General features: G+C 44.1%; 6 protein-coding genes across 17 annotated transcripts; 1 reads left to right on the top strand and 5 right to left on the bottom strand.

The window, feature by feature from the left end:
- Positions 1-426: 426 nt before the first annotated feature.
- Positions 427-17,057, top strand: LOC106575377 (otoancorin). 3 transcript variants are annotated; one of them, XM_045718959.1, is made up of 29 exons: positions 427-526; positions 1,739-1,813; positions 1,996-2,108; positions 3,559-3,580; positions 3,783-3,825; positions 4,004-4,178; positions 4,439-4,507; positions 4,976-5,169; positions 5,335-5,645; positions 6,837-6,955; positions 7,088-7,230; positions 7,742-7,850; positions 8,041-8,265; positions 8,637-8,798; positions 9,314-9,454; positions 9,534-9,589; positions 9,732-9,852; positions 11,492-11,610; positions 12,008-12,143; positions 12,642-12,835; positions 12,936-13,026; positions 13,218-13,389; positions 13,520-13,710; positions 13,920-14,072; positions 14,197-14,339; positions 14,407-14,543; positions 14,692-14,789; positions 15,748-15,940; positions 16,520-17,057. In XM_045718959.1, exons 2-29 carry the CDS (start codon positions 1,756-1,758, stop codon positions 16,600-16,602), a joined length of 3,771 nt encoding a protein of 1,256 aa, XP_045574915.1. In that variant the 5' UTR covers positions 427-526; positions 1,739-1,755; the 3' UTR covers positions 16,603-17,057. The 3 variants fall into 3 exon arrangements, with proteins under 3 accessions (XP_045574915.1, XP_045574916.1, XP_045574914.1); XM_045718960.1 differs by having other exon boundaries at positions 437-526; positions 16,523-17,057; XM_045718958.1 differs by having other exon boundaries at positions 438-526; positions 1,736-1,813.
- Positions 17,058-17,121: 64 nt separating this feature from the next.
- Positions 17,122-33,944, bottom strand: LOC106575274 (zinc finger protein 687a). 2 transcript variants are annotated; one of them, XM_045718956.1, is made up of 11 exons: positions 33,713-33,944; positions 30,765-32,901; positions 29,956-30,211; positions 27,906-28,147; positions 27,576-27,760; positions 23,732-23,908; positions 20,858-21,020; positions 20,465-20,707; positions 19,756-19,868; positions 19,488-19,581; positions 17,122-19,384 (listed from the first exon to the last, which is right to left on the bottom strand). In XM_045718956.1, exons 2-11 carry the CDS (start codon positions 32,883-32,885, stop codon positions 18,716-18,718), a joined length of 4,263 nt encoding a protein of 1,420 aa, XP_045574912.1. In that variant the 5' UTR covers positions 32,886-32,901; positions 33,713-33,944; the 3' UTR covers positions 17,122-18,715. The 2 variants fall into 2 exon arrangements, with proteins under 2 accessions (XP_045574912.1, XP_045574913.1); XM_045718957.1 differs by lacking the exons at positions 17,122-19,384; positions 19,488-19,581; positions 19,756-19,868; positions 33,713-33,944 and adding an exon at positions 19,958-20,315.
- A 301-nt stretch (positions 33,945-34,245) lies between these two features.
- Positions 34,246-38,278, bottom strand: LOC106605937 (26S proteasome non-ATPase regulatory subunit 4). 2 transcript variants are annotated; one of them, XM_045718969.1, is made up of 10 exons: positions 37,994-38,278; positions 36,484-36,624; positions 36,207-36,321; positions 36,038-36,124; positions 35,880-35,948; positions 35,573-35,788; positions 35,310-35,418; positions 34,989-35,120; positions 34,838-34,899; positions 34,246-34,720 (listed from the first exon to the last, which is right to left on the bottom strand). In XM_045718969.1, exons 1-10 carry the CDS (start codon positions 38,017-38,019, stop codon positions 34,544-34,546), a joined length of 1,134 nt encoding a protein of 377 aa, XP_045574925.1. In that variant the 5' UTR covers positions 38,020-38,278; the 3' UTR covers positions 34,246-34,543. The 2 variants fall into 2 exon arrangements, with proteins under 2 accessions (XP_045574925.1, XP_045574924.1); XM_045718968.1 differs by having other exon boundaries at positions 34,838-34,902.
- A 479-nt stretch (positions 38,279-38,757) lies between these two features.
- LOC106605934 (phosphatidylinositol 4-phosphate 5-kinase type-1 alpha) lies at positions 38,758-58,671 on the bottom strand. Of its 5 annotated transcripts, none has more exons than XM_045718961.1 (17): positions 58,329-58,671; positions 54,502-54,606; positions 50,546-50,580; positions 49,978-50,061; positions 49,605-49,735; positions 48,877-48,994; positions 48,625-48,777; positions 45,096-45,395; positions 44,754-44,989; positions 44,559-44,642; positions 44,061-44,109; positions 43,847-43,931; positions 43,583-43,753; positions 43,300-43,432; positions 43,136-43,201; positions 42,948-43,062; positions 38,758-42,848 (listed from the first exon to the last, which is right to left on the bottom strand). In XM_045718961.1, the coding sequence occupies exons 1-17, from the start codon at positions 58,372-58,374 to the stop codon at positions 42,846-42,848; spliced, it is 1,914 nt and encodes a 637-aa protein (XP_045574917.1). In that variant the 5' UTR covers positions 58,375-58,671; the 3' UTR covers positions 38,758-42,845. The 5 variants fall into 5 exon arrangements, with proteins under 5 accessions (XP_045574917.1, XP_045574919.1, XP_045574918.1 ...); XM_045718963.1 differs by having other exon boundaries at positions 54,568-54,606; positions 58,329-58,666; XM_045718962.1 differs by having other exon boundaries at positions 42,948-43,041; positions 58,329-58,661.
- A 2,382-nt stretch (positions 58,672-61,053) lies between these two features.
- LOC106593883 (extracellular matrix protein 1) lies at positions 61,054-74,371 on the bottom strand. Of its 2 annotated transcripts, XM_045718966.1 has the most exons (10): positions 74,035-74,370; positions 73,287-73,343; positions 73,085-73,153; positions 72,672-72,755; positions 72,204-72,556; positions 71,490-71,695; positions 63,515-63,800; positions 63,110-63,321; positions 61,952-62,039; positions 61,054-61,735 (listed from the first exon to the last, which is right to left on the bottom strand). In XM_045718966.1, exons 1-10 carry the CDS (start codon positions 74,102-74,104, stop codon positions 61,553-61,555), a joined length of 1,608 nt encoding a protein of 535 aa, XP_045574922.1. In that variant the 5' UTR covers positions 74,105-74,370; the 3' UTR covers positions 61,054-61,552. The 2 variants fall into 2 exon arrangements, with proteins under 2 accessions (XP_045574922.1, XP_045574923.1); XM_045718967.1 differs by lacking the exon at positions 73,287-73,343 and having other exon boundaries at positions 74,035-74,371.
- A 21,274-nt stretch (positions 74,372-95,645) lies between these two features.
- On the bottom strand, positions 95,646-121,058 carry LOC106605936 (nuclear receptor ROR-gamma). 3 transcript variants are annotated; one of them, XM_045718970.1, is made up of 11 exons: positions 120,511-121,058; positions 116,481-116,510; positions 105,000-105,085; positions 104,747-104,888; positions 104,249-104,569; positions 103,920-104,149; positions 101,841-101,973; positions 101,599-101,706; positions 100,835-100,945; positions 100,296-100,405; positions 95,646-96,835 (listed from the first exon to the last, which is right to left on the bottom strand). In XM_045718970.1, the coding sequence occupies exons 1-11, from the start codon at positions 120,569-120,571 to the stop codon at positions 96,677-96,679; spliced, it is 1,491 nt and encodes a 496-aa protein (XP_045574926.1). In that variant the 5' UTR covers positions 120,572-121,058; the 3' UTR covers positions 95,646-96,676. The 3 variants fall into 3 exon arrangements, with proteins under 3 accessions (XP_045574926.1, XP_045574927.1, XP_045574928.1); XM_045718971.1 differs by lacking the exon at positions 116,481-116,510; XM_045718972.1 differs by lacking the exons at positions 116,481-116,510; positions 120,511-121,058 and adding an exon at positions 115,274-116,129.
- Between the last annotated feature and the right edge of the window lie 838 nt (positions 121,059-121,896).

The following is a 121,896-nucleotide window of genomic DNA, read 5'->3' on the forward strand; positions in this document are numbered from 1 at the left end:
TTGTAAATAAGAATGTGTTCTTAACTGACATGCCTAGTTAAATAAAGGTTACATTAAAAAAATATGTACACAAAGATCATGTCTCTCATGTTTGAGTAGGTACAAGTTGCAACTAATTACTGGTTTGATGTTTTCATGTTAACGTGTATTTGAAAGTTCACCTGTGTTTGAGTCATTTGAAAAGATTACGTAAAAGAGATTTTAAGCCTTTTTCCAAGACACAAAACATTTATTCTCTGAGAATGTATTTCTCTCTGATATAGTATGATAATGATGATCTTTGACATAAAATGACTGTGAACTAAGGCCTGATTACTGTAACATGGCCAACATAGCATTCCCACACACAATACTGTGGGCTTGTATGAGACACACACACACAGAGCGTATGCACCTGGTCTGACACCTTTACAGGTAACCTCCCAGGAGGGAGGGAGGGAGGGAGAGAGGACACATACACTCTTCTCCTGCTGAACATACTGCTGTTACATACTCTACTCTACATCCAACAAGAAAACACCATTCAGTAAGTACATTTATATTTGGTTTGGTTGTGGACTCCATTATGGTTAGAACTGTGTTGGTTGTGGACTCCATTATGGTTAGAACTGTGTTGGTTGTGGACTCCATTATGGTTAGAACTGTGTTGGTTGTGGCCTCCATTATGGTTAGAACTGTGTTGGTTGTGGACTCCATTATGGGTAGAACTGTGTTGGTTGTGTGTTGTTGCTCTGTCAATTGCATCATTATCTAATAAGGATTTGACAGTGTGTTGCTTTTTATATTTTGAAGTAAACAATTATCTGTCTCACAGAAGAAGGATATTTATAATACTTTAAAAAAGCCACCATTTTCAATCAATGAATAGTTAATCTATGAAAAATGCATCACTAATGTTCAAGGACAGAGTATTAAAAATGGACTAATGAACTAATTCAAATGAATAAGATATTCAGAATAGACTGGAGTGTATTTAGAGGAGACAGTCCCAGGAATTTGTAACCAATGTATATTCATATAGTGAAATAATTGTGTGATTGGTGATTATGACCATAAACCCCAGAATCCCCACGCTCAGACAGGCAGATTGCATGACACACCTCAAGGCCAAACCCAAATGAGAAGTCAAATCTTCGGAAGCCATGCCAATGACTTAGAGAGGAAAGTCTTTTACAGAAGTGATGATAGGAAAGCAGTGGTTTTGAAAGAGAGACATGGAAAGAGAGGAGGAGAGAGAGAGAGAGAGAGAGAGAGAGAGAGAGAGAGAGGGAGTGGAGGGAAGAGGGAGAGAGAGGAGGAAAAGAGTACGGTAGAAAGGCAAATATAACCGAGAGAAAGATAGAGAGATGGAGAAAGAGCGTGACATAACACATCAATTAAAGTGCATGTTTTTCTCAGCATGTTTTCCTTTACCCCCAGTGGGCTATATCCATGGGGCAGGTAACTAGGTGGGTAACTAGGGCGGTAGCTAGGCAGCTGTGAGCTCACAGCCTCAGAGGAGGAAGCCTTAAAGAATATACCCTAGTATCCCTGAGACCTGGCTCACATGGAGACACGTTGTCCAGCTGACATTTTTCCGACAATAAAAGTTGTCTTTTACTGAGAACGAAGGGATGCACAATAGATAGAAACAATATTAGAATTACGTTTAGTGAAAGGTGGGAAATTAAAATGATTCCACGTTTAGAATTGATGTTTACAATGGCTGACATCACCTCTCTCCTCCTCTTTAAAGCAGAGGTGGACTGTTCCACCATGGCTTCACCAGGGGAGAAGGCTCTCCTCCTCCTCTTCCTAGTCCATGCAGTCTCAGGTAAGCAGCAAACGCACCAGGCCTAATCCTCTTCCATTTTGCAACAGTGGATCATTCCTAAATTACATTTAGATCCAAACAGGAAACAAGTGTAGCATACACACATAACATGTTGACAGTTTGTGGACGTGTGCGTGTCCGTGCTCATGCGTGTGTCTGTGTATGCGATATTCCCCTCTCAGCCCTCTACCCAGATACAATGCCACCGATGTCTCCCATGATGCTTAACCCTGACCCCGCGACCCCAGGCTTCCCATCTCCACCCGCTCGCTTCCAAGACATGGCCAAGAAACTGGTAATCAATCAAACAATCAGTCAATCAATCAACCAATCAATCAATAGTCTATGGCCTGCCTTACCTGACCAGGTGACCTCCCTCACCAGAGGTGTCTGTAAACTGTGACCACAATACACAGAACCATGTGACTGGATGATCTATTTTCCTGCTTTCCCCTGAAGGACACATACTACTCCCTCCACCTGGATCAAACACACACCTCTGGGTGATATTACTGCAGTACTGATCAAACACACACCTCTGGGTGATGTTACTGCAGTACTGATCAAACACACACCTCTGGGTGATGTTACTACAGTACTGATCAAACACACACCTCTGGGTGATGTTACTACAGTACTGATCAAACACACACCTCTGGGTGATGTTACTACAGTACTGATCAAACACACACCTCTGGGTGATGTTACTGCAGTACTGATCAAACACACACCTCTGGGTGATGTTACTGCAGTACTGATCAGTACACACACCTCTGGGTGATGTTACTGCAGTACTGATCAGTACACACACCTCTGGGTGATGTTACTGCAGTACTGATCAGTACACACACCTCTGGGTGATGTTACTGCAGTACTGATCAGTACACACACCTCTGGGTGATGTTACTACAGTACTGATCAGTACACACACCTCTGGGTGATGTTACTGCAGTACTGATCAGTACACACACCTCTGGGTGATGTTACTGCAGTACTGATCAGTACACACACCTCTGGGTGATGTTACTGCAGTACTGATCAGTATACACACCTCTGGGTGATGTTACTGCAGTACTGATCAAACACACACCTCTGGGTGATGTTACTGCAGTACTGATCAAACACACACCTCTGGGTGATGTTACTACAGTACTGATCAAACACACACCTCTGGGTGATGTTACTGCAGTACTGATCAAACACACACCTCTGGGTGATGTTACTGCAGTACTGATCAAACACACACCTCTGGGTGATGTTACTACAGTACTGATCAGTACACACACCTCTGGGTGATGTTACTACAGTACTGATCAGTACACACACCTCTGGGTGATGTTACTGCAGTACTGATCAAACACACACCTCTGGGTGATGTTACTACAGTACTGATCAGTACACACACCTCTGGGTGATGTTACTGCAGTACTGATCAGTACACACACCTCTGGGTGATGTTACTGCAGTACTGATCAGTACACACACAGTTGGCCTATGTTGATGTTACAGTTACACCCTTCCCAGCTGTAGTTTAAGCCCTACACAAACTCCTTCACCTGCTATGTGTATTGTTACACCCTAGACTGGCAAGGCTGTCTCACACCTCACTGTAAAGTGGTATGACATTATACCTCAGTTTGTACTGTAGGTTACATGTAGATAGTCAATGAAGATACAACAGGTAGAAAGACATCAGTAAAAGTAACAGTTCCGTAGTTCATTCTGGTGTCCCTCTGTCCCCACAGATGATGAGATGCCTGCAAATGGGTGAGGACACAGCACATACCTCCTCTAACCTAGTAAACACAGAGGGTATCACTAATGTATCGTTGTAATAATATTGCTCATGAACAACATGCTGGAAACAGCACTACATTATTGTTGCATACATTAACACAGTTTGATAATGCTTATTACATCATCTTGTTTTTTCCTGTGTGTTTCTTAATGCATGGTTGCTATGCTACAGGACACCTGGTACCCATGACGATGGACAACCCCTTTAATAACAGGTAAGGTGACCCATGTGTGTGTGTGTGTGTGTGTGTGTGTGTGTGTGTGTGTGTGTGTGTGTGTGTGTGTGTGTGTGTGTGTGTGTGTGTGTGTGTGTGTGTGTGCAAATTAATGGATCTACAAGTTAGCCCCCCCTCTCGCTCTCTCTCACGCTCTTTCTCTTTCTCTCTCTATCAGTGGGGTGCAAATGGAAGACAGCATGTCTAGTCCCAACCCTCTCTCCCACTTCCACTCTCTCCTCACCTCCCTCTCTGCTGAGGAAACAGATACCTACTCAGACATGGACTCTGCTTCCCACTTCTATTTCCAGCCCAATGGCACCATGAAATACCCTGACTCTGATCGTGAATGGGTACCTCAACATTCATCTTCATTTACATAGCTAGATATATTCAAAATATGCAAATACACTGACAGTACTCTAGTCATACACCAGGAGTGTTGCAAACAATTATTTACATAATGAGGATTGTATCCATTTTAGACACAAAGGCCATATTTGGTCTTGTTTTATGTAAAGTTTTACAGTGGTTTTTATAACCTGTTTATTAAACTAAAAGGCATAAGATAATGACATATTTAATAAATGTTCCTCTATCTCTCTCTTTCTAGAACGTGACAGAGAGGATGTGGAACTGTTCCAGTCTACCAAGCTTCATTGAGCACATGAGGAACTCTTCGGTCAGTGTCACTCAAGCCCTCTCAGCCAATTACCAGCTGTTTTCAACAATACTGCATCTTCAGTCCTCCCACTAGTCGTGGTTTTGTCACGCCTGCTTCCGCTCCCCCTCCCTGGTGCTCGAGGGCGCCAGGCTACCTGTCCTTATACGCAACTGTTACCATCATTACATGCAGCTGCGCTCATTGGACTCACCTGGACTCCCTCACTTTGTTGATTGTCCCTGCATATATGTCTGCTCCTCTGTGTTGTTCCCTGTAGTAGCACTGTTTGTCGTGTCATATCTATGTCCAGACGCTGTTCTTGTTCCGCTGTGTGTCCGTCTATATTAAATGGTTCACTTCCTGTACCTGCTTCTCATCTCCTGCGTTGGGCGTGACAGGTTTAGCCCTAGCATGAGATTATAACCTGGCTTCAACAATGCTCCTGTTTTACTTCCCAAATGCAACATCTTTCTTTCTCTCTCTCAGGCTGGTCCCCAGTGCTTCCTGAGAGCGTTCATCGCCCCCCTCTCTTGGGTTGCCCTGATGATGAAGGGTGGGGACGACATGGAACCAGAGGATTATGGGAGGCTGGTGTGGGCTGCTAAGCCCCTCCTACAGAACATGCCCCCGCCTCAGATGACCCTGCCTCCCTGGATACAGAACCCCCACCTGGAAGAGATGTGAGTGGATGTGGGGCTGGTGTGTGTGTGTGTGTGTGTGTGTGTGTGTGTGTGTGTGTGTGTGTGTGTGTGTGTGTGTGTGTGTGTGTGTGTGTGTGTGTGTGTGTGTGTGTGTGTGTGTGTGTGTGTGTGTGTGTGTGTGGTAACAGTATGGTCTGGTTCCAGGATGAAGATGTTGGGAGAGGTGTTTGGGTCTCTCTCTGAGGAGCAGCGTGTTCAGATCAGAGAGTGGGCCAAGGAGCGGGTGGCCCAGAACAACTACAACTGCAGCCACACTGCTGCAGCCTGGCGCCCCAGACCTATACCAGAACAGAAACCAGCACCGACACACAGACCAGCACAGGAACCAGGACAGACACACAGACCAGCACAGGAACCAGGACAGACACCTAAACCAAAACAGGAGCCAGGACAGACACTCAGACCAGAAGTAGGACAGAACTGGCCTGCTAGACCACCACAGCCTGATATGACAGGTGAGAACCACCTCAGCACAGATAGAATATGTTACATTATTCATTATTATAATTAAACTAAATACTGATACAAATATGTTTAGTTGAGATTTTAGATGTTACAACAATCTTTGATTTATCAAGCTCTTAGAAACAGTCTTGTTATATACCTTATGACCCAAATACTAATGATTAATCTCTTCAAGTCAAACCGGGGAAAGAAAATGATAGATAGGATGAGAGGGACCCAAATCAAGAGGGGGAGAGAGGAAAGGAAAGAGGAGTAGAATGAGAACGAGAAGAAACCATTGAAAGGTGGGAAACCTCCTAAAGGAAAACCAAATGGAAAGAAATTATGAGAAAATACAGGAAACAAGCTTGGAAGAAGAGGAGAAGAGCAGGGAGGAAGGAGAGAAAGATACAAGCTAGAAAGGAGAGGAGAAGAGCAGGGAGGAAGGAGAGAAAGATACAAGCTGGAAAGGAGAGGAGAAGAGCATGGAGGAAGGAGAGAAAGATACAAGCTGGAAAGGAGAGGAGAAGAGCATGGAGGAAGGAGAGAAAGATACAAGCTGGAAAGGAGAAGACCGAAGCAGAGTGGAGGGAGGAAGAGGAGGAAGAGGAGGAGGCATGAAAAGGGACATAGATGCGGGAAGTAGGGATGCTGAGGGTGTTGCAGCACCTCCTGAAAAATCACCCCAAAACTAATTCCCGCGGCTATGAAAAGGGAGAGAGTGAGTTGTGTCCAAAGGACAGCGGAGAGGTGTGTGTTAATTCGAGACACAACACCTGATTTGCGTGTGTGTCACACAGATCTTCACTCTGCAGTGTGTTTATGTGTTTATTACATCTGCATGTGTGTGTTCAAGTAATACTGGGCCCTGCCTGTGTGTGTGTGTGTGTGTGTGTGTGTGTGTGTGTGTGTGTGTGTGTGTGTGTGTGTGTGTGTGTGTGTGTGTGTGTGTGTGTGTGTGTGTGTGTGTGTGTGTGTGTGTGTGTGTGTGTGTGTGTGTGTGTGTGTGTGTGTGTGTGTGTGTGTGTGTGTGTGTGTGTGTGCATGTGCATGTGTCTACTGAACACAACTCTGGTGACTACAACCACTGTTGTGACATCATGTGTGTGTTCAAGTACTACTCTGCCCTGTGTGTGTATGTGTGTGTGCCAACTGTGTGTGCCAACTGTGTGTGTGTGTTTGCCACCCTCCTCTCTCTCCAGTGATGCCCAGCCCCTGTCCTCCCAGGCTGGTGTGGCTGAAGATGGATGTGATGAAGATGATGGGGCCCTTCCTTTCCGGGCTGCCCATGGACGACATCCAAACCATCCCCAACGACCAGGTCTTTGTTTGTTGTTGTTCTCCCCACTCTGCTTTTTAATGGATCACATCAAACCTCACTGAGGCCCTCAAACAGATCACAGTCCCCTATTTTAATCTATCTGTTTTCCACACTATCTCTCTCTTTCCCTAGTTGTGTCAATTCTTCCATTTGCCCCAGTTCCCTTCCTCCTTCAGAGGGGTGGGGGGGCTCCCTCCTCTTCAGGGCAGAAAGATACTCCAGAAGATCCGAGAGTGTTCCCAGAAGAGAGATGACTTGGTGCAGAACCTGGACAGGTCTGTACGTGCCTGAGAGAAGGACTGGAGCAGTATCACCTGGACATCACAGGAGGCTGCTGAGGGGAGGACGGCTGATAATAATAGCTAGAATGGAGTGAATGGAAAGGTATCAAACACATAGAAACCATGTGTTTGAGTTCAATTCCATTCCATTCATTCCATTCCAGCCATTACTATGAGCCCATCCTCCCCAATTAAGATGCCACCAACCTCCTGTGCTGGACATGCAAATTACCATTCATTTTGCTAATTGTTCAGACCATCCTGTAGTTACATAATTACTTTACTAAACAAAATATGTATTGACGGTTAGATTAGCATTTTTCCTGAATTAGCCAGATCTACAGTACATTTACCTTGACCATGAGCGAGTGCTTAGTCACAGAAATGTGACAAATAAACAAGAAAGGAGAGTTCAGAACAGATGTTGGATGACTTACCAAACACAGTACTGAATAGCCAGTAGGGTATTTTACTTAACTCTGACCTCTGACCCTTTCCTATCCAGACTAGGCTCGCTGGCATGTTTCTATGACGACGCCCCAACCCTAAACTCCTCCATGAGCCGGCTCCTCCTCTCTCAACTCGACGACTGTAGCAACTCTGGAGTCAACAAGGTATCCCCCCAATCTCTCTCTCTCACTCTTTCCAAAGTTGTTGTAGTTTATAGTTTATAACTCAGGAATCACTAAAGTAGGGGTTTTACAGAGAACAATTATGGGAATAATCTGTGGTGTTTATTTTTAACCCTCCTCTTCCTCCCACATCTCCCCTCCACTTCCTCTCCCCTCCTCCTCCGGCTTCCAGCTGAAGAAGAAGCTCGTCAACACTGTGATGTCATCATCTGTGGATGATTCCAGTCCTGAGCTGCTGCGTGCGCTGGGTCCCGGTGTTACACTGCTTTCCCCTTTCCATCTCTCCCAGTTCTCCCCCGACGCCCTCAAGGACACCCTGATGTCACTGGGGTCAGAGGTGAAGTGGGGTCTGACCCAGGCCAAAACACTGGCCAATAAACTACTGCAGGGGAAGCAGGTGAGAGAGGTGTTACTCTTATCAATATGTCTTTGTCTCAGTCAGTACTATTAACAGGCTTCTTAACTGGAATGTTTAGGTGATCCTCTTCTATTGCATGAGGGGCCGAGTTAGGAACTAATGGTCAAATAGAGAGCAGCTCTAAAAACTCTCATTTCTGTATCTGTACTCTTCCTTCTTCCCTTCCTCCCTCTTTCTTTCTCTCTCTCTCTCTCTCTCTCTCTCTCTCTCTCTCTCTCTTCCTCTCTCTATCCCTCCCTCCCCCCCTCTCTCTCTCCCTCCCCCTCTCTCTCTCTCTCTTTCTCTCTCTCTCTCTCTCTCTCTCTCTCTCTCTCTCTCTCTCTCTCTCTCTCTCTCTCTCTCTCTCTCAGGAGGTGTCTGGTAAAGAGTTAATGTCTCTGGGTTCAGCTGTGACGGGCGTGGCCTCCTCTGTCCTCAGGAAGGTCAAATCCCAGGGGCTTCTGGGTAATGAGGGTCTGGACATGATGAGTCAAAAGATGACCAGTCTACAGAGAAAAGCATTGTTGGAGGGGGTGAGAGGGGAAGGGAGGGGTGAGAGGGGAAGGGAGGGTGAGAGGGGAAGGAGGGGTGAGAGGGGAAGGGAGGGGTGAGAGGGGAAGGGAGGGGTGAGAGGGGAAGGGAGGGGTGAGAGGGGAAGGGAGGGGGAGGGGTGAGAGGGGAAGGGAGGGGTGAGAGGGGAAGGGAGGGGTGAGAGGGGAAGGGAGGGGTGAGAGGGGAAGGGAGGGGTGAGAGGGGAAGGGAGGGGTGAGAGGGGAAGGGAGGGGTGAGAGGGGAAGGGAGGGGTGAGAGGGGAAGGGAGGGGTGAGAGGGGAAGGGAGGGGTGAGAGGGGAAGGGAGGGGTGAGAGGGGAAGGGAGGGAGAAGTCATAGAAGAAAAGTAGATGTGCAGCAAAGATGGTTCAGGTTGATCCTAAAGTTGTGTGTGTGTGTGTGTGTGTGTGTGTGTGTGTGTGTGTGTGTGTGTGTGTGTGTGTGTGTGTGTGTGTGTGTGTGTGTGTGTGTGTGTGTGTGTGTGTGTGTGTGTTTAGCTGCTTGGGGATGTGAATGCCTCAGAGCTGATCCAGAAAGTCCCTGCCTCTCTGCTGTCCAGCCTATCCCTGACCACCCTGGACAAGGCTAACCTGACCTCCCTCGACCAACTGGAGGGCAAGCAATGGACACGTGCACAGGTGTGTGTGTCTCTTCTGAACGCAACTCTGGGGACTACGGCCACTGGTGTGACATTACACACTGTTCTCTGTCTTGCAGTCGGCCTTTCTGGTCAGAAATATCCTAGGCAAGAAGATGACACTTACAGACATGCGGTGAGAACACACACATCCAGTTTTTAATGGTACTGATGATGAGGATGATGATGATAAGCAAGGTAGTTGCTCCTGTAAGTCGCTCTGGATAAGAGCGTCTGCCTAATGACTACAATGTAAATGATGATGATGATGATGACAGGAAGCTGGGCTCGGCGATGCAGGGCGTGGCCTGTGAGATGATTGAAAAGGTGGCTGAAAGTGGCGTCATGGAGATGGCCCAAGCTGTGACAGAGACTCCACGCTGGCTCTCTAAGACACAGGTACACACACGCACACATATACACACATACACACATACACACACACACACACAAGTCATGACTGCAACTCCTACTATTCTGTATGTAAATCTGTGACAACTGATAGGTTACATTAGGTTACATTATGAATGGAGTAGCGCTCATTAAATATCATATGAATTAGAGGACGTATAGTATCATACATCTCATACAATAGCATACGAATTGGATGATGTAAGTTATTATACATCTTGGAGGACTGATATGTATTTCTCTGAGACCAGGGTGCTTGTTGCATCATAACAGCGAAGGAGAATTACGTTCGTGGTTAGGTGAACTAACAACAAAGGTTAGGATAATTTGCATAGCCTGTTAGGTGAATTGGGTCAAGTTTAGAATAAGGGTTAGGGGAAGGGTTAGCTAATTAAGTGATAATGCCTGATAAAACAGTGTTTGGAGGATATATTGGCACGGGTGTTGTTAGGCCCGTGACAAAGTCGAGGGCCGGCAAACTGTGCCAATATATCCTCCAAACACCGGCTTCTCTGGCATTATCACTTTTATACACCGGGTTACAAACATATTCAAACAATGATTGACATATTTTCATTAAAAAACGTTATTTTGATTCATTTATTTATACTATTTCATGCTTCCACAAGATATAGTCCGGACACAAATCTAGGGTTGCAAACAGAATAATAGCAAAGTAGCTTCATTTGCATTTGTTTAAGCTGTTTTCTAGTGACATTTATTTGGATACATCCATAACAATGAGCTAATGATGCGTGATTTTGCATGGCATAGAAAATGTGCTCACTCCTCAGGACACTGTTGTTCAGAGGAGCTAGCTAACACAATCACTTCAAACGGAAGCTGGAAAGACTGCAAACTAGCTGCTCTTCGTTTCGTTTGACCGTTTTGCAATTTACATTTCTTTGTATATATCCATGAAAATGATGCCAGCTGATTCATGATTTCGACTGGCTGAGAAACACTGCTTGTCTGTCTCGTCCCGACACGTTCATTACTATGGGACAGCTGGAGATCCAATTTGAATATTGAAACAATGTTGCAAATGTCGGAGAGACCGATAGCAAGGTTTATACAAATCTCCACTGTTGAAAACTAAACACTGTCTAAAAGAAATGTCTAGATGTCTAGAGATAATGTCTAGATGCACTTTATAGTGGAGATCAAGTTTATAAATTGCTTGGCTGGGCTGATGAGACAGTGGATTGCACAGTCAGATGAAACGGAGTAAATAGGCATTTTAATGTCATAGATTTAGCCGGTGGTAATTTATGGAATAGACACCGGCTGGAATGCGATTTTAACCAATCAGCATTCAGGATTAGACCCACCCGTTGTATAAAAAGCTACAATTGCCCCCAACACGACTCAAACACGCAACCTTTGGATTGTTAGATGGTCGCGGATTACACCCACTCATCCTCTCCGACCAACCTCCCTAAATTATCTTCTGTCTAAAGTAACTAGGCCATTAGTAGATATCATACGTCTTGGAGATGCTCAGAAATACATACAAGTTTGTTTCATATAGCTCTGAGGTCAGGCTGGTTATTACATGCTTAGGGGCTATTTTTACATTGATTTTGAGACACTCTTTTATCTCCCGCCCTCTCACTTTGTCTGTCAGGTGTGCTGTACTGCACAGAGTCTGTTTGCAGGTTTGGAGAAAAAGAGAGCAGGCTACTTCAACAACATCACAGACACAGAGCTGGAGGAGATCCCCACCCTGCTGCTGCTTCACCTGCCGTGATTACACACACACACACTGGCAGATTTTGCTGTGTTTCAGGGGTTTCAATTGAAATCGTCACCAGCTGTCCAGGGGGCCACACTGACCCATTGTTTTTATGCAAATGATTTTTTTGTTAAAGTGTATACCCTATATATTTCAGAATTTCCTGAAATTAAAAACATACATGAAATAAATATTTTTAATTGTGGGATAATAAATTAAGAATAAATCAGCAGGTAATGTCTGTGGAAAAATTGCTCTTTTGGGGGTGACGCACACTTACACACACATATTCACTCTCTCTCTCTCTCTCTGTCTCTCTCTCTCTCTCTCTCTCTCTGTCTCTCTCTCTCTCTCTGTCTCTCTCTCTCTCTCTCTCTCTCTCTCTCTCTCTCTCTCTCTCTCTCTCAGGGCTGAGAAGATAGCCAGTCTACCTGCCTCTGTATGTGCTGTGTTCATGAAGAAGATGAAAGAGGCCAACCTGAGTTCTTTGCCTCTCACCTCTCGCTCTCGCCCCACACTGACCAACAGAGCCCTGAACTGCCTGGTAAACACACAACCCTAACCATAACCCTACAGATGTAGGGTCTTCATTTGGTCACTCTATTGTTGCTGAGACCGTAGGAATGCAAACTTGTAGTGTATTCAAGGTTTAAAAGGGCTTCTAAGTTTATCATTTCTACTTTAAAATGTCAGACTTGATTTGCCATAACAATATTTTTTATCAATCCCAGCAACAAAAAATGATATTGATTATAATCCACATAATAATTCATATTTCCTGTTGCTGCAGGATTATTTTCCTACTGTAGCAGACGGGCTCAAATTAAGATCGTACATGTGTAGCTTCATGTCCACATCCTAGTTCAACCTTAACCCTAAACTTAGTGTAAATCACACACACACACACACACACACACACACACACACACACACACACACACACACACACACACACACACACACACACACACACACACACACACACACACACACACATATACTGCAATGAGTGATAGAGAACGGTGCACCCCTGTGTCCCCAGGGGAGGAACATGTCAAAGTTGTCCAGTGAGGAGGTGTTGAGTCTGGGGTCGCTGCTGTGTGAGTTGGCCCCCTCTCAGATGTCCCTCCTGGCCCCTGAGATCCTCAACTCCACCTTGCAGGCCCTGGCCTCCTGCAAACAGATTCCTCCACGCCACTGGAGGGCGCTCTTCCAGCTGCTCAATGATACATACGGGTACGAACAAGCACATCCTCTCACCTTTCTAGATAGAACTGCTACTGCCAAAATAACATTTGACAAATATACAATTATTATTGTTTCTCTCCTCTGAAAGTGACCCGTCTGATTGGACGGCTGACACCATCAAATCCCTGGGTCCTCTCCTCCTGTGGGATGATTCTGCTGTCCGCTCACTGCGCTTTAAGGTCAGTGACTCTCTATCACCATCATCTCCTTGACAACCACATATGAAAGGCCCTTGAATAGTCTCTCCCTGATGTTGTCTACGCTTGTGAAAAAAAGAAAGCTTTCATAATCCAAAATGTTTCTGTGAATTTCAAAAAATTAAGATAACCTCTGCACTTTTACTTTCTACCCTGGCTTCTCCCCCCTCTAGTCGTGGCTGAAAGAGACTCTGTCTGACCTGATGGACAGCCTACCCAGCCCTCCGGTCCCTACCCCTCCTCAGGAGTTTAGTAGGGGTCCGGACCTCTCAGCCCTGCGATGGAAACTCTTCTCTCTCTCCACCTCCACATCTGAAGTAATGCCCATGCGCAGGAGGAGAGAAGGTGAGAGAGGAGAAACACACTGCACTAAGGTGCAGATAAGAATGTGTGTGGGATTATTTTGAATATGAACATGTTAAAGAGGTACATTACAATACATTTACCACAACCTCCCTGGACCCTCTCTCTCTAGTTCTCCCTCAGGGGGAGGCGGGCCTTACTGTGTCTCTGTTGGAGGAACTGAGCGGAGCCAATGTCTACTGGAGCCCAGCCCAGCTCTCCAAGATGGACGCCGCCACAATCACCGCTGCCGTGGAAACGCTGGGGGAGGTCCTTGATTACAGCGCCGAGCAACTAGTGGTGCTCAGAGAGAAGGCCATCCAGGTAGTTGGCCAGGCTCAGGCACAGATCAGTTTACCCTCTTCAAGTCTACAGGGGATTCCGAAACGTACCTTAGATCAGTGTCTTAATCTTGGGGCCATTTCATCCAACTCCACAGAAGTTAGAAGAATCTCGAGTGCAGGGGTGAGCATCTTCTTTTGTTCTGATGTTGAGTGTCTTTCTGAGCTGTGCTGTACTATATTGTACTACAGGCCTGGGGTCCAGTGTCAGGTTTGAATGAGAGCCAGGTGCTCCGGCTGGGCTGTGTCTCTCAGGGGTTCAACCTCACTGAGCTGCCCAGCCTCCCCTTCTCCTCCCTGGACACTCTGGAGACACTTTCCCGCTGCTCCTGGACACAACCACAGGTACTGTATATATGAATTTACACACACACACACACACACACACACACACACACACACACACACACACACACACACACAAACTAACTACTAGACTCTAATGATGGTCATGTCTGGTCCCTGGCAGAGGGAGGCTGTGTGGAGGGGTTTTGTGGAGCGTATTAATAAGACAGTGGGAGAACTGGGAGCTGTGGAGTTGGTGGGACTGGGCCAGTTCATCTGTGGTCTGAACACTGAGGAGACTGGTCAACTCAACACTGATGCCTTCAGGTCAGACATGGACAGTGTGTGTGTGTTTGCGTGAGCTTGTTTTATAATGTGTTATGTATCTCTATAGGGAGGCAGTACAGTCGGTGGGCGAGGTGCAGTGCCCCCTGGCAGTAACAGAGCTTCTGAAGCAGCGCGCCGTGGCTGTGTTTGGAGAACCACAGGGATGGACCGAGGCTCGGGTCAACTCTCTGGGCAACATCATGGGTCAGATACACTCCTCTGTTCCCCTCTTTCTCTCTCTCATGCTCTATGACGCTCTCTTATTTTGTGAAATACATTTTAAAATGTAAGCCATTTCTCATCCCTCCTCCCCCCTCTCTCTTTCTCTCTGCTTTATCTCACTTTTCTCCAGCTGGTTTGAGTTTGTCAGAGTTTCCTTCTCTCAGTCCCTCTGCCTTCTCATTCCTCAGTCCGACCAGCGTTCCCCTCATCCCCCCAGACCGCCTCGCTGTGAGTACACTCTCTCGCTGCCTGCCTCCCTCTATCAATTCAATTTCAATTTCAAATTAAGGGCTTTATTGGCATGGGTAACATGTTTACATTGCCAAAGCAAGTGAAATAGATAAACAATAGTGAAATAAACAATAAAAAATGAACAGTAAACATTTCACTTACAAAAATTCCAAAAGAATAAAGACATTTCAAATGTCATTATGTCTATATACAGTGTTGTAATGATATGCAAATAGTTAAAGTACAAAAGGGAAAATAAATCAACATATATGGGTTGTATTTACAATGGTGTTTGTTCTTCACTGGTTGACCTTTGCTTGTGGCAACAGGTCACAAATCTTGCTGCTGTGATGGCACACTATGGTATTTCACCCAGTAGATATGGGAGTTTATCAAAATTGGGTTTGTTTTCAAATTCTTCATGGATCTGTGTAATCTGAGGGAAATATGTCTCTAATGTGGTCATACATTTGGCAGGAGGTTAGGAAGTGCAGCTCAGTTTCCACCTCATTTTGTGGGCAGTGTGCACATAGCCTGTCTCCACTTGAGAGCCAGGTCTGCCTACGGTGGCCTTTCTCATTAGCAAGGCTATGCTCACTGAGTCTGTACCTGTACATAGTCAAAGATTTCCTTAATTTTGGGTAAGTCACGGTGGTCAGGTATTCTGCCACTGTGTCCTCTCTGTTTAGGGCCAAATAGCATTCTAGTTTGCCCTGTTTTTTTGTAAATTCTTTCCAATGTGATTATCTTTTTGTTTTCTCATGATTTGGTTGGGTCTAATTGTGTTGCTATCCTGGGGCTCTGCTTGTGAACAGAGCCCCAGAACCAGTTTGCTTAGGGGGCTCTTCTCTATCTCTGCTGTGTTCCACTGAGGTTTTGTAATGATTAGGTTTACGGGAAAAAAAATAGGTGACTTTGGAACCCAGCACTCCATACTCTTCTGATTTCTGATCAGGCACTTTCAACCAGCCAGTTGAAGGCCCTGGGTCCTGACAATGCTGCCATGGTAACCAAAGCACAGTGGGCGGTGCTGGGGGAGGTGCAACGGGCCGCTCTTGGCAATGCTCTGGGTGTGGCCTACGACCGTGTGGCCTATGACCGAGCAGAACCGACTACAAACCCACCCAGCAACCTGCCCCAACTCTCAGGTGAGTAGGAGAGAGGGGACTGGGAGGGGAAGAGATGAATGCTGTGTTCATAGCAAGTGGGAAACTCAGAAAATACTACTTGTAAAGTGTTCTAGTGATTTGAACTAGTTGAGAATGCCAATTGGCTAATGGCAAACAAGCTGAGCTCAGAGATTTCTTTTACTTTTTTTATTTAACTAGGTAAGTCAGTTAAGAACAAATTCTTATTTACAATGACTGCCTACCGGAAAATAGTGGTTTACCTGCCTTGTTCAGGGGCAGAACGACCTTGTCAGCTCGGGGATTCAATCCAGCAACCTTTCGGTAACTGGCCCAACGCTCTAACCAATAGGCTACCTGCCGCCCCATTATTGACAAGTGGATATATCCCAGTCATATGCTGGTAATTACAAATTTACGAGATGTTATGAACACAACAGGAGTGAGAGACGGAGATAGGTAGAGATAAAGGAATGCTCCTGTGGTCAGGTAAGAGAAAGATAAAGAGTTTATTAGACTATGAGGAAGAAACTGAAATGAAGATGGATAGGCCGGAGAGAGAGAGAGAGGTCAAGTGGCGTAATGCCTTTTTTTCTCCAGCAGGAGCATCTATGCTGGGAACTCTGGGAGTTGGAGTCTTTATGCAGCCCTTCTTGTTCCTACTGCTGGGGTTTGTCCTGTAGTGAGAAACTACACCTCCAATAGACACGCATGACATATGGAACTACTCATGCATGTGTTGAACAAGAATAGAGATTGTTAATATATATGGCATATTTTAACACATGTAACAGTAACAAATATAACTTGTATATCCTGCTTCTTATTTTACCTATTCTAGATTAAGCCAGAGCAGGTCTTGAGCACATCAAAGCAGATACAGATACCTGTGACAATGTAAAAGCACTTAAGATATTTTTATTCTATTTGTTAAAGAAATATGTATATCTTTCTATATCTTTGTTGCAATGGTGGGTCTCTTCTAGTAGGACAATGCTGGAACATGTAATGTGTGAGTCGGTGATCTGCATTGGTTATTTTCTGAGAGTTGGGATCATAAGACGAGGATTATGGGTGCTAACCCAGTGCTGACAGGATTGGAAGTGAAAGATGAACTTAATAAAAGATTATGAACCTACTATCACTTACTCTATGGATTGTTACGACTGACAGAAGCTCAAATGAGACTCAGAATATAATAATCACTTTATCTCTGGGTATTTTATTAGAAATGCTCTACACAAGAAAGAAAACATAGAATTGGGTTACAGGGAGAAAGAGGGCTGTGTGTTAACATTGTAATCTCTGAAGACTGAAGAAACTCTAGCTGGAGACACGCACACAATACCTTTATCAAAAGAGTAGAAGAGATAACAGTTAACACGGCTGATTGGGTGACTAATCTTTAAGTTAAAAAAAGTATCTTTTTTTTTTTTACTGTAGTTCAACACGCCTTACATGCTTTTCTTTAACATACAATCACTGTCCTCAACCCCTCACACCTCTCCTCCTACACCAGGAGTTTCACTATCACTCCATCCATATCTCCCTCCCTCGCTCCCGTCCTCTCAGAGAAAGAGAGGATAGCTGTCTAGTACTCATATTTACATGGTTATGGTTCAGTTGTGGTCAAGTACAACCACTTTAGTAATGGAAGGTTCCAACCCCTCCAGGTTATAGAGGGTCATCTTGAGATGGGATGTTTCCTGATTCATCTGGAATTCCTGATGTTACAAGGATCAACAGGAATACTCTGCCGGACATCTCTGTGGAGCCAATCTCATCCCTGATCATAATATATGGTTAGACGGACCGGGATGAGAATGGAGAACATTCAAGAGACCAAGCCAATCCAGAGCTTACAATGAAAAACAAATACCCACACATACACAAACCCTTAAATCAAAGCCTATGAACAAAACTATAAGAAAATCAATGCAATAGTGAGAATGAGAACAGACTGGCTCTATACAGAGAAAGGCCAGTTGTGGCTGTCACCAATCCACTGTGAGATTCTGTGCTTGGATGAACCATAGGAAACTGAAACATTCAAATCAATAAGCAAATCACACCCCCATGTTGACTAGTCTCTTCCAACACCAGTCACATTGCCTGTTGACGGACAACAGAACCCTAATAGAACTCAGCTGTAGACTGACTGGTGGTTAACTGTCTCCATTTTAAAAAGTACACTTCTGAATGGAAATGTTATTTGGTAATATAACCTGTAATAATGCGTTTCATAACTCATTTACAACCAAAGGAGGTTGGTGGCACCTTAATTGGGGAGGATGGGCTCGTGGTAATGGCTGGAGTGGAATCAGTGGAATGGTATCAACTACAAACACATGGAAACCATGTGTTTGATGCCTTTCCATTGGCTCCGTTCCAGCCATTATTATGAGCCGTCCTCCCCTCAGCAGCCTCCACTGTTTACAACTCAGTGAGAAGATGTTAATACTACCTCAGCTTAGACAGGTACAGCACCTGAGGTACTGCGTTCAGAATCAGTCAGACAAACACACACAGGTTATGGCTGCCATATGACAAATGTGCCAGAAAATTAAATAAGAAAAAAATTGAATGAAAACAACTTATCACAACGTGCTTGTGTGTCGGATAAGTGATGACAGGAACACACTGCTGAAGAACAGTTTACAGTGAAGAGCTTTCCTTCCCATACCTCCTCTCTCTTACTAAAATATCTGCAGTTTATAGTACTCTATCACCCTCCTTCCCTCCAAAATATGATCTCCTCCTCCTTCTCTACCTTCCCCTCCCTCTCTCTTTTTTCTCTCAGACAGGTTTGTCTGTCTTGCGTGCGGTGATGAAGGCCATGCCGTGAGTCCTGAAGTGTGTGTTCAGATCCGAAACCTTCTCAAAGCGTTTCCCACACACCTTACACCCCACCCTGCCCTCCCCGTCCTCCCCCAGCGGTGTGGGGGGGTGAGACGAGGAAGAGGGAGACCCTGGCAGGGAACCCCCTCTGGGACTCCCGTCACCATGGTTACCGCCGTTGCCGGGCGATGATGTCAGGGAGCGGTCGTTATGGCCATGACGGCTGTGGTTGTCAGGGGGCGTGTCTCGAACCCTGTGGCTGATGAAGCGGTGGCGGGAGAGGGAGGGGGCGGAGGCAAAGCAGGCTCCACACTGTAGACACTGCAGGCTGACTCCTCCCCCCAGGGCCTCGGAGCGGTGCTGGGGGATGTGGTCCAGGAAGACGGCGCGGTCCTCGGTGGTGAAGCCACACGGAGCACAGTGGAACCCAGACTCTGGCTGAGGAGGGGGGGCCGAGGAGGTGACGCGAGGTCTCTTAGCAGGGACGATGCCCTCGGACACATCGTCCTCTTCCTCCTCAGTCTTCGAACCTCCTCCTCCGTCTTCCTCAGCTGAAACAGTGAACGGAGGGTTGGAGCCTCCGTCCTGCTCCGAGGAACTGTCGGCCCCCTCTGCACCCCTCCCTCGCTGACAGACAGAGAAAATTAGAGTTAATGACATTTAGCATTAATAACCGGTCTTCCTATATTAAGGCTGCAGTCGGTAGTTGTGAGAGAAAGTGGAACTCTACCTTTGTGTCCACAGCTGACATGCCGTGTCTCAGCTGGACATGTCTCTCCAACACCAGTCTACTGCTGAACGTCCTCTTACCCTCACTACACAACCTACACACACACACAAGTTAGGGTTTAGTGTAGGGGTTAAGGTGAGATACAGCTGTTGTAGGGTAGTATAGGGGTTAGCGTGTAGTGTGCATACTTAGTAGCAGTAGATGACTCATTTAGACTCTGACGTGGGGGTAGGGTATGTAGGGGTTAGGGTGTAGTGTGCATACTCACCGGCAGTGGAAGGCTCGTTTGATGCCCTTGTGTTTGACTCTGATGTGGCGTCTGAGGCTGGACGTGGAGGAGAAGGAGTTCTCACACAGACTACACGGGAACTTCTTCAGGATCTACACAAAACACAGGCACCTTACAGTGAACAGTCCCCTCAGCTCCCCTAGTTTAAAAACAGAAAGGCTACTAAAGACAATGATGCTTACTGAGAAAAAACGGCTGAAAATCTGTTCTTCAAAGAAAAAAAAGAGGGCAAACTTTCCTGGATCCCTCCACTTCATGTGAGAGGTGACTGTGCTCCAGAACTTTAGATATACATGATATGACTTTATAACCTATATGATCGGGCCCAATCCCAACTTGAGAAACACCTGGGGAGCTCAAAGGTGAGCATAAATAAACTCTGATCGTATTTTGATGGAAGAACGTAAGTGACGTATTAAGCATAACTTTTCTCAAGTGAGGATTGGGCCTGTGGTGATTAGGTGATTCGTTTAAGGGCCAGATAGGGGTTAATTTTGGGCGGGACTGGGCCCGTGGGCTGGCAGTAGAGTAGGCCTGACCTAGAGGGTCAGAAGATACAATGGATCACTGATCAGTTAGAACCGATTCAGAATCAATCTACTGTACTGCACATCAAACAGTATATCACTACTGCATGAAACATTTAACTGTCTTTATGTGTAGTCTATGTGCAGTCTGTGTTCCTGACCTTGCCATGCTGCTCGGCCATATGGGTAATGTAGTCCTCTCTGTCAGCGTAGCGGGCGTGGCAGGGAGAACAGCTCCACCCTGGGCTTGTCTTACTGCTCTCTTCCTCCTCTTCCTCCCTTCCCCACTCCTCTCCGTCAGAGCTCTCCGTCTTCACCGAGCTCCGCACCCGAGGGGGAGGGGCAGGGGAGGGCGCCATGGCAACGGGAACTTCCTGTTTGACTGCGGGGCCTCTGTGAGTAGTCTGAGCGAGGGAAGGGGGAGGAGAATAGAGAAAGGAACACAGCAGATAGGGAGATGGAGGAAAGTTAAGCTACATATCATATCAACAGAACTGACTGACCCAAACCCAGTCTGGAGAAGGACTGTGTGAGAGGAGAACCCATAGATGTACCTTGATGTGCTCCAGCATGGAACTTCTCTGCGCATAGAGTTTGGGGCATTCAGGACACTTGAACACGTGCACCTTCTGCTTGACTAGGTGGGTGTCAAAGTGGACGTACAGCAGTGGCTTCTGGGTAAATACCGTGTCACACATCACACACTTGTAGATCATCCTGTAAGGAAGGAGTGAAGGGTATAAGCTTCAATGCCATACAACACTCCTTCTGTGGCCTCCAACTGCTCTTAAACGCTAGTAAAACTAAATGCATGCTCTTCAACCGATCGCTGCCCGCACCCGTCCGCCCGACTAGCATCACTACTCTGGACGGTTCCGACTTAGAATATGTGGACAACTACAAATACCTAGGTGTCTGGCTAGACTGTCAACTCTCCTTCCAGACTCATACTAAACATCTCCAATCCAAAATTAAATCTAGAATCGGCATCCTATTTTGCAACAAAGCCTCCTTCACTCACTCTGCCAAACATACTCTCGTAAAACTGACTATCCTACCGATCCTCGACTTCAGCGATGTCATTTACAAAATAGCCTCCAACACTCTACTCAGCAAACTGGATGCAGTCTATCACAGTGCCATCCGTTTTGTCACCAAAGCCCCATATACCACCCACCACTGCAACCTGTATGCTCTCGTCGGTTGGCTCTCGCTACATATTAGTCGCCAGACCCACTGGCTCCAGGTCATCTATAAGTCTTTGCTAGGTAAAGCTCCGCCTTATCTCAGCTCACTGGTCACCATAACACCACCCACCCGCAGCACGCGCTCCAGCAGGTATATCTCACTGGTCACCATAACACCACCCACCCGTAGCACGCGCTCCAGCAGGTATATCTCACTGGTCACCATAACAACACCCACCCGCAGCACGCGCTCCAGCAGGTATATCTCACTGGTCACCATAACACCACCCACCCGCAGCACGCGCTCCAGCAGGTATATCTCACTGGTCACCATAACACCACCCACCCGCAGCACGCGCTCCAGCAGGTATATCTCACTGGTCACCATAACAACACCCACCCGCAGCACGCGCTCCAGCAGGTATATATCACTGGTCACCATAGCAACACCCACCCGCAGCACGCGCTCCAGCAGGTATATCTCACTGGTCACCATAACAACACCCACCCGCAGCACGCGCTCCAGCAGGTATATCTCACTGGTCACCATAACAACACCCACCCGCAGCACGCGCTCCAGCAGGTATATCTCACTGGTCACCATAACACCACCCACCCGTAGCACGCGCTCCAGCAGGTATATCTCACTGGTCACCATAACAACACCCACCCGCAGCACGCGCTCCAGCAGGTATATCTCACTGGTCACCATAACAACACCCACCCGTATCGCGTGCTCCAGCAGGTATATCTCACTGGTCACCATAACAACACCCACCCGTATCACGCGCTCCAGCAGGTATATCTCACTGGTCACCATAACACCACCCACCCGCAGCACGCGCTCCAGCAGGTATATCTCACTGGTCACCATAACAACACCCACCCGTATCACGCGCTCCAGCAGGTATATCTCACTGGTCACCATAACACCACCCACCCGTATCACGCGCTCCAGCAGGTATATCTCACTGGTCACCATAACACCACCCACCCGTATCACGCGCTCCAGCAGGTATATCTCACTGGTCACCATAACACCACCCACCCGCAGCACGCGCTCCAGCAGGTATATCTCACTGGTCACCATAACAACACCCACCCGCAGCACGCGCTCCAGCAGGTATATCTCACTGGTCACCATAACACCACCCACCCGCAGCACGCGCTCCAGCAGGTATATCTCACTGGTCACCATAACAACACCCACCCGCAGCACGCGCTCCAGCAGGTATATCTCACTGGTCACCATAACAACACCCACCAGCAGCACGCGCTCCAGCAGGTATATCTCACTGGTCACCATAACAACACCCACCCACAGCATGCGCTCCAGCAGGTATATCTCACTGGTCACCATAACAACACCCACCCACAGCACGCGCTCCAGCAGGTATATCTCACTGGTCACCATAACAACACCCACCCGCAGCACGCGCTCCAGCAGGTATATCTCACTGGTCACCATAACAACACCCACCCACAGCACGTGCTCCAGCAGGTATATCTCACTGGTCACCATAACACCACCCACCCGCAGCACGCGCTCCAGCAGGTATATCTCACTGGTCACCATAACAACACCCACCCACAGCACGTGCTCCAGCAGGTATATCTCACTGGTCACCATAACAACACCCACCCGTAGCACGCGCTCCAGCAGGTATATCTCACTGGTCGTCCCCAAAGCCAACACCTCCGTTTGCCGCCTTTTCTTCCAGTTCTCTGCTGCCAATGACTGGAACGAATTGCAAAAATTGCTGAAGTTGGAGACTTATATCTCCCTCACTAACTTTAAGCATCAGTTATCTGAGCAGCATACCGATCGCTGCAGCTGTACACAGCCCATCTGTAAATAGTCCATCCAACAACCTACCTCATCCCCATATTCTTTTTTTTTTGCACACCAGTATTTCTAGTTCCACATCATCTGCACATCTATCACTCCAGTGTTAATTTGCTAAATTGTAATTACTTCGCTACTATGGCCTATTTATTGCCTTACCTCCTCACGCCATTTGCACACACTGTATATAGACTTTTTCTATTGTGTTATTGACTGTATGTTTGTTCATTCCATGTGTAACTCTGTGTTGTTGTTTGTGTCGCACTGCTTTGCTTTATCTTGGCCAGGTCACAGTTGTAAATGAGAACCTACCTGGTTAAATAAAAGGTGAAGAAAAAAAAAATATATATATATAAAAAAATATCTGAGAACACAACCAGTGTGTGTGTACATACTTGGCCTGTCCTCCAGTGAGTGTGGGGTGCTGGGTGTTGATGTGGCTCTGGGCGCTGGGGGAGGACTTGAAGGCCATCGGGCAGCTGGGACACTTATGGAACACCTCACAGTGGGCCGTCTGGATATGGGACTTGACCGAGTTTAACCCTCCAAACACCACCTGACAACTAGAACACCTGCAGACAGAGAGAAATATCATTGTAGATGTTGTCCCTAAACACTGATTCAGGGTCAGATATTTCTTCATCCTCCTAATGGTTAAAGCATGGGTTGGAGGTATGGCTGTTGCGGTGACCATACTACTGACACACTGGCAGTCACGAGTCATGACCAGAGTAAAATTCCACGTAATTGTTGAGTCATGGTAATCTCTTATGCACTCTGGACATGTGTTAGTAGTACTCAAGTTGCTAACTACCACCAGGTCCTAATGGCCTGGTACTCAGGGCTCTACTGTCCCTCCATCGGGTCCTAATGGCCTGGTACTCAGGGCTCTACTGTCCCTCCATCAGGTCCTAATGGCCTGGTACTCCGGGCTCTACTGTCCCTCCATCAGGTCCTAATGGCCTGGTACTCAGGGCTCTACTGTCCCGCCATCGGGTCCTAATGGCCTGGTACTCCGGGCTCTACTGTCCCGCCATCGGGTCCTAATGGCTTGGTACCGAGGGCTTGATTGTCCCTCCACCGGGTCCTAATAGCCTGGTACCCAGGGCTCTATTCTCCCTCCATCGGGTCCTAATGGCTTGGTACCGAGGGCTTGATTGTCCCTCCACCGGGTCCTAATAGCCTGGTACCCAGGGCTCTACTGTCCCTCCATCAGGTCCTAATGGCCTGGTACTCAGGGCTCTACTGTCCCTCCATCAGGTCCTAATGGCCTGGTACTCAGGGCTCTACTGTCCCTCCATCAGGTCCTAATGGCCTGGTACTCAGGGCTCTACTGTCCCTCCATCAGGTCCTAATGGCCTGGTACTCAGGGCTCTACTGTCCCTCCATCAGGTCCTAATGGCCTGGTACTCAGGGCTCTACTGTCCCTCCATCAGGTCCTAATGGCCTGGTACCCCGGGCTCTACTGTCCCTCCATCAGGTCCTAATGGCCTGGTACCCCGGGCTCTACTGTCCCTCCATCAGGTCCTAATGGCCTGGTACCCCGGGCTCTACTGTCCCTCCATCAGGTCCTAATGGCCTGGTACCCCGGGCTCTACTGTCCCTCCATCGGGTCCTAATGGCCTGGTACTCCGGGCTCTATTCTCCCTCCATCGGGTCCTAATGGCTTGGTACCGAGGGCTTGATTGTCCCTCCACCGGGTCCTAATAGCCTGGTACCCAGGGCTCTATTGTCCCTCCATCAGGCCCTAATGGCCTAGTACTCAGGGCTCTATTGTCCCTCCATCAGGTCCTAATAGCCTGGTACTCAGGGCTCTACTGTCCCTCCATCAGGTCCTAATGGCCTGGTACTCAGGGCTCTACTGTCCCTTCATCAGGTCCTAATGGCCTGGTACTCAGGGTTCTATTGTCCCTCTAACCACTCTGACATCAATGGAAAATATAATCAAACACTAATCATCAAAACAGTAGGACTATTGTACTTTTAAAACTCACTGTGATAATCAATTTGAAGAAAGACGTTCAACAGCAGTTCAACTTGGACCAGTGCAAAATATGGTCATTGTGGATGTTGTTTCAAAGCCTAACACAACGAAATGGACGCTTTCTAAGGTGATGATTCATTCAAAACACCTATTAGAGCTTATTCATAGGCTTCTATTATATGACCCCAAGCCTGTTATACAATACATAGCATAAAGCATATTATGCACGGTAGAAAAACATAAAACAAAACTGATTTAAGATTTCTTTGGTACATAATTGATCTAGCCTATACTCCAAAATTAAACCAATTCTAGTAATGGCCTTTGAGTGTGGGCTGTATTATTATGCATACTGGATGGACTGGTTACCTTATGCTACGCTCCAACATTTCTATCCATGAGTCTGGAAGAGAACGTATAGGCCTAGGCCATGCTGTTGCTTCATTTATCATGCAGGGCAGCTTATAGTTAGCCTACAATGATGGTGAATTTGATTTTGAATAGCCTAGTAATAGGGCATTTTTTACATTTTCAGAATTAATTGGGTGACACATTACCTTTAACTATACAGAATATCTCACCACCATGCGTTTCCATCGCCTCCCCTCTCTCCAGCGCGCAGACGGGCTGTCAACAGTTTAGTGAAATATGTTTCATTGCGAAAACATGTCACTATCGATGTTCTCAAACAGATTTCACTTGGTTTCTCAAATGGAGCACTGGGTAGCTACAGGAACGGGGTTGGAGAACCCATGGCATACAGAGTTTGGACGGAATAGCACCTGTAGGGCCGCCAGAGCACGGCCTGTAGGGCCGCCAGAGCACGGCCTGTAGGGCCGCCAGAGCACGGCCTGTAGGGCCGCCAGAGCACGGCCTGTAGGGCCGCCAGAGCACGGCCTGTAGGGCCGCCAGAGCACGGCCTGTAGGGCAGCCAGAGCACGGCCTGTAGGGCAGCCTGAGCACGGCCTGTAGGGCAGCCAGAGCACGGCCTGTAGGGCAGCCAGAGCACGGGCTGTAGGGCAGCCAGAGCACGGGCTGTAGGGCAGCCAGAGCATGCTCCTCAAACAATGGTTGGTGTGTGGAGTGAAATAATTGTTGTTATATTTATTTCTCAGCTGCTCATTTTAAGCACATGCTCCGCTAACCCAAGTAGCCTACAAAACGGACCATTTACATTTATTTTTTTATTTATTTTTTTTGTCACTTTAGCAGACGCTCTTATCCAGAGCGACTTACAGTAGTGAATGCATACATTTCATTTCATGCATTTTTTTGTTGTTGGACTGGCCCCCCGTGGGAATCGAACCCACAACCCTGGCGTTGCACACACCATGCTGGCGTTGCAAACACCATGCTCTACCAACTGAGCCACAGGGAAGACCAGCGGGGAAGCGCACGGCCTCCATTCACTATTGGAGTGCATACAGATGACATGTCTTTTTCCCCTGCCCCAGTGATAATGAGCCATTCTAAATCGAAATACATTTTACACATTAGTAAAGAAAATATTAAATTAAGAGTAGTCTGATGGGTGAAAATATGATGACTTGATGAGAGCACAGCTGTGCAGCCTGAGGCAAGGAACAGAGCGCAAGCTTTTTCTGCTACTTTTCTCAAATCATCAATAGCCTGTAGTCGCACCATGCAGCCCATATGTTTTGATTTCTAAGACATTTCTGTATCATTCACAACTAAAGTTCTTAAATAACTCAAAATCTAGAATATAGGACCTGTTTCAAATGATCACTTTTATGCTCAACATAGCTACTTCATATGCGAACACACTCTGTAATGGGATTGTTTTCCCCCAGCTAAGTTCAATTATACTGTTCTTACTATAAAATCATATAAAATAAAAAGCATATATTGTCAGCTAAATGAACAAGCCTACAGCCTATGGCATGGAGCATAGCCAGATAACATAGGCATACAGTAGCCCAACTCAAATGTTAATCTTCTGAAATACATTTTCTTCATATCAAAATGTTTCTTTAGACCTGAATAAAATAAATAATCAATTTATTGTGATGGTGTACATTACATAGATTTATTATACTTTTTTATATGTTGACGTTCCAAAGGTGCACACGTTTACGTTAATTAACGGTCAATTTCCTTGAGACCGGCAGACTTTAGCAAAATTTCATGACCGCTACAGCCCTATTTGGTGGTAAGGCAATCTGATCCTAGATCAGTGTCTACGGGAGTAACTAGGTTTGTTTCAACTACAGAGGGAGTGAGGGGTGAAAGGTCACCTGTATCCGATGCGTCGTGTGAAATGGAGACAGGCCTCCTCCAAATGGGATTTGAAGGCTGGCTGCTTGGCCACACCCCCACACTCTGGGCAGACGTAGGGGGGGCGGGGGTTGTGGATGCGAGCGTGAGCAGAGGCACTGCAGCCGTTAGGAAGGAGCATGGGAGGAGAACACTCCGTACAGGACTGGAGAGAGAGAGACAAATGGGGAAAGGAGGGTGCACAGGTCAGTAAGGCAGGTACTCCTAAAGCCATAAAACAAGCTATTACATACAGTGTCTAGACTGAAAAAGTTCTGTGGATTTTTGAACACACACACTGCTCTACTCACAGTGTTAAGGGCTGGTTTGACCTCTTGGAAGTGGGCAGCCACCTCAGCCTTGCTGCAGAACTGCACCTTACACTCAGGACACTTGTTATTGGTGTACAGCACCGGCTCTGTCGCCTTCTTACAGATGATTGGCTGCTGCAGCTGGGGTGCGGGGCTCAGGGTTGCCGGGGTCACTGCTGAAGTCACAGCCGGAGCAGAGGACGCTGGGACAGAGGAGGTGGAGAGGGAGGGAGAGAGCATGCCTGAAGGAGGCATAGAGAGAGACAGGGAGATAGATAGGGGAAGGGGAGTGAAAGGTAAAGAGGAAAAAAGAGTGAGAGGTAAAGAGAAAGGTGGGGTAGATAGGTACTGATAAACAGCGCTGCACTAGTATTCATAAAGCGTCTCAGAGTAGGAGTGCTGATCTACGATCAGGTCCCCCCGTTTATATAATATTCATTATGATCTCAAAGTCAAATCTGATCCTAGATCAGCACTGCTACTCTGAGATGCTTTACAGTGCATTCGGAAAGTATTCAGATCCCTTGACCTTTTTCACATTTTGTTATGTTACAGCCTTATTCTAAAATTGATTACATAATTTTTCCCCCTCATCAATCTACACACAATATCCCATAATGACGAGGTGAAAAAAGGTTTATAGAAATAATTGCAAATGTATAAAAAAACAAAAACACCTTATTTACTTAAGTATTCAGACCCTTTGCTATGAGACTCCAAATTGAGCTCAGGTGCATCCTGTTTCCACTGATCATTCTTGAGATGTTTCTACAACTTGATTGGAGTACACCTGTGGTAAATTCAATTGATTGGACATGATTTGGAAAGGCACACACCTGTCTATATAAGGTCCCACAGTTGACAGTGCATGTCAGAGCAAAAACCAAGCCATGAGATCGAAGGAATTGTCCATAAAGCTCAGATAGAGGATTGTGTCGAGGCACAGATCTGGGGAAGGGTACCAAAAAATGAACAGTGGCCTCCATCATTCTTAAATGGAAGACGTTTGGAACCACCAAGACTCTTCCTAGAGCTGGCCGCCCAGCCAAACTGAGCAATCGGGGGAGAAGGGTCTTGGTTAGGGAAGTGACGGAGAACCAGATGGTCACTCTGACAGAGCTCCAGAGTTCCTCTGTGGAGATGGAAGAACCTGCCAGAAGGACAACCATCTCTGCAGCAATCCACCAATCAGGCCTTTATTGTAGAGTGGCCAGACGGAAGCCTCTCCTCAGTAAAAGGCACATGACAGCCACTTGGAGTTTGCCAAAAGGCACCTAAAGGACTTTCAGACCATGAATGCCAAGTGTCACGTCTGACGGAAACCTGGCACCATCCCTATGGTGAAGCACGGTGGTGGCAGCCTCATGCTGTGGGGATGTTTTCCAGCGGAAAGGACTGGGAGCTTAGTCAGGATCGAGGGAAAGATGAACAGAGAAAAGTACATTGATCTCCTTGATGAAAACCTGCGCCAGAGCGCTCAGGACCTCAGACTGGGGCGAAGGTTCACCTTCCAACAGGAAAACAACCCTAAGCACACAGCCAACGCAGGAGTGGCTTCGGGACAAGTCTCTGAATGTCCTTGAGTGGCCCAGCCAGAACCCGGACTTGAAGCCGATTGAACAGCTCTGGAGCGACCTGAAAATAGCTGTGCAGCGACACTCCCCATCCAACCTGACAGAGCTTGAGAGGATCTGCAGAAAAGAATGGAAGAAACTCCCCAAATACAGGTGTGCCAAGCTTGTAGCGTCATACCCAAGACTCGAGGCTGTAATCGCTGCCAAAGGTGCTTCGGCAAAGTAAAGGTTCTTAAGTAAATTATTTTATTTTTTATACATTTGCAAACATTTCTAAAAACCTGTTTTTACTTTGTCATTATGGGGTATTGTGTGTAGATTGAGGGAAAAAAAACTATTTTATCAATTTTAGAATAAGGCTGTAAACTAAAAAAAAAAATGTGGAAAAAGTCAAGGGGTCTGAATACTTTCCGAATGCAGTGTATGTATACAGTCCTAGGTGAGATATGAAGGTAATAGCACACAGTCTCTCTTACCGATGGGAGTGGTGTCCTGTTGGCCTATCATCTGCTCTACACTGACAGGTCTCATGACCAGGTGGGAACACTGCATGACCAGTCCCCTCTCCTTGTGTTCCCTGGCGTGGAGCAGCAGGCTGCACTTGTTGAAGAATGCCAGCCGCTTGGCACAGTGGTTACAGGTCACCTCGATCCTCAGGGACCGCCGGTCGTAGTGGCGGGCCAGGCTGCGCTCCAGGGCAAACGCATCGCCACACTCCAGACAGCGGTAGCCCTGCGATGCAAAGGAAGAACAACATGAATACAATACCTATGTCGATGACATGTCTCTAGATACAATGCATACTCATTGGTGTTGTATGTATTGGCTGGCGCAATCAAATTTCCCCTTTGGGGATTAATATGTGCCCTTGAGCGAGGCACTTAACCCTAATTTGCTCCAGGGGTGCCGTAGTACTATGGCTGACCCTGTAAAACAACACATTTCACTGCACCCATCTGGTGTGTGATCATAAAAAACAACATAAACAAGAGCGATTTATTGGTCTACTGAACACAAGGTCTAACAGAAATTGGACGTCCGCTTTTACTCCAACCACTACTAGTGCAATATTGAATCCATGCTGATATAGATCCATCAAACTCAACTCTGGACCTCAAAGCCAGTTCCACTGTGTTTTTTCATTGTTCCCATCTAATCTGGGACCGATTTAGACCTGGGACACCAGGTGGGTGCAATTCATTACCATGTAGAACAGAAAAGCAGCAGGCTCTGGACCTCACGGGGTAAGAGTTGAATACCCCTGATATAGACCTAGGTCTGTTACCTGTGCAGGCAGAGGCAGGTCCCACTCCGGTGGTAGTGGTGTACAGAGGTCTGGTCTGTAGCTGGGCAGCAGGTTCTTGCTGTTGAGGATCTTGTTGAAGGCCTCCACCAGACTGGACTGGCTCCTGGAGATAATGGCTCCTGTACTGTTCACTATAGAGGCTGGTCTACTGCCCCCCTGAGGGGTTAGGAGGGGGGAGGGGGACACAGACACACCCCCATTCAGGGTCTTCTGGCCCAGGCTGCGCACGCCGGCCCCCCCTGGACTGAATCTGGGGGAGGAGGAAGAAGCGGAAGAGACAGAGGGGAGGGCTGCTGACTTGGTGATGCTGACAGCCGTAGCCGACACTTTGGGCTTGTTGCTGTCGGCGGCCATCTTGTTTTGGGCCTTGCTGGCAGCCATCAACATGGCGGTACTTGCATCCTGGAGTGTAGACACAGGCAGGAGGCTGCCACCCTTTGACTTCTGCTGCGGAGGCAGCTGAGATGCCACCCTCTTGGGCCGGTTGAGGACCTTACGACTCCCCGGGGAGGGTTTGGAGCCATCTGCGCCTTTTGAGGGGGTCCCCCCTGCTCCTTTGGATGCTACTCGCGTCACTGTCCTGGTGATGCTGCCTGTAGGGGTCTTGACCGTTTTGATTCGGACTTTCAGCGGGCGAACGGGGGCTGTTGGTGTTGTCGTAGCGTTGGCCGGAGCCGTCTCGGTGTCTCCTGTTTGTCTTCCATCCACAACCTCCATCTTCTCGCTGTTCTCTGACCTGCTCCCCAGGCTAGGCTCACTCTCCATGGGCTCCTCTCCCTCTCTAGCCCCCTGTGGAGTTGATGCTGAGGTTGGTACAGGGCTGGAGCTCCTCTTGGGCACAGTGGACATAGCAGAACCTGTCTGGTCAGGCGGGGGGCTCTCTGGTGAGTCCCTCTCCTCGATCACATGTTCCGGGTTTCTTTCCTCCATCACAGGGCTAGAGATGGGTCTGGGGTTACTGAGGGCGGCAGCCAGCCAGGACTGACGGGCCAGGGGCTGGGCAGGAGGAGGGGAGGGAGACCTGGGGGTGGAGGGTACTTCATCTGGAGGGGGGGGTTTAGAGCTGGAGGATGTCTGAGAGATGGAGGGAGGGGGTTTGGAGGAGAGAGGAGGAGGGCAAGAGAGGAGAGGAGGGGAGGAGGGAGTTGGGGAGCTGAACAGCTCTGAAGAGGACACTTGGCGGTGTCTGCGTGGAAATTTGGGAGGGGAGCACATGGGAGAATCTGGGCTCTCTTGGATCACTAGCGGGCTTCCTAAATCCGGTTCAGAGTCATCCTCATCCGAGTCCATGATGCGCCTCACCCCCACTCTCAGGCTTCCGTTGGAGGGAAGGGGGGAGGAAAGAGGCCCGGGAGGGCACGGAGTGTCCTCACTCAGGATGGAGGGAGGAGAGAGGTGTGGGTTGACAGAGAGTGAGGAAGAGGATGATGATGATGAGGAGGATGTGGAGGTTATAGGACCAGCAGAAGTATGAGAGGAGAGAGGTTTCCGTCTGTTGAGAATATTCACTGTATGTTTGGTTGTGCAGGCCGACCCCCCTGCGCCTCCAATGCTGCCCCCTCCTTCACTCGCAGTGGGAGGGGAGCAGGTTGACCAGAGATCCCCGTTGGCCTGGCCCAACGCCTGGCCCAGCCCCTGGCCTCTCACACTGGGCTCCAGCATGACTGTTGACCCCTCAAACCCATTCTGGAGGAGAGGTTCTGAGGAGACCAGACCAGGCATCCTAGGAGCCAGTTGTGAATTCAGCAGGCCCCCCTTGACTCCCATCCCAGTCTCCACCTCAGGGTCTGTCCCACTGCCCCCAGGGCTGTCCCCATCCTCTTCATCTGACCCCTCAGTCTCTTCATAGGAGTCAGGCCTCACCCTGTTCTTAACAATCACACTGACCACTGGAGGCTCACTTTGGGAGTTGGGAGGGGAGTCAGTGGGGCTGGAAGGTCTTGGCGAGGGACCCCCGGCCCCCGACACGCTGCCCCCAACCTTCCCTGACCCCTCCCCACCCTCTTCCGGCGCAGACTGGATGGCCTCTTTGGCATCTATGTCTGGAATGTCGAAGGCTGCCAACAAGTCGTCGAAATCTGGGGTTTTCATGTCCCCCATTCCTGGATTACAAAACCTGCAGAACGGACACACAGGGGTGAGAAATAAACACTGTTGTCTCCAACCCAACCGAAGCCTGAGGCAGGACCGAATACTATGAATCTTGATAATACATGACAAACCTAGATGTGACTTCCTGTTTTGAACGTGCATCATCATAATGTTGAATAGCAATGTTGAATAGCCTATATTTCAGGTAGCTATGTAAGTAAATTACTAGAACCCAATAAACCTCAAACCTGGCAAACTTGTTGAATGAGTTAGCAGTTAGAAGCAACCACTTTATTTGGAAGTTAGAAACTTATTTGAAAGTTCAAGTTCCCCAACAGCCCTCGTGTGAACTGGCTACTGAGCTAATGTTAGCAAGTTAGTACAGCAAAGACAGCTAGCAAGACCGATAGCTAGGCCTAGTTTTCAGACATGTTGCACATGCTTCATGCAGTGCAGCTGTACTAGCTATTCTCGCTGAGTTTGCGAGAACACAAAATGTGGATATTTTATCGTTATCAGACAGAATGTGTATTTAGCTATGTAGCTACCTACCACACTGAACTGTCAACCACCTCCGCACACATACACTAACTAGTTACGTTCCCTTCTAGCATTGCTCCGACAAGCTAGCGTAGCTAACATTACTTAGCTAGCTTGAATTTTCTACGTCGTCGTCAACGCAAGGAAGCCTTTTAACGCCTGCTTTTCAGGTATTTAAACCTTACAAGTGGAAATTATTTAAGGACATTCCTTTAAATAAGTGGTTTATACGGGTATATGTGACAAGCAGAAATGTATATCTAGTTTTAAATGCGAAGGAGATGTGGTTTGTTTACCTGGCTCTTCGGTTCCCGACTTTCCTTTTTGACGCATGAGTTGTTCGTCACCAGAAACGACAGGGGAGATAGGTCCTGCCAGGTTCATAACGTGTCAACGTTGGAAGCTGATGTGTATGCAATTTGCCAGCTGTTTTCCACACTCCTGACGTACATACGTGTTATATTGTAATGCCTTGTTCTTGCTCGTGTTGGCTATCATTTCCTGAAAATGGCAGTGGTACAATCAAATAACCTTTCTGGCACAATGTCCTCCAAAGCCAAGGGCATGCTTTTGTTGCATTTGTGGTGTTGCAGGGACAACATTTAGACAATGTATCTTATGTGTTTCACAAAGCATGGCTTTTCAGAAAGACCTACAGTTACACAGGGATAGTTTGCAATAAAATCAATGTTTAGCTGACATTTTTATACTAAAAGTCAAGTCCATATTCCACCACATCTGTTGTGTAGTCATCAATCCCCTTTTTGGAAGGAGTATGTGTACAGCATGTCAACATTGGCACAAAATTCCACAACATCCAGCCGAGGTGTTCTCTTGAATTATGTAAATGTATTTATTATTATCAGCACACAAATGTACACTTACTGAATGTGCTTGGGTTGATAAGGTCCCACTTTAGTACAAACTTTTTATTTTTTTTAAAGGCAACATGCATCATTAACCTTGACACAACAAAGATAAAGAAAGCCCTGTTGAACTGTTTGAGTATGGCGATACAAAAAAACCTAGAGGTCATTTGAGGTTACAGTTTGCACAACTATTATATTAAAGGAGCCATTGTCAACAGGTCAACGCCAGGGTATCTATTATGTTTACTGTGTAAATGTTCATTTCTTCTTCTCATCGTTTTTATCTTTCTTGCTGTCAGGTTTGGATCCTGTCTGTGAGGCCAGCGAGCCCATGGCATTCCGGATGGCCTCGTTGTTGGGGTCGACACCCGGTAGGTTCTCCAGGACGCTCTGGAGGAACTCTGGGTCCTGCATCACATCATAGTCCTCCTCATCCTGCAGAGAGAGATCAACATACGCTAGAAAAACAAGAGCCTTTGAGCATGTGTAATGTGCATATGTCCGCCACACATGTATACTTTCATCTCAGTGGTGTGTGAGAGTTGGCCGTACCTTAGCACCCTCTGAGTCTACGGGGGCTCCTGTGTCCATGTCCATTGACTCTGCACCAAACTCTGCTGGGTAGGATAGGACAGATGTTACAGACTGACTGTGCCATGTTATAACTGGCTATGGCTGGTTATAACAGGTGTATGTCACTGACCTCCACCCTGCATGGACATCTGTAGGGCGTAGGCAATCTGCTCGTCCTCCGTCATGCGGCTGAAGTCGGGCATAGCGGGCGTGGCCGTGTCAGCCTGGGGGACTGACATCTTCAGCAGAGCTTCGTCTGACTCTGGAACAGGGGGAGGTTAACAGTTTAGTCCCCCATATGCAGCGTCTCCCTCCAGGGAAGATCCAAGTACAGAGAGATAATGGTGTATGGGCATTGGTTGGTTGCCAGTTATAGATGAGTGATTAGTTTGTAGGTGGAGGGTTATAGTTGTGTACAGGGTGTAGATGGAGTGTTGTGTATTTGTCTCACCGTCAGCAGTAGGCGAGGGAACCCCGGCCTCAGCAGCAGACACCACTGCTGCCCTGCGAGTCTCATCCTCCTGCCTCTGTCTCTGCTCCTCCATAGACACCCTCAAAGCCTGGAGAAGGCACGGAGTGCAGAAAAAGTTCAAAGGAGGAAGATTGTAGCATACGATAATAATCATCCAAAAGAGGCAATGAGAGAGAGAACTAGAAAGCATAAAAACAAGAGTGAGAGAAGATGATCAATCCATCTAGTCCTCCCCCTCTCACCAGTGCCAGCTCTGGGTCTGCACTGGGGTCCACTCCAAACTCAAAGTCACTGGACCCCAGGCCCAGCATGGCTCCTCCCTCTCCAGCAAGGATAGGAGAGGACAGCAGGGCATCAGCCAGACTGGGACCTGGAGGCACTGTCACAAGGTGGGACCCTGCTCCTTCCTTCCCATTCAGAGTGTTGATGAAGGCCGTCAGCTTTTCTGTGTTCACCTCCTGGAGACCAAAAGGAGTTTATGTAAGGGAGACAGTGATGGCTATAAAGAAATAATGAGACCAGATAAATATTAGGTAAGATATTTGGTACCTCTTCGCCAAAGTTAATGATGTCCACACTGACTTTCTCTTTCTTTAGACGCTTTGCCATTTTCACCAGCTAGAGAGAATGTGACAGGAAATTATGTCAGAGCGGACATGCATGCAGTTAACAACACACGCCACACACTGCATTGATTGAACACTCACATCCTTCTCGTTGTCCTCCACTGGGCTGCCCACAAAGGCAATTATACGCATCTTGTGGTTCTTCCCCTGTCTGTGCTTCAGAGCCAACTGGGAGAGGAGAGGACACAGGGTTCAGTGTCGTGACATACAATAAGATGAAGGGTATTGTATTATTGTGTAGTATACATACATGTGCCACTCTGATGCCGGTGCAGAAGCTGATGTTTCCACGGGGCTGGACAGCGTGCAGTTTAGACAGTATCCTCCCCGCGTCTGCAGTCAACGTGGTCAACACCTCACAGTTACTGCGCAGAGAACAATAGTTACTACACATTTCTTACACGCAATCACTAAAAACAATCACAAGTATCCTGGCATCCTGTAATATCTAAATGATGAATGTTTAAAAATGTTGTTGCGACCATAGGACAAACACAAAGACACATCTCACACACACAGCTCCTTACTTGGCCATGGTGATGAGGCCCACATTGTTCTCGGGGTTGCTGCGCGTCTTGGAGTGACACACAATGTTGACAGCATCTTGCTGGGCCTGAAGTCTGGTGGGGAGGAAGTCTCCATTCCTCATATACTCACTGTTGTCCACACTGAGGCACACGGACAACACAGTACATACATACATACGTACGTTACACAGTGTAGCATGTAGGCCAGGGAGGGGCAACTCCAGTCCTCAGGAGCCAGAGTCGTGTCACACTTTTCCCCCCATCCCTAGCAAACACAGCTGATTTAAACGAATTGCATTCTAAACTGACGATCATGATTAGTTGATTATTGGAGTCAGGTGTGTTAGCTGGAGGAAAACGGTGACACCAACTAGGCTCCCGAGGACTGGAGTTGCCCATCCCTGATGTAGGCCCACTAGAGCAGGGTTTCCCAAACTCGGTCCTGGGGCCCCTCCTTGGGTGCACATTTCATTTTTTGCCCTAACACTACACAGTTGATTCAAACCACCAAAGCTTGATGAGTTCATCATTTGAATCAGCTGTGTAGTGCTAGGGCAAAAAACAAAACGTGCACCAGGCCTGAGTTTGGGAAACCCTGTATTAGAGCACAGTGACAAGGTGGCTGGTATATCTATATTTAGAACAGTGTTGCATAAATTAGTTAATGCTGCCATTTGTACATTTTTGGGCGCACCGACCAAATTCACATAGAAATGCGAGTTATATGTAATTCTCATTGAAAGCAAGTATTTTACGTTTGGTTTTGTACACCAGCTTCAAAACAACTGAAAATACAATATTTGTGGTTATGGAAAAGATATTTCGCAGTGGTTTAGATGGTGCAATGATGCTCTACACTATACTTGCTTTTTTTGTCACAAATTACAACTATTAGAATTTTAGCAACCATTTCTGCAACGTGCATCTTAGTGTGCCCTTTAACTGGCAACAGTTTAACATTCTGCCAACCGTTTTCCCCAACCAGGACTCTCCATTTTACCCCCTTCTCCCATACTACTGCTAATCCCTAGACAGATTGATGGTAGGGGACATATTGAGGTGCCTAGTTAGCGAATGTTGTCGATGTTGACATAGGAAGCTTTTATCCAGAGCAGCTGAGGTAATCGTTTACCGAACCTTATGTTTAAACCACTGCCTTGTTCACCAAATAACGAATACTAGCAAGCTAACGATAACATTAGCAAAATCCATCACGACCTTACTTGAAACTTCTCGGAGAACATCTTGCTAGGTAACTAAGCTGCTCTAAATTCTCTGTGTTTTATTGCAATCATAACCGTTGCATGTCATAGCGAAGCTAGCATTAGCAAGCCAAAAATGACTCAGGAAAATGGCTAGGATTGCTGGCCGGATGTGTTTACATAACTCATGTTAGCGGTAATTTCATGATTTAAAAAAAAGACGCACGTTCACATTAAACTAAACAAACTCTTCCTCTTACTTAGTTAGATAATAATACATATGACAATTTATTTTTCCTTTCCCTTACCAGACCATAGTACTTTCAAGCCCCATCTTGGAATCTTTTTGTTGCCGGCTACGTCACCAGAACTGATGGTCGATGGGAAATGCACTTCGGCCCAAAAATACCTGCGCATATATTTGTTGACAATAACTTACACGTACACCACAGGAGGTTGGTAGCGCCTTAATTGGGGAGGACGGGCTGATGGTAATGGCTGGAGCAGAATTAGTGGAATGGTATCAAATACATCAAACCATGTAGTAATTCAGTAATTACTGTAAATAACTCATTGTGGAACCAATACCCCCCTCTCCTGTGCCCTTCCTTCCTTTCCAGCCATTGTGAGCAGCCTCCACTGACATACGTTATGGACCAAGAGAGACTGCAATCCACATTTTGGTTTGGTTTACTGAGCAGGGAAGCTGAGCAGGGTTATCAGGGTCAAAGGTCAAAACATTCAAAAGAGCACAACGTTTGAGGGCCATGGTTGGAAATAACATTAACCAGGAATACATTGAGCTTTTTACAAAGAGGGTGGGTTAGGGAGGAAAAGTAGTGAACGCAAGAACACCTAATATTACATTTTTGGGGCACTGCTTAAGGCCTTCTTTGCCACTCCTGCAAACAAAAAACTAAAAGTCAATATACTGTAAAATGCCATGTCAAGGACATGACTCCCCCACTCACAAATAAAGTGATGTGAGTTTGTGGATCTAATGTAGTGTAGACCTACCCTTCCAATCCCTAAACAGTTGTATCATGTTCAGGAATAAGGACAAGAACCAACATTTAGAAAATAAGTTTATTCTAAAATCAGAGCCAATATGAAAAACATCACATCACTGAAAGATGGTAGAAGGAACAGGCAGCATGAGAAGGCATTTCCGTGACTACTATATACATATACACATTTTATACAGGCAGAGTAAAAATAGAGTAATTGAAGCATAGACGGTAACCAGCAACATTGGCTCGGAGGCTGTGTGAAACATTCAACATAGAAAAGCATGGGACATCCTTGCCCCAGAACAATGGAGAATATATCACTATCAAAATCAAACATGAAATATAAAAAGTGAAATTGTCAAATAATCCCCTCCCATATGCAATACACTACTTAAGTCTGACATTTCCTGTCAGAAGAATACATTATTATACGTACAATCATCTACGGTACATGTACAACTTATGAATAATTTCAGGCTACAAGGTCATAATACAAATACAATAAATATGATTCTTGGAACTTTAAGATGGCAGACTTGTTCATATTGCATTAGTTCATATGTTCTGTAGTGTCTGTGTTGCAAGTGTACCACCCTTTGAGCACCAAAGGGTGAGGTGTCTGTTGTGCTGTGGTCCAGTCAAGTCACCAGACACTGCAACGGGTTTAATCCAGCATCTACACAGAAGCACACAGGCTTTAAAACAACATTGTTCTGACTGTCAGATGTTAGTTTGTAAAGTTAAGCATACACTAAGTCATGATCAGTGTTAATGGAGTCAAATCCAGACCCTGTTGTCACACTAAGGCCCTTGTTATAATAAGACACAATACCATCTATTGAAAATGTGATTCAAAACTTGGGAACATGGGGCTTGGAGTGTTTTCTTTGGTGGCCAATTGTTCTCAAACAAAAAGCACGAGACTTAACTGAGCTCTTTGAAATGATGGGGAAGCTGAGCAGGGTTATCAGGGTCAAAGGTCAAAACATTCAAAAGAGCACAACTTTTAATTGAGGGCCATGTTTGGAAATAAATCAACCAGGAATTCCATATGAGCTTTTTACAAAGAGGGTGGGTTCGCGAGGAAAAGTAGTGAACGCAAGGACTTGAAATGAATCAAATCATGTAGTAAGTTATTTGTGTAAATAACTCATTTGGAACCAAAACCACCCTCTCTTGTGCCCTTCCTTCCTGTGTGCTTTAAAATATGTATAGTTATCATGCAGGACAGCTCCTCTCAAACTGTGAGCGCTGCAACTCTGTTTGAAGGGTCATTAAACTCAGATCTGTTAGGAAAACATCAAGTTCATCAAAACTCATAGTTCTGAAACATAGGTCTCCATGTAGTTTCCATATGCAGTGAGTTCATCCATGTTCAAGTCCATACCATTTTGATTGCTTTTCCAATTTGTCATGACAGTTGATCAGAAAGAGCTCCACTTCCAGCCTCTAGTTTCTTCAGGGCATGGCTGTGTTCTTGTACTCCCCCATTCCCTTTAAACATTCCCTATTGTCTCACGGTGCATCGATGATCAATCATTTCCACCACAGGCTGATATCCCCCAGTTTGTCAGTCTGTCCATCTCTCCCTCTCTGCTTTGGACCACATGTGCACTCCCTTCTACTTAGAAATGTGTCCTCACAATCAGGCCATGGTGGCCCTTTAAATCACACTGTGTTGGTGTGAAATACAAGATCTAGCATAACCACTAGGCAGTGATATGTATCCCTGTGTCTGAAATATCCTACTACAGGATAAATAATATGAGCGGCCACCCGGCACTTGTGTTAGCATTCTACACAATGACTGAGCAAATGGGAAAAAAATAACAAACCCATGTTTATATAAACGTTAATGTACAAGAGGTGTACTACAGAGACGCAAACAAAGTCATTCACACAATGTGGTGAGTCTCAAACTCAGTGGGGTGAAGCAGCCGTTTCTGTAGCCTGCAGAAATCCCTCGTTGCTTACTAATGAAAGTCAGGTCATTGTACATAAAAGTATCAAAGTGCTTGAATGACAGTGGTAGAATTACCATTGCTTGAAGAACACTTATAATCTTTGTGCACAAAACAGTCTAAATGGCTGGGTGTGAATGACTGATGAAACGGAACTGCCATACGAAGACAGAAAAAGGCATGTGTAGAGTGTGCGTGAAACGCTCGCTCTGAATTTTGATTGGCTCATTCCTTTCAACACTGCCGGTTGATTGGTACATTTTCTTTCAAAGATACTATTGATTGGTAGTGAGAATATAAAAACAGACTCAAACAAGAGTTTGAATGTATGTGTAACGGGACATTAAAGAAACAAAAATATGAGACACACAGCTCAGCAAGACTAGCACCAGACAGACACAAAGGCACAGATATAAAAAGGAAGACCGTAAGTGACAGGCAGCTAGCGTTAGTGTGGTCAGGTCACTGTCCTTCTGTTACTGCTCCTCTTTGTCTCTTCTCTGGTGTGGTGAACCTCCATTCGAAGGATCATCAACTAGATTCAGCTGTGGGGTGATTTTCTTTCTTGAGTGGATGGTCAGGGGGCCGGAACATAATTACAAATCATTTGTAGACTGCAAATTGACCACAAGAAAGCCCAAACATAATATTTGACAAACAATTTCAAACCTTGCTTACAAATCACACATCTCTATTTTGCATAGGAATACTTTAGAACAGATTTCTTAAATTGAAATCATTTGGAGCCGATTTGCTGGTGTTTACCTTTTATGTCCACCAATAAAAAAAATGTGCATCCGCTGGCCGCCAGTTGGGGAACCCCGCTCTACTCTAAGGGCATGGCGGCCATTACTATGTTCTTGCTCTAGTCTCTCACTCCTAGATCAATATAGCACATGTGGTCTCATCAGAGAGGAAGATTCCAGGATAACCATGGAGACAGTGACAGACAGAGCCATCCCATCAGCCGGTAACACTGTGTATAGCAGTGGAGGCTGTTGAGGGGAGGACGGCTCATAATAATGACTGGAACAGTGCAAATGGAATGGCATTACACCATGTGTTTAATGTATTTTATACCATTCCACTCAAGCCATTACCACGAGCCCGTCCTCCCCAATTAAGGTGCCACCAACCTCCTGTGGTGTATAGCCTACCCATACTGCCCTACCAAGAAAAAAGGCAGCAACTGCTCACTTGGTCAAAAATGAGTTAGCATGTATTTAATGTAGCAAAAATGACTTAATCATGTGGGAAAGTATCCTGCCTCGTATTGTATTTGAGAAAATGGGGGTCATATTAGCAGTAACTGCACTAGGTAACTGTGAAACTAAGGTAAATAAAAGCCATTTTTCTCAGTTCCACGCTATGAGCAGTTACTGCCTTTTTGCTTGGTAGGGCAGTATAGCTCTGGCCTGTACATTCCTGCCCCCAAATCCAGTCAGTCAGCTACTGTATACATCTATAATCTAAAAGAATAGAAGGTCTGTGTGATGAAGTCATATGTTCTGTCCATAGCAGTAAAAGTGTGGTCATAATAAAAAGAATAAAAAACACTACATATAGAGATGATTCTCCTGTGTCCGTCCCATCTCCTGGCTGTGTGGAGGGAGGAGGGGGTGGACAGATGTAGAATGATAACATATGAGATATTATGCTCAGAGTCACTGAAAACTGAACCCACTTAGACTGTCCACAAGAAGGAATGCACAAAGTAACAGAACAGAGAGTGATATAGAGCATGGTGTTCCTCCTCCACACTGTTGATGCAGGGGTGTCTATGCCCACATCCCTCTCCCCTTCAGACTTTGTGATAGGTGGGACAGTGTAAGTGGGTTTCGTGACACAGAGACTCCTGTAACTTAGTTGGAGAAGGGTTTCTAGCAGCATACCCGTGTGTCTGTCTGGCTGACCAAGCCTTTAGACAGCCACCACCTCCTCACACACACACACATACACCTCTCTCCCTCTTTGTTCCTCTCTCTGGCACCCCGTCACACTCTCCCTCTCTTTCACTTCCCAACCCCCCCCCATTCCGTTCAGTCGGCCTGGAGTATGTTCTAAACCTCCCCCGCAGAAAAGGAGGGATGGATCGAAAGAGGAGTGAGGATGGAGGATGCAAGACTACTCTCCCACCCACCTCCTTGGTTCCAGAATCACCTTTTCCTCAGATGACTCCAGATCAGTTGTTACTGTGGGGGACACACAGGGAGGGAGGCCAGTGAGCTATGGGAAACACCATAGTGAAGATCTTAAGAAGAGGAGGAGGAAAAGGATAGGGCCAGACTTACAAAGCAGATGTTGGTCTCTGGGACGATGTCTGATAGTGAGATGGCATCTTCATTACCTGACTGATCACCTGACGCTTCCACTTCCGCACCCATACTGAGAGACAGAGAGAGAAGACTGATAAGGGTGTGTGTGTGTGTGTTCATGTAAGTGGGAATACATGAGTCAGTGGTGTAATTCATTTGTGTACCTGTGGGAGACACTGTGGTCTTGGTCTGTGCTTGTTACTGCTCTATGCACCTCAACCCCTACTGACCTAGAGAGAGAGCGAGAAGGCGAGAAACACATGAGAACTGGATGACTTGAAGAGGAGGACTGACTTTGTGGAGGAGAGGGGATGGAGGGATGTGTTACTGTAGCGGAGGAGAGGAGGAGGTGAGTCCTGTGCTTCCTAATGAGGATGTGGAAAAGTTGGCCTCTGCATCGCCCGACCCTCCCGCCAGGGGAGGGGTCCTTGGCACCAGGTCTGGCCTGCCCGACTGCATGCCTGAACAGAAAGAGGGAGTAAAGAGGGGAACTAATAGCACAATTCCAAGTCCACCTCTAATCCCTTGTCCATAGGCACTTCATGTAGCTCTGGTCCACCTTGACCTCTGATCAAACATACAATCAATGTTTGTGTTAACTGTTCACTCACCACTGTCTCCCTCTGCGTCAGCCCTGTTGAAGTGGGATTGGTAGACGAGTCGGGAGTCCACCACAGACTGTCCAGCAGCGTGGGAGAGGGGTGTGGGGCCTCCCAGGGTAGGAGCTCTCCTCAGACCCCCCGGACCCCCACCACGAGACTTCTTGGATGGGGAGAGCTTCACTGAGGGGTGGGGAAAACAAAATAACGACAGCACGTTATATCATAAAAGTAAATATTGAAAAGAGAAGATACACACACACACAACAGTCTTACATGGGATCTTCTTGAACACTGTGTTACACATGAATTGTTGGAAGCGCTCAGCGTAGAAGCCTGGTCTGTGCACCGACACTGTATCCTACAGAGGAAAAGGAATAAACCAGTTATAACCTGACATAGGCCTGACATAAGCAGTGGCAGATCTGACACATGCATCTGTGGCATCTTTCATAATGTACTTCAGGTAATGTGTGTGTGTAGATCTTACCCCATCATGGACGAGGGCCTTCCACGAGTGTTCCAACTTCTTGATGAACCTGAAAAACAGTCTTAGTGAACGTAGCTCAGTTGGTAAAGCATGGCGCCAGGATAGTGGGTTCAACTCCCAGGACCATCCATACGTAAAATATAAGAACGCATGACTAAGTCGCTTTGGATAAAAGTATCTGCTAAATGGTATATACAGTGAGCTCCAAAAGTATTGGGACAGCGACACATTTTTTGTTGTTTTGGCTCTGTACCCCAGCACTTTGGATTTAAAATGATACAATGACTATGAGGTTAAAGTGCAGACTGTCATCTTTGATTTGAGTGTATTTTCATCCATACCAGGTCAGTGTATCATTTCAAATCCAAAATGCTGGAGTCAAACAAAAAATGTGTCACTTTCCCAATACTTTGAGCACTGTGTCATTATATTACTATGTGAAATTGTATGTAGTCTGTACACAAGAACGCACACACACAAAGAAACACAAGCACCTACCTGTAGGACTGCAGAATGTCGATGATGCCGATAAAGACCAGCAACCTCTCTCCTTTAGAGTTCCTGGCTGGGATCCCACCCATACTGAAATGACATCATACGCCACACCAACCAATCACCATCAACAAATCCTGATTTACGTGACAGTTTGCACTTTTCCCAAGGTAATATTGTGTGATGTATTGATTGACTCACTGGTCCTCAGACTCCAGGGCTCCCTTCCCGCGGGCCTCTCCCTGTATAGACTCCATGGCTGTACAGTATAGACTTTTCTGGGCCTGGGGTCGGCGCTGGTCTGGGGTCACCGCCCCCTCTGACCCCCCACTGTCCCCCATCTGCCCCCCACCTCGCTCCCTCTCTCTACTAGCCTGCTCCAGGTTATGGATCCCCACCAGTAGACTGTAGTCCATGATTTTAAAACTCTGCAGGAGCTGGAGCACACACACACAAACACATAAGAGTTACTATACAGTAGACCCAAACAGCACACACAGAACACACACCCCCACCCACCCTCCCTCCCTCCCTCCCTCTCACCAGGCAGTCTCTCTGGATGGTCTTGCTAAGGGCGTTGTAGTTGTCCGTCTCCAGCAGCAGTCCATCAGGCAGGTCCTGGATGAAGTCCAGGTCTTTAAAGGTGGGAAAAGTCTTGTCCCTCTCCTTGGCTGAGGCCCGTCTCTTATAGGTGGAACCCTTCATGTCGTACTTATGGTGCATGTGGACCACGCGGGGCAGCAGGTTGTTCATCACCACCAGGCGGATGTTCTTCCCTCCCGCCTGGATGCAGTACAGACCGTAGAACTTAGGGAGCAGGGTCCGTTTGTTCTGATTCAGGTTCTATAGAGGAGGAAGGGATGGTAGAAAGGAGAGGAGGAGAGTGAAAAAGACAAGAGGCCACCACAGACAGCTAGGTATTATATAAACACTAAAACACACAGGCCACTGAAGAATCTCCCTCCTCATCCTTCAATATCTCACCATGAAGTTTCCCTGCTCCTCCTCCAATATCTCACCATAAAATCCCCCCACCCTCCTTCAATATCTCTCAATTAAGTATCACCCCCTTCAATATCTCACCATGAAGTTTCTCCCCCCTCCTGCTTCAAAATCTCACCATGAAGTATCTCCTCCTTCAACATCTCACCATGAAGTATCTCCTCATGAAGTCCACACCTCCTTCAATCTCTCTCCATGAAATACCTCCTCCTTCAATCTCTCTCCATGAAGTACCTCCTCCTTCAACATCTCACCATGAAGTATCTCCTCATGAAGTCCACACCTCCTCCTTCAATATCTCACCATGAAGTATCTCCTCATGAAGTCCACACCTCCTCCTTCAATATCTCACCATGAAGTATCTCCTCATGAAGTCCACACCTCCTCCTTCAATATCTCACCATGAAGTGTCTCCTCATGAAGTCCACACCTCCTTCAATCTCTCTCCATGAAATACCTCCTCCTTCAATATATCTCCATGAAGTACCTCCTCCTTCAATATCTCACCATGAGGTACCTCCTCCTTCAATATCTCACCATGAGGTACCTCCTCCTTCAATATCTCACCATGAGGTACCTCCTCCTTCAATATCTCACCATGAAGTATCTGCTCATGAAGTCCCCCCCTCCTCCAATATCTCACCATGAAGTATCTCCTCATGAAGTCCACATCTCCTCCTTCAATATCTCTCCATGAAGTACCTCCTCCTTCAATATCTCTCCATGAAGTACCTCCTTCATTATCTCTCCGTGAAGTCTCCCCTCCCTCCTCCTTCAATACAGTTGAAGTCAGGAGTTCACATACACTTAGGTTGGAGTCATTAAAACTCATTTTTCAACCACTCCACAAATTTCTTGTTAACAAACTATAGTTTTGGCAAGTCGATTAGAACATCTACTTTGTGCATGACAAGTCATTTTTCCAACAATTGTTTATAGACGGATTATTTCACTTATAATCCACTGTATCACAATTCCAGTGGGTCAGAAGTTTACATACACTAAGTTGACTGTGACTTTAAACAGCTTAGAAAATCCCAGAAAATGATGTCATGGCTTTAGAAGCTTCTGATAGGCTAATTGACATCATTTGAGTCAATTGGAGGTGTACCTGTGGATGTATTAACCTCTCTGGGAAATGTGGGACGCTAGCATGTCAAACGATGTATAGCATCAATCTTTAGGATGTTTTTATCATAAATCTTCAGTAATACTCCAACCGGACAACTCCAATGTCTTCAGAAATGAAAAGGAACACAGATAACTCTCATGGGAGCACGCGCCACTGAACTCATGTCATTCTCTCAGTCATCTGACTCCAGGACCTCTTATTCTCTCCCCATTCACAGTAGAAGCATGAAACAACGTTCTAAAGACTGTTGAACTCTAGTGGAAGCCTTAGGAAGTGCAAAATGACCCCACAGACACTGTATACTGGATAGGGAATCACTTGAAAAACTACAAACCTCAGATTTCCACACTTCCTGGTTGGATTTTTCTCAGGTTTTTGCCTGCCATATGAGTTCTGTTATACTCACAGACATCATTCAAACAGTTTTAGAAACTTCAGAGTGTTTTCTATCCAAATCTACTAATAATATGCATATCCTACCTTCTGGGCCCGAGTAGCAAGCAGTTTAATTTGGGCACGTTATTCATCTGAATTTCCGAATACTGCCCCGTCACCAAAAAGTTAAGGCCTACCTTCAAACTCAGTGCCTCTTTGCTTGACATCATGTGAAAATCAGCCAAGACCTCATAAAAAAATATTATAGACCTCCACAAGTCTGGTTCATCTTTGGGAGCAATTTCCAAATGCCTGAAGGTACCACGTTCATCTGTACAAACAATAGTACGCAAGTATAAACACCATGGAACCACGCAGCTGTCATACCGCTCAGGAAGGAGACGCGTTCTGTCTCCTAGAGATGAACGTACTTTGGTGCAAAAAGTGCAAATTAATCCCAGAACAACAGCAAAAGACCTTGTGAAGATGCTGGAGGAAACAGGTACAAAAATATCTATAGGACTCGTTTTACTGTGGATATATCGACATAATCTGAAAGGTCGCTCAGCAAGGAAGAAGCCACTGCTCCAAAATCGCCATAAAAAAGCCAGACTACGGTTTGCAATTGCACATGGGAACAAAGATCATACTTTTTGGAGAAATGTCCTCTGGTCTGATGAAACAGAAATAGAACTGTTTGGCCGTAATGACCATTGTTATGTTTGGAGGAAAAAGGGGGAGGCTTGCAAACCAAAGAGCACCATCCCAACTGTGAAGCACGGGGGTGGCAGCATCATGTTGTGGAGGTGCTTTGCTGCAGGAGGGACTGGTGTACTTCACAAAATAGATGGCATCATGAGGATGGAAAATTATGTGGATATATTGACGCAACATCAAGACATCATTCAGGAAGTTAAAGCTTGGTCGCAAATGGGTCTTCCAAATGGACAATGACCACAAGCATACTTCCAAAGTTGTGGCAAAATGGTTTAAGGACAACAAAGTCAAGGTATTGGAGTGGCCATCACAAAGCCCTGACCTCAATCCTATAGAAAATTTGTGGGCAGAACTGAAAAAGCGTGTGCGAGCAAGGAGGTTGGTTACACCAGCTCTGTCAGGAAGAATGGGCGAAGATTCTCCCAACTTATTGTGGGAAGCTTGTGGAAGGCTACCCGAAACGTTTCACCCAAGTTAAACAATTTAAAGGCAATGCTACCAAATACTAATTAAGTGTATGTAAACTTCTGACCCACTGGGAATGTGATGAAAGAAATAAAAGCTGATATAAATAATGCTCTCTACTATTATTCTGATATTTCACATTCTTAAAATGAAGTGGTGATCCTAACTGACCTAAAACAGGAATTTTTACTAGGATTAAATGTCGGGAATTGTGAAAAACTGAGTTTAAATGTATTTGGCTAAGGTAAACTTCCGACTTCAACTGTATCTCTCCATGAAGTCTCCCCCCCCTCCTCCTTCAATATCTCTCCATGAAGTCTCCCCCCCTCCTCCTTCAATATCTCTCCATGAAGTCTCCCCCCTCCTCTTTCAATATCTCACCATGAAGTATCCTGGTAGTAGCTTCTGGAGAAACTCAGCCTCTTTGTGCTGCACCGTCTTGATAATGAACTCATCATCACTGGACACGTAGAAGAGAGAGCCGCTGGCCCCGGAGTTAGACAGCTCTATCAGGCCGTCGTTACACAGAGAGTACTGTAGGAGAGGAGTTAGTTAGCATCCTGACCACAGAACTACAACCAGACACAACCAATCAACCAGATACAATTAAGTGCATTTTTGTAGTCTACTGACCAGGTAGTCATCTGGCCGGATGCCAAAGAGTTCTCTGAAGTAGCGGAAGGCAATGGGGGCGTAGGTCTTAAACCTGAAATCACTGTAGTGGTGGGCAGGGGTCAGGTTACTGCCCTCACTGAGACAGAGAGAAGGGTGTTAATGAGTGCTGAATACAGGAAGACTTCTCTCAAGCATAAATGCAAGATGGGCACAGACCAGTGGTGTAGCGCAGTTCAGAATAAATTGTTTTCTAGCTAATCTCATGCTGTTTTGCACATCTGTAATTATTTGCATATGCTATTTTACAGATTTTGCCATGAAGCTGAGAGAACATGTTTCAGTTTTCCTAGCTAATCTCATGCTGTTTTACAGATTTTGCCATGAGGCTGAGAGAACATGTTTCAGTTTTCCTAGCTAATCTCATGCTGTTTTACAGATTTTGCCATGAGGCTGAGAGAACATGTTTCAGTTTTCCTAGCTAATCTCATGCTGTTTTACAGATTTTGCCATGAGGCTGAGAGAACGTGTTTCAGTTTTCCTAGCTAATCTCATGCTGTTTTACAGATTTTGCCATGAGGCTGAGAGAATGTGTTTCAGTTTTAAAGCCAATTTCCTGTAATTCTAAACATTTCCTTCATGGTTTATGACATGTTCATATATTATCTAGGGATGCTCCGGATGCTCATGCGGATGCTCCGGGGTTGTGTGCTACGCCAGTGACACACACACACACACACACGTCTAACCTGGGGAAGAAGATGCTCTCGACCACCACAAAGTCCTGCATGAGAACATCCCTCTCAGCCTTCTGACTCAGGCTGCCCACAGTGTGAGTGATGCCCAGCTGAATTGCTCCTTTCAGGGCTGACGACGTGGTCTGGAGGGGGAAGTGGAAGAGAGAAATGGAGAAATGGAGGCTTGTCAAGAGAGATTGATAAATTAATTCTGTCTGTCTGAGGAATTCTCATGTTATAATTAATCTATGACTCTCAAATGCTTGTGTACATTACATTCTGCGAGTCATCATTGGGTGTGGATGAGGAAGGGTTTCAGGCTACAGGTAATTTTAGCACACATGTGGTGTGTGTGTGTGTGTGTGTGTGTTGACCCCATGCTGACCTTCTTATAGGTGGTCTCTCCAGTGTTCGTCTCAACTCCTCTGTGTCCAATGGTCTTCTTCATACTCTGACTGGATCCAGGCATCTGAGACAGAGAGAGACAGGATGAAAGAGAAAGAGAGAGAGCATGGGGAGAAATAAAAGGTATTAAGAAACTAAGAAATGCACAGTAGAGAAGGTGTGTTTGACTCCATTAAACAAGTTGCAGCATCATCCTGTTCTCTCCATTGTTTGGTTTTATGACACACAGCTTAAAGGTAAACATCTGCCATTGACACACAGAAACCATCAAAACCAGTTCCCCCTCCTTTTCCACATATCCTGTGTCCTCTCCCTAGACAGAGAGGTGATATACAACACATCTTCACCAGGGTCTATAGATGTTGTGTAAATACACACACACACACACACACACACACACACACACACACACACACACACACACACACACACACACTTCCCTAAACCTAAAGGTAGTGGAAAACACAATTTCACCAACAGTGCTCCAGCATCAGCAGCAGAGTGCTGTAATTAGTGGTTTTGTGAGTCAGGGATGGTGTCTGTCTTACCTCTGGAGATGCCATTTTCCGAGACACACTGGACCCTTGAGAGAGAGAGAGAGAGAGAAAAAAGGAAAACATATTAGAGCGTAGAGTGATGGGCCTATTTTTGTTAGGCTCCTCCACGTTCCATGCGCAACTCAGTCCTCTTAGAATCTAATAGTTACCGACAGAACCTAGCGAATATCACAGAGCTAGAGTCATGCTAGCCAGCTGTGGTGATGAACTTATCATATAGTATAGTCGTTTTTGGAGGAAGGAACCCGCATTTAAGTGTCTGATCGGGTTGTGCGATGTCTGGAATGACACATCGTCCCATCCAAACGTCGTTGATATACAGTGCGCACGGAGGGGAAGAACGCAATATAAAAAGACACATTGGTTATACCAGAACTGTGATTTGGTGCATGTCATCATTGTTCTCATTCAAATTGTTACAAAAGCCACAAACAAGTTGATTAAATCATTGTTCAAAACAAGGCTTAGTTATTATTTTTACCTTGTTCTTGGCTACAGAAGGATTTTCAAACAGGAAGGTTTATTATTCTCTTGTCCATAAAAATACTCAGATATCAGTTATATTACTAGACCTTTTAAAAACAAATATTACAGCCGTATCAAGTGTATTGTTATTTCATCTTGAAAAGCATATGTGACATTCTTTCTTCCATTAAGCTTCTTTCCTTCAGTTTCAAAAAGTGGATTTCACTTAGTAACTGTAGTGTAGCCTGCTGTTGCTAAATCAGAAAAAAAAACTATGGCTGACTTTTAGTTGGGGGGAAGCACGTCTTCGCCTGTTTGGCAGTTTTTCGATCAATTTCAGGCCATATGATTAAGGTGAGCCAGCAGACCTTACCCAAGGCACTTGCAGAATATGCTAAAAGATTATCAGGGCAAAGGATGGACAGACTACAAACCTCCATCATCATCCTGCTGAGTTCGATACTCTGGGGGTGAACATGCTGGTGTTCCTTTTTATAAATAATCATTTGTTTTATCCGATTGTATATTTAGGATTTTTAGCCTAAGGATAATAGGCCTATTCGTTTTAAGCCTAAACCAATGCTCATTCAAGTGTTATAAAAGAATGTTAAAGGCTAAATAATAATTTGTTTAATCTGATTGATGTTGACTATTATATAAATGCACAATTTAAATGCTTTCAAAAGAAAGTTGTTTGTGAGACAACTCATTCATTTACTTTTTGTTCCCCCGATTGCCCAATTCAAGGACATTAATAAACACTTCGACAATATTATAAATATTAGTTTAACTTGTCAAAGTAACGTTTACTGCAACTTATTGACAGTAGCCAATATTATTGGCTGTTTGGTTTGTAAAGAGGGATTTAACGGCAGAATTTATTTTGCCAACACTGATCAAGTAAAGCAGAAACGTACTGTATCAGGTTTGTTTAAACTTCCTAGTCGATTAGTTTATCTTGCAATTGTTTTCGCTCTCTCTTTATTACTATACTATGTTTTTATTTAGGCCATTTGCAAACAACTTTCTGAGATGGAACTCCGTCTATAGATTCATTGGATGGTTGATCATGAAAGAGCAGGCTATGCCTACAACAACAAAGACACATTCCAATCAAATGGGGATTAAGGACAAAAAGGGAAATTAAGATTTTAAAACAATAAACCAGACAAGAGTGTCAGCTGCAAAAGGCCCATTGTCATCCTACATTGGAGAGGGGATATTAAAAATGTAAAAACATAAGTTAGGCCCGGTCTGACATTTTGCTCTGCTTTGGTGCTCTCCGCTTTTTCTACATTGTTCTCTTGCATTATGTTAATAATCTAACTACCACATGTTTTGAAAATGTAGGCTACGGCAATTAGGGTGTAGGCCATTTGGCATGCCGCCCTGCTGTGTGCTCACTGCACTGTTGTGAGCTAACAGACTCCAGCGATGTAGTCAAATTCAAATACGTTAAACTATCGTTTGACATCGAGATGTCATCATGAACGATGCAATCGTACAATCGCCCAACCCTAGTGTCTGACCGAATTGCTTCATTGCAGTCTTTCCACTCCATGCACAAAACCTAATACATTTCAGCGTAATTTTGACTTGAGAGGAAATTTGTCACAGTAAATGCTTGACAACCACTCTTAGTTAATTACAAAAACAGCCATCAACCGTGTAATTTTCCAGATGCCGAGCCATGGTTAGACCTACACAGCCACAGGAATGGATAGGCCTAGGCTAACTGCTGCTCCCATTCACATTCTGTTCTAGATTTACACCACTTTCCCTCTAATGCTGCTTCCATGTCAGCCTGCCCTGGATGCTGTGGTGGTTGGGCCTTTGCCTCAAGCCTAAAACAATCCAGGGGAACCCTTGTACTTCAGTCACTGCTCAGGATGCATTGCATTTGTATGACTTTTTTCACTAAATTCTAAAACTCCAAATGTTGTAGCTTGCATTTACTACCCTTACTGACTGCCTATCTGTTACTTAGTGCCTCTCCATCTCCAGACAGTATAGTATGACAGCAGACATTCCCTCTCAGACAGTCTACCACAGAGCAGATACTGTGAGAGAGCACAGAGCAGCAGAAGGGCAACAATTTAACTGACCACTCACTGCATAACACACCACACACACAGAAATACAGAGCGATGAGTGGACATAGCCTGGTATTAGGTTTAATGGGGAACACCGGATACAGGGAAAGGTCAGGATGGTGGGAGGAAATTACGAGAACTCTTGGCATCGACACAGGGACATACACCAGTCTCTGCAAAACATAACTTCAGTCTGATACTGTGTCTAGACCAGTGGGTCCTCTACCACAGGTCTCTGGCAGACATAACCCCAGTCTGATACTGTGTCTAGACCACTGGGTCCTCTACCACAGGTCTCTGGCAGACATAACCCCAGTCTGATACTGTGTCTAGACCACTGGGTCCTCTACCACAGGTCTCTGGCAGACATAACCCCAGTCTGATACTGTGTCTAGACCACTGGGTCCTCTACCACAGGTCTCTGGCAGACATAACCCCAGTCTGATACTGTGTCTAGACCACTGGGTCCTCTACAACAGGCAATGACTAAACTTTTTCCGTCACCCAAACTAAGCTTGGGACTTTCCCTGTGACTCACCGAGTTGCCATCGTCCTTTTTGGTAGGGATGTGCTCATTACCAATCCTCTCTAAGAATAAATTCGACCCTGCAGACCCCAGCCCCAACTTTATCCAGCCCAAGAGATAACATCCCATAGCCTATTGTAAAACATTGCCAATTTGTGCAAAACATGCCAACATAGAGAAACACAGCAAACACGTGTGAAAAATCTAGAAGCAAAATATGTCTGGTATTTTCTCAATGTTTTCACATCGTCATGACAATGCTTGAAATCTGTGCTCCTTACAAAAGGATTCACCATTTAAAATTGTGTGGGAGATTTGCCTTCTCACCCACTCCATGAGAACTTCAGGCCTGTAACCAAAAGCAACTGCTATTTCTGAGTTTCAACATAGTGATATTACAGTCAGTTGGCAAAAAACTGTCTGCTGTTATAGTAATAGTGTGGGCAGGTCAGAGTTATGTTGAGGACAGTGAGAGGCAAGAGGAGGGAGATCTACTGAAAATATATCATGGAAAGGTGGGGTACTGATAGTGAAACAGGAAACAGCCTAAAGGATATTTGTCTGTGATATTAGGCTAGGCCTATTCAAATTGTGAGATGGATGAAATCAATCAATTAAACCAATCCACATTGCTTGAGCAAACACCACAAGGACAACTTCATTCAGGGAGTGGAGAAGCACTTTGTCTTGCTAAACCATGTTGTAGCCATTTCACTGCGAAATGCATTGCACACACAATAGAAAGCAAACACGCACAAGAGAAAACAACGGTTAACAGCCTATATTTGGTCCACTCGTCCTTTGCTTGCTCTCAACTTGCTCAAATGCCACAAGGCCCTGTAATATCTGTAAGAGGCACTCACAGGAACGAAGCACACGCTCAGCCGCTCCCTCACACACAAAGACACACTGCAACCCCATGCAGGTACCTCTCTGCAAGGCTCTCCTCCAGAACTGAGTCCTAATGTCTATGGAAGAAGATACAGAACAACCACAACCAGTTACACATGAACAAGGCATGCATGCAACCGAATTAGGCTTCAATCACATTGCTCGCCTCTAAATTAGCCTAAATGGACCACATGCTACAGAGATCTAGAAACAAGCAGCGCTCCATTTAAGAAAAGCTTGTTTTTACAATAGGATTTCAATAACATCCTAGTTCGACATTGTGTCCAAACATTTCCACAGTTACAATGAGGGTGCGTGCATACTAAACATATCTCCCAGTGCCAGCGCAGTTCACTTCAAAACACATGTTGGCTGTTTGCCTGCTAGCAGCCTGTACTGTAGCCTGCATGTAGAGCAATATTATGGGACACTCCCCTATTTTTGTCTGACAGAGTAGAGTAAATGTGCTGGTTATTGGCCTAATTTATGAACTTATACAGTACCAGGCAAAAGTATGGACACCTACTCATTCCAGAGTTTTTATTTTTACTTTTTTCGACATTGTAGAATAATAGTGAAGACATCAAAACTATGATATAACACATATGGAATCATGTAGTAACCAAAAAAGCTAAACAAATCAAAATATTTCATATATTTGAGATTCTTCAAAGTAGCCATCTTTGCCTTGATGACAGCTTTGGCACTATTGTTATTCTTTCAACCAGCTTCATTAAATAGTCACCTGGAATGCAATTCAATTAGCAGGTGTGCCTTGTTAATAGTTCATTTGTGGAATTTCTTTCCTTCTTAATGCGTTTGAGCCAAATCAGTTTCTTCAAGTGCAGTAACAAAAACCATCAAGCACTATGATGAAACTGGCTCTCATAAGGACCAGGAAAGGAAGACCCAGAGTTACCTCTGCTGCAGAGGATTTTTATTTTACCTTTGTTTAACTAGGCAAGTCAGTTAAGAACAAATTGTTATTTACAATGATGGCCTAAGAACTGTGGGTTCAGGGGCAGGACGACAGATTTTTACCTTGTCAGCTCGGGGATTCGATCTAGCAACTTTCCAGTTACTGGCCCAGCGCTCTAACCACTAGGCTACCTGCCGCCCACAACATAAGTTCAAGTTAAGTTCATTCGAGTTACCAGCCTCAGAAATTGCAGCCCAAATAAATGCTTCACAGAGTTCAAGTAAGACATCCCCACATCAACTGTTCAGCGGAGAATTCAGCGTGAATCAGACCTTCATGGTCGAATTGCTGCAAACAAATCACTACTAAAAGGCCACCAATAAGAAGAAGAGACCTGCTTGAGCCAAGAAACACAACCAATGGACATTAGACCGGTAGAAATCTGTCCTTTGGTCTGATGAGTCCAAATGTGAAATGTTTGGTTCCAACCGGCATGTCTTTGTGAGACGCAGAATAGGTGAATGGATGATCTCTGCATATGTGGTTCCCACCGTGAAGCATGGGAGAGGTGTGATGGTGCTTTGCTGGTGACACTGTCAGTGATTTATTTAGAATACAAGGCACACCTAACCCAAATGGCTACCACGGCATTCTGCAGCGATACGCCATCACATCTGGTTTGGCTTAGTGGGACTATCATTTGTTTTTCCAACAGAACAATGACCCAAAACACACCTCCAGGCTGTGTAAGGGCTATTTGACCAAGGAGAGTGATGGAGTGCTGCATCAGATGACCTGGCCTCCAAAATCACCCAACCTCACCCCAATTGAGATGGTTTGGGCTGAGTTGGACCATAGAGTGAAGGAAAAGCAGCCAACAAGTGCTCAGCATATGTGGGAACTCCTTCAAAAAAGATTCCTCATGAAGCTGGTTGAGAGAATGCCAAGAGTGTGCAAAGCTGTCATCAATGCAAAGGGTGGCTACTTTGAAGAATCTCAAATATAAAATATATTTTTATTTGTTTAACACTTTTGGTTACAACATGATTCCATATGTGTTATTTCATAGTTTTGATGTCTTCACTATTATTCTACAATGTTGAAAATAGTAAAAATAATGAAAAACCCTGCAATGAATATGTGTCCAAACTTTTGACTGGTACTGTATATAGAGAGAACACCCTGTATCATTTGTATGTGTGTGTTCATTGGCCTAGTTCGCAGTCCTGTAGTCAGACTTAGATCCCCATAAAGCAATCAGGCTTGTTATTGCGGGACCAAAACAGACCTGTCTATTCTCATGACCTGACTCAAACTGGCTAGCTACTACAGTACCAAGGAAAGATCAACTGTAACAAACACCGTAGTCAAGCTGATAAGAGCCTGTACCATAACAGGCTTAGAAAGGTGGAGAAGACTCTCCTGTCCTGACCCAGCGTCACTGTTCACATCATAACCTCTGATATAAACTGATTCTGAACAAGTGAATAATGTGACCACAACCAAAAACCAAATCCGTCAGGACTAGACCTGGTGAAATAAACCAAAAATGATCAACACTGATCACTTATCGCAGGCATTTTGCTGATATCATTCATTTCAATCCATAGCCTATACTAGAAAAATGTGAAGTTTGAAATTAAATAAGTTGGCTAATTTGGGCGATTGTTAATGGGACCATTGATAACTACAACCATCAAACCAGTAGTAGTATAAAGGATGATTTTTTTTAAAGTATGGCGAACATTAATGTTATAAACGTATCGTTCTCGCATCAATTCAGGCAATTTAACGCGATATGGATTGATGTACTTATCGCCCAGCTCTAGTCAGGACTCCCCGTGAATCCTCTTCCTCTCTGTGACTTCCAGTGAAGTTCTCTGTAAATGTGCTGGAATGATGACAGACCAGGAGTCTCTTCTTCAACCACATAGCCTAGTGGTTAGAGCGTTGGACCAGTAACCGAAAGGTTGCCAGATCGAATCCCTCGAGCTGATAAGGCAAAACTCTGTCGTTCTGCCCCTGAACAAGGCAGTTAACCCAGTGTTCCTAGGCCGTCATTGAAAATACGAATGTGTTCTTAACTGACTTGCCTAGTTAAAATATTATCTCCCGTGGAAGCGAAATCTGTATCCATTCCACCCTAAACTAACGTTGATTAGCGACTGCCTGTTTTTGTCATGAGTCCAAAAGCTGTAGAACAACATTACTGTGTCAACAACATAGACCGACCGCCACATTCTATTCACGAAAACAATTGTGTTGGCATTACAAGTAAATATTCAACACACCTAGTTAGCTAGCCAACATTGCTGGCTGGCCTCAGTTTGTTGGGTTGGCTAGTTAGCTGGCGAGTTAACAGGTGTTTTGTCCTACTACGAGATGCGGTAAATATGACATAATATCAACAAAGGCCCACTGGTTTCGAGCATGGCGCAAATAGAGGCAGTAAATTAGCCAACTACTGTAGTTAACATTGCTTGAGTTTGAGAATTTGCCCCATTCAGGGTGAGCTAACATTAACTAGCTACATCTGATTGAAAATAACCAAATGTTCGGGTGTGCGGCTATCCCATCCCAAGCCTTTACTACAAACACCATAAAGTACATGACCCAATTTCAAGCGTGTAACGCTAGTTGGTAACGTTAAATGCCTAGCTAGCTATAACGCAATCGATCCGATTGTTGACGTTAGCAAACTGGCTAACAGCAACTGTGATAACGTTAGCTTGCTCAGACAGAAGGAGAAATGTAGTCAGTTGAATTCAGACAAAATGACCATATTCAGCTACAGGCTGTGCTGAATCTGTAGCTACGTTAATTAGATTGCATTTTCGTGCAAACTACTTCACGGTGACCTAAATTAGTTATTATAGATACCTGTCGGAGCAGTCAATCCCGAATCAACTGGAACGGCGGTCGCCATTTTGGATTGGCCGGTATCGGAACAGATATAACAAATCTTTGGTATGGGTATCCACTAGCTAGTAGATTGCCAGCGGCAAAGTCAAAATTGGCTATATCGTAAAAATATATGAAAACCAAAATGTGCTATTTGGTCTTAATTTGGGGTTATGGTTAGATTTAAAATAAAAATGTAAGATAAATTGTAGAAATAGGCTGGTTTATGACTTTGTGTATCTCCCTTAGACCGGTTCGTACATAGAACATTCTAATTCAGGCTGCAAAGGCATCGATTTAATGGCGAGGAGGCGGGGGGAACAGAGGTAATATGCATACTTTCTTTATGAAACACCATTTTCCACCATCATAATATAGTTGCTAATGCTAGTTCCTGATGTTGCGCTCTTCTTCTTCGATGACGTTTAACGGCGGTTGGCATCCAATAAACTTGCATTACCGCCACCTACTAGACTGGAGTACAACTCCCTTATACTTTGCTTGAAAAAACAAATTAACAAATATCCTACTATCTAACACTACAAAAAAAATATCAAAATTAACACCACCCTACTCCACTATTTAAATCTATTTAGTCCTACCTCAGGCCAACAACCTTCACACATCCTGTAATTCTTCTGATGTCAAGCCCACACACCGAAATACCTCTCTGCAGCTGCCACCACAACCTCAATTTTCTGCGACTTAGGTTCCATCCCTGCAGTACAGTTGATAACCATTGCTATAAATGCCCAAAATCCAATCTTCCTGAAACGTATATCACTTGTTGGCATATCCCTCTGTACTGGTACAGATCTACAACTCACACCACTCCTCTCAAGATCCCTCCCCTTAACCCATCTTACTCTACTTTCTTCACTGCCTCAGCATATGGCAACTTCTGCACTACTCTAACCCTGGAAACCTCAACCTGCCTCTCTTGCACTGGACATTTTTTATCCTCAGGCCCATCGGCACCCCTACAACTAACACATACCACTACCTTCCCCAATGCTACACATTCCTTTGTCTCATGCCCTTCTGCACACTTCTCACAACTAAGAACCTCCCTCTAACACACTGCTGCCACATGCCCAAAAGCTTGACACCTGTAACAACTTAATGTATTTGGCACAAAATCTCGTACAGGATAACTTACATATCCTCACATCACTTTGTTGGGCAAAGACTCAACATCAAAACTCAAAAGAACAGACAATGACTCTTCTGTTTCACCACTTGCCACGTTGTCTGCGTCACACCAAATGACGAGCATCACAAACACCGGGAATCTTCCCCATTAGTTGGTAAACTTTTACATTTACTGTTAACCCAGTAATCAATCCTTTCAATGGTGCCATTTTCTTGAGAGCAAAACAATTCACATTTCTTGCCCCCATTCGTTTAACGTGGAGTGCCTTCTCGCTCTGACCAGCAGAAACACAAACAATTATCACAAGACCACTTCTGGTTACCCTCACCGATTCCACAGCACCCATCTCTGTTTTAACCCAGCCTGAAACCACAAATGGATCAGCCAAAAGGCAGGGGTCCAGTTTTTCCCAAAACTTCACTCCTACTATCACACTCCTCTATATCCTGACCCTCGGGCTCCGAGAACTTCACCACACCTACCACCTCCGATACTTCAACCTCATTCACTTCCATTTCTCCTCCTGTCTTCAGCTCAATCTGCTTACACTTTTTACAATTCTTCTTTAAGAAATGATCTCCCTTTTTCCCGCCATTTTTAACCAACTCAAGCTCAGCCTCTTCCTTCCTCTCTCTTAGACCTCCTCTGCCTCTCTTTTCCCTCCATTCCTCCTCCGTATTCCAAATATACATCTCCTTGTGATAATACTGAACTTCTCCTGACATCCATCTTGTTCTTGCATTCTCAAGGGATGCCATTTAGCCGGCTGTCACAATCTTCGTCTTGATGTTCTTCTTTATCAAAAGCTACTGCAACGCTTTTCCATTTCAAACAAGCGCGCTCTTCCCTGATGTTGCCCTCCCAGTTCAGCCAGGGGTAAACTAACATAGCAGGCATAGAAAGAAGCCTGAGCGGAGTCCCCACTTCTGTTTTTCAGGGGAAACAGAAGTTAGTTAAAAAATACTGTGTCCCTGAAAACCAGAAACATCCGCCAACACTGCTATGGGTGGGGTATACAGACTTCTGCAACCTGACTGGCTGAACGCAATATGCAACATCTGGGACTAACATTCTTAGCCACTCTAGCATGGTGGTGGAAAATAGTGTTTCATAAAGAAAGCACATATTTTCGCTTTTTTTCTGCCTTCTCGCCACTAAATCAAATTGAGGAAATCGATGCCTTTGCAGCCTGAATGGAGAATGTTTCACGTAAGAACCAGTCCACCGGGGATACAAGTGTATATAAAATCGGCTTCATACAATGCCTTTGGACGGTAAGATGAAACGACTCAATGTCGCCATCTGCCAGGCTTTGGGCTAAACTCTGTGGCAGCTAGTGAGGACCTTGTCTGTCTCTATTAATGCAAGTTCTACTACACTAACTTAGTGGATAAATGTCAGTCACACAGTCACTATAACATAAGGTCCACTTCCATCAACATTTCAGTTTATTCAAATAATAATTTCAATGTTGTTCATGTGTCAGATAACGACAAATTACAATAACTGGCAGTGCTTCACTCCAAAATGATTAAGACATGGCACAGGAAACATTTTGAAAATGTAAAGATTTATTTCAAATGTTAGAACAGGAGAACTGGACTAGCAGTTCTGTAGCTATAAGAAAAATACAACTAACAAATCTGAAACATGAGTATAAAAATAAGTGGTCATACAAATGGTGATTTAATTCATAAAGCAGATATAATGATAGAACACCTGGAGAGCTGATATAACACCCTCTTAATGACAGACACTGACAGTAATACTGAAATATTATGTGCACTTGTATACCATACATTAATTGGTTGTCATCTGGCCATGCTAGAAAATATGGAATAAATGTAACTTTCTAACTAGAAATTCTGCTTACTCTTACCCACACCTTATCCCCGTTTGACTAAATCATGCACTTGCTCAACAGTTCTTCTGTATTAGCCAATTGTATCATGGTCATGTAGTGACTACTGCACAAATCCCCTGACCGCCAATTCAGATTGGCCCACTGCCATCAGAGTGAAACGTGAAAAGTCATCAACAAAAACAAAAATCAGGCGAGGGGGCATTTCCTCTTTCTAAGGTGTGGGGACTTGGTTGCCTTGGTGATGGCATTCATGAGCAGGCCGGAGAGACACTTTGGGGCGTCCTGGGAGGAGGGAGGGCAGCATTTTTGGAAGACAGCAGAGGAGGAGGGCTTCTCTGCAGAACAGCGGCTCTCCGCCAGCGTCACTAGCTGGGTTCACAGTCAAAGAGAAGTTATGAAAACAACAATATTAAAAAGCCTGCTATATGCTTAGACCTAAAATATAACTTTCAGTCTAAGATCCTGTAGACACTTGATGGGCAATCATGTTCATTTTATCCCATTGGGACAACCTGGTTAATATGAGATATGGGGTTGTCTGTGTGAACCTGTATTATTAAGTGAACCTGTATTATTTGAACTCACCTTTTCCTGAACACATGCAGTTCTCTGGTCTGCTGGCAGGGGGCAGCAATGGACCACTAAGTTCTGGACAGGGAGAGCCACAGGGAACCTGAGAGAGCAGATTGAAAGATCATCTCAGTATACTACATCTTTGTTTTACTCGATAATCAAATCAGTCAAAGGGCTTTGTTAGACCGATATGTACAAATGTCCCTGGATCAAACTAGCTGCTGTAATAAGATACTTGTGAAAGTTATTGTTGACTATTGTTTTTAAACTTTTGGTAATGGTCTTTGATACAATGCAAATCTGGAATTTTAATGTCATTAACCACGTTTCCATCCACAGTTTTATTGCGAGTAAGCTCATACCGTATAAAACAAAACCACAACAACTGTAATGGAAACAGGAGTTTTCGGTGAAATGTTATAAATGCCAACAAATAATTTGTTCGTTTGACATGGTGGGATCTTTTTGTGTCTGTAAAATGTATTATGTGAGAAATGATGGTGGAAACAGCTTTATGTGCAAATATTGATATAATAACCATCACAGCAAAGTAAACTTGTAGTCACGTGATAATATGATGTTGTCCTTCCACTACGACTCAGGAAACTATGCAGTTTATTAGGCTACAGATTAAATAAATGATGAACTTCACAGGGTAGTGAAAGTGCACAGTGATGAGCTTGATGCTCCTTTCCAATAAATATTGAGGGTCTTATTCTGGTGACATGATGATTGATGATTGACTGCCATTTGAAAAATGTAAATATTGTTTGCTGTTATCCATAATAAATCTCATAATCTAGACTAGCCTACCCACACTGTATCTGCTAGTTGTTGGCTAGAGCGCATGTGCCAAGACCAGACTTGGCACATTTGCTATTTGGAGCAACCGTTTTTGTGACATCGGTAGGGTTGAAATATGATAGAAACACACTGAACTTTAGATTTTTATTCAGGAAAATGAAGAAAAAAATATACATTTTGTGTGCACTACAAAAATCAGCAACAAGTCAGTTTGGTGGAAAAACATCACTGGCGGGAAAATGCGCAGTTCTGGTTCTGTCACCCAGAAAGATAAACAATCAGGCTGGGCAGCATAAAAATGTGACTGAGGAGGAAAAAGGTCAAATTAAAAACACACACACCATAATGCTAAACAAACACACTTACTTCTTCTTGATGATCTTGTATGTTTCACAGATGTGTCCGAGGTTGTGGGTCTGAGGTGCGGCAGAGTCAAGCTTTTGGTCATAGTCTGGATGAGGGGCGCGGGAGGAGAAACAGGTGTACCTCTCCTCACCTTCTCCCACATCACAACAGGAGGAGTTGTGAAGCCTCCCCTTCTGCTCTTCCTCACAGAACCTGTCAAGCACCTCACGCCACTAAGAGAGAGATGAAAAAATATGTACATTCTTTTTCACTGTAGAGGATAGTTTATACAGATATTTCTGTTTAGTAGCCTTCTACAGTGTAGGTATGAATTGGATCCTTACTTTTCCCAAGTTGACAAGTGCAGGTAGGCAGGCCATAGCACATAGCCCACACACACACACACACACACACACTGCTCCTTACCTTTCCCTCAGCACAGGGTAGCACGTCCCCCTGTCCCTTACAGCAGTGTTTGAACCCTCTCTCCAGCCGGTTCACGGCCTTTGATTGGCGGGCCAGCCAGCCAAAGCCTGTACGTGGCAGGCACTTGGGGGTGTAGAGAGGGCGGTGCTTGCGTAGGCGGCAGACCAACCCGATGTTGTCGAAAGTGGGGCGTCCAGGGGGGAAGCTGATGTTAGAGTCTCTGGGAGGAGCTTGGGGGCTCTTCTCGAGCTTCTCCCCTCTGATAATGCGCGGACCGGGCTGGGACCTGGGAGGAAAGGACACAATACATGTAGTCATTAGTTGCCATAGAAAAAGACAATTTGAACTTAACATTAACCCTAAACTAGGGCTGTGGAGGTCATGAAATGTTGTCTGCCGGTGATTGTCATGCAAATAACTTCACAGTAAATTGACAGTTGATTAGGCCTACATAAACACATTTAGCATCTCCTGACTTCCACACATAGCCACTGATGCCACTGTCAGTCTCACGTAATTGACAGTTAATTAGGCCTACAGGCCTCTTCTGTTGTCCTGGTTTCCAGTGGTTTGCAGAAGAGAATGTCTTCCTTAATTGACCCCCCATAAACGTAACAGACATATACAAGGAGCTGTGCCAGGCCCGCCACGTCTATTGACTCATCCAGCTGTAACGCATAGAATTCAATGGCTTGTATGCGAAGCAGTAATTGTTTCAAAACATCACCTGCAATGTCACTGATGCGTCATGAAACTGTTGTTTGATGAAGAAATTGTCTGTATAATTTTGGCCTTTTCCCCCAGCATTGTCCCAGCCATATCCGCGGCAGCAGGAAGAATTAAGTCCTCCACAATAGTATGGGGCTTGCCTGTCCTAGCCACTCGGTAGCTCACCATATAAGACGCTTCTAGACCCTTCTTATTAATGCTATCTGTTGCTTTTATACATGTCTTACTACTCGAAAGTTGTCTTAAATCTCGCAAAAAAAAAACGTGGCTTATTTTCTTTCTAAATGTCTGTGCAAGACGTAAGGTTTCATCAAGTTGTGAGATAGTACTTTTGCACATATAACACACTGTGGCTGTGGAAAGGCACTACTCCCAATATAAGTGAACCCCAAATCAATGTAGTTCTCATCATATTTGCGCCTCTTCGATGGTCCAACGTCCCTGTCTGTTGTTCGGTGCTTTCCCGGGTTAGGAGGCAGTAGCTCTTCGGCTACATCAGGTTCACAGCTGTCAGTGACCATGCTACCTGGGCTAACAACAAATGTAGAATGAATGATGCTAGCATTGTATGTGCTTGTGGAAGCAGATCAACTTGTGTCGTCAACAGGTGCAGTACTGCTCGTAGTAGCAGTACCACCAGTAGAGCTGGTATGTGTCTATGGACGCGGGCCTTTTTTAAAAACATTTATCAATTTTCGAGCAAACGGAATAAGCAGCAGCTACGTTTGGCTACATACGGACCGTTAGTGGAATTCCCACGAGAGAGTAACGGTTAATGTGATTGGATGTTAATTATTTGACTAGACTACCTGTATTTGACATTGTGTTGTTATTTCACTGAACACTAGATGGTTTCATTTTATTTTTGACAGTGAAACGAGGGTAAGGTGAGAAAAAAACCTTACCCAAATGTATAGCCCCATTGTAAAATATAAATGGACTGTTTGAAAATGTGAAGAAAATTTTTAAAAAGTGTTATAAAACATTTCTTTAAATGTGAATCACACTTTTATTTGTTGTACTCCCAACGACATAGCGTACCCCAGTTTGGAAATACCTGGCCTACACCATCACAATTAATCCAATAAATGTATTTTAGACAGGTCTAAAGAAACATGATATGAAGAAAATGTAGTCTATTTCAGAAGAACAGAATAGCATACTCAGTTGTCCTTATGTTAGTCCCTGATCAGACTATGCCATATGGCTGTGGGCTACACTAGTTCATTTAGCAGACAAGATTGTCTTAGAATTCCGTGGCATTATTTTATAGTATGAAGAACACAATTGAACATAGCTGAATAAAATATAAAATATATTTTCTCCAAACGATTTCTGAGAAAGTGCGCACATGCAGCTATTTTTTCATTAACAAAGAAACAGGACCTCCTACAGTGAATTTGGAAAGTATTCAGCACAGTTGACTTTTTCCACGTTTTGTTACGTTACAGCCTTATTCTAAAATGGATTAAAGAGAACAAATTCTCAATCACCAAAAATACCCCATATTCAGAAAGAAAAAAACAGGTTTTTGTACATTTTTGCAAATTTATTACAAATAAAAAACATAAATACCTTATTTACATACTGTACCAGTCAAAAGATTGGACACACCTACTCATTCCAGGGTTTTTCTTTATTTTTACTATTTTCTACACTGTAGACTAATAGTGAAGACATCAAAACTATGAAATAACACACATGGAATTATGTAGTAATCAAAAATGTGTTAAACAAATCAAAATATATTTTATATTTGAGATTCTTCAAAGTAGCCACCGTTTGCCTTGATGACAGCTTTGCACTCAGCATTCTCTCAACCAGCTTCACCTGGAATGCTTTCCAACAGTCTTGAAGGAGTTCTCACATATGCTTAGCATGCGTGTTCTAACTTTTGACTGGTGCTGTAAGTATTCTAACCATTTGCTATGAGATTCGAAATTGAGCTCAAGTGCTTCCTGTTTCCATTGATCATCCTTGAGATGTTTCTACAACTTGGAATCCACCTGTGGTAAATGAATTTGATTGAACATGATTTGGAAAGCCACACACCTGTTTATATAAGGTCCCACAGTTGGCAGTGCGCACGTCAGAGCAATAACCAAGCCATGGGGTCGAAGGAATTGTCCATAGAGCTCCGAGACAGGATTGTGTCGAGGGACAGATCTGGGGAAGGGTACCAAAACATTTCTGCAACATTGAAGGTCCAAGAACACAGTGGCCTCCATCATTCTTAAATGGAAGAAGTTTGGAACCACAAAGACTCTTCTTAGAGCTGGCCATCCGGCCAAACCGAGCAATCAGGGGAGAAGGGCCTTGGTCAGGGAGGTGCCCAAGAACCTGATGGTTACTCTGACAGAACTCCAGAGTTCCTCTGTGGAGATGGTTGTCCTTCTGGAAGGTTCTCCCGTCTCTGCAGTACTCCACCAAAGAGGCCTTTACGGTAGAGTGGCCAGACAGAAGTCACTCCTCAGTAAAAGGCACATGACATTCCACTCGGAGTTTGCCAAAAGGCACCTAAAGGAATCTCAGATCATGAGAAACAAGATTCTCTGGTCTGATGAAACCAAAACTGAACTTTTGGCCTGAATGCAAAGTGTCACGTCTGGAAGAAACCTGGCACCATCCCTATGGTGAAGCATGGTGGTGGCAGCATCATGCTGTGGGGATGTTTTTCAGCGGCAGGGACTGGAAGACTAGTCAGGATCGAGGGAAAGATGAACGGCGCAAAATACAGAGAGAGATCCTTGATGAGAACCTTCTCCAGAGCACTCAGGACCTCAGACTGGGACAAAGGTTCACCTTCCTACAGGACACCGACCCTAAGCACACAGCCAAGACAACGCAGGAGTGGCTTCGGGACAAGTCTCTGAATGTCCTTGAGTGGCCGAGCCAGAGCCTGGACTTGAACCCGATCAAACAGCTCTGTTGAGACCTGAAAATAGCTGTGCGGCCAACGCTCCCCATTCAACCTGACAGAGCTTGAGAGGATCTGCAGAGAAAAATGGGAGAAACTCCCCAAATACAGGTGTGCCAAACTTGTAGCGTCATACCCAAGAAGAATCAAGCCTGTAATCGCTGCCAAAGGTGCTTCAACAAAATACTGAGTAATGGGTCTGAATACTTATGTAAATGTCACATTTCTGTATAAAAAAAATATATATGTTTTTGCATTATGGAGTGTAGATTGAGAAACAAATGTGTGTAGATTGAGGGGGTAAAAGCGATTTAATCCAGTTTAGAATAAGGCTGTAACATAACAAAATATGGAAAAAGTCAAGGGGTCTGAATACTTTCCGAATGCACTTTATATGCTTAATTTTGAGTTATTTATGCAACTTTAGTTGTCATACAAATGTTAGGCTATAGGTTTTGATATTTAATAGGTTCTAAGGCTGCATGATGCGACTGATGATGCTTTTGAAAAAAGCAGGAAAGGCATGTGCTCTGCTCTGTTTCTTGTACAGGCTGCACACACTTCATCATTCACAATTTGACAAGCACTTGATAATATTCTCACCCATCAGACTATTCTTAATTTAATCTGATCTTTACATATAGCCTACTAATATGTGTGGAATTACTTTGATTAGAACGGCCCACCTCTTCCAGTTTAGATGGACGTCATATTCTATTTGTGCCCTTCTCGTAGGCCTATTATATAGACAGTGTCGTTTTTTATTTAAACTGTTGTCACTGTCAACAGAGTAGGCTACCCTTTAACTTGTCATATAAAAAAATATTCTGCTAATGTCTCCAGTCATATATAGTGTAGTAGAAATGCATGAAATGTGTTTCTAAAAAGGCAACATTTTCCACGTTCAAAGAAAGAATCAACGTAGGCCTATCTGATACAGCCTAGCCATACTCTAGTCTATGCTATACACGCTCAGCCATGCATTGAATGATATTTTTTTTTGCGAACAATGATTGAGTTCTATTATTAGCCTAAATTATAACTATCCAATCTACTCATCACATTTCCAATAGTAGGCTATTTTACATAAGAAACAGCATTATATGCATGTAATGCTTTATTATAAAGGGTGCATTTTTATGGTGAAAAACAGCTTCCCCAAATATGAAACTCACGCACTGCCTATGTATGCCAGTCAGGCTACACCGGTTGTAAAGCAGATTAATGTGCTTCATTTTAAAAATGGATACATAAATATCAGCACATGAAAGCTGGGATCCTCTTTTATATAGTGGCCAGTCAAAAACTCTGTTTTCACACACAACTGTGCAATGACTGGGTTTATAAGAACTAGAGGTTGACCGATTATGATTTTTCAACGCCGATAGCGATTATTGGAGGACCAAAAAAGCCACTACCGATTAAATCGGCCAATTTTTGTTGTTGTTGTTGTAATAATGACAATTACAACAATACTGAATGAACACTTATTTTAACTTAATATAATACATCAATAAAATCAATTTAGCCTCAAATATATAATGAAACATGTTCAATTTGGTTTAAATAATGCAAAAACAAAGTGTTGGAGAAGAAAGCAAAAGTGCAATATGTGCCATGTAAAAAAGCTAACGTTTAAGTTCCTTGCTCAGAACATGAGAACATATGAAAGCTGGTGGTTCCTTTTAACATGAGTCTTCAATATTCCCAGGTAAGAAGTTTTAGGTTGTAGTTATTATAGGAATTATAGGACTATTTCTCTCTATACCATTTGTATTTCATATACCTTTGACTATTGAATGTTCTTATAGGCACTTTAGTATTGCCAGTGTAACAGTATAGCTTCCGTCCCTCTCCTCGCTCCTACCTGGGCTCGAACCAGGAACACATCGACAACAGCCACCCTCGAAGCAGCATTACCCATGCAGAGCAAGGGGAACAACTACTCCAAGTCTCAGAGCGAGTGACGTTTGAAACGCTATTAGCGCGCACCCAGCTAACCATTTCACATCGGTTACACCAGCCTAATCTCGGGAGTTGATAGGCTTGAAGTCATAAACAGCACAATGCTTGAAGCATTGCGAAGAGCTGCTGGCAAACACACGAAAGTGCTGTTTGAATGAATGCTTACGAGCCTGCTGGTGCCTACCATCGCTCAGTCAGACTGCTCTATCAAATCATAGACTTAATTATAACATAATAACACACAGAAATACGAGCCTTTGGTCATTAAAATGGTCGAATCCGGAAACTATCATTTCGAAAACAAAACGTTTATTCTTTCAGTGAAATACGGAACCGTTCCGTATTTTATCTAACAGATGGCATCCCTAAGTCTAAATATTGCTGTTACATTGTACAACCTTCAATGTTATGTCATAATTAATTACGGCCTTTGTTAGGAATAAATGGACTTCACACAGTTCGCAATGAGCCAGGCGGCCCAAACTGCTGCATATACCCTGACTGCTTGCACGGAACGCAAGAGAAGTGACACAATTTCCCTAGTTATAAGAAATTAATGTTACATTACATTTCAATGTTACATTACATTTAGCAGACGCTCTTATCCAGAGCGACTTACAGTAGTGAATGCATACATTTCATACATTTTTGTTTTTCTGTGCTGTTAGCAGGCAATATTAACTAAATATTCAGGTTTAAAAATATATACTTGTGTATTGATTTTAAAGAAAGGCATTGATGTTCATGGTTAGGTACATTGGGGCAACGACAGTGCTTTTTTCGCAAATGCGCTTGTTAAATCATCACCCGTTTGCCGAAGTAGGCTGTGATTCAATGACAAATTAACAGGCACCGCATCGATTATATGTAACGCAGGACACGCTAGATAAACTAGTAATATAATCGACCATGTGTAGTTAACTAGTGATTATGTTAAGATTGATTGTTTTTTTATAAGATAAGTTTAATGCTAGCTAGCAACTTACCTTGGCTTCTTGCTGCCCTCGCGTAACAGGTAGTCAACCTGCCACATAGGCTCCTCATGGAGTGCAATGTAAGGCAGGTGGTTAGAGCGTTGGACTAGTAACCGGAAGGTTGCAAAAACGAATCCCCGAGCTGACAAGGTAAAAATCTGTCGTTCTGCCCCTGAACAAGGCAGTTAACCCACCGTTCCTAGGCCGTCATTGAAAATAAGAATGTGTTCTTAACTGACTTGCCTAGTTAAATAAAAGGTGTATAAAAAATAATATTAAAAAAAATATATATATATCTTTTTTTTTTTATCAGAAAATCGGTGTCCAAAAATACAGATTACCGATTGTTATGAAAACTTGAAATCAGCCCTAATTATTCTGGCCATTCCGATTAATCGGTTGACCTCTAATAAGAATACGTTTCACTAGGCTCTGTAGGCTATGTGCTCTCTTACCGTGTCCCAGGGGTTCTAGGTCTGTAGGCTATGTGCTCTCTTACAGTGTCCCAGGGGTTCTAGGTCTATAGGCTATGTGCTCTCTTACCGTGTCCCAGGGGTTCTAGGTCTGTAGGCTATGTGCTCTCTTACCGTGTCCCAGGGGTTCTAGGTCTGCAGGCTGCGTTTTGAGTTATTTGGCCACGTTAGATGTTATGATACAAACCTTATCAAAACATATAGGCCTATGGGCTAGGCTACATGACGTGTGATTTGAAAAAGTAGGACTAAAAAAGGCATGCGCTGTTTCCTGCCTTACTGCACATGCAGGGAATCATTAAGTGATAATACATCATTCACAAGTGATAATATTGTCACCCATCAGACTATTTTAATCTTGACTTTACATATACTAAATAATATATGTGTGAAATGTGTTATGATTTAGAATGGACCATTATCATGCACCTATTGGAATAGGGGAGCTTTTCCCATGGTTCATTATCATGCCAGCCACGTAGGCTGTACTCCTGTTGTAAATCGAAGCAATGTGCTTAATATTTGGAAAGTTGAGAAATAAATATAGTAGGTCTAGCCTATAGAAAGCTGATGGGATCCTCTCTTAAAAAAAATAAAAAAAAGAGGCATAAAAAATGGTTTTGTTGACTGCATAGCCAATAGAAATGTTGCGCAACATGAGCTCATGGGCTCTCATGAAGTGTTTGATTATATTTTCGATTACATTTCTATTGTTGTCAGAGTGATTAGAGAGACAGTAAGGTGCTGAGTACCAGCACATTAGAACTGGCTGTTAGCAAGTTTGGTACTCTACTAATGATCACCAGCACCATCAGAGTGCAGTTTTGGAGAAGCCTAGTTACCGTGACTAAACGGTCACGTAATACCGTCACCATAACAGCCCTACCCTAAACCGGTCTCTCTCTCTCTCTCCTTACTTGTGACAAGTGTTGGGGTTAAAGGTGAAGCCAGGTTCAGGTATGGGGGAGGAGCCTGCCCCCTGGGTGTTCGGCAGGTAGTTGGGGTTTGGGGTTTGGCTATGGAAACAGCTCAGTCTGTCCCCGCCCTCTTTCTTGCAGCAGTGGTGGTGGCGTGTCTTCACTGAGAACTCATCAGTACAGAATGTGGACAGGGTCTGTTCCCACTGTAAGTGACATACAAACATCAATTCACACATGAAAAATAGAGATAAAGGAAGTCCTAAAATGGTTAAGGTACAGCTTTAGCCCTCAAGGGCCTGACTCATGAACACCTTCCCCTCTACACAGCTATACAGATAGACGCCAAGGCTGATCTGTTGTGTCTGTATGGGCTTTCCTTCTACTGAGTCTCATCTTCCCTGGACATCCTCTGTCCTCATCACTACTACTGTCTCGGGTTGGGTTAAATGCAGAAGACACATTTCAGTTGAATGCATTCAGTTGTACAACTGACTAGGTATCCCCCTTTTCCTTATATTCCCTAGACATCCTCTGTCCTCATCACTACTACTGTCTCATCTTCCCTAGGCATCCTCTGTCCTCATCAATACATCTGTGCACATAGAAGGTGGTTCTGTTGGTACAATAGGAGCGAACGGACCAGAACTGAACACAACACGACAGAACAGAAAGGAACAGGGCAGAATCCAATGTTGCCACAGAAACACTCACCGCCTGTGTAACGCAGCACAGCGTCACTTCCTGGACCTGCTGTGTCCCGTTCCTATGGCAACACGCGCTGTACCAGGACTCTATCCGGTTGATGGCGTCACCTTGACGACGAAGGTAGCCAAAGCCTGTCTGTGGTAAGGAGTAGGCAGGGTACCTGGGACGACGGCTGCTATGGAGACAGATGGCCTGGAGGTTGTTAGGGGAGGGCTGGCCAGGAGGGAAGAGGACACTGGGGTGGGAATCCCCAAACGAGCGAGGCCCAGCCATCGGCCGAACTCCAGGTGTAAAGTCTGTGTCCAGGTGCAGGGTGATCTCCCTCTGGGTCATGTCTATGTCAGCTGCCCTGGAGCCCGCTGGGAACACACACTTCTGTTACTGTACTTCCCTCACACAGGATACAGCACACACATCATACTCCATTGGCTGTGTGATATGAAGTATACCAGCAAGGAAGGCATCGCCACCCACCTCTCTCCTTGAGGACTTTGAGCAGGTCAGGCTCAAAGTCCTCATGTACATAAGTGACCTCTCGCTGCTCCACGACAGGAAACTCTACACAGTGACAGACAGGAATTAGTACTGACAGCCATACACTAATAACATGTCATGTGCCAACACTGTATTAATTACATGGCAGAATGGCATGGGCATAGGAGAGGATGTGTCCCAAATACTTTGGAATACTTTCCTTCTCTCGTCTGCTTTCTTTCATTATTCACAGATCTATCAGTGTTAGGCTGGATATAACAAAACACACTCACCTATGGGTTACAGTTAGAACACACTCACCTATGGGTTACAGTTAGAACACACTCACCTATGGCTTACAGTTAGAACACACTCACCTATGGGTTACTTAGTTACGGTAACAACACACTCACCTATGGGTTCCCAGAGTCCCCCAAAGTCCACCTCCCTCTGGGTCATATCAGGCTCCAGCTGACTCGCACCTGGAAGACATTAACACACAGCACTGTGAGGACATTAACACACACACACACACACACACACACACACACACACACACACACACACACACACACACACACACACACACACACACACACACACACACACACACACCTTGCAGGAGCTCCTCTAGGTCAAAGGAGGCCTCTCGCTGTAACATGTCAGGCTTATCTATGGAAGGGATGAGAGAATGTAAACACAGACATAAAAACACAGAGACCGGCACTGTTACATTAGCCATCACACTCTGACCATGTAATGTCAGTATGGTTGTCCACCACCTAGATTTCACATAGAAATATGACTTATAGATATGTTATACTAATTGAAAGCAAGTCTAAGAAGCGGAAGATCTGTTCTATGTGCACTATTTCTATCATTCCCATTTCTTAAATTACATTTTTGCTTCTGGTTTTGTATACCAGCTTCAAACAGCTTAAAATACAAATATTTTGGTTATTGAAAAATAATTTCATAGCGGTTTAGATGGTACAATGATTCTCTACATTGCTTGTTTTGTCACAAATTGAAATTAGGCTAAATATTAGAATTTTAGCAACCAGGAAATTGCGGAGCCAGTTCTGCATATTGCACCTTTAATTAACATGGTGTGAATTCTTTAGTCTAGATGTTTGTTACACCTAAAATAATAGTTCTACTGTTAGTAGACTTGGACAAAGAATGTATCACGTCCAACAAATAATGTTTTTCTTCATGATCTTGATAGTGCATAGAGCTGGCCTCTTCTGCGAACTTCTAACAGACCATGCACGAACAGAAGGTGAGCCATAAACATACCAGTACATAAAACAAGGACAGAAAGAACTGATGATTACATGCAAAAACCTCGTAGGCTACAAACCTTCAGATGCCGCGGACACCAGCACTAATGCACACCAGCAGGCTAGAGCCCGAGCCCAAGACCAACCCATTTCGAGTACTGACACAGTAGGTGTCCGATATCCTTGTCCTCTTCACAGGACTGTTTCCACTCTCTCTGTTTCGCCCCTTTTCACCACCCCACTCTCTTTCCCTGTGTTTCGCAGTCGTTCCAAAGCCACGTCAAGTTCAGGAAACGACCTTTGAGCGTCAAATCAAGGTCCTTCCTTTTCGAACCGTTAAGTCTTTTTGGAGTGGTATGAAATAGAGAACGAGAGTTGTGAGAGGGCATAGATACATGTATGTTTGTTTTGTGATTGGAGGGAAAAGAAGGAGGGATATTTTCCACCATGAGTCAGCAGTGGCGTGTTTTCTTGGAAAGAAGCCAGGCTTCTCCCAAAAATGGACTAATAAAATAAATAAATAATTGTCCTTCATTTCGCAAGAGGCTGAATTTATCACACTGGAGAAAGGATCGGAGCGAGCGAAACAGCGCATTTCTTTATGTTTAGCGTCGAATGCAAGGGTAGCCATCAAGCATTTGCCCTCCCTTGATAAAACAAGTATAAAGTCATAGCCAATCAGTGTTGAGCTAAACCGAGTGAGCTCAACTGTGAATGGTCCTGGCACACCCAAAAAAGTGTCAAAGAAGCCAGTTTGGACTTGGCTGCACTCCAATCACGTCATGTCACATCCAGAGCCAAATGTCATTGACAGAAACAACTTGAATCTTGTTGTGTTGTTATCCTCCAGTGACTAGCTAGCTAAGATTGTCCCTTTCCTAAATTAGCCATGGATGAAGATAAGGATTTGGACTTGTGGTTTTACTTAATTCTCCATACTGGCAAATGATTATAACAGTGATTCTGATCCAACCATAAATTCATACATTGTGCCCATGCCTGAGAGGATGGAAGATCAATATGTAGCTAGATGTAACTAGCTGGCTCATCATTTCCCATGAAAGCAAGTCAGGCTAGGGAACAAGCATTTTAGCCAGGTATCCTAGGACAACAAAAAATAAAGGCGTGTACTGTATGACAGACTCATAGACCGTTTCATCAACATGAAAGAGAGGAGGATGGCATTGGCGTTTCTCTATAAGTAGGGAGGGTAAACATGTGCGTGCATGCACACAGGCACTCACACACACTCACGAATCAGAACCATGGACAGCCACATCATATTTAGCTTATGTCGATTGGACAAAATTATTTTTGGTATCTTTTAGTTGTCACTGTATTAGCCTAAGCGATCATACACTGTTTACCAGGGGGCAGGGCTACCAACGTTAAGGATAATCTAAAGACGGTGGTGGCTAAAGCTAAAATTGGCGAGTGTAGAGAGTATAGAGATATTGTTATCCACGTCGGCACCAACGATGTTAGGATGAAACAGTCAGAGGTCACCAAGCGCAACATAGCTTCAGCGTGTAAATCAGCTAGAAAGATGTGTCGGCATCGATTAATTGTCTCTGGCCCCCTCCCAGTTAGGGGGAGTGATGAGCTCTACAGCAGAGTCTCACAACTCAATCGCTGGTTGAAAACAGTTTTCTGCCCCTCCCAAAAGATAGAATTTGTAGATAATTGGCCCTCTTTCTGGGACTCACCCTCAAACAGGACCAAGCCTGGCCTGTTGAGGAGTGACGGACTCCATCCTAGCTGGAGGGGTGCTCTCATCTTATCTACGAACATAGACAGGGCTCTAACTCCTCTAGCTCCACAATGAAATAGGGTGCAGGCCAGGCAGCAGGCTGTTAGCCAGCCTGCCAGCTTAGTGGAGTCTGCCACTAGCAATGTCAGTGGAGTCAGCTCAACTATCCCCATTGAGCCCGTGTCGAGGTTGGGCAAAATTAAAGATGGCGGTGTTCGCCTTAGCAATCGCACTAGAATAAAGACCTCCTCCATTCCTGTCATTATTGAAAGAGATTGTGATACCTCACATCTCAAAATAGGGCTACTTAATGTTAGATCTCTCACTTCCAAGGCAGTCATAGTCAATTAACTAATCACTGATCATAATCTTGATGTGATTGGCCTGACTGAAACATGGCTTAAGCCTGATGAATTTACTGTGTTAAATGAGGCCTCACACCCTGGTTACACTAGTGACCATATCCCCCGCGCATCCCGCAAAGGCGGAGGTGTTGCTAACGTTTACGATAGCAAATTTCAATTTACAAAAAAAAAAAACAATGACGTTTTCGTCTTTTGAGCTTCTAGTCATGAAATCTATGCAGCCTACTCAATCACTTTTTATAGCTACTGTTTCCAGGCCTCCTGGGCCATATACAACGTTCCTCACTGAGTTCCCTGAATTCCTATCGGACCTTGTAGTCATCGCAGATAATATTCACATTTTTGGTGACTTTAATATTCACATGGAAAAGTCCACAGACCCACTCCAAAAGGCTTTCGGAGCCATCATCGAATCAGTGGGTTTTGTCCAACATGTCTCTGGACCTACTCACTGCCACAGTCATACTCTGGATCTAGTTCTGTCCCATGGAATAAATGTTGTGGATCTTAATGTTTTTCCTCATAATCCTGGACTATCGGACCACCATTTTATTACGTTTGCAATCGCAACAAATAATCTGCTCAGACCCCAACCAAGGAGCATTAAAAGTCGTGCTATAAATTCTCAGACAACCCAAAGATTCCTTGATGCCCTTCCAGACTCCCTCTGCCTGCCCAAGGACGTCAGAGGACAAAAATCAGTTAACCACCTAACTGAGGAACTCAATTTAACATTGCGCAATACCCTAGATGCAGTTGCACCCCTAAAAACTAAAAACATTTGTCATAAGAAACTAGCTCCCTGGTATCCAGAAAATACACGAGCTCTGAAGCAAGCTTCCAGAAAATTGGAACGGAAATGGCGCCACACCAAACTGGAAGTCTTCCGACTAGCTTGGAAAGACAGTACCGTACAGTATCGAAGAGCCCTCACTGCTGCTCGATCATCCGATTTTTCCAACTTAATTGAGGAAAATAAGAACAATACGAAATGTATTTTTGATACTGTCGCAAAGCTAACTAAAAAGCAGCATTCCCCAAGAGAGGATGGCTTTCACGTCAGCAGTAATGAATTCATGAACTTCTTTGAGGAAAAGATCATGATCATTAGAAAGCAAATTACGGACTCCTCTTTAAATCTGTGTATTCCTCCAAAGCTCCGTTGTCCTGAGTCTGTACAACTCTGCCAGGACCTAGGATCAAGGGAGACACTAAAGTGTTTTAGTACTATATCTCTTGACACAATGATGAAAATAATCATGGCCTCTAAACCTTCAAGCTGCATACTGGACCCTATCCCAAGTAAACTACTGAAAGAGCTGCTTCCTGTGCTTGGCCCTCCTATGTTGAACATAATAAACGGCTCTCTATCCACTGGATGTGTACCAAACTCACTAAAAGTGGCAGTAATAAAGCCTCTCTTGAAAAAGCCAAACCTTGACCAAGAAAATATAAAAAACTATCGGCCTATATCGAATCTTCCATTCCTCTCAAAAATTTTAGAAAAAGCTGTTGCGCAGCAACTTACTGCCTTCCGAAGACAAACAATGTATACGAAACGCTTCAGTCTGGTTTTAGACCCCATCATAGCACTGAGACTGCACTTGTGAAGGTGGTAAATGACCTTTTAATGATGTCAGACCGAGGCTCTGCATCTGTCCTCGTGCTCCTAGATCTTAGTGCTGCTTTTGATACCATCGATCACCACATGCTTTTGGAGAGATTGGAAACCCAAATTGGTCTACATGGACAAGTTCTGGCCTGGTTTAGATCTTATCTGTCGGAAAGATATCAGTTTGTCTCTGTGAATGGTTTGTCCTCTGACAAATCAACTGTACATTCCGGTGTTCCTCAAGGTTCCGTTTTAGGACCCCTATTGTTTTCACTATATATTTTACCTCTTGGGGATGTCATTCGAAAACATAATGTTAAATTTCACTGCTATGCGGATGACACACAGCTGTACATTTCAATGAAACATGGTGAAGCCCCAAAATTGCCCTCGCTAGAAGCCTGTGTTTCAGACATAAGGAAGTGGATGGCTGCAAACTTTCTACTTTTAAACTCGGACAAAACAGAGATGCTTGTTCTAGGTCCCAAGAAACAAAGAGATCTTCTGTTGAATCTGACAATTAATCTGGATGGTTGTACAGTCGTCTCAAATAAAACTGTGAAGGACCTCGGCGTTACTCTGGACCCTGATCTCTCTTTTGAAGAACATATCAAGACTGTTTCAAGGACAGCTTTTTTCCATCTACTTAACATTGCAAAAATCAGAAACTTTCTGTCCAAAAATGATGCATAAAAATGAATCCATGCTTTTGTTACTTCTAGGTTGGACTACTGCAATGCTCTACTTTCCGGCTACCCGGGTAAAGCACTAAATAAACTTCAGTTAGTGCTAAATACGGCTGCTAGAATCCTGAATAGAACCCAAAAATGTGATCATATTACTCCAGTGTTAGCCTCCCTACACTGGCTTCCTGTTAAGGCAAGGGCTGATTTCAAGGTTTTACTGCTAACCTACAAAGCATTACATGGGCTTGCTCCTACCCATCTTTCCGATTTGGCCCTGCCTCCAGCAAACAGCTGGAGGCAGGGCTTTCTCCTATAGAGCTCCATTTTTATGGAATGGTCTGCCTACCCATGTGAGAGACGCAGACTCAGTCTCAACCTTTAAGTCTTTACTGAAGACTCATCTCTTCAGTAGGTCCTATGATTAAGTGTAGTCTGGCCCAGGGGTGTGAAGGTGAACGGAAAGGCTGGAGCAACGAACCGCCCTTGCTGTCTCTGCCTGGCCGGTTCCCCTCTTTCCACTGGGATTTTCTGCCTCTAACCCTATTACAGGGGCTGAGTCACTGGCTTACTGGTGTTCTTCCATGCCGTCCCTGGGAGGGGTGCGTCACTTGAGTGGGTTGAGTCACTGACGTGGTCTTCCTGTCTGGGTTGGCGCCCCCCCCCTTGGGTTGTGCCGTGGCGGAGATCTTTGTGGGCTATACCCGGCCTTGTCTCAGGATGGTAAATTGGTGGTTGGAGATATCCCTCCAGTGGTGTGGGGGCTGTGCTTTGGCAAAGTGGGTGGGGTTATATCCTGCCTGTTTGGCCCTGTCCAGGGGTTTCATCGGATGGGGCCACAGTGTCTCCTGACCACTCCTGTCTCAGCCTCCAGTATTTATGCTGCGGTAGGTTATGTGTCGGGGGGCTAGCGTCAGTCTGTTACATCTGGAGTATTTCTCTTGTCTTATCCGGTGTCCTGTGTGAATTTAAATATGCTCTCTCTAATTCTCTCTTTCTCTCTTTCTTTCTTTCTCTCTCTCGGAGGACCTGAGCCCTAGGACCATGCCTCAGGACTACCTGGCATGATGACTCCTTGCTGTCCCCAGTCCACCTGGCCGTGCTGATGCTCCAGTTTCAACTGTTCTGCCTGCGGCTATGGAACCCTGACCTGTTCACCGGACGTACTACCTGTCCCAGACCTGCTGTCCCAGACCTGCTGGAACCCTGACCTGTTCACCGGACGTGCTACCTGTTCCAGACCGGCTGTTTTCAATTCTCTAGAGACAGCAGGAGCGGTAGAGATACTCTCAAAGATCGACTATGAAAAAGCCAACTGACACCTACTCTTGAGTTGCTGACTTGTTGCACCCTCGACAACTACTATGATTATTATTATTTGACCATGCTGGTCATATATGAACATTTGAACATCTTGGCCATGTGCTGTTATAATCTCCACCTGGCACAGCCAGAAGAGGACTGGCCACCCCTCATAGCCTGGTTCCTCTCTAGGTTTCTTCTAGGTTTTGGCCTTTCTAGGAAGTTTTTCCTAGCCACCGTGCTTCTACACCTGCATTGCTTGCTGTTTGGAGTTTTAGGCTGGGTTTCTGTACAGCTCTTTGAGATATCAGCTGATGTAAGAAGGGCTATATAAATACATTTGATTTGATGATGTTGAAATGATGAAGTTGAAATGGTGCTGGAATAGAGGAGGTAGCTACTGTTTTCTTGGCGACTTGCATAACTCTCCGTGGTTCTAAATCAATAGTTGTTTAGTAGCCTGAAAATAATACATTTTTAACCTTAACATAAAGTATTCTTCATTGAGAATGATATAAACATTAAAATGTCGTTAAGAAATTCTCAGCAATCTAAATCAGAGTACATTTTTCATCAGTACTAAACACAATTATCACCTTGACACTGAGCATACTCCAATTGGTCAGATTGGTGGAAATAACTATTTCCATTCCTATAACACCATCTGTAGAAACTAAAATTATTTTCTTGGACAAATCCAGGTAGTGACTCCCGTTTTAAGTAACATTTCTTCCTTTTGGTGCCTAATGAACATGACCCAGGACAAGCATCATGATCCCACTATTTATAAGGACAATGCCTATGGACTCTATGTGCCATTAGCACAAACCTGCTATAGTTCCTGAGTATTATCATTATCATCAAATTATAATTTGGCAATGGGATATAGGTAAACTAGATTAGGAACAGATTCACTCTCAGGATCAGAGGGTTCCCACTTTCCATTCAGCAGGGGCATGGTGACAAGTGTCAACATCTTTATACACAACTTCTACTAAAGCTGTTGGGCAGTCACAATCAGCATAACAATCAATTCATAATACATTCATTGCTCCACTCATATAGTTATTTATTTACTAAAAACTTACTCAAATCAATCAGTCAGTTTACAAAAAAAATCTTTCAGTTTTCAAATCATAATTAAAACCCAATTAATAATCCAACCCAAATGTAGAATTACAATACTTAGTGATCACTCAAACTTAAATCCCTCAACTTAACACACACTGGCAGAATGTACTTTACATACAATATATTCATCTTATAATTCTAGTATTAACTTTTCTCATCACGGTCATAATTACAAATCAGTATCTTAATGCATTCTTAGTCTAAATTACTATAATTTTTGCAGTGTGTAGACCTCTACAATCAACTTGATACCCCAAATAAACAATTTAGGGCAACCCTAAATCAATTACGGGCACAGTTGACCAACACCCCCTTCAGGCACTCATTCTTCTGGCATCTCTTCGTTGTCATCTTCAGATAGCTTCACAGTTCAAAGTGGATGGCCCATGATAATGTCCCAATTTCACTGTCTCACCTGGGCCGCCACCACCTTTACCACCCATTATGTTTTGTCCATTTGCCAACCAGTATACCAGCAACATGAGAAAAGTTTGGAACGGATATCTTTCCATGCTCCCTCCACATGGACTCATGTCGCACTCTTGAGAGAAAAGGCATGACAGAAAAGGCAGTTGATAGCTTCGACTGGATGCTGTGTACAAGTTGCTGGTTCGGACTCAGGTCTCAGATAGAAGTGGTGAAGGACCATACTGAACACCATTGTCGTGTCTTTGGCATCATTAAACTGAAGACTGTTTAGTTTATCAAATCAATTCTCTGTAATTATTATTACATGATTAACTAATCAGGTAGATGTAATTAATCCACTTAATCCAAGATGGCGTAGCAGTCAGACGTCTTTGTCTTTGTTCTGTCGTGTCCCTTGTATATATCTTTTTACATCTTTTTCTTCGCATATCTTTTTAAAATATTTTCCTAACCTCAACTTCTAAATACTCTCCTGCAACCCGCCTCACCCAATGTGGCGTGGATCAGTTCTTTTTTCTAAAGTATTTCTATTTACTTCGGATCTGGAATCCCTCAACTGAAGCTAGCCAGCTAACTACCTACCAGCTATCAGTCAGCAAACCATTGCTAGCGGTCATCAGCTAGCTCGGAAAGCTCTCGCCAGGTCGAACAACGTGACTCAAACCAGAGCATAACGGACCTATTATTATTATATATTTTTTTTCCCCCCATATCCCCGGATTCCTACCGCAAACTCTGAACATTTTCATCTGGATCTTCACAACTAGCTAACCGCAATCCCAGGTGACTACTCCAGGCTAGCGTTTCCATCCCGGAGGAAGCACCAATTAGCCTGAAGCTAGCCCGGCCAGGGCTCCTGTGCTACCAACAAAGCCCACTCCTGGGCTACAATATCCGGACCCCTTCTAATGCCGGTACGGGGCACGGAACCCCACCGATCCTCTACGACTGGAATACCGACATAATCTGCCCGAGGATTCCAACAGGCCCCTCAAGCGCGACGTCCGCTGAAGGCCCATTCTGCTAACCGCGGCCTACTAGCTACCTAGAGCTACTTGGAACCCTACTAATTCCACGACTGGTCTATCGCACCGCACGAAGAGGCAAAAACAGACTTACCCCCATCGTCCCCCAAAGGCTAACTTGCTAGCACTGGTCTGTTAACTGCTAGCTTGCCTGCCCCGGTCTGCTAACTGCTAGCCCCGGTCTGCCAACTGCTTGCTTGCTAACCCGGTCTGCTAACTGCTAGCTTGCCAGCCCCGGTCTGCTAACTGCTAGCATGTTTAGCCCCGGCCTACTAGCTGTTAGCTTGTTAGCATCGGCCTACTAACTGTCTGAATCGCCGTGTCCCCAGTCAGCCCAACCATTCACTGGACCCATATGTTCACTTGGCTACGCATGCCTCTCTCTAATATCAATATGCCTCGTCCATTACTGTCCTGGTTAGTGATTACTGTCTTATTTCAGTGTAGAGCCTCTAGCCCTGCTCAATATGCCTTAACCAACCATGTTGTTCCACCTCCTACATATGTGATGACATCACCTGGTTTAAACGTCTCTAGAGACTATATATCTCTCATCATTACTCAATGCCTAGGTTTACCTACAATGTACTCACATCCTACCTTACCTTTGTCTGTACACTATGCCTTGAATCTATGCTATCGTGCCCAGAAACCTGCTCCTTTTACTTTCTGTTCCGAACGTGCTAGATGGCCAGTTCGTATAGCCTTTAGCCGTACCCTTATCCTACTTCTTCTCTGTTCCTCTGGTAATGTGGAGGTTAATCCAGGTCCTGCAGTGCCTAGCTCCACTCCCACTTCCCAGGTGCTCTCATTTGTTGACTTCTGTAACCGTAAAAGCCTTGGTTTCATGCATGTTAACATTAGAAGCCTACTCCCTAAGTTTGTTTTACTCACTGCTTTAGCACACTCTGCCAACCCGGATGTCTTAGCCGTGTCTGAATCCTGGCTTAGGAAAACCACCAAAAACCATGAAATCTCCATCGCTAACTATCAAATTTTCCACCAAAATAGAACTGCCAAAGGGGGCGGTGTTGCAATCTACAGCAAAGATAGCCTGCAGAGTTCAGTCTTACTATCCAAGTCTGTACCCAAACAATTCGAGCATCTACTTCTAAAAATTCACCTTTCCAGAAACAAGTCTCTCACTGTTGCCACTTGCTATAGACCTCCCTCTGCCCCAGCTGTGCCCTCGATACCATATGTGAATGGATTGCCCCCCATCTATCTTCTGAGCTCGTGCTACTAGGTGACCTAAACTGGGACATGCTTAACACCCCGGCCATCCTACAATCTAAGCTTGATGCCCTCAATCTCACACAAATGATCAATGAACCTACCAGGTACAACCCCAAATCCGTAAACACGGGCACCCTCATAGATGTCATCCTAACTAACTCGCCCTCCAAATACACCTCTGCTGTTTTCAATCAAGATCTCAGCGATCACTGCCTCATTAACTGCATCCGTAATGGGTCTGCGACCAAACGACCACCCCTCATCACTGTAAAACGCTCCCTAAAACACTTCTGCGAGCAGGCCTTTCTAATCGACCTGGACGGGGTATCCTGGAATGACATTGACCTCATCCCGTCAGTAGATGATGCCTGGCTATTCTTTAAAAGTGCCTTCCTGACCATCTTAAATAAGCATGCCCCACTCAAAAAATGTAGAACTAGGAATAGTCCTTGAACTAGAACTAGTCCTTGGTTCACTCCAGACCTGTCTGCCCTTGACCAGCACAAAAACATCCTGTGGCGTTCTGCATTAGCATCGAATAGCCCCCGTGATATGCAACTTTTCAGGGAAGTTAGGAACAAATATACACAGGCAGTTAGGAAAGCTAAGGCTAGCTTTTTCAAACAGAAATTTTCATCCTGTAGTACTAACTCAAAAAGGTTCTGGGACACTGTAAAGTCCATGGAGAATAAGAGCACCTCCTCCCAGCTGCCCACTGCTCTGAGGCTAGGAAACACTGTTACCATCGAAAAATCCACTATAATAGAGAATTTCAATATGCATTTCTCTACGGCTGGCCATGCTTTCCACCTGGCTACCCCTACCCCTGTCAACTGCCCGGCACCCTCCACAGCAACCCGCCAATGCCCCCACCATTTCTCCTTCACCCAAATCCAGATAGCTGATATTCTGAAAGAGCTGCAAAATCTGGACCCATACAAATCAGCCGGGCTAGACAATTCCCAAAGATTGGAAAGCTGCCGCGGTCATTCCCCTCTTCAAAGGGGGAGACACTCTAGATCCAAACTGCTACAGACCTATATCTATCCTACCCTGTCTTTCTAAGGTCTTCGAAAGCCAAGTTAACAAACAGATTACTGACCATTTCAAATCCCACTGTACCTTCTCCGCTATGCAATCTGCAATCAGACTCGACAGCCTTGGTTTCTCAAATGATTGCCTCGCCTGGTTTACCAACTACTTCTCTGATAGAGTTCAGTGTGTCAAATCGGAGGGCCTGTTGTCCGGACCTCTGGAAGTCTCTATGGGTGTGCCACATGGTTCAATTCTCGGGCGAACTCTCTTCTCTGTATACATCAATGATGTTGCTCTTGCTGCTGGTGATTCTCTGATCCACCTCTACGCAGACGACACCATTCTGTATACTTCTGGCCCCTCTTTGGACACTGAGTTAACTAACCTCCAGACGAGCTTCAATGCCATACAACTCTCTCAGTGTAATCCTGCAGAACGTGACGTTCGTTTTCCTTTTTTGTTGTTTTGTTTAGTGTTCTGAGTTATAATAAAATGTATCATGAGCACTTACCACGCTGCACCTTGGTCTCCTCATTACGACGAACGTCACAGAAGATCCCACCACAAAAAGACCAAGCAGCATGCCCAGGAGGAGCAGGAATCCTGGGCCCGGGAGAAGAGAGAGTGGAGGACGTCCTGGACCTGGGAGGAGGTAATGGCAGGGGACAAGACCCTGCCATGGAAGCAGGTAGAGACAGCGAGAGAGGAACGGCAACGATACGAGGAACTAGCGCGGAAACGAGGGAAGCATGAGAGGCAGCCCCAAAAACTTTTTTGGGGGGGCACACGGGAAGATTGGCAGAGTCAGGGTGGAGACCTGAGCCAACTCCCCGTGCTTACTGTGGGGATCAGGTGAACAGCCAGGCATCGTGTTATGCTGTGATGCACACTATATCTCCAGTTAGCATTCATAGCCCGGTGCGCACTGTGCCTGTGCCCCGCATTTGCCGTGCTAGAGTGGGCGTTCAGCCAGGACGGATTGTGCTGGCTCAGCGCTCCTGGTCTCCAGTGCGCCTCCTCGGTCCAAGATATCCTGCGCCAGCTCTACGGACTGTGTCGTCAGTGCGCCTGCACAGCCCAGTTCATCCAGTGCCAGTGCCCCGCACTTGCCGGGCTAAAGTAAGCATCCAGCCACTTCTCTTGCGTTCCGTGCAAGCAGTCAGGGTATATGCAGCAGTTTGGGCCGCCTGGCTCATTGCGAACTGTGTGAAGTCCATTTATTCCTAACAACGGCCGTAATTAATATGCCAGAATTGTACATAATTACGACATAACATTGAAGGTTGTACAATGTAACAGCAATATTTAGACTAAGGGATGCCATCCGTTATAAAATACGGAACAGTTCCGTATTTCACTGAAAGAATAAACGTTTTGTTTTCGAAATGATAGTTTCCGGATTCGACCATTTTAATGACCAAAGGCTCGTATTTCTGTGTGTTATTATGTTATAATTAAGTCTATTATTTTATAGAGCAGTCTGACTGAGCAATGGTAGGCACCAGCAGGCTCGTAAGCATTCATTCAAACAGCACTTTCGTGCGTTTGCCAGCAGCTCTTCGCAATGCTTCAAGCATTGTGCTGTTTATGACTTCAAGCCTATCAACTCCCGAGATTAGGCTGGTGTAACCGATGTGAAATGGTTAGCTGGGTGCGCGCTAATAGCGTTTCAAACGTCACTCGCTCTGAGACTTGGAGTAGTTGTTCCCCTTGCTCTGCATGGGTAATGCTGCTTCGAGGGTGGCTGTTGTCGATGTGTTCCTGGTTCGAGCCCAGGTAGGAGTGAGGAGAGGGACGGAAGCTATACTGTTACACTGGCAATACTAAAGTGCCTATATCAACATCCAATAGTTAAAGGTATATGAAATACAAATGGTATGGAGAGAAATAGTCCTATAATTCCTATAATAACTACAACCTAAAACTTCTTACCTGGGAATATTGAAGACTCATGTTAAAAGGAACCACCAGCTTTCATATGTTCTCATGTTCTGAGCAAGGCACGTTTTAGCTTTTTTACATGGCACATATTGCACTTTTACTTTCTTCTCCAACACTTTGTTTTTGCATTATTTAAACCAAATTGAACATGTTTCATTATATATTTGAGGCTAAATTGATTTTATTGATGTACACTGCTCAAAAAAATAAAGGGAACACTAAAATAACACATCCTAGATCTGAATGAATGAAATAATCTTATTAAATACTTTTTTCTTTGCATAGTTGAATGTGCTGACAACAAAATCACACAAAAATAATCAATGGAAATCCAATTTATCAACCCATGGATGTCTGGATTTGGAGTCACCTTCAAAATGTAAGTGGAAAACCACACTACAGGCTGATCCAACTTTGATGTAATGTCCTTAAAACAAGTCAAAATGAGGCTCAGTAGTGTGTGTGGCCTCCACGTGCCTGTATGACCTCCCTACAACGCCTGGGCATGCTCCTGATGAGGTGGCGGATGGTCTCCTGAGGGATCTCCTCCCAGACCTGGACTAAAGCATCCGCCAACTCCTGGACAGTCTGTGGTGCAACGTGGAGTTGGTGGATGGAGCGAGACATGATGTCCCAGATGTGCTCAATTGGATTCAGGTCTGGGGAACGGGCGGGCCAGTCCATAGCATCAATGCCTTCCTCTTGCAGGAACTGCTGACACACTCCAGCCACATGAGGTCTAGCATTGTCTTGCATTAGGACTTGCAACCCCTTCCCACGCCGAGAGCAGAGTGTTGTCACCTGTCAGTTTTTAACTGGACAATGACTGCAAAGAAGGAGAGAAGTAGAAAATATAGAACAAACATTGAGCATTTTGAGAAAAAGAGCTCATTAGCATCTTGGAGTGATTTTCTGTTTTTATTTGGGATTTTCAGGGCCAACCGCACCAGAATATGGTCTCACAAGGGGTCTGAGGATCTCATCTCGGTACCTAATGGCAGTCAGGCTACCTCTGGTGAGCACATGGAGGGCTGTGCGGCCCCCCAAAGAAATGCCACCCCACACCATGACTGACCCACCGCCAAACCGGTCATGCTGGAGGATGTTGCAGGCAGCAGAACGTTCTCCACGGCGTCTCCAGACTCTGTCACGTCTGTCACATGTGCTCAGTGTGAACCTGCTTTCATCTGTGAAGAGCACAGGGCGCCAATCTTGGTGTTCTCTGGCAAATGCCAAACATCCTGCACGGTGTTGGGCTGTAAGCACAACCCCCACCTGTGGACGTCGGGCCCTCATACCACCCTCATGGAGTCTGTTTCTGACCATTTGAGCAGACACATGCACATTTGTGGCCTGCTGGAGGTCATTTTGCAGGGCTTTGGTAGTGCTCCTCCTGCTCCTCCTTGCACAAAGGCGGAGGTAGCGGTCCTGCTGCTGGGTTGTTGCCCTCCTACGGCCTCCTCCACGTCTCCTGATGTACTGGCCTGTCTCCTGGTAGCGCCTCCATGCTCTGGACACTACGCTGACAGACACAGCCAACCTTCTTGCCACAGCTCGCATTGATGTGCCATCCTGGATGAGCTGCACTACCTGAGCCACTTGTGTGGGTTGTAGACTCTCATGCTACCACTAGAGTGAAAGCACCGCCAGCATTCAAAAGTGACCAAAACATCAGCCAGGAAGCATAGGAACTGAGAAGTGGTCTGTGGTCCCCACCTGCAGAACTACTCCTTTATTGGGGGTGTCTTGCTAATTGCCTATAATTTCCACCTGTTGTCTATTCCATTTGCACAACAGCATGTGAAATTTATTGTCAATCAGTGTTGCTTCCTAAGTGGACAGTTTGATTTCATAGAAGTGTGATTGACTTGGAGTTACATTGTGTTGTTTAAGTGTTCCCTTTATTTTTTTGAGCAGTATATTATATTAAGTTAAAATAAGTGTTCATTCAGTATTGTTGTAATTGTCATTATTACAAATAATGTAAAAAAATATCGGCCGATTAATCAGTATCGGCCTTTTTGGTCCTCCAATAATCGGTATCGGTATCAGCGTTGAAAAATCATTGGATGGGGCCACAGTGTCTCCTGACCCCTTCTGTCTCAGCCTCCAGTATTTATGCTGCAGTAGTTTATGTGTCGGGGGGCTAGGGTCAGTCTGTCATATCTGGAGTATTTCTCTTGTCTTTTCCGGTGTCCTGTGTGAATTAAAAAATGCTCTCTCTAATTCTCTCTTTCTCTTTCTTTCTTTCTTTCTCTCTCTCGGAGGACCTGAGCCCTAGGCCCATGCCTCAGGACTACCTGGCTTGATGACTCCTTGCTGTCCCCAGTTCACCTGGCCGTGCTGCTGCTCCAGTTCCAACTGTTCTGCCTCCAGCTATGGAACCCTGACCTGTTCACCGGACGTGCTACCTGTCCCAGACCTGTTGTCCCAGACCTGCTGGAATCGTGACCTATTCACCGGACGTGCTACCTGTCCCAGACCTGCTGTTTTCAACTCTCTAGAGACAGCAGGAGCGGTAGAGATACTCTCAAAGATCGGCTATGAAAAAGCCAACTGACACTTACTCTTGTGTTACTGACTTGTTGCACCCTCGACAACTACTATGATTATTATTATTTGACAATGCTGGTCATTTATGAACATTTGAACATCTAGGCCATGTACTGTTATAATCTCCACCCGGCACAGCCAGAAGAGGACTGGCCACCCCTCATAGCCTGGTTCCTCTCTAGGTTTCTTCCTAGGTTTTGGCCTTTCTAGGGAGTTTTTTCTAGCCACCGTGCTTCTACACCTGCATTGCTTGCTGTTTGGGGTTTTAGGCTGGGTTTCTGTACAGCACTTTGTGATATCAGCTGATGTAAGAAGGGCTATATAAATAAATTGGATTTGATTTGATAATCGGTCGACCTCTATTCTGGACGGCTCTGACTTAGAATACGTGGACAACTACAAATACCTGGGTGTCTGGTTAGACTGTAAACTCTCCTTCCAGACTCACATTAAGCATCTCCAAACCAAAATTAAATCTAGAATCGGCTTCCTATATCGCAACAAAGCATCCTTCACTCATGCTGCTAAACATACCCTCGTAAAACTGACCATCCTACCGATTCTCGACTTCGGTGATGTCATCTGTAAAATAGCCTCCAACACTCTACTCAACAAACTGGATGCAGTCTATCACAGTGCCAGCCGTTTTGTCACCAAAGCCCCATACACTACCCACCATTGCGACCTGTACGTTCTCGCTTCATACTCGTCGCCAAACCCACTGGCTACAGGTTATCTACAAGTCTCTGCTAGGTAAAGCCCCGTCTTATCTCAGCTCACTGGTCACCATAGCAGCACCCACTCGTAGCACGCGCTCCAGCAGGTATATCTCACTGGTCACCCCCAAAGCCAATTCCTTTGGTCGTCTTTCCTTCCAGTTCTCTGCTGCCAATGACTGGAACGAACTGCAACAATCTCTGTAGCTGGAGACTCATATCTCCCTCACTAGCTTTAAGCACCAGCTGTCAGAGCAGCTCACAGATCACTGCACCTGTACATAGCCCATCTGTAAACAGCCCATCTATCTACCTACCTTATCCCCATACTGTATTTATTTAGTTATTTATTTATCTTGCTCCTTTGCACCCCAGTATCTCTACTTGCACATTCATCTTCTGCACATCTACTATTCCAGTGTTTAATTGCTATATTGTAATTACTTCACCACCATGGCCTATTTATTGCCTTAACTTACCTCATTTGCACTCACTGTATATAGACTTTTTGTTTTCTTTTGTTCTACTGTATTATTGACTGTATGTTTTGTTTATTCCATGTGTAACTCTGTGTTGTTATATGTGTCGAATTGCTATGCTTTATCTTTGCCAGGTCGCAGTTGCAAATGAGAACTTTTTCTCAACTAGCCTACCTGGTTAAATAAAGGTGAAATAAAATACATTAAAAAAATTTACTTGGAAGTCGGGGCACCAAGGAAAATATTCAGGTTACAAAGTTATAATTTTCCTAATTTAACTTTCAGATATTTTAATATCTGATCAATTAGTCTTCTAATTAATGAATTATTCTTTACCTCACGTTAGTCTCATTCCAAACGTCGTAAATTGTTGGTTATCTGCACGAACCCAGTCTTCACTATGAGTCATCCATGCATCAATTGTCTCAATCATTTATTTATTAACTAACTAAATAATCACAGAAATGCACACACAAACAAACAAGTAGATATGGTTACAAGGAAATGATTGGGGAATGTGCCCTAGTGGTCTACACCGGCATAGCGGCTTGTTAGACAAAGGGACTGACAAGGGCGCGAAAGATAAAAGACACTACAAAGTTGGAAAATTCCAGAAAATGATGTCATGGCTTTAGAAGCTTCTGATAGGCTAATTGACATCATTTGAGTCAATTGGAGGTGTACCTGTGGATATATTTCAAGGCCTACCTTCAAACTCAGTGCCTCTTTGCTTGACATCATGGGAAAATCCAAAGAAATCAGCCAAGACCTCAGAAAAAAATGGTAGACTTCCACAAGTCTGGTTCATCCTTGGGAGCAATTTCCAAATGCCTGAAGGTACCACGTTCATCTGTACAAACAATAGTACCCAAGTATAAACACCATGGGACCACGCATCCGTCATACCGCTCAGGAAGGAGACGTCTCCTAGAGATGAACGAACTTTGGTGCAAAAAGTGCAAATCAATCCCAGAACAACAGCAAAGGACCTTGTGAAGATGCTGGAGGAAACAGGTACAAGAGTATCTAAATCCACAGTAAAACGAGTCCTATATTGACATCAGTCAGGAAGTTAAAGCTTGGTTGCAAATGGGTCTTCCAAATGGACAATGACCCCAAGCATACTTCCAAAGTAGTGGCAAAATGGCTTAAGGACAACAAAGTCAAGGTATTGGAGTGGCCATCACAAAGCCCTGACCTCAATCCTATAGAAAATTTGTGGGCAGAACTGAAAAAGTGTGTGCAAGCAAGGAGGCCTACAAACCTGACTCAGTTATTGTCACGTCCTGACCAGTATAGGGGTTATTGGTTATGGTAGTTTGGTCAGGATGTGGCAGAGGGTATTTGTTTTATATGGGTCGGGGGGTTATGTGTATGTAGGTGGGTAGTTGTATTTTGCACTGCTGTTATTATAGCCTGTTAAACTGTCGGTCTGTCGTTCTTTGTTTCTTGTTTTCGTGTTCACTTTAATTAAATAAAATAATGATGAGCACGCAACCCGCTGCGCCTTGGTCCCCTTCTCTCTTCAACGACGGCCGTTACAGTTACACCAGCTCTGTCAGGAGGAATGGGCCAAAATTCACCCAACAAGAAGCTTGTGGAAGGCTATCCGAAACGTTTGACCCAAGTTAAACAATTTAAAGGCAATGCTACCAAATACTAATTGAGTGTACTTCTGACCCACTTGGAATGTGATGAAAGAAATAAAAGCTAAAATAAATCATTCTCTCTACTTTTATTCTGATATTTCACATTCTTAAAATAAAGTGGTGATCCTAACGGACCTTAAACAGGGAATTATTACTAGGATTAAATGTCAGGAATTACATAACACATATGGAATCATGTAGTAACCAAAAAAGTGTTAAACAAATCAAAATATATTTTAGATTTTAGATTCTTCAAAGTAGCCACCCTTTCCCTTGATGACAGCATTGCACACTCTTGGCATTCTCTCAACCAGCTTCACCTGGAATGCTTTTCCAACAGTCTTGAAGAAGTTCCCAGATGTGCTCAGCACTTCTTGGCTGCTTTTCATTCACTCTGCGGTCCAACTCATCTCAAACCAGGTCATCTGATGCAGCACTCCATCACTCTCCTTCTTGGTCAAATAGCCCTTACACAGCCTGGAGGTGTGTTTTGGGTCATTGTCCTGTTGGAAAAACAAATGATAGTCCCACTAAGCGCAAATCAGATGGGATGGCGTATCGCTGCAGAATGCTGTGGTAGCCATGATGGTTAAGTGTGCCTTGAATTCTAAATAAATCACAGACAGTGTCACCAGTAAAGCACCCCCACACCATCACACCTCATCCTCCATGCTTCACGGTGGGAACCACACATGCGGAGATCATCCGTTCACCTACTCTGCATCTCACAAAGACACGGCGTTTGGAACCAAAAATTGCACATTTGTACTCATCAGAGCAAAGGACAGATTTCCACCGGTCTAATGTCCATTGCTCGTGTTTCTTGGCCCAAACAAGTATCTTCTTCTTATTGGTGTTCTTTAGTAGTGGTTTCTTTGCAGCAATTCGATCATGAAGGCCAGATTCAGGCAGTCTCCTCTGAACAGTTGATGTTGAGATGTGTCTGTTACTTTAACTCTGTGAAGCATATATTCGGGCTGCAATCTGAGGTGCAGTTAACTCTAATGAACTTATCCTCTGCAGCAGATGTAACTCTGGGTCTTCCTTTCCTGTGGCGGTCCTGATGAGAGCCAGTTTCATCATAGCGCTTCATGGTTTTTGTGACTGCACTTGAAGAAACTTTCAAAGTTGTTGAAATGTTCCGCATTGACTGACTTTCATGTCTTAAAGTAATAATGGACTGTCATTTGTCTTTGCTTATTTAAGCTGTTCTTACCATAATATGGACTTGGTCTTTAAATCAAATAATGCTATCTTCTGTATACATTTTTTTTTACATTTTAGTCATTTAGCAGACACTCTTATCCAGAGCAACTTACAGTAGTGAACACATACATTTCATTTTCATTTCATGCATTTTTTAAAATTATTTCTTTTGTACTGACCACCCGTGGGAATCGAACCCACAACCCTGGCGTTGCACACACCATGCTGGCATTGCAAACACCATGCTCTAGCACCCCTACCTTGTCACCCCTACCTTGGCTGAAACGCATTAAAAAGGAAACAAATTCCACAAATGAACTTTTAACAAGGCACATATCCATAAAGTTGAACACTCTTTTGGTTACTACATGATTCCATATGTGTTATTTCGTAGTTTTGATGTTTTCACTATTATTCTACAATGTAGAAAATAGTACAAATAAAGAAAAACCCTTCAATGAGTCCAAACTTTTGACTGTTACTGTAGGTATTACAGACTCAGTCAGGGACAAGATGAAAATGTCAGCGCATGCCCTAGGTACACGTCCTGGTAATCCGTCTGGCCCTTCGGCCTTGTGAATGTTGACCTGAATGTTTAAACTTCTTATTCACATTGGCTACGGAGAGTGTGATCACACAGTTGTCCGGAACAGCTGGTGCTCTCATGCATGCTTCAGTGTTGCTTGCCTCGAAGCGCGCCTAGAAGTAATTTAGCTTGTCTGGTAGGCTCATGTCACGGGGCAGCTCGCAGCTGGGCTTCCCTTTGTAGTCTGTAATAGTTTGCAAGCCCTGCCACATCCGACAAGCATCAGAGCTGGTGTAGTAGGATTCAATCTTAGTCCTGTACTGAAACTTTGCCGGTTTGACGGTTCGTCTGGATATTCTTATGTGTCCTCCTCTTTAAAGCGTCATCTCTACCCTTTAGCTCAATACAGATGTTGCCTGTAATCCATGGCTTCTGGCAGATGCAGAAATGCCCACAAGCAGGAACACCCCAAATTGATATACAAACTTTCTAAATGTCTACAAAAAAATCACAGGACAAGTTATTGGAAACATAGCTGCTGTGCACACACAGAATAATAATAATTTGATTTAACTAGGCTAGTCAGTTAAGAACAAATTCTTATTTACAATGACAGCCTCCCAGGGAACAGCCTTGTTCAGGGGCAGAACGACAGATTTTTACCAGCTCCAGGATTCGATCCAGCAATCTTTCAGTTATTGGCCCAACACTCTAACCACTAGGCTATCTGCCACCCCAGTTAATCCAGTGCAGAGTTAACACTGAAGGATTCCATTGTAAATCCACAGACTGTGGCTCCCCCTTGCCTCGCACTTTTACCCCTTTCCTTTCCCTCTGTCCCTTCATCCCTCTTCCCCTTCATGGGCGACACACAAACACAATGTCCCTGAGCAGTGTTTCTCAGCTTTAAAACTTCCCAGTGAAAGCAGAATTAAGTGGAGGAAGAGTAAGATAGCTTATATGACTAAAACTCAAGGGACAATCTACCGATAATCTTCAAACGTTACTTTAATCTCACAGAATTAGTACTTTTGATGGTACAGAGATTGTATGCCAGATTTGACTGAGACTTTTTGTTCTGAGATGTGTCTTGAAGAACCAATAAGTCAGAAATGTGTGTTTGTGCTGGAACAGAACACACATTCCCCAGGAAAGGCCAGAGAGCACAGCAAAAAACAACTCAGAGAGAGACCACATGTAACTCTCCCTCTCACTGTTACTGTGTGGGACTGATCCTAGTCCCTGACCGCTGGGCAACCTCTCTGACCGGATTTGAAGCGTTTGTGGTTGTAGGGCGGAGAGAGAGAGAGGTTGTCTTAATCATGTCCTAACAACTCACCCGGGTCTTAGTCACTTCTCCTTGGAAGCTCAGTAAACAACATTCTTTAGTTCTCTCAAACAAACTCTTAGACCGAACAAGTCTTCCCATACATACAACAAAGCTCAGCTGAATGTCAGCCACTGCCACTCTCACACGCAGTTAAGAAGTGGTGTCCTGTACCCACATCCAGTTAGGCTACTTTCAGCTACGAGGTACCGAAGGTTAAGTCATGAAAGAAAAACAGACATCCGCACACTGCTGAATGCCTCTGCAGTTTGTCAAGGGGTGAATCTTAACTCCCACTTAAGTTGAATTTTGACTCTTAATGACATCAATGCGTGACTAAGTTACATTTGAAACTCAAATGGAAATTATGATTCAAGCCTGGACATTGCACTCGATGAACAGCCACAGCATTCAGCAGTGTGGTGGGGTCTACTTTGCTTTCACCACGCTCTCTCACACACAAATACACACAGATGTCGATAGAACACACTCAGCTCATTGGATAGTCTATGAATCAAACACACACACACCGTTGAGGACGGCTCAAAGCAGGAATGTCTGTGTGTTTTGTCATAGATGTGTCGTTAAAACATGTCAATTCTACCAGTGTGCAGCTGCATGCACTGAGCTCTCCCCGCTATGTTTCTTCAAGCTCTTTCCCTTCCTGGTATGCAATTAAACATCCTATTTTGTACATTGGGAAAACAGACAATACAGGAACACCAGTCATTTTTGTAACCATATCAGCTGTTTATTGGATGCCTTTCCCATGTGAATCACCATGGTAACACTTAGGAGACAAACTAACAGAGAGAGAATGTTAAAGAAACACACCAGTAATGTTTGTGAAATCTGTTTACAATAACAGTCATGCCCAAAGTTAGTCATTCAAATGCCTACATACTGTAGGCCTACAGTAATATTACCCAGCATCCAAGTTTATGTTCTAGATTATTCATATTTACATTTCTGCCTGTCTAGGATTTCTGACTCTGTTTTAATGCAACACACAGGCTCTTTTAAAGCTCGATCGAGACAGATGGGATTGTTGGTGAAATTCGATCCACACACAGTCCATTGAGAAGACTAGCTATATACTTGACTGTGTGTTTGGGTCCTGAACCGTGGGGCCCATGGGCTATAGCTCAGGTACTCAGTCTGATGGGTTAGCCGACTCTGTAAAGTCACACTTAAAAACAACTCAGAAAACACCCATTAGATTTCATAGTGATCATCTAAATATGGTCATTTATGCCAGCTAGCAACTGGTCTGGATACAGTCACAACAGCCACCCCAACAGTCACAACAGCCACCCCAACAGTCACAACAGCCACCCTGAGTCAAAATAACATACAAAATAACATACATCATCTCAAGGACCAAATAAAATGTAAATGTAAATGTAACACTCTCAAAAAGGAAAAACAAAACAACAATCTATAAAACATTTTTTTGCATAAAAATCGCTTCAATGTCCAATCACTAATAAGCTACTGAAATAATTTCATCAAATCAAATCATTGCTCTCTGAAATGACAAAAATGTATTTATTCAACAAGTGAAGCATTCAAAGTAATTTCATCTCATGTTATCAATGCATTCTCATGTGTCTGTGTCTCTGTGTGTCTAAGTTTGTGTGTCAGTGTGTCTCTGAGTGTCTGTGTCTCTGTGTGTGTCTGTGTGTGTGTGTGTGTGTCTGTCTACCGCTGTATGCATGTTTCTTTGTCTAATTATCTGTCAACATGTACGGTGCAGTTCAGAGGGAGTCCACAGAAGGCAGGTCGGAGGTGAACAGCTCCTTGTATAGAGGAGGGAAGACAGAGTGGACGGTGAACGGGTAGCGCTGGCTGAACCAGTGCAGCTTCTCCACATGAAGACTGCACAGAGACTGCAACACTGACACCTTCTGGTAGAGCTGGGGACAACACACACACACAGAGCTAGTCAATGACAGTTCTACACACTGTCCAGTGATGTCATAGAGGGTAAACACCAGTGGTGGAAAAAGTACTCAATTGTCATACTTGAGTAAAAGTAAACATACCTTAACAGAAAATGACTCAAGTAAAAGTTAAAGTCACCCAGTAAAATACTACTTGAGTAAAAGTCCAAAAGTATTTGGTTAAAAATATACTTAAGTATCAAAAGTAAATGGAATTGCTCAAATGTTCTTAACCTGTTAGGGCTAGGGGGCAGTATTTGCACGGCTGGATAATTTTTTTTTACCCGATTTAATCTGGTTACTAATCCTACCCAGTAACTAGAATATGCATATACTTATTATATATGGATAGAAAACACCCTAAAGTTTCTAAAACTGTTTGAATGGTGTCTGTGAGTATAACAGAACTCATCTGGCAGGCAAAACCCTGAGACATTTTCTGACAGGAAGTGGAAACCTGATGTGTTGTATTACCTTTAAACCTATGCCATTGAAAAACACAGGGGCTGAGGAATATTTTGGCACTTCCTATTGCTTCCACTAGATGTCACCAGCCTTTACAAAGTGTTTTGAGTCTTCTGGAGGGAGATCTGACCGAACAAGAGCCATGGAACGATGATGGCCCATTAGACACCTGGCGCGCGAGTTCATGTTGGGTACCCTCGTTCCAATACGTTATAAAAGAGAATGCATTCGTCCACCTTGAATATTATTCATGTTCTGGTTAAAAAAGGCCCTAATGATTTATGCTATACAACGTTTGACATGTTTGAACGAACGTAAATATATTTTTTCCCCCTCGTTCATGAAGTGAAGTCCGGCGGGCTTAGATCATGTGCTAACAAGACGGAGATTTTTGGACATAAATGATGAGCTTTTTTGAACAAAACTACATTCGTTATGGACCTGTGATACCTGGAAGTGACATCTGATGAAGAGAATCAAAGGTAATGGATTATTTACATAGTATTTTCGATTTTAGATCTCCCCAACATGACGGCTAGTCTGTATCGCAACGCGTATTTTTCTGGGCGCAGTGCTCAGATTATTGCAAAGTGTGATTTCCCAGTAAGGTTATTTTTAAATCTGGCAAGTTGATTGCGTTCAAGAGATGTAAATCTATAATTCTTTAAATGACAATATAATATTTTACCAATGTTTTCTAATTTTAATTATTTAATTTGTGGTGCTGACTTGACTGCCGGTTATTGGAGGAAAACGATTTCCTCAACATCAATGCCATAGTAAAACGCTGTTTTTGGATATAAATATGAACTTGATAGAACTAAAAATGCATGCATTGTCTAACATAATGTCCTAGGAGTGTCATCTGATGGAGATTGTAAAAGGTTAGTGCATCATTTTAGCTGGTTTTATGGTTTTGGTGACCCTGTCTTTGAATTGACAAAACATTACACACAACTCTTGTAAATGTACTGTCCTAACATACTCTAAATTTATGCTTTCGCCGTAAAACCTTTTTGAAATCGTAAAACGTGGTTAGATTAAGGAGATGTTTATCTTTCAAAGGGTGTAAAATAGTTGTATGTTTGAAAAATTAGAATTTTGACATTTATTTGGATTCAAATTTGCCGCTCTTGAAATGCACCTGCTGTTGATGGAGTGCACCACGGGTGGGACGCTTGCGTCCCACCTAGCCCATAGAGGTTAACCTGTTTGGGATAGGGGGCAGTATTTTCACGGCCGGATAAAAAACGTACCCGATTTAATCTGGTTACTACTCCTGCCCAGAAACTAGAATATGCATATAATTAGTAGATTTGGATAGAAAACACTCTAAAGTTTCTAAAACTGTTTGAATGGTGTCTGTGAGTATAACAGAACTCATATGGCAGGCCAAAACCTGAGGAGATTCTATACAGGAAGTGCCCTGTCTGACCATTTCTTGTCCTTCTAGGGCATCTCTATCAAAAATACAGCATCTCTGCTGTAACATGACATTTTCTAACGCTTTCATTGGCTCTAGGAAGGCGCCGGAAAGTGGAATGAGAGCTCTCCAGTCTCTGGGCGAAAAACAGCAGGGGTTTTTGTGAGTGGTCCTTCTGGGAACAATGACACTGAGGCGCGCGTGCACGAGACGAGTTCATTTTTTTCTTTCAGTGTTTGAACGAATACAACGTCGCGCGGTTGGAATATTAGCGCTATTTTACGAGAAAAATAGCATACAAATTTATTTTAAACAGCGTTTGACATGCTTTGAAGTACGGTAATGGAATATTTTGACATTTTTTGTCACGAAATGCGCCGGTGCGTCACCCTTCGGATAGTGACTTGAACGCACGAACAAAACGGAGCTATTTGGATATAACTATGGATTATTTCGAACCAAAACAACATTTGTTGTTGAAGTAGAAGTCCTGGGAGTGCATTCTGACGAAGAACAGCAAAGGTAATCCAATTTTTCTTATAGTAAATCTGAGTTTGGTGAGGGCCAAACTTGGTGGGTGTCAAATTAGCTAGCCGTGATGGCCGGGTTATCTACTCAGAGTTTTGCAAAATGTGCTTTCACCGAAAAGCTATTTTAAAATCTGACACCGCGATTGCATAAAGGAGTTCTGTATCTATAATTCTTAAAATAATTGTTATGTATTTTGTGAACATTAATCGTGAGTAATTTAGTAAATTCACCGGAAGTTTTCGGTGGGTATGCTAGTTCTGAACAAAACATGCTAATGTAAAAAGCTGTTTTTTGATATAAATATGAACTTGATTGAACAAAACATGCATGTATTGTATAACATAATGTCCTTTTTGTGACATATATGCTAGCTTGAAAAATGGCTGTGTGATTATTTCTGGCTGGGTACTCTCCTGACATAATCTAATGTTTTGCTTTCGCTGTAAAGCCTTTTTGAAATCGGACAATGTGATTAGATAAAGGAGAGTCTTATCTTTCAAATGGTGTAAAATAGTCATATATTTGAGAAATTGAAATTATAGCATTTTTAAGGTTTTTCGTATTTCGTGCCAGGCGCTACCATTGGATATTGGTGAGGCGTTCCGCTAGCGGAACGTCTGTCCATAAGAGGTTTGTGATGACCAGGGATGTTCTCTTGATAAGTGTGTGAATTGGAACATTTTCCTGTCAAAGTGTAACGAGTACTTTTGGATATCATGGAAAATGTATGGAGTAAAAAGTGCATTATTTTCTTTAGGAATGTAGTGAAGTAAAAGTAAAAGTTGACAAAAATATAAATAGTAAAGTAAAGTACAGATACCCCCAAAACTTCCTTAAGTTGTACTTTAAAGTATTTTTACTTAAGTACTTTACACCACTGGTAACGCTCTCCACTCACTACTCCGTCAAACTTGAATGCGTGAGTGTGTGTCTGTGAATGTGTGTGCGCGTGTGTGTATGTGCAAGTGCCTGTGTGTGTGTGTGTGTGTATGTGCAAGTGCCTGTGTGTGTTACCTTGTGCTCAAGGCTCTCCTGGTTGTCTCTGCGTAGCATGTGGCTGAGGGATCCCTCCAAGTGTCTCCTCATTCTATGTACTCTGCCTCTATCCTCAAGACAGGGGCGATCTACACACACACAAAAACAAATATACACACAAAAAAAAGATTCGATAGAATAGATAATTTGATACCATTAATCAGCTTATTATGTTCTATGACTTTACGGATCTATGACTTTATGGATATATGACTTTATTGTTCTATGACTTTACTGTTCCAGGACTTTACTGTTCTACGACTTTACGGATCTACGACTTTACGGATCTATGACTTTACGGATCTATGACTTTATTGTTCTATGACTTTACTGTTCCAGGACTTTACTGATCTATGACTTTACGGATCTATGACTTTACTGTTCTATGACTTTACGGATCTATGACTTTACTGTTCTATGACTTTACGGATCTATGACTTTACTGATCTATAACTTTATTGTACTAATATTATCTGCAGTATCATTTTACAGAATGTGTGTGCATGTGTGTGTCTTACCTGTGTTAATGAGCACCAGTGAGCTGAAGAGAGCCATCTGCAGCTCAGTCAGTCTCAGGGCACACATACTGTGAGCAAAGTCGAACACCGCCACCATCAGATCACCACAGCCTGCAACAACACAGTTAGCACAGTTAGCATCACTAAGACTAGGAACCAATTGGCAAAGTTAATATGAGATCATGTCCTCCGTAATTATTGGGACAGTGAAGGATTTTTTTTATTATTTTGGCTCTATACTCCAAAAGTTTGTATTTGAAGTTAAAGTTCATAAGGTTAGACACACCAATATCATACAGCCTCCACATTAACGTAGAAGTGTTAGCAAACATATTCTATTCTTTACAATAAAAGTGACTCCAAAATGACACAATGCATTATTTACCATTAATTTCTATTGGGCACAAAATAATCTGAAACACAACCAAAACAAACAGCAAATGCATCCAATAAATGTTTTGAGTCACAAGCTTGATGTAGTCATTGTGTGCTATGAATATGGGACCAAATACTTAACTTTTTACTATTTTAATACACATATAAGTGACTTCGTCCCAATCATTTTGGTCCCCTAAAATGGGGGTGCTATGTACCCTCAAATTAAAGTGGACAGTCGGCACTTTAACCTCAGTCATTGTTTGATTTAAAATCCAAACTTTTGTAGTATAGAGCCATAAGAATAAAAAATACTTCACTTTCCCAATAATGACGGAGGGCACTGTAGCATCCATTCAACAGCTAAGACTAGGAGCCAATGGACTTACCCAGAGACTTGAAAAGTTCAGTGCTGGCAAACTTCCCATCGAAGAAGACGGTGCTGTTCTCTGTGTTAAAACACCTACTCATTCTGACCAGAACCACCTCCATCGAACCTGAGAGAGCGAGATGGAGGGAGAGCGAGTGGGGAGAAAATATTTAATAATGGCAATGTGCACTTCTTACAGGAAGATTTTTCTTGAGAGAGGATAGTAGAGTAAGTAGTGATTGAAAGGTGGGTTTGGCCTACCAGTCTTGAGCAGGGTGATCTGGTCGTTCTGTCCGAGCCCACGGAACCCTGGGATGCGTTTGGCGAACTCCACCACGTACTGTACTGCTTCAGTCAACCTCACGGCACAGTGCTGCCACATCTCATCTACTGACTGGAGGGAGGGAGGGAGGGAGGGAGGGAGGGAGGGAGGGAGGGAGAGGACAGGAGGGAGGGAGGGAGGGAGGGAGGGAGGGAGGGAGAGGACAGGAGGGAGGGAGGGAGAGAGTGAGAGGGCGGGAGAGGGAGGGAGAGGGGGAGACAAGAGAAAAAGAGAGATGTGAGGGGAGAGGGAATTCCAAAAAGAGGTGAGAAGAGAGAGACAAGATTTCTTGACATCTGGGCCGGCAGGTAGCCTAGTGGTTAGAGCGTTGTAAACGAAAGGTTGCAAGATCAAATTTCCGAGCTGACAAGGTAAAAATTTGTCGTTTTGCCCCTGAACAAGGCAGTTAACCCACTGTTCCTAGGCCGTCACTGAAAATAAGAATTTGTTCATAACTTCTTTGGGATAGGTGGCAGTATTTTCACGTCCGGATAAAAACGTACTCGATTTAATCTGGTTACTACTCCTGCCCAGAAACTAGAATATGCATATAATTAGTAGATTTGGATAGAAAACACTCTAAAGTTTCTAAAACTGTTTGAATGGTGTCTGTGAGTATAACAGAACTCATATGGCAGGCCAAAACCTGAGAAGATTCCATACAGGAAGTGCCCTGTCTGACAATTTGTTGTCCTTCTGTTGCATCTCTATCAAAAATACAGCATCTGTGCTGTAACGTGACATTTTCTAAGGCTTCCATTGGCTCTCTAAAGCTGCCAGAAAGTGGAATGGGGTGTCTGCTGTCTCTGGGCAAAGAACAGCAGGAGAATTTGTAAGTGGTCAGCCTGAGGACAGTCAGACTGGAGATGCGCGGTCACGAGACTACTCCATTTTTTTCTTTCAGCCTTTGAATGAATACAACGTTGCCCGGTTGGAATATTATCGCTACTTTACGAGAAAAATAGCATAAAAATTGATTTTAAACAGCGTTTGACATAGCTTTTTTTTTTCACGAAATACGCTCTTCGGATAGTGACCTGAACGCACGAACAAAACGGAGCTATTTGAATATAACTATGGATTATTTGGAACCAAAACAACATGTTGTTGTTGAAGTAGAAGTCCTGGGAGTGCATTCTGACGAAGAACAGCAAAGGTAATCCAATTTTTCGAATAGTAATTCTGAGTTTAGTGAAACCCAAACTTGGTGGGTGTCAAAATAGCTAGCCGTGATGGCCCGAGCTATGTACTCAGAATATTGCAAAATGTGCTTTCGCCGAAAAGCTATTTTAAAATCTGACACTGCGATTGCATAAAGGAGTTCTGTATCTATAATTCTTCAAATAATTGTTATGTATTTTGTCAACGTTTATCATGAGTAATTTAGTAAATTCACCGGAAGTTTTCGGTGGGTATGCTAGTTCTGAACATCACATGCTAATGTAAAAAGCTGGTTTTTGATATAAATATGAACTTGATTGAACAAAACATGCATGTATTGTATAACAATGTCCTAGGAGTGTCATCTGATGAAGATCATCAAAGGTCAGTGCTGCATTTAGCTGTGGTGTGGGTTTATGTGACATATGCTTGCTTGGAAAATGGCTGTGTGATTATTTGTGTCTCTGTACTCTCCTAACATAATCTAATGTTTTGCTTTCGATGTAAAGCCTTTTTGAAATCGGACAATGTGGTTAGATTAACGAGAGTCTTATCTTTAAAATGGTGTAAAATAGTTGATTGTTTGAGAAAATTGAATTGTGGTATTTTAGTTGGTTTTGTATTTCGCGCCGTGCGATGCCATCGGCTGTTGGCTAGGGGTTCCGCAGGCGGAACGGAGTTCTGCTAGCGGAACGTCTGTCCTCAACAGGTTAACTGACTTGCCTAGTTAAATAAAGGTCAAATGAAAAACTTGATTTCAGGGGTCAGACTTCTTTTAACTTATTAACAAAACTGTTATTTATTACTGACGACTGACTGATGATTTATAAGAGACCAGTGATGTGTTGGTACAGTACCTTGCTCTGGTAGGCATGAATCTCCTCTCTGCTGAACAACTTCCATCTCAGAGCCTGAAGTTCCTCCAGTCTGAACTGACTGGTGTCCCTATGGGACCGCACGATACTGTCACACAGCTCCTCTATGTGTAGCAGGGAGGGGCGGTAAGGGCAGTAGGGGTCTTCTGGGTCATACGATCTAATTCCCATCCCTATCGTCTGGTCAGGAGACGGCTGACGGGAGTCGAACCCTGAAGAAAAGGGAGTGAGAAGGGGGAAGGGGTAATAGATATTAAACAGTGTTAGTCTGATTATGTGTTTTGAGTGTGTGTATGTGTCCACTCCCTTACCTCTTTCATCTGAGTGCCCACTGCCAGGAGACACACAGGAGCCCTGGTAGGCCAGACCTGGAGCCTGGGACTCGCCTGGGGAGCACACCAGGTAGGGGAGCACATCTGTCGGGCAGGGTGGCAGCTCTGGCTCTCCCGGGAAGGAGTAGGCCGGAGCCGGGGCCTGGAGCAGGTGGGGTGTCCGGAAACAGCATGCCTTGCTGGGGTAGGGCATGGCGGGCTGGGCCTCTGCCTGGAGATGCTGCTGCTGCTGCTGGTGTCTCTCCACCTCGGCACGCAGAGACTCCCGCTGACGTTTCGACATCCGACCAAACTTCACCGCTGGGGAAACAAAAACAGTTTTTGGTGGAGTTGAGTTTAATTACTCTCATATAAAGTTAAATAAAGGTTAAATAAAATATATATTTTTTTAAGTAATATGATTGAAAAGTGTGTATTTATTCAACCTTTATTTTTCCATGAGCCATCTTTTTTTTAATGTGTGCGTGCGTGTCTCACCATCCCGGCTCATGCCCTGGGTCACACACTTCTGCAGTCGGCAGCTCTGACAGCGGTTGCGGCTGGCTCTGTCTATAGGACAGTTACTCTGTCTGGAACAGGAGTAGGACACGGACGGCAGCTGGCTACGCCGGAAAAAACCCTGAGGGGGAGAGAGGACCATTGACATAACCAATGAAACCACTGGAAATAAGTCTGTTTGTTATGTCTGCTTGGTCAGTGTGAAATCAGCTGTGTAGTGCTGCAGTCTCACCTTGCAGCCCTCGCAGGTGATGACTCCATAGTGAACTCCTGATGATTTATCACCACAGATCTTACAGGGAATCACCTCAATCTGAGCTACACACACAATAACACACACATTACAGTTAACAGTAACACAATACAGTTAACACACACATTACAGTTAACAGTAACACAATACAGTTCACATACATTACAGTTAACAGTAACACAATACAGTTCACACACATTACAGTTCACAGTAACACAATACAGTTCACACACATTACAGTTCACAGTAACACAATACAGTTAACACACACATTACAGTTAACAGTAACACAATACAGTTAACACACACATTACAGTTAACAGTAACACAATACAGTTAACACACACATTACAGTTAACAGTAACACAATACAGTTAACACACACATTACAGTTCACAGTAACACAATACAGTTAACACACACATTACAGTTCACAGTAACACAATACAGTTAACACACACATTACAGTTCACAGTAACACAAACACCTGTGGACTACGTTGGCCAGCAGAGCCAATGTAGCCAATGTCCAAACCCAGATATTTCAGAAGTACAGTGTGAGCACATTCAGAACTGTCTATCAAGGAGATAAGGGAGACTTAGGGAGAGTTAGGGAGACTTAGGGGGAGAAGAGAAAGTGAAATATAGATGGTAAAGAGAATTGAGGGCAGGAAGGGGAAAGAGAAACCTAGACTGCAGAGAGGTAACATTAACACAAAATCAGACTGAGAAAGTTGGTTGACCACACAAATATGGAGTGGAAAACGGGTTTTTGGTCTACGTACGTGACACCTGATTACGTGAGACCTGCGTTGTGTGTGTTCAGCAGGTATGTCAGTATATCTATCCCATTGAGGTTTGACCATTCCCCTAACAAATCAACAACACTCCACATGAACACACACACATACACATTGCAACCTTGCTACAATAATACGGGCTTGTTAAAAAAGAGACAATTTGCTTGGTTGTCATCAAACGTTGCAATCAGAGTGAAAGAAAGAACACTCTGTTTTCCTCTCATTAGCATTTCTTACATTGTTAAAAATGAACCGAATGACATCAAATACACAGCGACAGACAGAAGAGACAACAGTAGAGGGGGAATATTTGCAAATGGAGAGAGGAGGAGGAGGTGAAGGTGTCAACCTCAGTCTTTTAAAGTGGTTAACTGGCTTCTCTTTTGCTCTGACTATCCTTCTTTCATCTCACCTCTCGCTCTCTCCATCCCTCTCTCTCTATCTGTCTCATAAAGGATAGTGCTGCCAGTAATAGAGTCTTTCATCTTGGTTGACACTGCCAGGAATGTCCATCCTCCTCCCCCCCACCCCCCTCTTCCTCCCCCATCCCCCCTCCTCATCATTCAACAAATCATACATTATTACATTCAGAACATTTGAAAATAAATATGCTATTCTATCGTGATTTTAGAGTTCGGGAAGAGTGTTTGTCTTTCTTTGTGTTGGTGTGTGTAAGTTAGTTTGTCAAGCGGTGAGACAATCCCTTGTGTTTACAGTACAGCAATTAATTGTGTGAAATGTATGTGTGTGTGTGTGTGTGTGTGTGTCAAGTGTTTGTGCCCTCTATTCAGGTGCCACAGGAATCTCCCAGAGGCCGTAAGAGAGGGCAGTCAGCGGTGAAACTGAGAAACCCCCTGCACATCTGATAGAATACACACTATACTGCACATCTGATAGAATACACACTATACTGCACATCTGATAGAATACACACTATACTGCACATCTGAAAAGAGTAACAAACTATAACCCTAAAGACTGCATGCATGGTATTGTCTATGTGCAGTAAAACAACTGAACAACACTTCATGAAGACTGACTAATTGTGTGAGAATGTTAATGGGAAAGTGGATAGACAGAATGGATGGGTCGGTAGATAGAACAAGTAGTGTGACTGCCTGCAAAACTGTATAGAGAGAGAGCTAAAGAGAGAGAGAGAGAGAGCTAAAGAGAGAGAGAGAGAGAGAGAATGTCAGTGGTCTCTGTTTTTTGCTCTCTCAGTTCTGATTCTCAACCTCAAACAACAGGAAACCAACCTGACCCACAACCTTTCACTGTTGACGCACATACACACATGCATGTTTCTATCTTTTCCATTCATTTGGGATTGAGGACCAGTATGTACTGCAGGGCTGTATGAGGATCAGCAATACCATAGACAACATATGGTGTGGGATGTGGACTCATCTCCACATTAGATCATTGATGACTGAAAACGCTTAAGAATAATTTGCAACTGCCACAGCAAACTATGTTTCCATCTCGGTCGCTATCTCTCAAACTCACCCTCTATCTCTCTATTCTCTTTCTTCATCTTATTCTGAAGCCACATTGCTGATATTGGTCTAGTTCATCTGTGTCCTTTATTCTCATATCTCTCCACCTATACAGACCACAGGCCTCTAGATAAATCTCTCTCTCAAATATATCTATAGATCTCCATCACCAAGACCAGTCAGTGATCTTCTGTGATGTGCACAGCAGCCCTATCTTTAACTGTTACAGGCATCTCTACCCCAGGCAGCCCTATCCATCTAGTTAAGATCAACAGCTAACCTGGCTAACAGCTAACCTGGCTAACTGCTAACCTGGCTAACAGCTAACCTGGCTCTCCAACTTCATCAGAGCCGTCATTTACCCAGCCTCCTTCACAATCTGTTGATAGCACCAGTGGTGGTATTGCTGGAGCGGATGAGGAGCGATGGCAGCTAGCTAATATAACATGACCTCCTACACTTCCGTCTCCTCTGACTAGTCACCATGGTAGTGTCTGCTACGGCACTATGGGCCTGGGACATCCTACACACTAACAAACAGTAGCTCGTCTAGGGATGGCAGGTGGATCCATGTTACTGTTCTCAACCTTTACTTGACTTTTCAATCTCCCCTCCCTGTAGTAAATTATGAAATGGTCTCGACAGTTACTGACATGATACTATTGACACTGAGTTCTCAGTCCCCCCTCATCCCATCCCTGATCTCTTTAGCCGAACCAGCTATAGGCCAGCTACATAAAAAAAGAGGGAATTACTGATCTAAATTAAGAAAGAAAAGCAGGAGAGAGAGTTGAGAGAAATAATAGAAGATGAGAGTAACAGTGAGCGAGAGAGAAGTGACTGGTAAGGAGAGAGGGAGAGTGGGGATAGCGAGGGAGAGCAAGAAATACAGTAAAGAGAGCGAGAGAGATAAATGTTATGCAACACTAGTCCACAGACACACATATAATCTCTTTTCCCCTCCCTCATCATCTTCCCTCTCTGTCAATGAGCATCAGAAATCACCTAGGCTACAACTGGATTGCATTAGCCGCCCCTACATACAAGTACTTTGGAGTATGGCTAGACGGTACACTGTCCTTCTCGCAGCACATATCAAAGCTGCAGGCTGAAGTTAAATCTAGTCTTGGTTTCCTCTATCGTAATCTCTCCTCTTTCACCCCAGCTGCCAAACTAACCCTGATTCAGATGACCATCCTACCCATGCTAGATTACGGAGACATAATTTATAGATCGGCAAGTAAAGGTGCCCTCGAACGGCTAGATGTTCTTTACCATTCGGCCATCAGATTTGCCACCAATACTCCTTATAGGACACATCACTGCACTCTATACTCCTCTGTAAACTGGTTATCTCTGTATACCTGACGCAAGACCCACTGGTTGATGCTTATTTATAAAACCCTCTTAGGCCTCACTCCCCCTATCTGAGATATCTACTGCAGCCCTCATCCTCCACATACAACACCCGTTCTGCCAGTCACATTCTGTTAAAGGTCCCAAAGCACACACATCCATGGCTCGCTGGTCTTTTCAGTTCGCTGCAGCTAGCGACTGGAACGAGCTGCAACAAACACTCAAATTGGACAGTTTAAATAAATTCATAACCCTTGACTTATTCCACATTTGGTTGTGTTACAACCTAAATTCAAAATGGATTAAATATAATTTATTTTCACACATCGACACACAATACCCCATATTGACAACGTGAAAATATGTTTTTCGAAATTCTTGCAATTTTTGGGGAAATGCAATACAGAAATATCTAATTTACATACAGTTGAAGTCGGAAGTTTACATACACCTTAGCCAAATACATTTAAACTCAGTTTTTCAAACTTCATGACATTTAATCCTAGTAAAAATCCCCTGTCTTAGGTCAGTTAGGATCACCACTTCATTTTAAGAATCTGAAATATCAGAATAATAGTAGAGAGAATTATTTATATCAGCTTTTATTTCTTTCATCACATTCCCAGTGGGTCAGAAGTTTACATACACTCAATTAGTATTTGGTAGCATTGCCTTTAAATTGTTTAACTTGGGTTAAACATTTCGGGTAGCCTTCCACAAGCTTCCCACAATAAGTTGGGTGAATTTTGGCCCATTCCTCCTGACAGAGCTAGTGTAACTGAGTCAGGTTTGTAGGCCTCCTTGCTTGCACACACCTTTTCAGTTCTGCCCACAAATTTTCTATAGGATTGAGGTCAGGGCCTTTTGATGGCCACTCCAATACCTTTGTTGTCCTTAAGCCATTTTACCACAACTTTGGAAGTATGCTTGGGGTCATTGGCCATTTGGAAGACCCATCTGCGACCAAGCTTTAACTTCCTGACTGATGTCTTGAGATGTTGCTTCAATATATCCACATAATTTTCCTCGCTCATGATGCCATCTATTTTGTGAAGTGCACCAGTCCCCCCTGCAGCAAAGCACCCCCACAACATGAGGCTGCCACCCACGTGCTTCACGGTTTGGATGGTGTTCTTCGGCTTGCAAGCCTCCCCCTTTATCATCCAAACATAATGATGGTCATTATGGCCAAACAGATCTATTTCTGTTTCATCAGACCAGAGGACATTTCTCAAAAAAGTACGATCTTTGTCCCCATGTGCAGTTGCAAACCGTAGTCTGGCTTTTTAATGCCGGTTTTGGAGCAGTGGCTTCTTCCTTGCTGAGCGGCCTTTCAGGTTATGTCGATATAGGACTCGTTTTACTGTGGATATAGATACTTTTGTACCTGTTTCCTTCAGCATCATCACAAGGTCCTTTGCTGTTGTTCTGGGATTGATTTGCACTTTTCGCACCAAACTACGTTAATCTCTAGGAGACAGAACGCGTCTCCTTCCTGAGCGGCATGACGGCTACGTGGTTTGAAGGTAGGTCTTGAAACACATCCACAGGTAAACCTCCAATTGACTCAAATTATGTCAATTAGCCGATCAGAAGCTTCTAAAGCCATGACATCATTTTCAGGAATTTTCCAAGCTTTTTAAAGGCACAGTCAACTTAGTGTATGTAAACTTCTGACCCACTGGAATTATGATGTAGTGAATTATAAGTGAAATAATCTGTCTGTAAACAATTGTTGGAAAAATGACTTGTGTCATGCACAAAGTAGATGTCCTAACCGACTTGCCAAAACTATAGTTTGTTAACAAGAAATTTGCGGAGTGGTTGAAAAACGAGTTTTAATGACTGCAACCTAAGTGTATGTAAACTTTCGACTTCAACTGTAAGTATTCACACCCATGAGTCAATACTTGGAAAACCTTCCTGGTCTTTGTGGTGGAATCTGTATTTGAAATTCACTGCTCGGCTGAGGGACCTTACAGATAATTATATGTGTGGGGTACAGAGATGAGGTAGTCATTCAAAAATCATGTTAAACATTATTATTGTACACAGAGTGAGTCCATGCAACTTATTATGTGACTTGATAAGCACATTTTTACTCATGAACTTATTTAGGCTTGCCATAACAAAGGGGTTGTATACTGGACTCACGACATTTCCTATTTTCATTTGTAATTAATTGGTAAAAATGTCAAAAAACACAATTACACTTTGACTTTATGGGGTTTTGTATGTAGGACAGTGACAAAACATCTTACTTTAATCCATTTTGAATTTAGGCTGTAACACAACGAAATGTGGTGTGAATACTTTCTGAAGGCACTGTATTATCCATAAAGCGAGTCAAATCAAATACAGTGAGGTTGTGATGGTTTCCATGACAAGGTTCATTGAGCTAATGCAGAAGGGCAGTAGAAAGCTGCTATCAGAGGCTATGCAGCCTAATAAAAAAAGGGCCTTTTATATAAAATGTCCGTTGTCCTTCATAAGGGGTTGAATATCTTTGACATGAGCAGCGAGTGCCATTCAGCACCTTTCCCTTGTCTTTGTATAAAGTCCCCTGTCAGCATTCTGCATTTTGCTCTGTAAACGGACAAAAAACCTCAACTTTCCTCCAACGGAAACACACCGCAGAATTACACCCTCCAACATACAGATGCATGACAAAGAGAACACGGGGCATACGGTTATCCTTAGAGAGTAAGAGATTTACTTGAGATAACATTGGAACATTGTGTGAATACTTTGAAATAAAATCTCAAATCTAATTGATGGCACACTGACATGTTTTGACCAAAAATAATTGTGTTTTTCTGTCATAAAATGTTGGTCTCGATAACGATTACTTGATATGATATGATTTTTAATCATATAAATATGAATAGATTTCTTATTACTGACAAGCAGTATTTGGACAAATTTGACTATAAAAATGTTCCAAAGGGAATCAGAAATGTTTATTAAATATGATCAAATAATAAAATATCTATAAATGTAAATGTATTTAGGGTGATTACTGATCCTTAATGTTACTTACTTCTTGGTAGATTTCAACAATTTGCTATAAATGAATCAATTCCACATTTGAAAAACCTTAATATGAAACATTACAAAATATAGAAGCAAATATCACAATTAGAATGAAATGACTTCAAATTAAACATCTGAGACTAAGAAATATATATACTGTAAATATCAAATACGTATCCATCACACTTAACCTTAATATGCTCTTAATGCTTTACAATTAAAACATTTTGTAAAATGTGCTATAACATATTTATAATACTAATATAACTTAATTACTAAAGGAATCTCTGGAATTTAAGACACATTTAATTGAATGTATATTTGGAAGTTTCTTGTGCCGTTTGAGATCCATTTAATGTAAGGTATTTGTTATTGGTAGGTTATTGAGCGGTGATAGCTGATGTGGGGACAGTATGCCTCAAAATGGAAGTTGTGCATCACCCAGGTGGATGCTATATTGAAAGTGGATGTGGGAGCTATACAAATTGAAAGCGCTTTGAGAGATAGTGTAAAACTACATTTTTATGCAAGATAATCCTAGATAAATAACACCGTTTTTTTTACAGTATTGCCATGAGAATTCTCTACATGACAAGCTTGAAGACTATATCATAAATGAAATGATACGCATCACACTAAATTTGTTTTGAGTGGAGCCTCTGAATAGTTCTTTTGGAACGTGTAATTTGTGAGTAATACCATGCTGTCTGGTCACAAGAACTGTGGCTCTAGTAAGTAAAAAAAGAACTGAAATCTTCACAATCAATAACAAAGGCACCTTACGTATTTCAACATAAGCATTTTAGAAAGGCTGTTTTGAACCCCAGACTGAGTCCAAGGGGAACAATAATGAGTTGTGAGGTAAACCAAGTAATGGTGATGGGTGTGTGACCGTGTGACTGTGTGACTGCTCGCTTTCATTTGTCATGTTTGGGGGTGAATGTGTTACTTCAGATTTTGGTATCGACTCTTTGAAGTAAAGTGAGGTGCTTTGGAAGTGTGTATGTGTGTGCAGCTGTATGTACCCCCAACAGCTTAAGGAAAGTCTTTTGAAGTAAGAGAACATCAATCTGAACAGGAATCCCCCAGAAGCATCAGCAGACTCTTTGTTTGTGAATGGAGAATGTCGCCTGAATCAAGCCTATATGGCTATGATGGTGGGCCACTCTCAGAGAAAAATGAAAGATTCAAAATGCATAAATGTTCACTGTTGTATTTAAGTAATGTCATCATTGTAAAACAGTCTACAGTTGTGTTAATTATTCTAACAGGGTTTAGGAGCTAAGGTGAAACCTTTCCTTCCTTAACATTAAAATTAGAACCCAGTGTGTGTAAGATTAGAAATGACATCTGCATCATGTTATATTCAGTGACAAACACACATTCAGAAATCATTCAGAACACCTTCCTGACATTGAGTTGCACCCCCTTTGCCCTCAGAACAGCCTCAATTTGTCAGCGCATAGACTCTACAAGGTGTCGAATGCATTCCACAGGGATGCTGGCCCATATTGACTCTAATGCTACCCAAAGTTGTGCCAAGTTGTCTGGATGTCCTTGAGAGGTGGTCCATTCTTGATACACACGGGAAACTGTTGAGTGTGAAAAACCCAGCAGCATTGCAGTTCTTGACACAAACCGGTGCGCCAGGCACCTACTACCATACTCCGTTCAAAGGCAATTAAATATTTTAACTTGCCCATTCGCCCTCTGAATGGCACACATACACAATCCATGTCTCAGGGCTTAAAACTCCTTCTTTAACCTGTCTCCTCCCCTCAATCTACACTGATAGAAGTGGATTTAACAAGTGACATAAGGGTTGGTAGCTTTCACCTGGTAATGTTTTGTACACTCAGTGTATATCACACTACCACACACACACTGAGACGCCAACCACAGAGGGGCAGCTGTGCTACGGTGTGTGTGTGTGTGTGTGTGTGTGTGTGTGTGTGTGTGTGTGTGTGTGTGTGTGTGTGTGTGTGTGTGTGTGTGTGTGTGTGTGTGCGCGTGTGTGTGTGTGTGTGTGTGTGTGTGTGTGTGTGTGTGTGTGTGTGTGTGTGTGTGTGTGTGTGTGTGTGTCTATGGCGCCATATGGATGTGTAAATAGAAACTGGTGCAGAGGATGCTCTGAGAGGACCATCTCACATCACAGTACAAACTCACTATCCCTCTCTCCCCTTCTGCCTACACAGTCCCTGTTCCTCTCTCGTGTGTCACATCACAGACTGTGTGAATGGTAGTTCTCGCGTGTCACATCACAGACTGTGTGAGTGGTAGTTCTCGTGTGTCACATCACAGACTGTGTGAATGGTAGTTCTCGTGTGTCACATCACAGACTGTGTGAATGGTAGTTCTCGTGTGTCACATCACAGACTGTGTGAGTGGTAGTTCTCGTGTGTCACATCACAGACTGTGTGAGTGGTAGTTCTCGTGTGTCACATCACAGACTGTGTGAGTGGTAGTTCTCGTGTGTCACATCACAGACTGTGTGAGTGGTAGTGAGAGAACATGGAAATGTGGTGCTGTAATTTAAGTCTTTGAAACATAAGCAGGTAAAATACTTAGTCATATCAGGACAGTATCCACGACCACAGTAATGACACTTAAATGTCCTAGTGCCCACTTACTAACCAATGAGAGGCTTCAAAGATCCCTCATTTGGTTTCAAAACAACCTAAACAAGTAGTCATAGTTAACCATTTACATATTCAGACAAAACCTATCAAATATTTTGAAGACTGATTAGGCCCAACTTCCACCTTGACATTTTATAACTACATCACTTGTGTATTTTTACAATAAGTGATAATGCTGTGCAAGATGTTTTGAAATATATACATTATTTTCAAGAGTATTATCAAAGTAAATGGTTACATTATATCACTTCTACAGCCCTGTAGAATCAGACGAAACGGTTCTATTCTGACTCCATTATGCTTCTAGAAGAACTACAACAAAAATACACAGACACTTGGGGGGGCAGGTAGCAACAAAAATACACAGACACTTGGGGGGTCAGGTAGCAACAAAAATACACAGACACCTGGGGGGTCAGGTAGCCGAGCGGTTATGAGTTGGGCTCTTAACCGCTTGTTCGAATCCCCGAGCCCCTGAACCCCTGAAAAATGTGTCCCTTGAGCAAGACACTTAACCCTAATTGCTCCTGTAAGTGGCTCTGGATAAAAGTGTCTGCTAAATGACTCAAATGTGAAATGTAAACTTGAAGAGCAGCTACAGAGTCAAGTTGTTGGAGGTTTTGGAAAGAAACAGGACCAGGATCTGGTGAGGATGTTGGACATGCCAACAGGCTGAAACACAACGCACTATAATCACTCTGAAAAGTCTGTTTACATGATCAGGTTTTGAGTTTAGAAATGAATATGACTGAGCGGATACGTTGATGTACTTGAAGAGTTGGAGGAATACGGAAGGAGAATGGGGGACGAAAAAAAGCCAAACAAACATACTTCAAATGTAGGCTACAGTACAGTATACACTCTCTCTCTCACACACAGATACGGTACTGTACAGAGTAACACACATTAAATCAAGGCCATCACTCCTACCTCGCATCATCTTCACTCCACTTCTGTCTTCTTGTCCCACTTTCACAAACTCTATTTCTCTCTCTCTTTCTTGTTCTCACCCTCACCCTCACTTCACAATCACTGTCAAATTGTCACTGTCACTGTCTTGATCGCTCTCTCTTTCCTCTCTTCTCTCTCTGTCTGTCCTTTCTCTTGCAGAGTGACTATCTTAGTGCGCCTTCAGCATGTTTAGGCCTCAGAGTCTCCGCTAGTCACTGCTCAAGCGCTCTGTCAGTCACACAGTGTGTGTGTGCGTGTGAAAGACAGAGGGCCTTTCCCCTTTCGCTCTCGCTCTTTTCTTACGGAACTTTTTTCCCGTTCTTTGTTGTGCATAACCCACTCACCTAGTCACCCTCAAAGCCTTAACCACTCTCTGTACCCACCGTTCTATCTCCCGCAAATATACATCGAAACACAAAAAAGTTTTATTGGCATGAAAGGACATATACTGTACTTCTCTAACACGTCAAGAGGATAGGACTGTACCCACAGCACAGAGTGACAGCCTAACTAGCCAATTGAGTATGGACTGACATCTGAAACAGCAAATAAAGAGAGATCTTTCTGATGATACACATTCCATCATCCGTATCATTATTATTCAAAGTGAAAACTAGTATCATGAAAACCGACCAGACATTTTTCAATTTTCTCCCTACACTCAAAACTAACAGGTGTGTTGTAGTCAGGAGCAGAAACAGCCCAGAAACACCACCACATGTGAAGGAGATACTATCTGATACTATCTGCATCCAGATGCCAGAATACCAATATAGAGTTTATCTCCAAACCTAAATCCAGCAAACAGGAGAATACTGTCTGTACAAAGTACCACAGGTGCATAACAGAGCTATAATGTTGATGTTGGCACCACAGAGAAACCTGTGTGTGTGTGTGTGTGTGTGTGTGTGTGTGTGTGTGTGTGTGTGTGTGTGTGTGTGTGTGTGTGTGTGTGTGTGTGTGTGTGTGTGTGTGTGTGTGTGTGTGTGTGTGTGTGTGTGTGTGTGTGCGTGCGTGCGTGCTTGCGTGTGCGTTTTTCAGCACAGGTGCAAACGTGTGCAAATACTAGCGATCCTGACATAACCACACTGCATGCTCATATAACTAGCACACACATAACACATGGGCTTGAACAGACAGGCATATTGACACATAACCAAACACACACACAAACACAAACACTTACTCAAATGAGTCTTCTTGGACACAGTGTCTCCTGTAGCAAAGAAAATACAAGTTAAATGCTGCTTGAACACAAGACACACTTCCTCTCTCACATCTTAGTTCAATGATCTACTGTAGCTTCAGCCCCATGTCCCTTATCAGCCCACTCACTCCCAACTGGGCTCATCTCAGTCTCTCTGACAGAGGAGGACTGAGTCTATGTCTCTCTGACACAACAGAGGAGGACTGAGTCTATGTCTCTGACACAACAGAGGAGGACTGAGTCTATGTCTCTGACACAACAGAGGAGGATTGAGTCTATGTCTCTGACACAACAGAGGAGGACTGAGTCTATGTCTCTCTGACACAACAGAGGAGGACTGAGTCTATGTCTCTGACACAACAGAGGAGGACTGAGTCTATGTCTCTGACACAACAGAGGAGGACTGAGTCTATGTCTCTCTGACACAACAGAGGAGGACTGAGTCTATGTCTCTCTGACACAACAGAGGAGGACTGAGTCTATGTCTCTGACACAACAGAGGAGGACTGAGTCTATGTCTCTGACACAAAAGAGGAGGACTGAGTCTATGTCTCTCTGACACAACAGAGGAGGACTGAGTCTATGTCTCTCTGACACAACAGAGGAGGACTGAGTCTATGTCTCTCTGACACAACAGAGGAGGACTGAGTCTATGTCTCTCTGACACAACAGAGGAGGACTGAGTCTATGTGTCTGACACAACAGAGGAGGACTGAGTCTATGTCTCTGACACAACAGAGGAGGACTGAGTCTATGTCTCTCTGACACAACAGAGGAGGACTGAGTCTATGTCTCTGACACAACAGAGGAGGACTGAGTCTGTGTCTCTCTGACACAACAGAGGAGGACTGAGTCTATGTCTCTCTGACACAACAGAGGAGGACTGAGTCTATGTCTCTCTGACACAACAGAGGAGGACTGAGTCTATGTCTCTCTGACACATCAGAGGAGGACTGAGTCTATGTCTCTCTGACACAACAGAGGAGGACTGAGTCTATGTCTCTCTGACACATCAGAGGAGGACTGAGTCTATGTCTCTCTGACACAACAGAGGAGGACTGAGTCTATGTCTCTCTGACACAGCAGAGGAGGACTGAGTCTATGTCTCTGACACAACAGAGGAGGACTGAGTCTATGTCTCTCTGACACAACAGAGGAGAACTGAATCTATGCCAGGATGATGCTGGGCCTCTGCACACAGGGCCTGATGTGTTTATAGTGTCTGTTGTACAAAATTAATTGGTGTGGAAGAGCCTTGAAAAAGAGACAGTTGGTAGAGTAGGAGCTGACACAAGCAGAGTGTGGATGGAGTTTGAACTCTCTCAGGCACACACAGACACACACACACACACACACACACATTTATATACACACACCTTGGTGAGTAAGAGACAGACACAGTTATAGTGGAGGAAGGTGGGAGTCTAGCTTTCTGACCACAATTGTGAGAAAGTTCATATTAGACTGGGTGTGTGTATGTGGGTTGTTTCCAAGCTGAGGTGTGTATTTTTAGTGTGTGTGCGTGTGTGTTGAGAGAGGGCAGGGGAGATAAGCATCGCTGGGTGGAGGCAGACAGAGGCAGAGGTAGCCTGGGTCTTTATGTCTGGGGTAGAGAAGATCTGCTGCTGCTTTCACTGCTTCCCTCTGTTTCCCCTCCTCATCAAATCACGTTTGCTTCATAAGCAGAACACAGAGGTCTGGTGAGAGCAGAGCAGTTGACACACACACAGAAAACATACACACCTAGACTCAGAAAACGCAGAGACACACACACACACTGCCGTTTGCGATTCTACGCAAAAAGTAAGGATTTGAGTCGCTTTTCAACCTTCAGTGGAAGAACGTCAACCATGCTGTCGGATCATGAGTCAATTTCATGTGATTCCAAACTAAACTAAATCCTAAACCTAAGTGCTAATGATCTGATTCCAGTGAGAACTGCAGTGACACCTGACCCATGCCACTGAGTATCAGCCCAAGCCACAGTGTGGGGACTAAGAGGTCATGTTACACAAGACCAACATGAAGGCAATGGAAACCGCTATCTGCTTCTAACTCCTCAATGTGCTCTACTTTTCAAAAAGACAGGTCTGTCAGCATCAATACCAACCCACCCCATCTTATCTCTCTCTATCGCTCTCTTTCTCTCCTTATCTGTCTATTTCCCTTGCTCTCTCAATCGAATCAAACAGCAGCATTCTGTCTTTTTAAATCAATGTTTTTTCTAACAATGGAAGTCTTGCTAAGATTTAGACGGCGCTATTTAATCAAAAGCTGTTTCCAGGGGTTTCTCTTCTCCCCGTCTCTCTATCCTACTCTGTATGGAGATATAGCAGCTGCAGGCTGGAGAGTGACAGAAGAACACCCACAGAGATAACAGCTGCATGTTACACATTATCAGCTCCCCACACACACTCCACACACAATGTGATGTAATAAGGGAGCGACTGCTGGTGCATTTACGTGTGTGTGCGTGTGCATGCATGTATGTACACAGTATAGAAGAGAGTAGCTTTCTGTTGCATAACTGTATAGCTATCATGATGTCCTGTCAATGAGTAACAGAGAGAGTAGCATGCATTGTCACGGCACCGTGAGAAAGGGTTTTAATGGGTTCTAAAGCCAGATAAGTATCTAGAGGACAACTGTGGCATCATTGCAGGATATTGGTATCAGTGCACCCTCTCAGCCAGACCTGGTTAAATTTAGGGAATAAAGATGAAAATATCAATCTGAGTCTGTAGCCTATATTGAACTATGGTGTCCATCTCACTCCATGGAGAGCCCAGTGTCTGCTGGTTCTTGTTATTGAATTTCAATTTGTGTCCAATTAAGACCTAGAGTAGACAACCAGGTGAGGGGAGCTTCTAACTAATCAGTGACCTTCATTGATTAATCAAGTACAAGGGAGGAGTTAAAACCCGCAGACACTCGGCCCACCATAGAATGAGTTTGACACCTGTGGTTTAGGCCTGATGGATGACATCATTTAATGAATGACTATGGAGTATGTGTGATAGAGACTGAAGGAATCTAAGTTGAAAGCCATGGTTTGATTTTAGACTGTGTAGTGCTGGGAAATGCAGCAGGCCCAAAACAGCTAAGAGCTAATCCCTGGTTTTATAGAGGATTACTGCCATGTTTACCCTCAAGGAGCAAGAGTTACACCATCAGGTGGACAACAGAAGAGAGGTGAGTTAATGAGAGGCAGGGGGAGGAGGGAGGGAGGGAGGGAGGGAGGGAGGGAGGGAGGGAGGGGAGGAGAGTGAATGGGGTAAGAAGAAAAAGAGTGAGGGATAGGGAAGATGGGAGGAGGGAGAAGGGAGAGTGAATGAGGCAAGATGAGAAAGAGTGGAGGATATGAGGGGGAAGGCAGAGAAAGAACTTGGAGGGAGGGAGCCTTGGTGATGTGACAAAGACAGAGTGAGGGGGGTAAGAGAGAGAACGAGACAAATAATGTGTAAGAGAGAGACATAGTGACGGGGATAGATAAGAGATAAAAAGAGAGAAGGAGCTAAAGATAGAGAGAAACGGGAGGAGAGAAGGGAGAGATAAGCATTAGAATGAGGCTCTTTTAAAGGAGGGGACAGGGTGATGGGGGAGGAGAGGGAGAAAGGGGCAGTGACTGTATACCAAAACTCATACAGCACTTCTGTAATCCTTAGGTGTGCTCACACTACACAATAGTCAATGGTATAGACTGGAAAACAGGTGTGTCTGTGTGTGTGCATGCATGTGCATCCACGCACACAAGCACACACAGAGTATATTGCAATGTGCACACATACACATGCATTCACCTTTAAATGTGCATTAATTTATAATGCAAATCTGTGACCTTTTCAGTTCACCCAATCCACAACGTATAGCTAAAACAATAATAGTTGCATCTGCAAATAATTGACATTTGTGAAATGTAAATTACTGAATAGACTAGGCCTAGCCTACCATAGCCTACACATGAATACACTAGGCCTAGCCTATCAATAATCAAGATAATATATCTCACCTCTTTTGATTGGTTCTTCTGTAGTGATGTGTTCCGGTGATTCGGGCTCCTCATATTCCATAACTCCCCCCGTCAAAACAAACTGCGTGTGCTTGCACCTGGCTCTAACACACACTACGCGCACTTCACACTCCTGGGACAAGCGTGTCTACACACCCCTTTTTATTGTCTATTCTACCGCACGTTTTGCTATGCACTTAGTATGCAATGCACCATAAATAACTTCAACAACTTTGGATCTTTAATTCTAAATATATAGAACTACCTGCTGTTCTAGAGACAGCGACGGCGCATGCGCTTTAAAACATGCACTACCATCTCTAGTAGAGTCGGTACGCTCATTTACTCTGACGTCTTTGTCATTTTGTCATTCTCTGTTGTCACTCTCTCTCCATATTCCGTCTTGTCTTCACGTGAGGATAATATCAGCCAACTTCATTTTTGCAACGAACTTCCTTGTACAAGCAGTTCAGGCTACTCCGGTTTCAACCCGCTTGCTCTTTGCGCCCTGGCTGTCGTCCCGAGCTCGCGCTCAGAGGTTATGTCACCAGGACTTATGTAATAACTCACGGCCGTTTGTTTGTTGCAGCGATTCGGTCTTTATTCTGTAGTTCCCGGTTAAAACATAGCCCAACCAACACATTTACCTAAATAAATATGAGGGCAGGCAAGCAAAACCCAAAACGTTTAGGCCTATAGGCTTGGCCTATATGTTTGTCTGGAGGTTTTTTTCAGTAGCTTGATATATGATGAGGCCTATGGAAATATAAGAAAATGTGTCATTATAGACTAATTATCAAACGTATTTAATTTCATTGCTTTCCTTTTCGGTTTTAATTACGGTCATTAATAGAAAGGAAGCGCATGTAGTCTCCAGCAGTGTGAATGGTAAAGGGTTACCAAGGCCCGGTTTACCCGTTACATAATCTACAACGCACTGAATTATCCGGTGTAAACACATTACTGTATTTAACCACTACAGTTACTTAACCTGCTTGTTGTTGATGGTTCTAACACAGGTCATATCAGATAAAGCTGATTTAAGCAATGTAATATATATTTTTTTTGTGGGCTATACATAGCTACAATAGTTGGGAGCAAATTGTAACCAACCGTCCTTAATTTTGGTGTGGTCTCAATAAAATGACCGTAGAAATCTCGACCTCTGCGTTTGAAGCTCTGCGGTGGAGCGACTGACAACAATTTTGGACCCCCTTGTGGAGTATGAAATCATTTTTACATTACTAATTTTTGCTATCGTTCTTTTTTTACATCCGTTATTAGACAGTGACAACCCGGAACATTAATGATTATGAACATGGTCTTTTGCCCGCTAATGCCTACAATGCAGTGAAGAAAACGATATGACAACAATAACGTCTAATG

Source organism: Salmo salar, chromosome ssa05, assembly GCF_905237065.1.
Source record: "Salmo salar chromosome ssa05, Ssal_v3.1, whole genome shotgun sequence".
In the NCBI taxonomy this organism is placed as follows: Eukaryota; Metazoa; Chordata; class Actinopteri; order Salmoniformes; family Salmonidae; genus Salmo; species Salmo salar.

Coding starts and splice junctions, on each gene's coding strand:
- LOC106575377 (XM_045718959.1), top strand. CDS start 1,756: ATGGCTTCACCAGGGGAGAAGGCTCTCCTCCTCCTCTTCCTAGTCCAT. Junction 3,826..4,003: donor GACAACCCCTTTAATAACAG/GTAAGGTGACCC, acceptor TCTCTCTATCAG/TGGGGTGCAAATGGAAGACA. Junction 13,390..13,519: donor CATGCGCAGGAGGAGAGAAG/GTGAGAGAGGAG, acceptor CTCTCTCTCTAG/TTCTCCCTCAGGGGGAGGCG.
- LOC106575274 (XM_045718956.1), bottom strand. CDS start 32,885: ATGGGGGACATGAAAACCCCAGATTTCGACGACTTGTTGGCAGCCTTC. Junction 20,708..20,857: donor CCATGCTGGAGCACATCAAG/GTACATCTATGG, acceptor TCCCTCGCTCAG/ACTACTCACAGAGGCCCCGC. Junction 19,385..19,487: donor TGTCAGCTGTGGACACAAAG/GTAGAGTTCCAC, acceptor TCTGTCTGTCAG/CGAGGGAGGGGTGCAGAGGG.
- LOC106605937 (XM_045718968.1), bottom strand. CDS start 38,019: ATGGGGCTTGAAAGTACTATGGTCTG. Junction 36,625..37,993: donor CTTGAAAGTACTATGGTCTG/GTAAGGGAAAGG, acceptor CGTGTGCCTCAG/TGTGGACAACAGTGAGTATA. Junction 36,125..36,206: donor CCGGCATCAGAGTGGCACAT/GTATGTATACTA, acceptor CTCCTCTCCCAG/TTGGCTCTGAAGCACAGACA.
- LOC106605934 (XM_045718961.1), bottom strand. CDS start 58,374: ATGGCGACCGCCGTTCCAGTTGATTCGGGATTGACTGCTCCGACAG. Junction 54,607..58,328: donor GGGATTGACTGCTCCGACAG/GTATCTATAATA, acceptor CTTCTTCCATAG/ACATTAGGACTCAGTTCTGG. Junction 49,736..49,977: donor GAGAGACCACCTATAAGAAG/GTCAGCATGGGG, acceptor TTCCCCCTCCAG/ACCACGTCGTCAGCCCTGAA.
- LOC106593883 (XM_045718966.1), bottom strand. CDS start 74,104: ATGGGTTGGTCTTGGGCTCGGGCTCTAGCCTGCTGGTGTGCATTAGTG. Junction 72,756..73,084: donor GGGACTCTGGGAACCCATAG/GTGAGTGTGTTG, acceptor GTCACTGTGTAG/AGTTTCCTGTCGTGGAGCAG. Junction 71,696..72,203: donor TGTGCTGCGTTACACAGGCG/GTGAGTGTTTCT, acceptor TGTCACTTACAG/TGGGAACAGACCCTGTCCAC.
- LOC106605936 (XM_045718970.1), bottom strand. CDS start 120,571: ATGGAATATGAGGAGCCCGAATCACCGGAACACATCACTACAGAAGAA. Junction 116,511..120,510: donor AGAAGAACCAATCAAAAGAG/GTGAGATATATT, acceptor TCTTTGCTACAG/GAGACACTGTGTCCAAGAAG. Junction 104,570..104,746: donor CCAGGGCATGAGCCGGGATG/GTGAGACACGCA, acceptor TTGTTTCCCCAG/CGGTGAAGTTTGGTCGGATG.